This window comes from Cupressus sempervirens, chromosome 2, assembly GCF_028749045.1.
Source record: "Cupressus sempervirens isolate cs-2001-9-10 chromosome 2, ASM2874904v1, whole genome shotgun sequence".
NCBI lineage: Eukaryota > Viridiplantae > Streptophyta > Pinopsida > Cupressales > Cupressaceae > Cupressus > Cupressus sempervirens.
The window spans coordinates 525,062,836-525,207,014 of NC_143119.1; the positions used below are offsets into that span (position 1 = coordinate 525,062,836).

The 144,179-nt window shown below is 35.3% G+C and overlaps 1 protein-coding gene across 16 annotated transcripts; it reads left to right on the top strand.

The window, feature by feature from the left end:
• Positions 1-47,009: 47,009 nt before the first annotated feature.
• LOC149573265 (RNA-binding protein 2-like) lies at positions 47,010-92,630 on the top strand. Of its 16 annotated transcripts, none has more exons than XM_089814464.1 (8): positions 47,010-47,079; positions 47,481-47,576; positions 77,073-77,191; positions 77,299-77,626; positions 77,733-77,794; positions 77,904-77,985; positions 78,501-78,666; positions 92,365-92,630. In XM_089814464.1, the coding sequence occupies exons 2-8, from the start codon at positions 47,513-47,515 to the stop codon at positions 92,387-92,389; spliced, it is 846 nt and encodes a 281-aa protein (XP_089670590.1). In that variant the 5' UTR covers positions 47,010-47,079; positions 47,481-47,512; the 3' UTR covers positions 92,390-92,630. The 16 variants fall into 16 exon arrangements, with proteins under 16 accessions (XP_089670590.1, XP_089670591.1, XP_089670592.1 ...); XM_089814465.1 differs by having other exon boundaries at positions 47,486-47,576; XM_089814466.1 differs by lacking the exon at positions 92,365-92,630 and adding an exon at positions 90,476-90,764.
• The last annotated feature ends 51,549 nt before the right edge of the window (positions 92,631-144,179 follow it).

Consider the following 144,179-nt stretch of genomic DNA (forward strand, 5'->3'; position numbering starts at 1 on the left):
TAAACATGATATCAAAGCATTCCAATGAAAGCATAAATCATAAGAAAGCATACTTTGAAACCTAAAGTATCAAGGGAAAAAATCCAGTAACGGTCGCACTAGAACAATGGACCATCTCTGTACACTGGTCCCCAGCAGTGGTATAGGTAGTTATGCCTTCCAACCACATGAAACCCATAGGTTCACTCCCATCATGTTGATGGAGATAATGATCCAACCACAAACACACATAAAGAAAACATCCATGGCTAACACTCACATGACATAGTAGAGAGGACTACAACCAAGATCATGAGACAATGCAAGTGGATCAGGTCCTAGTCGGACACTCTATGGGTCACTATATAGGGACTCACCTAGAGGGTAAATAACTTGGCATCAATAGCCCAAGCTAGTGGTGGCGGCATCAACATCCCAATGGAAGGCATACAATCCTGGCAACATCAACTTCCTAACGAAAGGTGCACAATCATGTGTCCTCTAACTTAATTGGGTGCTCACATATCGAGTGTCTTTAAACTGAATCAAGTGGTCACTTAAATTTTATTATCTTTCATTTATTACCCAGTTAATTATTAGTTATTACTTAATTACAACTTCTTTATGTCAACCCTATAGGAATAGTCACAAGGTTGCGAGAGAAGCCCCTCCATGCTACCCTACATACCCATGCTCATCACAATGATGAGTGACTTTAGGAATGCATATCCCCGACCCAAAACCAATGAACATAACTCAACCAAAATAAAAATGGGATATTGGGCCCCATAGGTCACCTAAAAAATGTATGTGCACGTGCTCGTGTGTGGCACACCACCATCACGAAGATCATAACACAAGGGTTGGATGTGAATACAAGCAAAATATCACTCAACTAAACACAAGCTCAAGAGGACAGATTCTACACGAAACCATACATCATACATCATGAAACCAATAAACAATGAAACCATACATCATAAACTCACTCAACCAGCCTCAATCTGGGAGTATAGATTCTACACAAATCCTAGTGTCCACGAAAATAATAACAAGAGTCTAAAAAAACAATAACTCTAGGTATAAAATCACTCAACTAAACACAACATCAAGAGTACGAATGTGGCACACATCCCAATACAAACATAAAAGAGCAACAATGATCTAACTAGAATTCCAATGGATGATCCAAGTCCACAACCAACATCATGCCAAGAAAACCTTAAAAAACAAGGTAGCACACAACTTAAGGTAAAACCCCTAAAACTCAAAAACTTCAAAAATAAAACCTATTTGGTCTTAGGGCATAAAAGACATGAAAATCTAATAAAAATTGGGTTTAGAGTCCGTATGCAAAAAATAGCTAGCATAATGGTGCAAAACCCCAACCCTCATCCCAGAAAATAGGGAAATGCTCATACCCACCCAACTGGGTAGAGCTAGCATACTGAAATAGAGGGGAACACTAGTTCTCAACCTCCTCACAAATGGCTACCAAAAATAGAAGTAGAAACAGAGCTAAAACATTAAAACAGGAGAGTCCTACCTCATAGCCAAAAGGGTAAAACAAAAATTTGAACCATAAAATAAAAATCTTGCAGAAGTAGTGGAATATCTTGACAATCTGAGGTCTCTTAGAGTTATATCCAATGAGATTGATCTCACGATGATCCCATGACTGTAGCTCCCACAATGAATAGGAAAGTAATTTCTCATGAAAAGGATTTTGGGTTTTATTCTCAAACTTTCTAATTCAAAAGTAAGAAGTGAGGAATTAAATTCCTCTTTGGATACTTATTCACTTTTTGAGTGAATAATTGATTAGGGTAAATAACCAGCCAACCTAATCAAACCTTGAATCAACCCAAACAAAAGTATGTTATTCCAAGTATTTATAATTCATCTATGGCAAAGCTACCAGAAATTAAAATTAATTAAAATAAAGTCTGAAAACTCAAAAACCAAAATCATAAAATCCTTAACAATTTTGCGACAATGCGAACCTCTAAATGCACAAACATGTTCATAGGTCTAATCACATAATGCAAATAATTTTAGATTTTATTAAATCACCAGAAGGCTTAATTAAAATATTTAAATAAGATACATTGACCATATAGGGATGACATTGGTAAATATGAATAGCTGAATCACTAACTCCATATACCACTGCCAGGGATATAAATCATGCACACTAAAACACATAATCAAGTGAAATTTCATATAATAACATAGTCGAAGCAATAAATGCATTGATTACCTAATTTAACCATTTATTCAAATTCACATAAATCATTTACATCACTCACATTCACATAAAGCATATCAAAGCAAGAATCAAGTAAATCACCATAGCATTAAATCTAGATCTAACCAAATCAAAGATATGTCCAAATATTGGATACCCATATATCATCATAAAATGTATTGTCGTCTCAAAATGGCATCATCATGCAAATATGATCAGCTGAATAACATAGTAATCTAACATTTATATACTATAAATCAAAGTATAACATCCAACCCTCAAGTCATCTCAACATGTAATAATAACATGAGCAATAAGTATCTCTCAGATCAAAATATAACAAGACAAATGTCTGTAGCACATAACCAAAGAATCCAACATGGACAATTCATTTCTAATTATTTAAGCATTTAATAATGGTTGTTTAAACAACATGAAAGGGAACTTAAAATACATAAGAGAACACAATCATATACATAACTAACCACTGCTACAGGAACCTAGTCTAGTGTAGTAGGTAATAGTACATAGTGCAATCTCTACACACATATTAGGGTAATTACAGAACACCATCATGATACCACATCGATCCTGAAAACCTTTGGCACAAACCTCAATGAAACCATCTAGCACATTATAATCTCATAAATCAGCCATAATCATAATCCAAGCAACTAATATAGTAACATAAATCCAATCACCTCAAGTGTATAGACCACTCATGGTCGCAAACATGATCACTTCACACAAAAATATCAACAAAGTTGCATCCATCAGGATGACTTACATATATCAAATGGGAGAGGCACTACAAGTATATTTTCTCCCAGGTTCCTCAAATGCATAAGGAGTAAATTCCTATAAATTAAGGGATCCTTATAAATTTTGTAGGGATGCAATTGTGCCAAACATAAATGAATTTTTTTTTTTTTTTTTGGTTTTTCTATAGTAATAGGATAAAGGACCCTCTTGCATCAAACCCATGGAATAGAAATCTAAGTAAGCTAGTTGTGCCAGAGGTGTTTGCGGATGTTGATTTGGTTAAAAGCTTTGATTAAAGCTTACAATTCTACCCGTCATTCATTTCATAAGAAGGATAGGAGTGTGTTATGCATGTTAGATAGAGAAACATTCATTGAAGCTTTTGATTTAGGTGAACCCATGGGTGTTGAAATCAAATTGGAAAAGTTTGAAAATATATTCTAGACACATAAGAGTTTGTTTACTGGAAGGGTCATGAGGAAGCATATTCCTCTTGCAAAGAGGCAACAGGGAGAAATCCCAAAGGTGGGAAAATATATGCCACTTGAATTCTTCAGGAGGTATTTTCATAATATAATTTTTGCCCTAAACAAGGTGTTAGGGATTGACGGGACTTTGAATGTCTCAAGTGATTTGTATGTGATGGCCATTAACATCCAAGACCAATTCACTAATGTAGGATATGACTATGTTACACACATAGTCAATGATATACATAATGAGATTGTAGCTATACAACGAGGAGAATTGGAGAATTTCAAGTTCCACTAATATTCTCTGCTAATGCACTTGATACTGTACAAGAATGTTAGCTATGTTCATCCCTGTTTCATTGAACAAACTAAGGAGATGGGAAAAAAATTGCCTATGCAACTTTGGACAAGGGTATGGAATAGATACTACCCTTATGCAAATTCTCTTTCATTCTACAATGGTTTTGTGTCTCCCATATTAAATTTGGTAGGTGTGAATCTAGAAAGAGTTCCAAGAAATGTTAGAAAATTACTTAAACCCACCAAATTCTGTAATGAGGATTGTAAGCTAGAGCATGATTGGGGAAATATTTTTCTTTTCAAAAATTGCATTGTTATGAGAGTTTATGCATGCCCTCAGCCACCCCATCTATTGCCTAGGTTTGTTCCAAAAAGGCTATGTATAATGGAATTCTTTTGGCAACTAATTTTAATGGATAAAGAGTAACTAGGGTCTGCAATGGATAAAGAGTACCTAGGGTTTGCAAGGAAAAAAGGAACATTTCTCTATAGAAATTTTAAAATTGGAGATTTCAGCATAGGCAAAAATGCAATAGATGAAATTGACACATTCTTTAGGTACTATAAGTTACCAATTGCACCTGGTAGAACATATGATCTAGATGGTGTTGTTAGAAATGTACTAAAGTAGATGAGGGGTTACAACTTGCCAAGTAGCAAACCCTTATGGGAAGATGACATAATTCAAGACTGTTTGGATGAAAATGAATGTAGAGATAGAACTTTGAAATGGAGGGATATTATGAGAATTGAAGAGGAAATGAAGAGAATAGATCCTTCATTTGAAAGTTTTTACTATGAGGAAAGATATTTGGATAGGTTTACTAAATGCATAAAAAATTATCAAGAAATAATGTCCCAAATGCCTACAGAATTGAGAGGCAAAGAGGAGAATAGGGTAAACTTTGATTCCCCTAAAAGTGATATTGTACTAGAAGTGGATGAAGAAGAAGATGTTAGTTTGTGGTGACTGATCATGGAAGTATTGTACGTACTTCATTATTTGGGCCCTATTTTATCAGGATTTTGGGTCGACATGTAATAATTAATTATAACACTAAAGTGGCAAAAATACTTGTATAAAAGAGCTTAGGGTTAGGGATTTTCATAAGGTGTGATGCAAAAATTGCTTCTTGTGACAATATTGAGCTGTAAGGGATTCCAAATTGTAATCAGGTTGTAATCACTAGATCATAATAATATTGGACTTGTTATTTGGTGGATGTAACCTCGAGTTTGGGTGAACCACGTTAAATCTTGGTGTCTTGTGTACTCTTCTATGTGATTTATTATTTCCTGATATTGTTTATATTTGCATGTAATTTTTTTTTTTGTCTATGTTTAAACCTAACAGAAGAACAACCTGAAACATCAGCTTGGGCACAAGGAGGAAGAAAGAAGAAAAAGTTGATTAAAATTTTGAAGAAGGCTAGTGGAAAGGCTTTACAAATCATGCCTAAGAGAAGTAAGTATTTTGCTGACACGAGGCAAAAGTTTTTAATGAATCAAGCCACTAAGAATGAATAGGCCTTGCAGCCATGATGTTCGATGATAGGATCTTCCAAGCTCAAGAATTTCTACAAGATGATGATTTTGTCAAATATGAAGGATTCAAAAAAAATTTGTTTAAATTGAAACAAAATCATTTGCCTTTGACATTATAGTCTATATATTCAAATGAAAAGGTTGCTCAACTTGTTGAAAATTATAAGCTTATTATCCTGAGAGTGAACTTCTCACTGTAGAGGAAGCTAGAGACCTAGTGAAAAGAAGTGGAATGTTGTTGCTTCCCAGTTGGGACTTGAGTTCCTCATTTATGCTAGATCAGAATAGGAGGCAGGATAAATCAATTGCTTTTGAAACTTTTAGTTAAGATGGTTCACAAAGGGGATAGGGGTATAATGTGGATGCACAAACCATGGTTGTGTGGGGCATTGCTTTGGAATCTAATGAGCCAAAGCTAATGGAGGTGAGGGACACACCTCAAGGAAGTGTGATTTTTTGGAATATACACTAGGTTTATGGTTTATTAAGTGCATTTTCAGCTATGAGTGCACATAAAATGAATTTAATGATGATGAAAAATTGCACCAGGCCTATAGAAATTACATAATTGTTAGAAAGCGGTATGAGGAGGAAATGAAAATACTTATTTTATGGAACAAAAGGTCACAAAACTTGAAACATAAATAAGAACATTGAAGAGTGCTACCATACCTATAATAGAGCTTAGTGATAAAGAAACCCAAACAGATCAACCTTCAAGCATGGACGTTGATGAAAAGGACATTGAGAGGGAGATAGAGAAAAGGAAAATGAAGGGCATTTTTTCCATAGGATTATGTTTTGAAGAAAATACCACAGAATGTTCGTACTATTTATATTTCATTGCAAGGTGTAGAACATCAATATGTTGAAACAGGCAAGAGCCTATAATGCATCGGCAAATTATGAGCATCTCATTGGGGAGGTCTTAGGTTTGAATCTACTTGCTATTGACACATAATAATAATAATTAATCTTAACAATAATAATACATGAATGAAAAATAATCAAGGCTTTGACTGATTACCTATAAAAAAAAGCATCAATGTGTTGAAGCATTGTCATTATTAATTTCCTCTGTTCAAAAAGTGGGGTCCGTATAGCCAGTTCTTTGATAAATTGGTTCCAATTCTGACATGAAAGAAAGAATTGCCAAAGGAAATTATTATTCCCACTAAGAAAATCGTTGACAAGGTTAAAGAGTTGGATGGTTTCTTTTCTAGAAGGATGCAGATGATACAAAATAAGATGAAAATCATTGCAGATGGCACACACGGTCTTATTCCCCAAATTGTTAATAATGATGGAGATTTAAAAGAATGGGAAGAGTGGTCCATGTCTTTTGAAAATATATTGAATCATGAAAAAATTGTGGCTTATTGTAATGATGAAGCCAATGTGTCAAGTGTATGTGAAATGGTTGATGTTTTGTACAAAATCAAGATGGATGTGAATAAAGTAGTTGTAGATGTGAAGGCTATAATCGATGCAAGGTGGAACAAGTGTCTAAGTGAATTGAATCATATTATATATGCCACTTGGCTAGATGTTGACACTAATATTACCATTTGGGAGGTTACAACAGATATTAAGGCACTACCAAACGGAGGTAGTGATTGAACAAAGTTGGAGAAGTTATGAAAACAAATAGAGGGAGGACAACCATTAGAATGAGATACCTTACTTTTGTGGTTCACCCACTATGCTTATCCTCACATTGTAAATAGAGAATTGATCATGAACATCTGTGATGCCATAGAATTAATCATGAACATCTGTGATTCCACTTGTTCAATTTTGAAGTATCTCTGATGCTTTCATATTGTTATTTTGTCTTTTGTGAAACAAGATTAATTGTCAAATGAAAATGTGACACGTATTTATTCCTTTCAGCCTGAAGCTTGTTGCAATCTTTGTTCTATAAAAGGATTTCCAAGGCTTGGAAGAAGGGCCTAAAAAATGTTTCTGCCAAGTACAAATTTGTAGTCAGTCCAATTGTATTATAGTTAAATTTTGGGTGCTCAAAACTATAGAATATCTGAAATTACAAAAGTTCTGAGTCTATTAGGGGTTGTTTGAGTAACTTTCTGATACTTTTCATGTATTGTTACAAGGAAATTAATACAAAAATGAAAGTACTGGAAGTTATACTATCTTGTCTCGTTTGTTTTAGCCTCTAATTTTCTGTAATTCTCTTTTGTTTTAGCCTCTAATTCTCTGCAATTCAATAATAAAGTAAATTGAATTTTAGTTGTAATTCTCTTTGAATTATATTTTATTTTATGTTTTGTTGGTAATCTAATCGATTGCATAAAGACTTAACATAATTTGGGAAAGTCATTGGACATAAAAAAAAGAATGTGATAAGCATAGGATTTGGATGTATGTTGATCTTATTACAAAGTAAATAAGTAGATCATAGAGTTTTGATGTCAGATTTATGAGGAAAATTCCCCAATCGATAAAGAATTGATCATATTACCATTTGAGTAGGTTTAAAGCTTGCATAGAAATTAGTATTAAAATCAATACCAATTTTATTATGTTTTGTTTATAGATTGAGAAAAGTTAGCTTGTGCTTGATTTAGAGGTGTTTAGGGTATGGAAAGTTAGTTGGTTTACATCCCTACTCCAATCTCTAAATTAGAAGAATTTTATGCAAATATCTTCTTAGTGTGGAATTTACAATAATCATTGTTGTCAAGAAAAGATATAATAAATTATAGGTTATACCCACTTGAATTTTGTAGAATTCAAAGGGGAGAAGACTATCAAGTCTTGTTAGTTGGTCCTTTTGACTTGTGTGGGAATATTTGCATGGTTTTTAGCTAATTCCTAGGTGTTCTCCACCATCTCAAAAGGTGATTAAAATCCTATCAAATTAAGATCCAACACAATACATTATAAAGACAATAGAAATTTTGATATTGATTTAGAGATACTTTTCCCTTAAAGCAAATACAAATCATCGATGAATATCCTTTGGGCATCAATATTGTTGGGAAATGCATAAGGCACCTTCATCAACATGGAATGATACCTTGAGATAAACTCAATTATCTTCTTGTTGAATTTTTTCTTACAATGTATAAGGTCAATAATGGTAACCCTACTTCCAATATTAGCTTAGAACCATGTGAGTAAGGTATCCATCGAGTGATCAAAAGCTCCAATAGAATAATAAGGAAGGGAACTATGCCATTCCATTGAAGTTCCCTTAAGAGATCAAGAAAATATCTTGAAAAATACATAATCCAAAGTGTGATAGTCACTACATAGAGTTAGAAAGAAGTTATTATCAATCTACTTGTCTCCATCAGTTGTGTACCTTTCAAAAATTAGGGATTTAACTCCTCATGGTAGTGGTATTCAATACTTGCATAGTTTAAGAAAAATGATGATAATATGATGTTCAAGTACTTTGATTGGTTGTATTTGATGAATTAGTTAACTCTTGTTGCATTTGACTCATATTATGTAATACATTGTTCTAGAACAAGATTGTTAGGTGAATGACAAGGAGGCAGATTACTTTTGTCCTTAAGTGGAACATGTGATTTACTATTGGCACCCCTTCCACCACCACTCCTAGAGTTTGCACTAGTATTCTATAAATTGAACTAAAAGGCATTTCTATTTATTATGATAAAGGATATAATGATACCAAGAGTTGTAGGCTAGAAAAAATGTAAATATATCATCTAGGATAAACTAACATAGAATCTTAGAGATGGAGGAGATGCTTTATTTTGGCATGATTCTCGGGGGGGTGGGGGGTTATAAATCCTTAGACCAATTCCCTTCCCTATCCCACTCTATGGACTATTTAGAATCCAAATTAGTCTCCAAGGTTAGGAACTATGTGGAATTTGAAGAGGATGGGTTTATGTGGCACTGGAAAAACTTTGATAAGGAGGATATTACCTCTAGGGAGAAAGATCTCTTGAAGATAATTTTTCAATCTAGAAAATTTCTTTAAGGGGTAGAAAGGATGCTCTTGTCTGAGACAACTGCAAAAGTGGAGAGTACAGCTCCAAGATGGGGTATAAAGTATTAGAATCTTCTCTAGGTTACTTTAAGAACCTTACACCATTAAAATCATGCTAGTATAAGCTCTACCTTCCCAAAGATGAGATGTTTATTTGGATAGTCCTTCACAAGAGGGTTGTTACAATAGAAAGACTATGGAAGATGGAGGTTAAACAACTCATCAACAACAACAACAAATCAATTATTGAACTAACTAATAATAGGTTGTTAAAATCTAATCTCAAATCAACAGATATGACTCATTGGGATGAGAAGATGTGTGGTCGATAGATAGTTTGAAAAATTCCTCCTTTTCTCCATAAGGGGGGAACCCAAGGAATTAACAATAGGAAAGAATGTATATGGAAGGTGCCAAAGAAGGGTTGGTTTAAGCTCAATTTCGATGGAGCTTTGAGGGGAAATCTAGGTAAGGAAGGTATTGGATGTAGTATACATAATGATAAAGGGGAGGAGGTGGGAAAAATAGAAAATACATAGGTGAGGCTACTAATAATTGGGCAAAAGTTTTGGCCTTGGTAGAAGGAATCTGTTTATGAAAAGAGTTGGGGCTTAATAAGCTAGAAATAGAAGAAGATTCAAACATTATTATAAATCCTCTAAAGAAATGCTTCCTCGCTAACTAGAGGTTAGACACAAAGCTCTTAAAGGATTTGGAGGTTTTTAATATTTGAATAAATTATTATTTAACCACATATATCGAGAAGGTAATAGGAGGGTGAATGAGCTTGCAAATTTGGGGATTGATAACTAATCCCTTCTGACTCATTAAGTCCTTTCGTAAGGAATTGGTGTAGTATGCAATAGTGCTTATTATAAATTTTCATTATACAGTTGAGTAGAGATTAAGTGGATCTTGCCCAACCTTATATATCTAAGACATGATTGTTATATCCTCTTTTATTCTATGAAAAATCACATTTTGCACAATTTTAGTCCCTCCCTTGATGGAAGTGAATTGTCCATAAGATGATAACTAATCTCATTAATTTTGAGCATACAGATGAGTCATACTTTTTCATTATTTTCCTTGGATGATGATCATTGATTATACCTAACACGTGCCAACTTTCACCTTGTAATCATAACAAAGTTAACTCTTCCATCACTTATAGGAGATACCACACCAATCCTTTAAATTATCTTGGAATTTGAATATGGATACAATCTTGCATTTGAGGGGTGAGAAAAGGTAGACTGAGGTCAAGGAATTTGTAACCAGGGAGAGGCTAAGAGGTATTTTATGCTTTCCTTATTCCTTGGTGTTGGATGTTGTTATGAAGATACTTGGTGGGGGGGGCGGGGCGGGGTTGGGGATGCGTATTTGGAAAATATAAATAGAACTAGGGTTGATTTAGACATTGCATTAATGTTCCTGGCTTTGATGATGTCTTTGAATGGGATAAGGAAATCATGAAGAATTTGTTTTGTAATGTGTTCCTGAATAAATATTTGGTTAATATGGATGTGGTTCTGCACAACATAGATTTTAACCTTATAATTCTGAGAGCCAAGAATTATAACAAAGTGGAAGTAGATGGTAAGTTTGTCCCTAAGTTCTCCATTTTCTGTATCAATGACTGGGACTCCTTTAGGGATAAGGTTGATGAGAAAATGTGAAGTTTGAATTTCTTGATGGGCTTATTTCATGTAAACCATCCTAATGAACCCAATTGGTTTGCAAAATATTTGAAAGAGGAAGGTGTGGCAGGTTTTGAAGAAGTCCCAGATTATGCTAATGTCACGTGTATGGACTTTGAGGATGAAGTAGATGATTAGAAGAAGATGTGATCCTCAGCAAGTTGGAGGTCAAAGAATGGAAGGTAGATGGAGTCATTGGTACGAGTTCAAGGAAGATGGATCCAAAGGGTAAGGGTCCAATTGCAACTTGAACATAGGGAGAAAAAATCTATTTTTTGATCATATATTACTAAATTATCTAGGGCTTATTTACAAATTAAGAGGGGAGAGCACTATTCTGTTAGCTCTATAGATATATGGTGCAAGTAAAAATAATATTCTCCTAATAATGGTGGATAATTTAGAAAACAACCATTAAGTTGTTAAGGTGAGCAGTGTTTTGTTAAAATTTAGGATCAAGAGTAGTATGGATCTTATCTTGGTCCTTAATATGTATTTCCATAAACATATTACATAAATATAATCTACATCACCTTAAGGATTTTGGGTTTCTTTGCATCTCCTTTTGCAAATGACATTTAGGATTAGTAATTATCAAAGTATGCAATAACATGTTTAACTTAAGATGCTTCTTCATTGTGTTTATGGTTTTGCATGGTTATAATATCCTTGTGTGTTTCAAGAGTAAGAACAATAGTAGTTTGATGTTATGCCTTTTGCGTTCACTTCTCTAGTTTTTAATTCAATGTTGAATATGAAGTGTTTTTTGATTAAAATTTCAAGAATGTAGTGGTCAAGCATTTAGGAAACTAAGAGACTCTTAATATTTGAATCATTTGATGAAGGGGTAAATGAAAAGTCTTTCACGAGGCCTTATATAGAAGTTTTGTCATAGGGCCTATATGACTTTCAGGATCAATACCATGGCCTTCCTTCTCAAATTGCTTTCGACGAGCCCATGACTGGTATGCATCTTGGGGAAGTCTTCATTAATACCCATTTTTTAGTGATTTGATAATTTTTGAGGATTCTAGGTAAATAATTTACTACAAACATGGATTGGTATAGGGTTCATAGTGATATCCCCTCAATGTTCTTGGCAATGACCTATTTGATAGACATTGATGAAGGCAACATCAATATGCTTTGCAGGTGCCTATTTAAGCCAGAATATTTAGGGAACTTTAAGAAAGTCTTGGTTAATATCATAGACAACCTATTGATTTGTAGACCCAAACACTATAATATTCCTCAGCATGAGAGGCAACGAGTTCCTTTATATCTTATTTGAGCTCTTCTTTTGATCCAACTAGAGTTATAGAATGGCTACCTATTATTCACAGAAATGTATAATTTCTTATCTATTTCATACATGTTCAAAGAACCTGAGTTAGGGACTATTTAGAGAGATACATGGTAGGAAAAAGGATTGGAGCTTGAGAAAACAAAACTAAGGTTAGCCTAGAGTGTCTAGAATTATTAGTTCAAGAGGAAGAAGGTTTTTCAGAAGAGGAGGATATGTCATCCTTGTCCCTATGCTTGAAGATTAATTCCTCCTCTAGTCTCCTCCTTATAAAAAGGATTGAATGGAATATATATATATATATATATATATATATATATTTATTTATTTATTTATTTATTTATTTATTTATATTTATATATTTATATTTATATTTATATATTGAATTCAAACTAATGGTTTTGTAACTATGATCCAACTCTTCATTATTCTTTTAACATTAAGGTTATAATTTTTAATTTCATTTCTTCTAATTTGGCTTCTCATGTGCTTTTCCATTTTCTTATTTTTTAATAACCTCCTAATAACCAAAATAGAGTATTTTTGGTGGTTATGGCTATGATATTTCAAGGTAGACTAGAAAAAAGATGAATCAAAGAAAATAAGATCATTGGAGAATAGGCATCCATGTTTTCTATTTCCTAAGAAAATCTATAGCAGAACCTTTGAAAGGTTGAATTGTACTTAATATGGCAAGACTAAACAACTTTTTACCCAACTTTGTCCTCTCAATGCCCTACAAGTTGGGTCTGTGTTTATGTTCCAATTTAATTAATGGCTTGGGCCTCTTGCTTATAAAAAAAGGAGACAATGGTACCACTTATAGGACTAATTCTCATAGTAATCTCTACCTTGTACACATATTCTCTAGGTATCTTAAGGTCTATCTATTATCTAGTAAGAGAGAATTGAGTCCTTTGGCAATTAGGATGAGGAAAAGTTATGTTGTTTGCCTCTATTCTTCTTATTTTTAGGGTTACCTTGAGGAATTTTTTATTTGAAATCAATGAATCCCTTAAGTTTTAGATGACCTCTCTAGGCTTAGGAAAAACATCCCTTAGTTTAAGGATTCCCTAAAAAATATTTAGATTCTTCTTTAGGGATTATATCTTATCAAACTCAATCGTAAGATCCAAATTGTGATCTATCATGGAGGGAATTAAGGTGGAGAGATATTGGGAATAAAATATCAATACCTAACCTTTAGAGAGGTGTCAAGTCCCAAGATCAAACTTGTAAATAAATTTGATCCACTCATATCATTTAGATCCAAATTTATAGCAAGCAAATTTCCTGCCTTGATAGGACTATACTAGTTAGAAGTGATGTTATTCCTTTTAGATCTTCACATAATGCTTCATGAAGTGGTCAAGATCATGTAACTCATAGGGGCTCACAATCTCTAATGATCTAAGGAGCTTAACAAATTATATGTTCATGCTAGATTCACCAAAATATGGATAAGGAAAAAGTGCACTAACCTAGAGAACGATTAAAATATCAAGGGACAAACCCTTCTATTGTACCACCTCACTTAAACTAGAGCAAAGAGAAAGGGATATCATATATGATTATTGTAGGAAGTTTTCTTATATGTTCTTGAGGGTCTAAATATGAGTTTTGGGTAAAGATTAATTAACAAATGCAAATAAATGACTATTATTAAAGTAGAAAGAGATAATTGATATATAAGAAAGGACTCACTAAAGTGAATTGAAAAGACTTTCCTCAACAAGGTAGGATTCCAAATGAGATTGAAAGAGCCAATGTGTGATCTTGAGAGCTTAAAAAATGGCATGAGCTTGAAAACCTACAAGTAGAGTGCATGTAGATTGTAATAGCCTTCCTTTTCTATCATTGCATACTTAGTTGATAAAGTTCTATATGACTCTCCTATAGATGTGTTGGCCCTTATTTAATATTTGAAATGCAATGCTTTTATATGTTGAGTAATTGATTATGCTAGGTTGCAATGATTTCCTACTTGCAGTGATAATGCTTTAATTGCTCTTAGTTAGTTAATGAAATTACTTTTATGATGATACCATATGGTGTGCCTTAGAAATATGGTTATCATGTCCTCACGATGATGAGATATTCATGTTAGAATATTGTGGTATTTATATTTAAGATTAACTATTATAGTTACCCCATTCTTGCATGTGTATGGTGTGTCTATCTATTTTATATTTATGACTGATGTGCTTGATATTGTTGAGGGAGGGAGTCGTAGTCACCTACTAGTCAAGATCTACACGATGTACCACTCCCCACCATTGTGTGTTTAGGTTAGATATATATGCACATGTACATGCTCATCTTTTATACAGATTTATAGGTATTGAGTATCGACTTCCCTGAATCGCCAGGATGAGTGTGCCCTATTACAATAACTCAATGGTAAGAATGAGGAGATAATGTTCAAGTCCAATCCTAGCCATAGCCTGATTACTTGTCTTGAGAAGGAGGACATGTATCTGACTTTTTACCCTTTTTAAACTAGAAACCCTAGGTAGAGTTAAACTCTTTATTAAGAGATTTGAACTCATTTCTACACACAAGTTTTTAGGAGCAAAATTTAGAATTGAAGCAAAATAATTGTTAAAACTTTCAGAGGGTTTAGATTTGCATGCATTCACAGACTCTCTCAGATTTTAGCTATTGTTTGAGTAGGGTTTGAAAACCCGTTGTAGAATTTTATTGAAAGATTTGTCTACTTTGTGTCTTCCTAGGTGCTTGCATAATGCTTATTAATTAATTGTATTGATTTTTAGATAAGAATTGTGTTGTAGATTTTGAAAAAGAAATTTTATTGATAAAAAAAACTTGACTGAGGAAAATTTGTAAAAAAATCTTTTAAAATATTTTATAAAAATATATACTTTTAAAATCCTTTCGAATATAAGGATAATCCAATTATAGAAAATTGGAAGAAAACAACAAATTGAACAGTTAGTGTTTCAGCTTTAAATTTGTCATTCGAACCATATGATTATCATGAATTTTTTAAATAAAGATAAATACTCTTCTTGTATCTAAAATAATTTATTTGTAAAATTTATTGGAAAAGAAAAAGATTAATTGAGAGGAAAGCATGTTATAACTAAACTTATACATGCATGTGAAAACAAATATACTAAAGATAGAAAACCAAGTAAATTATGAGTGCATGATTTGAGAGATCAAAGATATATGAAAATACTAATTACATGTTTATTTTTATTTTATAAAAATATAGTTTTATTTTTAGATATAGTAATTTAATTTTTGTGATTAATTATTAAACAAAAAATTATTTTAAAAAATAAATGTAAAAAAAAATATTATTTATTTATTTTAAAATTAAATAAATAAATACTATTTGTTTTCTTATAAATGAGTTTTTAATATCAATTGCTTTTAAAACTCTTAGTGGGATATAACTTATTATATATTCATTAATGCAAGTGGAGTTACAAATTAATAAATATATAATTGTGATTTAGTTATAAATTAATAAATATATAATTGTAGATAACTTAATTAAAATTAAAATTTCAAATTTGAGTTATCTCTAGTTGCATTATGAATTAAAGGAAAAGTAAATATTAATATTGGACTTAAATAGAAGTCAAATTAATATTTTAGAAATGAGATTGATATTAATATTTAATCTAATAATATATATTTATGTTATTAATTAAATCATTTATAATTTAAGGTTATTTAAATTTATAACATGATCATAGTACATTATATTTTATTTGTACAAAGAGATTTGACATTTAAATACTTAGTGATTTAAATAAGTATATTAGCATAATAATTTATATTAACATGTATATTCTTACTTTATTTATAAATACCTCCTCATGATCGAAACTAATCAAGAGAAATTGATGGAATTAAATGATATGATTGAAAACTATGTATTTTCTTATATTCTATTTATAGTTTTGTGATGTTTATTTTCATGATGGTTTTTTTTTGTGGGTTGTTTAGTTGGCGTTAGAATGTGCACTAGAGATGTTTTTGAGATTTCTTTAATAATTATTTGACTAGATGTCATAATGTTTTTTTAATTCAAATTGAGATTTATTTTATGAGATATCTTTTGATGAGTATTCATGAGAACTTGAGTCTGAGAATCAATGTTATTTTTGAGTTGCCTATTAAGGAACCAAATTTGATCAATATTATTTTTGTGGTATGAGATACAATGGTGGTTTGTGAGTTTTGGGAAGGTAGTCTAGGTGCATGTCTATGAGAGTGACTTGCAATGGGGTTGGGGCTCGAAGAGGCTACTAGGGTAACTCATTGTAAGTTGTGTAACAAGTGATAAAATAACAATTTAAAATATTTAGACACACATTAAAAAGATAAGTTAAAGATATTGCCTCACCCATGCCTTGAGAACTTGTATAGGCCAAGAATGGAAATGAGATGATACCTAGTGAGAGGTATCACTAGTTTTCCTCGTCTTCATGAGAGGGTATTCTATTTTATCATGTGCCACTTTGGGGGTTCGGGGTCTAGAGTATCTAGTCTAGGATAACTCAACGCTTGAAGGTCTAAGGTCTAGTGAGAAACCAATCCAGGGTAACTCAAGTAGTTTGACAATGTGATGGCACTTCCTAGTATGTAGCTTGAGTCTCCTTCGTGTTTTCTTTATATTTTTCTTTGGAAGTGTACTTATTGGATGTTTTATTGTGGGTTATTACATATTGGTTGGATATCTTATATTGTTGATTGTTGAATTTTATTGATGAGTTTCAGTTATTTATTGGTGGTCTACTTGTTGGATGTTATTTTGATGATTTATTTATTGTGAATTTTTCATATCATTGGAGTTATTATTGGTGATTTACTCTCAATTATGACAATTTTTTATCTGTTGATTATTGTACTTTTATCATTTGGCATTGATTCTGAAGTTAGTATTCATTCAGTGATTGTATATCTTTGGTTGATATTGTCATGCCCATAGTTGTACAAGGCAAAAAAACACACAACTAATTTTTTTTTTTTAAAGGGTACAACAAGGGACAATTACACATGTACCTATATGCAGTAGATAACCTCTATCGATTGGAATAGAGGTGGAGACCTACAATTTCATGGTTTTGAAGTACACTAGGGTATCACAATGCAATCATGTGCCGGAGGCAAAGCCTAACGACTCCTACATATGTTGATACTTCAACATAGGTCTTCAAGTAACAAAGTTCACTATCATCATGCTCATCATCTTGTTAGTGATTCCATTACGATACATTCATAAATTCATCCTCAGAGGTCATAATGGGTCATAATTGTTTTACACTCTTCATATTATAGTTTTGTGTATGGAGTCTTGATATAATGTCAATTATTTCCTAGGGCACTTATCTCCAGAATACTGGTTGTACATATCCCTTTATTTATTTAATTTTAAATTTATTTATTTATTATTGTTATTTGATTATAATTTAAGGTTATTTATTTATTTACTTGTCTAATTTTAGGTTTCAAATTAGGTATTGAAAATTACATTCTTTATTCATTTATTTAATTAAATTCCTTATTCATTTGTTTATCCCTCAATAGTGTCAACCCCCAAATACAAGGGTGAACCAATACATTAGATTTATTCAAAATTAAAAAAGATACTTCACAAAAGATAATAATGATTAAGGGCTAACACTACTAATAATGTTTTTATTTGTTTATTTAATTTAAGGAAAAAAAATAGTAACTTCCACTAATATAATGTATTCCTAAACATCAATTAAACAACACATTTTAAATATTTAAACTACCTTAAAGGCACTTGTCCCTAATGTCCATAATGTCATATATCCAAATTTTATTCTACCCAACTATAGCTCAATACAAAAAAAAACAAAATTAAAAGAAGACATACTAAAAATTTAAAAAAAACAATTTTCATTAATTTCCTATTTATTTATGCCCACCCATTTAACTTAAAACTAAATTAATATATAAATTTTCTATTTTCAAACTTGCCCCCCAAATCGAACTCTAAGAATTCTAGGGTCACGTGCCCATAAAACATACTCCACTAAACTTGACATGGGTCTAATTCCATTTAAAGCACTTAGACAAGATGGGGAGGGTTCTGACACAGATTTCATTGGAAGGGAATTGACATGGCGCATTTCCCAATGTCTCCCTTTTTCCCAACTCCCAAGCACATGATACAAGCTAGGCGAATTAAGCATTAAGGGGGGTGTTAAATATTGTTGGCAAGGTCTTTTATCATCCTTTTTAATGGGTCCCTCCCACTTGATGCCTAGGGAGTAGTTGAGATATGGTATGTGGGTTACTGTAACTCCAAGGCAACATGCATTAAATGAGCTTAAGCTTCAACATGTATTTGCTTGGACATTTTCCAAGGCTCCATTTGCTCCTAGGTGTGGTGGGAGAGAGTTTAGTTTTACTTTTTATTAATTATTTTTACCCCTCCCAAGACTAGGTGCCTAGGGAGAGTATTTGTCTCTTGTCTAACATAGGATTTCTTAATTTTTAATGCTCCACCAAGTCAACCACTTACCTGGCCACCTAGAACATCCCATCATCATTTAGTCATTTACTTATTTTAGCTTGAGTTGCTTTTTAGATGGTATGGAATGTGGTACGCTTAGGTAAGGGGAATGGGCTTGGTCATAAAATATATATTACCTTATTTATTATGTTAGGTCAGTTTAGGATTATAAAAGATTTACTTTCTTTTCTTACTTTTTTTTTGTATGCATCCTTTTGTATAGGGTCATATCATGAAACGAGGACTAAGTCTGACATTAATTTAATAGGGAAGATTTTGGAATTGATTTATTTCTACTTAGCAATTCAAGATATTATTATTTTATCCAAGGTCTATTATTTTATTTGACTATAATAGCAAGGGTTTTATTGGATTTACCCATGCATTTTCCAGAAAAAATATGCATCTACAGGTCTTTTTTTGAGCTTAACTTATTTGTCTAGTTCTTTTCATGTATTCTCTATGACTGTTTAGATTTGAGATGATGATATTTTATCATTACATCATGCATTATAATTTCATTTCTAATAAGCAAATCTAATGTAAAACAACTATCAAATTACCAACAAAATCTACTTGTAAGATACATTAACATGGAACTTAAATGAAATCCATTGATTATAATTTCACGAACATCATTTATTCAATATACATTATTGACATCCAATTTTATAATTAAACTATCCACAAATCCATTAGCTATCAATTGCATATTCTACAACTAATTCAAAATCAACACTGAACACCAATGCAACTGAATTATTCTTATGAAATTTGAGGAGATAAGAATAAGAAAATGATAATATTCTATTCATACTTCCAATGTATATCATAATACAATTTTCTTTTCTTCAATTCATCCTAATTTTAAGTAATTGTTAGAATTCTTTAGAATAACTGAGAGGGGGGGGTGAATCAGTTATTCAAGGTCCAAATGCCCTATTAATATATTTTTAATACTTTTAATGATTCCATATCATTTTCATATGTTCAAACTTAAATCAGTCATATAAGCAAATTACTGTAAATCAACATGCAAAGATAAAACATTCAAGATCAACACTTGACACAATGATTTACGTGGAAACCCAATTTGGGAAAAACCACCAGTAACATGCTACTTGATTCTCACTCTTCTGAAGTGATGCCTTGTTAAAAGCCTGCCCTGTTAAAGGCTTACAACACACAATTAAATGTGACCTTGTTAGAGGATTTCACCAAACTGTTAGGAATGGGCCTGGTTAAAGGTCTTTAGAACATTCACTTAGAATGTCACCCTGTTAAAGGATTTATCTAATGGTTGTTAAACCAACCTAAGTCCATAGGATTTATCTTACTGTTACAATTGCTAGAAAGTAACAATAATAGTCTTTTGATCTAATATAACTTACAACATACTTTGCAGATTTCATATCACTCTTTCAGTTCAATCCTTATGCCTGGCTTCAATCACTTCAGCTCTGACTGCTTGTCTCCCTCTCAAGCTTCGTCTCCTTGAGTCTTATTAATCATTTTTCCAATGCAATCATTCTTGTGGTCGACTATTTAAACAAAGTTCCTATGCTTTCTTCTCCTTAGCACATTCTACAACACTTCATGCTTTTATGCTTGACCACGGCTCTCTCTCTCACTATCCCCTCTTTTCACACACACACACTTTTTCTTCATTATCTTATGTCTTCTTATATAGAAGTCTAATTTTCTTTTTGTCGCTCAATTCTCCTTTTCCAATCTTAGGGTTTCAAAATGGATTAGGTAGGATACAATGTATCTACCCCATATCTTGTTCTCTTCTAAAAACTTCGCCAGTTGTATCTTAAAAACGTTCTACATGGTGTTCTATGCCACCAACTCATCATTCTTATCTTCCTTTTAATTCACAGATTTCTAGATAACAACTTTGTCGGCTTAGATCTGACGAATCTTCGATTTCCAAAATAATGTAGCAACTTGGCATTATTGAGTTACTGGTGCTCGGCACCTCTGTGTTACTCAGCACCTATACTTGCTTGGCACTTGGTTCTGCTCAGCACTTGATTCTGCTCAGCACTTGATTCTGCTCGGCACTTGATTCTGCTCGGCACTTGGTTTTGCTCGGCACTTGGTTTTTCTTGGCACTTGGTTCTGCTCGGCATCTAAACTTGCTCGGCACTTTAACTAGGAATTTGCTCGGCTCTTACTAGCTTGCTCGACTCCTTTTCTCTAATGAACTTAGTTTGAGCTTTACAAAAGACTTAGCTAAAACCTTAGATCTTTGATATGTTTCAGTGTGCTCATTCTTAGTATCTTTTAGTATGTCATCCAATACACTGTTTCATCAATGACTTAATTGATCCATGTACTTCATTACAACATCATAACTTCAACCTTTCTCTAGGTGTTCTAGTTACATCTTATTGATTGCCTCCACCTTGACAATCAACTAATTGATAGTATTTGGATCACTAAAGCAATTGTCATCCCTGCAAGTAGCAAGTTTGACATCAATGACAAAACAATGATAGAGGACATTCTTTACCAGTTCCATATATTATTCCAACAACTTTTCTTATGATCATTTCAATCATTTCCAATAGTAATGATAAGGCAACATCAAAACAATGAGATTTTTTCTTCATGTTCCTCTCAAGATTTCATTCAACACAATATCAAGCAAGAAATGGGGTGGTGGAACCATCATATCAAGATACACAATGGAAGGACCTCATAAGCAAGATGTTTCACAATCTCTCTCTATTTGGCATATGCATGAGATCAATAAAAAAAATCCTACAATACAATGAATTCACATAATAAGATGGAGTTGTTGTCCATTTCAATACAAAAACAATAGTATTATCTTCTTCTATGCAGAGGTAAGACTTCACAATCTCCAAATGTCCAAGGCTTCAAGCAAAAACCTGCAAATAAGAGACAAATGTAGAACCATGGAGACTCACCTCCCAACCTAGGCCTTAAGGAGGCCACCCACTGAGCTTGGGGAAACAAGGCACAAATGGTTGCACACTACACAACCACATATCATGCATGATCACAACAATATAACAAAACTCTACACAATACATTACAAGACAACCTAACCCAAGGCTTGCACAAGGATTCAATAATTGAATCAAGTCATGGGGTGAATGTGGGCTCCCTCCATGAGGAGGATTTCCAAACAATGATTCACAAATATGCACATATTATCATTATCAACATGCCCTTTTGAGGCTTACAATCACTTCCCTCTTTACACACCTCCTTATACCTCCCAAAATGCAAGTAAACAAGAAGTCCATATTCCATTGAACACATAAAATTCATCTCCACAAATGGGAGAGTTCCTCAACTCCATGAGTGAGCCCAACTAACCCCTTCACCCAAGCATCTCTTCTCTCCCAAAGGTGAGTGATGTTTCACACCCATTACACAAACACACAACATGTAAATAAACAAGATTCAAGGAAGAAATCACATAAACTTCTCTCATGCAACACTCAAACAAAGGATATTTTTCCATAAGCCACATCTACAATACACCAAATTTATCATGCAAATGAAGAACATCATGGATCATGGATACCAATCTCACTCCAAGCAATGAAAAATGAAAGTTGTAGTATAGCTCCTTATCCTCTTCCTCCAAACCCTAGTTGTATCTAAAGATAGAGAGTGGCCAAGTGAGTTTCTAATTTGACCATGCCTCTATATATCACTCTCATTTTCGGATTCAATATGAAATGCATTCTTTTTGGGGTCTCCTAGGTCTTCTAGGCACCCTAGTGGTCATTATTAACCCCCTAACTTAAAGTATTAACATGGGTAGGGTTTATTTTTATCACAAAATATACTTAGAGCTACTTTATGGCCCTCACAATGCTAGGTAAGTTCAAGTTTCAATTTTTTTATGGTGGTAACCTTGTTCTCTTTACTAATTTAAGATAGTAAGTCAAATTTCTCAATTGAGGTATTTAACTCGAGGCAAGGTGGCCACATGATCCATCATCAAAGAACATGTCATCTTCACATAACAAGTACAAGTGTCAAGTGACACACACAAAATTCACTATACATTACACACGACACGTTCAAAATATACACATGAAATACATACTACACACATACATCTCATGTTTACAAAATAAACACATCACAATGAAGTTTACGAATCTTATAAAGATTCACCTTGGCAAAGTCATTTTTACACGTGTTTATACCTTGTTTCTCCATTATGTTTCCATGGTTCCTTTCCTACATGTTGAACTCGAGCATCAGTAGTCCAATGAAAAGCCACATATAAAATATGTATAAAAGTAAAAGTACATGATAACTTAGTTATTCTACAATTCGCACATAACACATTTCATAATCAACTCTCTATTTTCTATCATTTACATATAATTATTTAATCATTAGCCTTCATGAACTATACTTTACTAACTTAACAAGATCACATTAAGCATTAGAATCACATTAAAACTCATTTTAACATAATAATGAAGTACTAAATAAATATCCATTAATTCATCCACTATGCCAATTATGTACTAATACATATCATAATGGAAAACTACAAGGTAAATATCATTGGTTAAGTAGCAAAATTCACTGTCCATCAAGTATGAAAATATATGTCGAGATATCTAGTGGCTCCTCGCTGACTGCCTACTGTGGGACCTTAAGGACACTCTCTCGCAATATGACCCATACCACCATAAGCATAACATGGCATGCAGGTCTGAATCTACACTCCCTGGGGTTTGGAGTGCTATTGACCCCTGATCTTGCTAGATTCACTAAAGTCTCCCCTAAAGGACTGTTGAGTCCTGGCTGGCTATGTATACGGGTTCTGTGGCCTTTGATCAAGCCTAAGGCCCTATGACTACCACTATTTGGGTGTAGAGCCCTGATAACCCTAAGAAGACCTCTACCTAGTGTCATGTTGGCCTCTTTGCTATGTTTGTGGGGCCTTTGAGGACCCCACTAAATGAATCTAATTACCCTTCCAAGAGGGTTTCTACTATGTTGGCTATTGGGATGGGTTCTGGTTATGGGACCTATCTCGAGATTCCTGTCTAGTACGAATGTCTTCGGTAACCAATGTCATGTCAACTGCCTCTTTGAAAGTGGTATGAAATGTCAGTCGTACTAATCCCTAGAGAGATAAGTTAAGGCCCTTAATGAACTGATGGATGCATAGCTTCTCATCTCTCATGTACTCCACATAATGAAGTAGCTCCAAGAACCTGCTCTCATACTGGGCCACCGTGAGACCCCTATACTGAAGATCATGGAACTCGTCTACCTGCCTCTGTCTAAAGTGCTCCGATAAATATCAATTTCTGAAACGGTCCATAAAGGACTCCCGTGTGATTGTCTCTATGTCTACTCTCCTTATAGTCTCCTCCTGCTGCCACCAAGTGGAGGCATCCTCTCGTAATAGGTGTATGGCCAGTTGTGCCTTCAGATTACTCCCGTGGGCATGTAATCCAAAGTACTTCTGTAAACTTTGTAGCCATGCCTTCGCACGTGTGCCATCTATGGTATTAGTGAATATGGGTGGCTTGAGTCGTAGTAGGTCACTAATCTCATCCCCAATATCTCGGGGTGCTCTCATTGGTGCTCGCTCTAGTGTAGGGGATGGCTCGACCTAGTGGACTGATACTTCCTCCTGATCCTCTACAAGTCTAGGTGAGGAACTTCTACTCCTTTCCCTAGTATTGGTCCCATGCCCTTCTACATCTTGCTGTCCTTGCTGTGGAATGACAAGCAGTAACCTCTGTTGTACTACCCCAATCAAATTATTAATAGCATTCAAAACCTGATCAATATTTGGAGGTTGCTGCAATGGGGGTCCTCCCACATCCTGTCTTGCCCCCTCTTGGCCTACTAGGTTTGCTCTAGGACATCTGCCCCTCCGACGACCGTTGCGGGTGCTTGCAGGCATCCTACACAAAGTTACAGTTCATAGGTTAGACATAATGGGTTAGGCTCCTAGTGTTGTAACCCAAAGCTCTAATACCAGAATGTCATGCCCATAATTGTACAAGGCAAAAAAAATCACAACTAATTTTTTTTGTAAAAGGGTACAACAAGGGACAATTACACGTATACCTATATGCAATAGATAACCTCTGTCAATTGGAATAGAGGTGGAGACCTACAATTTCATAGTTTTGAAGTACACTAGGGTATCACAATGCAATCATGTGCTGAATTCAAAGCTTAACGACTCCTAGGTGCGTTGATACTTCAACATAGGTCTTCAGGTAACAAAGTTCACTATCATCATGCTTATCATCTTGTTAGTGATTCCATTACGATACATTCATAAATTTATCCTTAGAGGTCATAATGGGTCATAATTGTTTTACACTCTTCATATTATAGTTTTGTGTATGGAATCTTGATATAATGTCGATTATTTCCTAGGGCACTTATCTCCAGAATACTGGTTGTACATATTCCTTTATTTATTTAATTTTAAATTTATTTATTTATTTATTTATTATTGTTATTTGATTATAATTTAAGGTTACTTATTTATTTATTTACTTGTCTAATTTTAGGTTTCAAATTAGGTATTGAAAATTATATTCTTTATTCATTTATTTAATTAAATTCCTTATTTATTTGTTTATCCCTCAATAGTGTTGACACCCCAAATACAAGGGTAAAACAATACATTAGATTTATTCGAAATAAAAAAAGACACTTCATAAAAGATAATAATGATTAAGGGCTAACATTACTAATAATGTTTTTATTTGTTTATTTAATTTAAGGAAAAAAATTAGTAACTTCCACTAATATAATGTATTCCTAAACATCGATTAAGCAACACATTTAATAATTTAAACAACCTTAATGGCACTTGTCCCTAATCTCCATAATGTCATATATCCAAATTTTATTCTTTCCAACTATAACTCAATACAAAAAAAACAACATTAAAAGAAGACATACTAAAATTTAAAAAAAACAATTTTCATTAATTTCCTATACATCTATGGCCACCTATTTAACTTAAAATGAAATTAATATATAAATTTTCTTTTTCAACCTTTCCCCCCCAAATCGAACTCTAAGAATTCTAAGGTCACGTGCCCATAAAACATACTCCACTAAACTTGACATGTGTATAATTCCATTTAATGCACTTAGACAAGATGGGGAAGGTTCTGACACATATATTTCATTGGAAGGGAACTGACATGGAGCATTTCCCAATGTCTCCCTTTTTCCCAACTCCCAAGCACATGATACAAGCTAGGTGAATTAAGCATTAAGGGGGGTGTTAAATATTGTTGGCAAGGTCTTTTATCATCCTTTTTAATGGGTCCCTCCCACTTGGCACCTAGGGAGTAGTTGAGATATGGTACGTGGGTTGTTGCAACTCCAAGGCAACATGCATTAAATGAGCTTAAGCTTCAACATGAGTTTTCTTGGACATTTTCCAAGGCTCCATTTGTTCCTAGGCGTGGTGGGAGAGAATTTAGTTTTGCTTTTTATTAATTGTTTTCACCCCTCCCAAGACTAGGCGCCTAGGGAGAGTATTTGTCTCTTGTCTGACATATGATTTCTTGATTTTTAATGCTCCACCAAGTCAACCACTTACCTGACCACCTAGAACATCCCATCATCATTTAGTCATTTACTTATTTTAGCTTGAGTTGCTTTTTAGATGGTATGGAATGTGGTACGCTTAGGTAAGGGGAATGGGTTTGGTCATAAGATATATATTGACTTATTTATTATGTTAGGTCAATTTAGGATTATAAAAGATTTACTTTCTTTTCTTTTTCTTTTTTTTGTATACATCCTTTTGTATAGGGTCATATCATTAAACAAGGACTAAGTCTGACATTAATTTGATAGGGAAGATTTTGGAATTGATTTATTTCTACTTACCAATTCAAGATATTATTAATTTATTCAAGGTCTATTATTTTATTTGATTATAATAGCAAGGGTCTTATTAGATTTACCCATGCATTTTCTAGAAAGAATATGCATCTATAGGTCTTTTTTTTAGCTTAACTTATTTGTCTAGTTCTTTTCATGTATTCTCTAAGATTGTTTAGACTTGAGATGATGATATTTTATCATTGCATTATGCATTATAATTTCTTTCTAATAAGCAAATCTAATGTAAAACAACTATCAAATTACCAACAAAATCTACTTGCAAGATACATTAACATGGAACTTAAATGAAATCCATTGATTATAATTTCATGAACATCATTTATTCAATATACATTATTGACATCCAATTTTATAATTAAACTATCCACAAATCCATTAGCTATCAATTGCATATTCTACAACTAATTCGACATCAACACTGAACACCAATGCAATTGAATTATTCTTATGAAATTTGAGGACATAAGAATAAAAAAATGATAATATTCTATTGATACTTCCAATTTATATCATAATACAATTTTATTTTCTTCAATTCATCCTAATTTTAAGTAATGATAAGGCAACATCAAAACAATGAGATTTTTTCTTCATGTTCCTCTCAAGATTGCATTCAACACAATATCAAGCAAGAAATGGGGTGATGGAACCATCATATCAAGATACACAATGGAAGGACCTCACAAGCAAGATGTTTCACAATCTCTCTCTATTTGGCATATGCATGAGATCAATAACAACACTCCTACAATACAATGAATTCACATAATAAGATGGAGTTGTCCTCCATTTCAATACAAATATAATAGTATTATCTCCTTCTATGCAAAGGTAAGACTTCACAATCTTCAAATGTCCAAGGCCTCAAGCAAAAACCTGCAAATAAGAGACAAATGTAGAACCATGGAGGCTCACCTCCCAATGTAGGCCTCAAGGAGGTCACCCATCGAGCTTGTGGAAACAAGGCACAAACGGTAGCATACTACATAGTCACATATCATGCATGATCACAACAATATAACAAAACTCTACACAATACATTACAAGACAACCCAACCCAAGGCTTGTACAAAGATTCAACAATTGAATCAAGTCATGGGGTGAAGGCGGGCTCTCTCCATGAGGAGGATTTCCAAACAATGATTCACAAATATGCACGTATTCTCATTATCAACATGCCCTTTTGAGGCTTACAATGACTCCCCTCTTTACTCACCTCCTTATGCCTCCCAAAATGCAAGTAAACAAGAAGTCCATATTCCATTGAACACATAAAATTCATCTACACACATGGGAGAGTTCCTTAGTTCCATGAGTGAGCCCAACTAACCCCTTCACCCAAGCATCTCTTCCCTCCCACGGGTGAGTGATGCTTCACAACCACTACACAAACACACAACATGTAAATAAACAAGATTCAAGGAAGAAATCACATAAACTTCTCTCATGCAACACTCAAACAAAGGATCTTTTTCCACAAACCACATCTACAATACACCAAATTTATCATGCAAATGAAGAACATCATGGATCATGGATACCAACCTCACTGCAAGCAATGGCAAATGAAAGTTGTAGTAGAGCTCCTTATCCTCTTACTCCAAACCCTAGTTGTATCTAAAGATAGAGAGTGGCCAAGTGAGTTTCTAATTTGACCATGCCTCTATATATCACTCTCATTTTTGGAATTCGGTATGAAATGCATTCTTTTTGGGGTCTCCTAAGTCTTCTAGGCACCCGAGTGGTCATTATTAGCCCCCTAACTTAAAGTATTGACACTTCGAACTGGAGTTCTCTGATTTTGCATCAAAATCAGTCCCGCATTTAGAGCCCCTGTTAGTACCCAATACGGTCACAATTTCAAAGCTTCAAGTTTAGAGTTGTTGAACCACTTCGAACTGAAGTTCAAAGCAGTTCAAAGCGGTTCAAAATAGTTCACTGTGTTGATGCAGGTTCGATGATCTATTCTAAGAGGTTCACATGTATGATTTAGTGGCTTGGTTCAGAAGTTCAAAGTGGTCCAAAGTGATTCAAAGAGAAGGTTCAAATGTTGAGTTCAAATGGTTCAAACAGGTTCAATGGGTTCGATTATTCTGGCAGTTTTATATACCTCCACTTAGTCTTCAATAACTTTTGACTCGGATATAATTTTCTCGATCGCTCTAATGAAGTTGTGTGGAATTAGGATCTCTCCAATATATCCAAAATTAAGCAAGATCCAACGGTGGGATAATTATTTATGCCTCCTGTACCGAGACCCATTTTTGCTGACAGAGTTATTTTGAATCCGACAAGCATCAAGAATATTTTTATATTGGGATAATGTAATCATGTGTCACTTGTCTAAGTCTCATTTAATATGTCAAATTATCCTTATAAGACTTTTTCATCAATGTTTTATAAGGTTATTAAAATATCAATGAGAGAACATAAGAAGAGGAAGATGGATAGTCAAATTCCAAGAATCAGTTATGCAAACTGAAAATACACATCAACCAGCTATTTATGAAAGTATTTTCAAACCACAAAGGGTTCTACTTTCTGCTGGGTTTGTAGACTTTGGGCTGCAGAATAGAGGAGTTGGATTGAAAGTTTCATTTGCTAGGAGAGAAAGAGCAGAGTTTTGTCTAATTTTCCAGACTGTGAGCTGGAAACAAGGGATATTTTGATTTTGAATGTATGCAAGGAGAGGGAATTCAGGTTTCCTTTTTAGTTAGTGATTTAGATGTATGATGTAATGAGAACTTTGTTGTTTTAGCATTTTTAGAGGAGGGAGACTCAGAAGATAATTGCATACCAGAACTTTGAGTCTGGTCAATTTTTCTTTCCACTGAGTGTTATCTTTGTATGACTTTCAGTTTTCTCTAAATGCATTTATGTCATGAATTCCTGAATATAATTGATTTCAAAGTGTTCTAAAAGCTCTATCTCTTTACTTTCTCAGATTTCATCCTATTTGTAACACTGCATGCAAATGAACTTTGTGTCATTTGTTAATACTTTCTTGCTGTAGTTTAGATTTCTACATCTACATTGTATTTACAAGTAGATGTTTGATATCCTTTTATGCTTTCTTGTAAAAGCATTCACATTTGATTCATTAAACATTTCATACGGGGATCTGTACCCAATAAAATTCAGAGGAAGGTTATTAATCTAATAATAACCTATCCAACTGTTAGTGTTGATTAGTCTTCTCATTTGGGCATTCAGGGTTATATTTGTATATATTTTCTTGGAGGACAATCTGTTCACTAACAGATTTTTGGCGACTCCGCTGGGGAAAGAATCGTAGTTTCAGTGTTTTCTTTTCTCAAAAATTTGAAGGTACCTCCCCGAGGATGGAGGTTGGCAGCTCTATTGAGGAAGAATGTCGGAAAGTCTTCCTTGCAAATCAAGAAATCCTGAAGGAATGGGTTCCAGCAAAAGAAGAAGATACATCAAATATATTTATCTTCATCCCACCATTCCAAAACAATCCTATCAAAGAGGTTACCGAAGAACTTGCAAAACAAGTAAGCTGGCTGAAATCTTTTTATGGTGCTATCCTCATCAAGAAAAGACCCAAGATGCAATATTTAGAAGAAGAAATCCAGCCAGAATTACTCTAGCATCATGTTGATCCAATTTTACAAGAAGAGAATACTTGCAACAACACCAGAGTAAAGGTAAGCCATAATGATGAAATCTTTTCTCGAGATCTTTCCTCATCTCATGTAAAAATTGGTACATTAGAAAGTCATGGTGATTGTTCTTTTCCTAAAGATTCTATTGAGATACTTTCTTCAGGTGCCTTGTCTGAAAATAAATCTTTAAATACCACAAAAGATTGTGAGGTTATTAATCCTTTGAAGGAGAATGTAGAGAAAGAGTCTTTACTTGAATATGTTGCAACAGCGAACCTTGTAAATGATGTTGCTTTTAATGGAGAGATTCAGGATAGTATGCAGCCTGAGACTGAACTTCTTATTTCTATGAAGAAAGAAGATGATTCCTTATGCTTGCAAGCTAGTAATCAGCACGTGCAAAGATTGTTTGAATTTGATGATGAAATTTGCAACTATGACAAGGTGAAAGTGCATGAAGAAGAGTTTCTTTTTCATTCTAAAAATGCTGAAATCAACACTCAGCCTGTAAACTGTCCAGCTGAAGCATGGAAAGAAATATCATTTGATCAACAAGAAAGGGTCGTTGCTGAATTTTTGCTATGTCTTCAGCCTGAAGATGTCTCTCAAACCAATCCTCTTGATGGTGATCCAATTCTTCATGAAGATGAGACAAAGATGTCTCTAAAAAAAGATGCCCCTACTGAATTTCTTGTTGAGAAAGAAGAATATGAAGCTGGCCTTCAATCTAGTGGTGGTTCAGCCAATGTGTTGGAGAATGCGATTCTTAATGGAGAAGAAGGAATCATAGGTACATTTTTTTCATCACTCAAGCTGGATCATTTCTTGGATGAGGCCTCAGGTACTTTTTCAAATCAATTTCAGAATGAAGTATTTATTGGCAATTTTCCTTTTCATCCATCTATGCATGATGTTGCTGATTTGGGTAATGCTGAAAAGTGTGATGACATTCTGAGAAGAGAAGGGGATGGAATTTATGATATATTTGATCACAGCTGGTTCCTTGAAAGGAATGAAGAAGATATATATCCAAGGTCTGATCGTATGCTGAAAGAAGCATCATTATGGCTGCAAGTTGATCATAACCATGTGCAAGAATTAGATCTTCATGATAGCATTTCGAAACATTGTACGCCATCTTTTGGCGAGGCATTTTTACTTCATATTTTTCAGTTTGAAGTGGAGTCTAATCCTGATAGTGTGAAGAATCAATTCTTAAGTGGAGATGAATACTATGATGAGTTATAGCTCTTTGGAAAAGAGAGTTGGATTAGCATGTGCATGCACACTATTAGTTTGAAGTGGGGTATTAAAAGAGTTGTCATCGGGCAATGGTTTGGAGCTGGTCCATTGAGGTACACTTTGCTGATTCAGAAAAGCTCCTATTTCTCTCAACCGGTAAATGGATTCACTTAACTTCTTCTTTCTTCCGATCTCTTGGTAGGTTCTTTACCTACCTTTTTAAATATTGTAAATAAGTTTTTGTTGTGCGTAGTGTAGTTGGGATAATGTGCAATCCTCGTGCTTGCTGGTAGTTTAGGTGTTGGTTGTTGGTTTTGTTTGCTGATTTTGCCTTGCTCCCCTCCACCCTCTCTGCAAGCAGCTCCCGATCTTCTTCTTGACTCTATTTGCCCAATGGTCAAGGCACTGTTCTTTTCCCAGAGATTACTGGAGTTCTCTAATTTTGCATCAAAATCAGTCCCACAGTTAGAGCCCTTGTTAGTACCCAATATGGTCACAATTTCAAAGCTTCAAGTTTAGATTTGTTGAACCACTTCGAATTGAAGTTCAAAGCAGTTCAAAGCGGTTCAAAACAATTCACTATGCTCATGCAGGTTCGACGATCTATTCTGAGAGGTTCACATGTATGATTCAGTGGCTTGGTTTAGAAGTTCAAAGTGGTCCAAAGTAATTCAAAGATAAGGTTCAAATGTTGAGTTCGAATGGTTCAAACAGGTTCAACGGGTTCGATTATTCTGGCAGTTTTATATACCTTCACTCAGTCTTCAATAACTTTTGACTCGAATATAATTTTCTTGATTGCTTTGGTCAAGTTGTGCGGAATTAGGATCTCTCCAACATATCCAAAATTCAATAAGATCCAACGATGGGACAATTATTTATGCCTCCCGTACCGAGACCCATTTTTGCTGACAAAATTATTTTGAATCCGACCAGCATCAAGAATATTTTTATATTGGGATAATGTAATCATGTGCCACTTGTCTAAGTCTCATTTAATATGTCAAATTATCCTTATAAGACTTTTTCATTAATGTTTTATAAGGTTATTAAAATATCAATGAGAAAACATAAGAAGAGGAAGATGGATAGTCAAATTCCAAGAATCAGTTATGCAAACTGAAAATACACATCAACTAGCTATTTATGAAGGTATTTTCAAACCACAAAGGGTTCCACTTTCTGCTGGGTTTGTAGACTTTGGGCTACAAAACGAAGGAGTTGGATTGAAAGTTTCATTTGTTGGGAGAGAAAGAGCATAGTTTTGTCTAATTTTCCAAACTATGAGCTGGAAACAGGGGATATTTTGATTTTGAATGTATGCAGGGAGAGGGAATTCAAGTTTCCTTTTCAGTTAGTGATTTAGATGTATGATGTAATGAGAACTTTGTTGTTTCAGCATTTTTAGAGGAGGGAGACTCAGAAGATAATTGCATACCAGAACTTTGAGTCCAGGCAATTTTTCTTTCCACTAAGTGTTATCTTTGTATGACTTTCAGTTTTCTCTAAATGCATTTATGTCATGAATTCCTGAATATACTTGATTTCAAAGTGTTCTAAAAGCTCTATCTCTTTACTTTCTCATATTTCATCCTATTTGTAATGCTGCATGCAAATGAACTTTGTGTCATTTGTTAATGCTTTCTTGTTGTAGTTTAGATTTCCGCACCTACGCTGTATTTACAAGTAGATGTTTGATATCCTTTTATGCTTTCTGGTAAAAGCATTCACATTTGATTCATTGAACATTTCATACGGGGAGTTGTACCTGATAAAATTTAGAGGAAGGTTATTAATCTAATAATAACCTATCCAACTGTTAGTGCTGATTAGTCTTCTCATTTGGGCATTCAGGGTTATATTTGTATATATTTTCTTGGAGGACAATTCGTTCACTAACACTAATTTAAGGTAGTAAGTCAAATTTCTCAATTAAGGTATTCAACTTAGGGTAAGGTGGCCACATGATCCATCATCAAAGAACATGTCATCTTCACATAATGAGTACAAGTGTCAAGTGACACACACAAAATTCACTATACATTACACATGACACGTTCAAAATCTACACACGAAACACATACTACACACATACATCTCACATTTACAAAATAAACAAATCACAACGAGGTTTATGAATCTTATAAGGATTCACCTTGGCAAAGTCATATTTACATGTGTTTATACCTTGTTTCCCCATTATGTTTGCATGGTTCCTTTCGTACATACTAAACTCTAGCATCAATAGTCCAATGAAAAGCCACACATAAAATACATATGAAAATAAAAGTACATGATAACTTTGTTATTCTACAATTCGCACATAACACATTTCATAATCAACTCTCTATTTTCTATCATTTACATATAATCAGTTAATCATTAGCCTTCATGAATTGTACTTTACTAACTTCCTTAACAAGATCACATCAAGCATTAGAATCACATTAAAACTCATTTCTAACATAATAATGAAGTATTTAATAAATATCCATTAATTCATCCACTATGCCAATTATGTCCTAATACATATCATAATGGAAAACCACAACGTAAATATCATTGATTAAGTAGCAAAATTGACTATCTGTCAAGTATCAAAATATATGTCAAAATATCTAGTTTAGGTAACAAAATGGAAATGCAATGTCTATGCTATGATGGGTCGAGGTGAGGCCTCATAGATACTTTATTGTATTTGATATATGAATGTTGACTTGGTATGTGATGTTGGTTTTGAATGAGTGTCTTTTGATTTTAATTATCTTTTCTCAAGGAGTTTGTGTTACCCTTGAAGTAGTTTTGACTATTAGGATTCCTTTCCTAGGAATGTTTTATGATTGATTAGCCATTTGTGGATTGTTCATTGTCTTCCTTGTATGGTGAAAGTGAGAGCCTAATTAGGTGACCACACTGTCGGGAGGTAGCGACTTCTTACCATCTGGGTCCCCCTCAAATTTGTGAATGTTGGATGCTCGTTGGTCCAGTTGTACCTTTTACCATTCTTATTCATATCTAGAAGATTTCTATTCAATTGATGTATATATATGTTAACATGTACCTTGTATTTGGATGTACTTGTATCTATTCTTGCATACCATGTGACATGTGTGGTGGATGTTATTCATTGGATGTATTTTCATTGTATTAGTTGTACTTATGCATTTTCTTATAAGATAATGATCGGTTATTTCTCTATGATCATGAGACATTGTACTTGAGACTTAAACTAATTAATATAAACTTCTTAACACGACTCAACATGAAGGATCCCTTGAGGAATGGAAATTGTATTTGTAGTTGCTTATGTGTACTTGATGTGTATTTGTTTTTTTTTAAATCAATAAATGACCAAAGCCTTGTATTATATTGGTAAAAAAAGTTTACATAGTTCTCTGTTCAAACAAGCACTGGTAGGAAAGAATGAAGTAAGAAAACCTCCAGTCTATCCTGGGATTGAAGTCCAAAATTATACAAATTTAAAAGGGGCATACCCTAGTGAAAATATAAGTTTTTCTTACAAAAAGTTACAAATATGATGAAAAGGGAATAATGTGCCCAAGGAGAGACAAACGAGTCAAAAATCTAGACAAAAGGTTGAGATCTATCCTCCATATGCAAGACAACACATGACAATCTTCTAGAAGTGGGTTAGTAGCTAGAGTTAAGGAACAAAAAAACCAAGGGAGACAAATACGAAACTAATCAACACATAAGGAAAGCTTTGCAACACAGACCCCTTTAAACATGTTTCCCTTTCCTTCCTTTATTGTTTATGCCATATTTCCAAACTCCACATTAATAGTAAGTGCAAAGTATAATTATTAGTTAATTACATAAATTCCAACTATCCAAAAATAAGGTATAAGCAACAATTAATAAGCTTGCTCTATTGTGATGAAAAGTGTTAAATATGACTATCATTATGTTAATAAATGAATCCTTGTCTAGATTCAGCTATATATTCCTCTTAACATTCTAGTCTCTTGTTGATTTATGAGGCTAATTTGATTAGATTATTGAATTAACTTTTAGTGGTGCTTATTTTTCTTTGGTTGCTACTCTATTATTGATATCCCTTAAGATCCTTTGTGATCCCATGCTTAGTTAAAGGTTAAGATTATAGATTATAGAATAAGTTCGAAAGAAAACCCTTATCATGTAGCCAATTAATTAAGGTTTAGGCTAAACCATCTCCGAATAAGTTTAACAACTATATCAAAATTTCTATTTCCTTATATTGTTATTCAAGAGACCTAGTTATAAAAGCTTGTTGAGCCTATGCCAACCTCATAATCATGAAACGATAAGCTTCTGAACCAACCATAATGAAAGACACATTGAGTCATCTACATATGAAAAGAAATGATCTCAGAAAAGAGCAAGAGCTAATATCCATAAATGAAGCAAAGGAAAAGACCACCAAGTGGGGCCAAGCCCAAGAACACCGATGAATCATAGAAAGCAACAATAGGGCAGAGTAAATATATGTAATATATTCATAATATGTTTTATATTCAACAGAAATATATTCAATAACCCATCAAGCACAAAAGGTACCCATAGCAAAGAAGCAATCGATGAACAACCCAAGACAGAATGCTAGAAAGCCTAAATACATAAAATATACTGAGACAAGGCTCCACAGTCCAAACAAAAAGCCCTAGCAAAATATAACCTGAGAAGCATACAGAGAAAAACCACCCAAAAACCCCACCAAAGAGAGGGAGATAGTGTTAGAAATAGGGAATACTAAGGTGGTGGGTGGGGCGGGGGGGTGGTGAAATTCTACAAATTTTTGTCACCAACTAGATATTATTTATTACTTTGAACCATGCATAAGAAAGTAAACAAGTAATGTTGAATAGTAAAAGTAACCACGCATAAAGAGAACTCATAGCACCATATTTTGTTAACTTAGGAAACCCTGGCCAAGGGAAAACCCTGGTGGAGATGATACCCATAAGATGATGTACTAATATAAATGTTTCTTGTTAAAGGATGGGCCTTGTTAGGAGTCTATAAACTCGTTAAGTACATATGAGTCCCTATTAGGATACTTTGAATCCCTTTTAGGAGTTGTGGTAAAATGTGTATAAGAAGAGCTCGCCGCCCAAACGTGCACTTTCAATTACAAGAAGAGCTCCCTGCCCAAACAAGTAATTAAAGTTCCTTGAATATAGAAGTATGGATACTATACCTTATTTCAACTAAACTCTGACCTCGTCTTGATCTCAGATCATAAAATTAGGTTATCAAAATTTGCTTCCACATATGATACAAAACTTCAAAATTCGCTTCTGCATATGATACAAAACTTTGCATTCACAACTTTCACATGCTACTTCACATAATCTCCCAAGATGTCTTTGCATAAATACCATGCCTTTTCAAAAATTGTTTCTAGCTCAGCTAAGACCATAATATACTTTTCTAACTTAAAGTAAACATCTAGGATGTCAACCCTAATTGGTCAAGTAATTATTTTGTAAACAAAATAATTCCTTTACTTTTCATTCCATTGCTTTGTAAATCTTACATAACCCTTTTTCGTACTGTCTGTACTGATGTCCAAGGTTATACACATCATCATCAACATGTATATTATCCCCATATATCTTCTCTCTCAAGAATAACATCATATAAACAAGTCATACATAAAACAATACATTGTTGTAAACCATTTCCATACTTAAACAATTTTATGAGTACCAAAAAGCTAAGTATCTTTATTTTTGAGATTTTCTACAACAAGTACATCATGTGTTTCCATTAATGACAACAATTACATCACTGCATATAGCCAATTGTTAACAATCTCCCCCTTTGGCATTGATGGCAATAAAGTAACGAAAATTGGCTAAGTAAAAAAACCTTATCAAAACTTACAATATTTATCTTCTATTACATATACTTCATATTACAAGTTCTACCCTTTTTGATATGATTACTACATACATAACTTACTACAATTTTCTTCTACAACTTCTCCCCCTTTGATGTTAATGACAAAAGTTAAAATGTCAAAAATTGTTATCTGTTTGTTGTCAAAAAAAACTTTCAAAAATTGCCAAAATTTCTGTCTTGTTGCCTCAAGCTACTATTATCTTCATACAATCATTAGATTTTGCCTTTAGACTATTCATACCTTTCTCCCATGAGTCCTTTGTTGCTTCGACAGTAGTGAGCATTGTACATAAGTCATATGATGCAATCTCAACTGCATTAAGGCCAGAGTAGGTGAAATTGGAATAAGTGTCCTTTGCTTTGACACATTCCTCCAACTATCTCTCAATGACTGATATCTTCAGAGCAATAGACTCTTTGAATTCTGATAGTCTTCTTAGAACTTGCTCCTTTTCAAGTCATTTTTTCCAGATGTCTGTGTAAACACCGACAACTTTTCCTTCAAACTCATCAACTCTGCAAGAGGGTTGCTATATCTGACTAGTTAGAGCTCCCAACTCACTTAGCTTCCCTTGAATCTTGCAATCCAAATATTTGATCAATCTTTATGAGATAAAGTACATTTGATGTATAGTACCTTGCCAACTTGTTGACATCTTTGGATTTCCTTAATACAAGTATCAAGACTCAACAAATCATTCTGAATGTTCTGACAAATAGTGCTAAAAAGATTAGCATCATGTGAAATTTGAGCCTTAGACTCAGCAACATTCAACAAATTTGTAAACTCATCATCAAATGATTTTACAACTACTTGAGCTCTTTGTTCGGGGTCTACTTCTATATGTTTGGTTGTGAGGGTGTTTTGCAATATGTTAGTCACCTCCATTAATGCTTTTTGTAGACTCTTGACTATTCTGTTCTTCTTAATTAACTTATTCAAAGATGAGATCACGGTAGATTGACTATCATCATCACCTGTAAGGTTAACAAGAGATATAGGAGTGGATGAGCTAGATGCTTTCACCTCATCTTCCTCTTGTTTCTTATGTGTTGCCTTCTTTGATTTTATCTCTTCTTCCTCCTTCTCCTCTCTTTCTTTTATTTCTTTTCTTCTTCCAATTTATTTTATTTTTCTTCTTTTCTCCTCTTTTCTTCTTCTTTTTGCTTCTTCTCCTCTTCAAGGAATTTCAGCTCAGTTTCTTCAATCTTCTTGTTTTCTTCTTCTAACTGTCTTTTCTCTTCTTCAATGAGTCTCAATTGATCTTGACTACCTTTGGAATGGGGCTTAGGTTGATTAAAGCTTTCAAAAGGATTCTCATCAATGTTAACAGTAACATTAGTTTGATTCAATCTGCATGGTGTCACGACTTACTAACACTTCTGAAGTTTTCTTTGTATTGGTAGGAGCTGTCTCTACCTCAATCATCATTTTATTGATAGTTGCAACAATTTCACTTCTAATTGTATTCTTGTCCCACCCATAAATAGAATTGGCCTCATTTTGTTCCATAGATAGGGTGCTAGTTTACCCATCAGTTTCTTTATTTCTTCTTCATCTTTAGTCTTGCACATAGTTCTTATCATCAATTTTCAAAGTTCCATATCTTCTTCCCGAACTAGTGCCTTCTTTGCTATAAGTTTGTCATATACTTTCTGATTGACAAGACCTTTACTGTCTTTGAATTTCAAATTGTTTCTTATCATATATCTCATAGTATAGATATCAATCTGTTCCTTCTCAATATCATTGTAAAAATCATAAAACTTATTCATTTGCACAAAATTCCCTTCATAAACAATAGTCATGTTAATCTTTTCAATCTTAGGCTTCCAAGGTTGCCTTGTTTTACCCACTGATTGCTTAGAAACAATGAACTTTTCTAGCTTTTTAACTTCTTGTTCCTCATCATCTTCCTCATCGGAGTCTTCAATTTTCAACAATGTTTGCTTCCTTTTCTCAAGTCCAATAGCTAGTTGCTTAACTCTCTTTAATTTATGACTCTCAACTTGTACTAACCTTTCAGACTTCCTTTTAGGTTCACTAGGTTGCTCAGCTAATACAATGGCATCTGGAATACTTTGCTCTGTAGGAGCTTCTACAATGGATATAGTGGATGCTTGGCCAACTAATAGAGGTGTTACATACATCACACCTTGTTCACTAGTTTGTTTCAGTTTGAAGATTTTTTTGTCTAACTCCCTGTGATTCTTCTTCTGACATACTGGCCTCAAATAGTGCTTTTTTCATTATAGTTGCAACCTTCTTATGAGATGCTTTCTCTAGTGATGCTTGGTAAGCTGACTGAGTTATCTCCTCATACGTTCCAAATCAGTTTAATGCTTGATCTATTTTGGATTTCAACATTAAATCAATGTAACCAATAGCTACATCATCACTTATGAAGAAATGTATCCTTGGTTCTATTGCTTCAATATAAGTTAGGTCTATATCCGCCATAAAACATATATCATTCTTAAATTTGTCAACAATTGTTGGTACAATTCTAAATCTTTGTTTCATATCATTACAAAATGTTCTTATGATTAAGTTACCACTATCCAAGATTTTCTTTGCATGATACCTTTTGCATACATCTATTATCTTATCCATAGTGCATCTTTCACTACTCATAATATTTGTTACTGATAAAAATAGAAATCTCTTAAGTACATGAAATAAAATATGATTAACTAGAGACTGAAATATGAATACACCATTCTCAGTTCTCTTAATCTTCTCCAACTTCTCAAGGAGTTGTACTCTCAAAATCTCACTCAAATTCACTTGTTCTTTCTCAACACAAATCTTGTAGGCTACATAGATAAAGCTTGCTAACAACTCATCGCTCTTAGAACTTGCATAAATAGAATATGCAATGATTCTGCTCAAGAATCTCACATCATTTTGTCTGATGGTGTTGATCACCATTGCCTTACCATTATAAACTACCTTAGTATAAATTTCAACCTTTTTCTTAACTAATTTCTCACCAATAGGTACAATGCCTTGTTTGCTAAGACCAATAACCTCATGAATAAGGTCTACTGAAATGTCAACAACATTGTCACCCGTACAAAACTTCCCATTATGAATTCTGCTTAATATGATTAGAGTCCACTCTTCAGTATCAAGTTCATAGCAAAAGTAAAATCTAACTAAGTCTAAATTCTTTAGATGCTCATATCCAAACTTTATAGTCATATCATGATTGAAAACAATTTCCATATCTTTTTTCATGAATTATCCTCCAATATTTTCAAATTTACTAGACAAATAACTTCCTACATCTTCCAAATATACTATGTTGTTCAAAGTAATAGATAAAGCTGAATTAGGGTTTCCCTCAAAGAGTTTCATAAGAACAACCTTCAATTTGGGTCTCTCAATGTTCTCAACATTCTGAACTACTGACATGTCCATGATTACACCAAATAGAATTTTATTGAAGATTTTTTGTGTAAAAATGATAAAATACCTTTTTTTGAAGTAGGTTTTTGCTTGAAATCACTTTTGAGTACTCTAAGCTTCTGAGATAATCACAATGTGGAAATAATCAAGTTCGTACTCTCTTTGTTCAGCTAGAACTTGCATTAATTATGTACTTGGCCAAATCGAAAAAAATGATTTGTTTTGCTTAGAAATCAAATATCTGCTCAAGATCATATGTTCGATCTTTAGATTCTATCTGAGGTTAATCATAGCTTCCTTTCATCATGACAATGCTCCATAAGACTTCGCTCCATGATTATTGCCATGAAAACATACATTTCATCTTCTGTCATAGAATAAACTTTCTCTACTATAATAGTAACTCTTATTTCCTTCGTAACTTGTTTCGATAAGCTCCAAATTGCAAGCAAGCTTAGCTAAAATCTCAACTATTCTAGATACATCTTTTCTCAACCTCCCTACTCATAGCTTGATCTCTAAGTAAAGTTTCAAATTCTAGTGTTGTGAACAGGCTTAATTCAACTTGGTTGAATCAAACTCAATTCCTGACTTCAATCACTGTCTCTGTATCATCTAATTTTTCCTCAAAAATATTTAATCCCTTTGTAAATGCCTCATCAAGTTCTTCTCGAAGTTCACTAACTACATTTGTTTGATCTTCACTATCTTTCTTAGTTTTGGAGTTACTTTCATGATTTCTTTTTATCATTTTCGAAGTTTCTTCCATTATTGCTTTTGTTCCCAAAGTTTCTTTCATGATTCCTTCTGTCATTTCCAAAGTTTCTTCCATTGTTGCTTCTATCCATCCTGTAGTACTTTGATGTATGTCCAAAGTTGTTGCATAACTGACATATTGGGGTTCTGCTTCTGGGATTATGTTTATTAATAGGTTCTTGACAATTTTGGGCTATGTGTCCAAAGTTGTTACACTTATAACACATGATCTGCTTTCTTTCATTAAAAGGTCTTCTTTCTCTTGATGTCCTCTCATTAGATCTTCTTCTATTTGCCAGGTTAGTGTTTCTAGACATTCTGCTATTTCTTTTATCATTATCATATTTAGGCTTCTTATAATCAATTGCTTTATGACCCATACCATGACAATTATGACAATAAAAATTTGTAACATGGTTAAATGACTTATTTTTACAATTTCTTTTCATATGACCTATCTCATTACATGAAAAACACTTACCTCTAAATTCATACCTGGTTTCCTTAAGAGATTCCACTAGCTTAGGTTCATCCAATTTCTCAATTTCCTTCTTTGGTCCAACTTTAGATTTATCAGAAGATTGACTAGATTCAACCTTATCATCAGATTTATCTTTTTCTTTTAGATATAATCCACTTTCATGTTTCTTTGCAGACATATTAAATAGGTAACCGAGACTAGTCTTATCATAGGTAGGTCTTTGTATTGACATATATTCATCAAGCTTTTCTCTGCTAGAATAAAGCTTTTCAAGTTGTGTCTTGCACTGAGTTAGTTCGCCTTTCACAATAGTGTTGTACTTATGAAGTTCTTCACGATCTTCTTTTAATGTTTCAAATTTAGATGTCCTCTTTGCTAGATTTGCTCTAAGATCTGAATTTTTAGTCTTCAAATCAGATTCAACTTTGCTAGGATCATTCCTCAAACTCAACTTTAGATTGGTAATCTTCAATTCATGCTTCGAGATCTTGTATTCTATCTTCAATTTTGAATAATCATCATCACTAGCTTCAAATTTGGTAGATTCAGGCTTTGATTTGAGATGTTCAATCTTGTCCTTTTGTTGTCCAATGTATACTTCGAAGTCTTCATATCTATCTTTCAGCTTATCTCTTTCTTTAGTAAGGAGATTAGTTTGTTCAAGTGCCTCTTCAAGGTTCTTCATCAACTATTCCATATCCATAGGGATCTTACTCAAGCTGTTAAGCTTCTTCTGATTAATTGTGCTTGATACCAATTGTTAGAAATAGGGAATACTAAGAGGGGGTGAATTAGTATTCTACAAACTTTTCTCGCCAATTGGATATTATTTATTACTTTGAACCATTCATAAGAAATTAAACGAGTAATGTTGAACAGTAAAAGTAACCATGCATAGAGAGAACTCATAACACCATATTTTGTTAACTAGGGAAACTTTGGCCAAAAAACCCCGATGGGATGATACCCACAAGATGATGTACTAATATAAATGTTCCTTGTTAGAGGATGGACCCTGTTAGAAGTTTATAAACTCTTTTAGTACATACAAGTCCTTGTTAGGAGACTTTGAATCCCTGTTAGGAGATTCCAACCCTGGTAGGAGTTGTGGTACAATGTGTACAAGAAGAGCTCACTGCCCAAACATGTACTTTCAATTACAAGAAGAGCTCATTGCCCAAACAAGTAATTAAAGTTCCTTTAATACAAAAGTATGGATGTTGTACTTTCTTCAGCTAAACTTTGACCTCACCTCAATCTCAGATTACAAAATTAGGTTATCAAAATTTGTTGCTGCATATGATACAAAGCTTCACATTCACAACTTTCGCAGATTACTTCACATAATCTCGCAAGATATATTTTGCACAAATACCATGCCTTTTTACAAATTGCTGCTAGGTTGGCTAAGATCACAATATACTTTTCCAGTATAGAGTAAACATCTAGGATGTCAGTCCTAATTGGTCAAGTAATTATTTTGTAAACAAAATAATTCCTTTACCTTTCATTCCATTATTATGTAAATCTTACATAACTCTTTTCTGTACTATTCGTACTGATGTCCGAGGTTATACACATCATCATCAACATGTATACTATCCCCATATATCTTCTCTCTCAAGAATAACATCATATAAACAAGTTATACATAAAACAATACACTGTTGTAAACCATTTCCATACTTAGACAATTTTCTGAGTACCAAAAAGCTAAGTATTTTATTTTTGAGGTTTTCTACAACAAGTACATAATGTGTTGCTATTAACGACAACAATTACATCACTATATATAGCCAATTGTCAACAGATAGAACCACCACAGTCGCAAGGGCAACACATGTGTATGTGTATATTGCTTCCACATTACAATTTGATATTGTTTAAACTTAAAAAAGAAAGTTTAGTAAACATTGAATCATGTTAGGTTATTTATCTTGGGTTCTCAAGCGGGGCGTTACAAGTCCAAGGTGGACAAAGATTGGTTTAAGAAACTATTATATAACCTTTAAGAGCCCTAAATGATATCCAAGTAAGGGATTATAATGCATGCGAGCTAAATCTTACGTAGGTGAGCTCATCATTTCCACATACACAAATACAAGTCGATAGTTTGTAATGCTCCACATTGACCTACACATTTGCATATTCATGGATGAAATGCACCACATAGATGTCTCAGTAGTATACACATGTCTTAAGCCATCTAAGCCATGGAGATAGGATTGTAACATAGTAGGTGATTAGTTGGATAGTGCAATGAATGACAAGGATAATGTGGAATTTGAATCTTGGTCTAAGACAAGTGTAATACAAGATGGTTATTTACACAAAGGTGTAAATTTTAAGCCAATACAAGCAGGGGACGAGCAAGTTTGATATTTGAACTCTACTGGCTTCAAAAAATCTTGCTATAAATATGATACTTTCTTCCCCTCCCTATTCACTTTTGGAATCATCTAACCGTAGATATAGAATTTTAAAAAGCTTAAATTATTTAGGTGGGATTTATGTTCATATTAATATCATAGGTTCATATTACTATCCATTTTATTTTATGTAATTGTAGCTTTGTTTGACTAGTATTAAAACCTTAATCTTTCAAATATAAGACATTCAAAGGCTTCCTATAATATTATCTCATTGCATTCACCCAAACCTAAGAACATGACCAACAACATGGAATAAATAGTTTTAGATTTTATTATCCATGTCAAATTACATAACGATACATTAGTGTAATAATGTGATTTTGCTAAACTTTTAGTTGAATTGATTAAAATGACAATAGTACATTGTATGATAGATGTTGCAACTTTTTATTATAAATAATGTACATATGAGTTTTTTTTTTGGATCGATAAGAGGCCGAAGTTCACGTACCGGGATATTAATGTTGAAATGTTTTTTTATTAATTATAAATATATATCCTTACACGTGCCATTAATTTACACAAATTAATCTAATTTATAGACTAATTATCACTTTGTCATATATAAGTTTATTTACATCTTCCTTACGTTGACCTATCAACTTTTTCTTGCATCCACAGCAAGTGCTAGTATATATGCTTAGTTGATAGATGTAAGAATATGAACCAACATTGTGCCCTTTTACATTTAACATGCTAACACATCATATAATAGAGGGAAACAACTAGACTAGATAAAGCTACTCACCCGAATCCATAGCAATATCACAAACTTGACTTATTTCAAAAACTATTGTCTACTTATTACCTATACTTAATTCAAATTATGAACTATAAAATTAGTTTAAAGATGCATCAAAATGAATCAAGGTTATGTCCTTTTACATTTCAAAGTTTGACGCATTATAAAATAGAGGGAAACAACATAGACTTGATAAAACTACTCACTCAAATCCATAACAACATCACAATTTAATTTACTCCATAAACTATCTCCTACTAATAACATAATTTAGAATTATCAATAATATAAATGATAAAAGTCAAGATTAACTAGGCATCTAGACTTAATTAGTCGATAGGCTTTTTTGTCGGGGGCACAACACACCTTGTCTCATGTAATTGACAATTGGTTTTCAAAATTGGTTACTCATTATTTCTGATCCATTGGCAATTGAAAATGGATGAGGCAATGAGGTAGCATAAACAATTCACAACAAAAACAAAGCATGACAAGGATTATGAATGGTATCTTTGACCCTTCTAATCATGACATTAATGAGGCAAAATAGAGAAAACAAATATTAAAAAGATTAAAAATCTAAGAAAGAAAGAAATTAGTGTTATAAACATGGGCACAAATCCATTTGAACACCAAAATTAACAACTAATGATTGAATTAGATCAAAGACACTTAATAGTAAGAATAAAACTAGTGAAAATTATTAGTGGCAAAAAGTTAATTAACAACATTAATATCAAGCCGTAGAATTTTTTTAAGAACAAATTACTCTTGAAAGTTCCAAGAGACATGCATCATAAATCCATGGTGTTGTGTGAGAATGCGTTTATCAATAATAAAAATACAACTATAAATCCATTTGAACACTATAATTAATGATTCTACTTGAACTAGACACACTTAACAATTAGAATAAAGCAAATGTAAGATTATTAATTACAACTTTAACTCTTATAATCATGACATTAATAACAAGGTAGAGAATACAAATACTAGAACAAAATACTTAGAAAGTTCCACAAGATGTGCACTATAAGTGCAATTCTAAAATTGCCATCCAACACAAAGTTTTGGGTAATGTTGCCATATTGGAGAGTACAAAATTTTGAGGCTATCTGAATTTGCATGGAAAAGTATTCAGTCCAAATTTAAAAACTATCTAATATTTTTATATGTTATAACTAACATTCATTTTAAAGAAGCCAATATTGCTGTCAAGAGTACTATGAAGACTTGAGAACAAGTACTTACTAAATAAAAAATAAGTATTTGAAACTTTCGAAGATAAATCTTATTTTATGTTAAAAATCTTAAGTTAAAGAAAATAATATCAATCAAGAAAAGTTATAAACATGTTGAAATTGTTTTGTTATTTAGATTAACATCTATTTCTTATAGATTGGATACATTAAATAGTTTACCAAAAAATATTTGCATATATCACTAAGTCGTCCACATTGCACCTCGTCTTCTACAAGCACTAGTTGGACACCAAAAGTGAAACGCAAATAAAAGAAAGAATAAGAATAGAAACTATGGCCGGGGCAGCTAGAGTCGTTAGGTTAAAATCACGAAATTAAATAGAACATGAGAAAGCTATAGAAAGGCATCTCGGGGGCTAGGGTTTTTAAATCGTTTGCGAAGCTTATATATTCTAGCCAAAACCGACTGTTCTTCCCCTCTTAAGTCATATTATTAACACAATTTGGTTGCCCTACGGATGTTCTAAGGGTTTCGGCGTAGTTTCAGGTAAGAAAATTTTGATATATTTTTTTCCGAGAAGACGCAGGTCTAAGGTCAAAGGCTTAGCATTTCGTGATTTAATTTGCCTTAATGTACACATATCTTAAGTTTCTGCAATCTGTAAGATTATTAGCTTAAACATCATTTTATCAAGGGTTTTGGAGTTCGTGGCTCCTAGATAGGTTTTGCGACCACGCACTGCTCTTTCCTTGTATTCAAGCGTTTACAGCATGATTTGTTTTTCCTTCTTAAGACCAGGGGGATTTTTTAGGAGGGTTTGGTCGTATATTAATGTTTTTGTCGCATCATTCTATTTATTGCTTTTTGTATTCGACTTCGTTGTACGGCAAAACTTACAGGTTTTATGTTGGCCTGTTCTTTAAAACCCGTTTTATATTTTGTGGCAGAGTAGGATTGGAATATAATTCAAGCAAGAACAATGGGGGACTATTGGAGAGATGCTCGGCCGTTAGGGGCACCCGCCTCTGCCAAGCGTGCTCGTGGTAAGTTAATTTAGATCTATTATGTTAGTTTTGGATTTGTACTTGTGAAATTTATGTTGTGCTGGGTTCATCTTTGTTTTTTAAAATAGTTCAGTGCAACTTATCAAATGAAAGTCAATATTTACTGTTTCCATGGAATGGTTTCGAGTTCGAGTCCGAGTTCGACGACTATGAAATTCGGATGAAGTTCGACAAGTCAAAAAAATCCAAAAAAATTCGAAATTAAATTTGCCTAATGTAATCTAAAAGAAAATATAAATATATGCTTTTATTATTAAATATTTTAATAATTGACAAAATAATATAAAAAATATAAGTATAGACATGTTTAGTTATAAATATATGATATTTATGATTATATAATATAGAAAATATTAACATGTTTTAATATTTAATAAATAATATAAAATTACTAACAATAATATCTTAATAAGATTAAAAAAAATTCAATAATAAAAAATTATAACTATTAACTAAATTCAAAGTTAAATAATCTCCAAACATTAAACATACTATAGTAAAAATTTAAAACTATTACCCCAAACCTATAATTAAATAATCTCCTAACGTTAAAAAATAATATTCATGCCCAAACTGCGAATGAAGAGGAATGGATGCGAATGCGAATGCGCAGGTCCGCCATTGTCGATGGAGGAACGAAATAAGACAAGTTTCATAAAGGAACGATTTTTCAGGGCGTTGAAAAGCCTTGATTCTCCATCTTGTTCGTTGTAGGGCAGACAAAAAGCTGAGGTTTGTATCCCACGACCTGCACAAACGATTTGTATCCTACGACTTGCGACCTGCACAAACGATTTCTATCCCATGACCTGTGATCTACAATAGAAACGATGACCTGCAAGCTACCGTAGAAATAATGACCTGCAACCAAAACGAATTTGAGCTGAATTTATACGAATTTTTAATTTATTTTTTAGGTTCGCCAAATTTCGAACTTGGAGCCAAAAATTTGGCGAACCTTGTGACATAGGTTTATGTATTACCTTTGCTTTTATGTAGTTTGTACTGCAGCCTTGAATAACTAATACTATTTTTTTGGAAATGACATATTTTCTGAATGCGGTATTTCATGTTTCTATGCAATAAGCAATATGTTATTTATTTTGATTGTATGTTTTTGGACTGTGGTTTACCTTTCCATATGAGGAGTGAGACTGAGTCCTTCAAGTCATGCTACTCACTAGGATTTTACCTTGGATCCCCTAATTGGGGATTGCATGTTGTCTATGGTGGGTCATGGTCTTTGGCATTGCAAATTGCTTATTGTGCATCACAAAGATCAAGGTGAGTTTCTTGTTGTACACCACAGAACCTAGTGTGGCACATTGCAGCATAGTGGTCAAAGACATGAAGGTTTTGCACTTATTGATGATTCATTGTAGTTTGTCTAACTTGCATTTTATGTTTTGTAGCACAGAGCAATGGCTAGAATCAATTAATATGGATGATGGTTTACTCTTAAGGGTTTTTGTTGGTCTATGATCTTTCGATTGTATTGTTAGACATGCCATCTTTTTTTTCCCATACTTCTTAGTTGTAAAGAGGTTTTATGCTGTGTTCCTTATATCTTTTTGTAGTTACAAAAGTGTTAATTGTATCGCTGATGTAAGGGCTGAGATCTACTAGGTCCTAAAACCTATTCTCCACAATCTTTGGGGATGTCATCAAGAAGGTATAATACATTACAAGACGTAAGTGATAAGATGGTTGATTATTAACAAAAGATGAGTTTTTCTTATAGAGATAACAATTGAGATGTTTCTAAACGGGAAATTACAAATAATAGAAAGAAATTATTATACAAGATATTTACAATTTCTAGAAGTAACCATTAAATTAGAATAAATTAGTAGATATATCAAGTTGTCCACTAGTTGTATGAATGTGGATTCATTCTCAACAAGAGAATCAAATTTGGTTGAAAATCTTGCATTGTGAATTTGTTTAGCATAGCTTGACCAAAGACTAATAGAGATTTTGGTTTGATTTCTTGAATCAATATTTTGAAACTCATTGTGATAATCAAATCATAAATTTAAATGAATAGAATGATGACATCGCTGCTAGTAGTCTTGATATACACATTTGAGTTAGAACTCTAGAAACCTTGATCTAGGCGATGCTTATCAATTTTCATGTGCCATGCTTGAGGAGTTTGTTTGAGAACATAGAGTGCTTTCACTAGTTTCACTACTTGGTGTTCATTATTGACAACCTCTTATGTACACTAGGGGGCTATGCCATGTACACTTCTTGTGATTCACCATTTAGGAATGCACTCTTGACGCCCATTTGTTTGACCTCTCAATCCCACCGAGCTTTCATGACAAGGACTAACCTTATGGTGCTCATCTTTGCATTGGGAGCAAAGGTCTCGTCATATTCCATACATTCATATTAAGAAGCCAAGTCTGAATTTGTAAGAACACATTTAGATTTGACTTGATCATTGGAAGTGAGGAATATAACGGAAAGGTGTGATATTACATAACGTCTTACTTGGCCTAACAACAAACTAAATCATAATAATCATAGATGATAACACATCTCATACAATAAGGATACAATTGTATTTTGTTAATGAAAAGATGCGATAAGCTTGTAAGAGATGTCTCTCTTACCAAAGGACAGCTCTTTGAAATTAAAAGATATAAATTGATGGGTCTTTGTTTAAGGAAAGAGGAGCAAGCAATGAGATATATAAAAAGAGAAATAAGGAGGAATAGAATGTTTTTTGTAGTTTTGATAGGCTGAATATTGTAAATGAAGCATAGACTATTTGTACTCATTTTAAAAATTTAATGCAAGAGCCCTAGTTTATTTATTCATCTTGAAAATTGAAGTTCAAATATTTTGTTTAGATTTGTCCCCAATGATTATTGAATTTAAAATCAATTGCTACTAATGATGAAGAAATTGATTCGAGTGCAAGTCTTTAATCATCAAAATTTGCATATGAAATATTGTTTGTGAATTTTGTCTAATTGGTTTCCCAAAGAAATTTAATTCAATTAAGACTAGGGTTTGTTTTGCCAATTGAAGCTTCAGTCTATAAAGTAGTGGATGGTATAGCACCATCCCTTAGGGTTGTATATAAGGATCTAGAGGAAGTTTGACTCTGTTTACCCAAGGTTGGATAAGGTACTAGTCTTCAGTTTATTTTTTGAAAGTGGGTTGATGTCCGAGGTCTTGAAGTTCAATATTTTGCCTTATCCATAACTCATAAGCACTATTGCCTTCAATCAAACATATTCATTTCACAATTAAATATCCCAAAATATTCATATAACTTTTATTTTGATCAAGTTTAAGGATTTTGCTAATTTAAGAACTCAATGTTTAAATTCGCTATAAAAAAGCTTCAAACCAAGTTATATCAGGGTTTAAGGTGACGGTGTACCCGCTTAGGTTTAACAAAGGTTAAAGTGCAAGGGAATTGAATTAGGAGGTTATTCTTGTTCAATGGTTAGAACTGATTGAGTAATCCTATGAGAGAATTGGAAAAGCTCTTGGATTTCCAATCTATGGTTTTGGGAACCAACATATTGGCTACTCTATTGGAGAGAGTTGATCACAATATATTTTGTGAAGTTACCCAAAATTTCAAATTTTGTAGATCACAATTAGAAAGCAATTGTATCAATTTGTTTATAAATGTACTCAGTTGGAAGCAGGTGCCTAGAAGATCAACACAATCACTATATTCCTTGAGAAGTGTATCTGATTTATGAAAAAAGGGACATTTTTATTGCAAAATGTTCCTACCAAGGAAAATAAGACAATGTGTTCCGAGTGAAATTAGATCGATAGATTGGTAAGTAGGAGATAATTTCCACAACAATTCAAATTGTGATATTGCTATTAGGATTTAATTATGTGATTTTGAGTCAAACTCATTGACCCATGTTTCATGAGTAGTGATTCAACATGAATCCATCTCTCATGAGAAGAAATGGAACACTTAGCACTCATTGAATCTAGGTGATGCTCACAGGGGTGAAACACTAGGACTTCTTGGGAGGTCACCCATCCTAGTACTACTCTAGTTTGAGCGCACTTAACTACGGAGTTTCCTCCATTGTTAAACCCAAAGCTTGCAACCCCATTTGTGAAACCTTCACCAAGTGTTGTGCCTTATGAACTATTCATTAGAAAACCCCTTAAGCTCATCGATTGATAAGTAGGAGATAATTTCCACGACAAGTCAAATTGTGATATTGCTATTAGGTGTAACTGTGTGATTTTGATTCAAACTCAATGACCCATGTTTAATGAGTAGTAATTCAACATGAATCCATCTCTCATGAGAAGAAATGGAACAATTAGCACCCATTGGATCTAGGTGATGCTCATAGGGGTGAAGCACTGGGACTTCCCGGGAGGTCACACATTCCAGTACTACTCCAGCTTGAGTGCGCTTATCTATGGAGTTTCCTCCATTGTTAAACCCAAAGCTTGCAACCCCATATGCAAAACCTTCACCAATTGTTGTGCCTTATGAACCATTCATTAGAAAGCAACGTAAGCTCATCAATTGATAAGTAGGAGATAATTTCCACAGCAAGTCAAATTGTGATATTGCTATCAGGATTTAGAATTTCCACAGCAAGTCAAATTGTGATATTGCTATCAGGATTTAACTGTATGATTTATCAGGATTTAACTGTTAAATCCTGATAGTAATTTCACAATAGATCATTAGATGTTAGAGGGTTTCAATGTAGCCCTAGTTGTTATAATTGAGACTCGCATATTGCCCCCAAATTCTATGGAGAAGGTGGTGAATCTGCTCTCAACCATTTGGATGCCTTCTATAGGTTCATACATGTATACAAGGTAGATTTGTAAAGTCATGCAATTCTTTGTTAGAACCTTGAAGGATTTTTGCGGGGGAGGCATATGACTTATTGCACACAAAGTATTTCATCATGGGGGAATTTGGAGCAGTGGTTCCTTGCTACATTTCATGATGCAAATCAAGAAGTAGAGGACATGTATGAAGACCAGAACAACATGATGGAAGACCCTAACATGTCTTTATTTGATGCCCTTTTCAGTTTGGAGAGATTTAAAGAGGAGACTTCTATACAATATTCACGAGGAAATATGTATTAGAGGATACCTCCAGACGATATGCTTTTACTAAAAGAATTCATAAGAAATGTCAATGAATTGAGGATCTTAGATGAGCTTAGCTTGGATATGTTGCTCAAGATTATGAAGTAGAATATAAATCTAACAGTCTTTATGCAAAAGATAGTGAATGCAATATTGAAGATGTATATGAGTTAAGTGATGTTTTAGATGTAGGAGAAGTTCTAGATTAGATGGAGAAAGAGCCTATTAATGGTGAAATTTGCATGACAACAACAGACACCAATGATTAGGGGGAAGATGAACTTCTTAGTGTATAAGAAATCTCTTAGTTATTGGAGATTGAATATCAAAAGTGCATTGGAAAACATGGTCAACACTTTATCTTGTCTTGAAGGCATTAAACACATTAATTATTCAATGCATGTTCAATGAAGTTTTGATGAAGTCTTAGATCAATGCCAGACATGTTCAATGAAGTTTTGATGAAGTCTTAGATCAATGCCAGAAAGATGAAACATTTGAAGAGGATTATCTATTTAAACAAGTCCAACAACATGAAAATAGCTTCTCGGAATGTGAGCCATGTCTTATAGATAAAACATGGATGTACACAATGATAGAAATATTAGGCCCTATGAGAGATGACCATATACATCATGATGAACACAATAAAGAGATGAAACATGAGGATACTTTGGAAAATAATAAAACTCACAACATGTGTGGAGGAAATTTTTTTAGAAGAGCTATCTTTCAATCCATGCTATGATCATGAATTACATTTAAAGTATGAAGATAAGAATAAATTAGACATGCACAATTAGGAAAACAAGGAAGAAAATATTCTTTAGTAGTGAAGTGATATGTAACAAGTCCTTAAGCAAAGATGATAAACTAAATTGAATATCAAGGTTGCATGGGTGCGTGGGAACGAGAACGGGTATGGGTACGGGTACGGGTACAGGTACATGTATTTTTCAAAACAGGGGATGGGGTTACGTTTGTATGTCTAATTTTTTATATATATAATTAATTATCTTATAGAAAATTTGAAAATCAAAATATTAGTCATGAGTCATGACATTGAGCATCCAAAACAAGAAATCCAAAAATGTTTAAACTTTTAAATTTATAATATATACTACTGATGAATGTTTAAACTTTAGAGTTTAGATACTTAACAGAGAAGACAAACTTTAAATATGAACAATAACTTCATAAATCATATAGATAGGACATATTGATATTAGAAATGATAAACTTCTAGTTTAAACTTAAAAGTTTAAACAGTGAAAATCCGAAAAACTTTATAGATTATAATCTACTGTTAATCAATATTGTACCAAAGTTTCAAACTGATTACATATCGAAATAAGCTTGATAAATAGCAAGCTGATATGCAAACAAAAAACTAAAACAAAAATCAGACATCTTAATCTATTTTCTAGTCTTCTATGCCTTCATCATCCATATCAAGGTCCTCAGTTTTGATGCTGTCCAAATAGTCATCACTCTCGAGTTCAGGTTCCTCTGTTGGTAGAGTAACAATAGGCAAGTCAATAAGGCCATCTACTTCAACCTCTCCATCCACAAGGGCAACAAGTTCTCCATTAGGTGGGATTTGATCCCATTTTGATGAAGGATCGTCATTGTATCCTGGATCTAGACGAGAGAGGAGACGAAGTGAGTTGTGAATGTACACCAATTTCTCTGCTTTCTTTGATCCCAAACGGTTTCTCAATAGTGAATGAATGAACCCATAAGTACTCCAATTTCTCTCACAAGATGAAGAGCTAGTTACTTGTGAGAGCAATCTTATTGCAAATGACTGCAATTCAGGAGCTCCACCTCTATGGTTCCACCACCACTCTATAGGGTCTATCTTTAATTTCATATCATATAAAGCTTCCACAGAACCAAACTTACCTTGCCCACATGAAAACTTATTCCATTGACTCCTTACAACTGCAACATCCTCACCTCAGCCATAAATCTTTTTTATTGCAACCCAAAATCCTTTCATTACCTCTCTATCCTGATGTACACCAATTTCTCTGCTTTCTTTGATCCCAAACGGTTTCTCAATAGTGAATGAATGAACCCATAAGTACTCCAATTTCTCTCACAAGATGAAGAGCTAGTTACTTGTGAGAGCAATCTTATTGCAAATGATTGCAATTCAGGAGCTCCACCTCTATGGTTCCACCACCACTCTATAGGGTCTATCTTTAATTTCATATCATATAAAGCTTCCACAGAACCAAACTTACCTTGCCCACATGAAAACTTATTCCATTGACTCCTTACAACTGCAACATCCTCACCTCAGCCATAGATCTTTTTTATTGCAACCCAAAATCCTTTCATTACCTCTCTGTCCTGATGTGGAGCCCTCTTCCCAATCACTTGTATATCATGCCATTTAGGATTAAGAGCATATGCAGCACAATGAAGAGGTGTGTTAAGCTTATTCCATCTTCCATGTAACGTCTCCTCTATCAAAGGATATAGAGAAGGTTCTTTTATATCAGTTATTGTCTTGACTTTTTCACACATGGAATCTATTGCTTCATAAATTTCTCTCAAACATGCCTTATTTGAATCTCTATATCTGATCAGCTCACATATGGGCTTAATAAACTCCATAACAAATTTCACATCAGCCCAAAAATGCTCATCAAGAATCATACCTTGCACCTCAACAACAGTATCTGAAGTGGATTGTCTCCAACTTGTGCATGCTTCACTAACAACTGTGGAACACAAAACTCCCTTGACTTCACAAAGGCGGTCAAGAAGAATGAAGTAAGAAGCAAAACGTGTATCAGCAGGTTTGAGTAGCTCCACCTTGGCAAATTTACGATAGATGGCTTGTGTGTGGTGGTGATTGCATATAAAGATTTGTATTTTTCTCCCCTTCTCTATGAGATCTGTAATGCATTGAAACTTGCCAATGTCTTTTGAGTGCATTATTCAACGAATGCACACAACAGGGTGTCCAAAATATATGCTTGTACTTTTTTTGCACCAGCATACTTGCTGCTTTACAAACAGGGGCAGCATCAGTAACAACTTGGACCACATGTGTAGCCCCCACATGTGTAGCCCCCTCAATGCCCTCACATAGCTGGGTGTGTAGAAATTTGCATTTTTTTCTTGCCCTGAATAGTCTATTGCCTTCAAAAAATAAGGCCTTTTGCTGCATGTTACCATGATATTAAGTAATGGACAATTTCTAGCATCTGTCCACCCATCCATCACAATATTGCATCCCTCTCTAGCCCACACTCTTTTCATTGGTGTAGTTTGGTCATCGAATCGACTTTCTCTTTATCAAGTAAAGTAGTGCGAAGCTTTTCATATCCAGGTGGTTTATACCCTGTTGGTGCATGAAGGATAGTTTGGACCATCTCAATGTAGAAAGGGGAGCGAGAAACATTAAATGCTATTCCATTTGCATAAAAGAATTGTGCGATTGTTGCATCAACAGCATCTTGACCATGCACATCAAACAATTCTCCAATGGGGTTTGAGCTGCCAATGTGTTGTCTCTTGCGGGCATGTTTTGCTGCTACATCTGTAGTTGAGACATCTACTTCTGAATCTCCATGTTGACTCCGTACAGGCCCTGTTGTTGAAGCATGAGAGCTCTTCTTAGTAACTTTCCCTTCAGCCCTTTCTTGCTCCCGTATAAGATCATATCGTTCCACCTCATTTGTACAAAGATCAACACCTACCCCAGATATGTGAAGGAAGTGAGCCTTCACTCTTGTGTAAGAACCTTTCCATTTCAAAGGGCAAAGCTTGCATGTGACCTCAGCTGATCCACTTGAACCCTTTGGCCTTCGAACACGATCAACATACTTCCACAAAGGGTACGACCCTTGCTTTCCTCCACCTGACATTCTACCTGGAAAAATAAAAAAAATATTCGATAATTAGTGTCAAACTGTAAACTCAATCGAGAAGATATTGTATAGCAAATAAAAAAGAATTAAAGTTGCTTTATATTGCTTTATATTTTAAATTTAATATCTAAAATAAATTTCAATTTAAAATTTGAATGATTATTTAAATTGCAAACATCTATTTAAAATTTTAAAAATCTATATTTATATTATAATTTAAAATTTTAAAAATTTAATATGACTGTGTATTGTGACAAGTCAAAAGAGTAAACTACTAAATTGTAAATTAAATCAATAAAATAATATTTTTACTAAATTTTATCAATTTTAAATTATATAAATGTTAAAGACTAAAGTTAAAAGATAACATTTAATTTCAATAAAGTTGATAAACTGTATAAATATTGAAATTTAAAAATATTTATTAATTTATTTGGTTTAAGTTTACTGTTTAACCTTAAAGTTTAAACTTATTATTTTAAATTTATAATATATCCTAAATATAATATGTCAATCATATATAAAATTATAAATATTAAAAAGTTAAAAGTTAAAACTCAAAATTTTAAAAAGTTAAAAAAAAATGAAAACGAGAGCTAATTTCTAAACTATAATTTTGAAATAATTTCTAAACTCAGAGTGCAAAAATAAAAATATGAAGTTGTAACTTTAAAAAGTTAAACAAATACCTTTGTGCGCGAGTTTGTGGATTGTGAAATTAGAAAAATTGATAGAATAGTCTCTGCATGGATGAAAACCCGACGTCTGAACTTTGCCCTGCGTTTTAACTTTGCCTTGCGTTTTAACTTTGCTCTTTCCTTCCGTTTTCCAGCCCGCGTTTTTCAAATGTATGCCTGCGTTTAACCTCATGTTTAACTTGTTGTGTTTAAACTTTACCCTGTTGTGACAAAGTCGTGTTTAATGTCGTGTTTTATTCAATATAATGCCGTGTTTTAGGTTTTCTTTCCAACACAACAAATTGTGCCGCCTCTACTTTTTAAAAGCTGATGTGGCATTTTGAAAAATTAGAAACATGCTCCTAGTCCGTACCTAGTACAGGATACGCGTCCCAGTACCTAGTACGTGTACCAAGGGTCTGGGTACGCGTACCTGTGCAACCTTGTTGAATATGTAATGGTGAATAAATACAAAAGGATGTCACATAAAATACTTTTGCAATTTATTCAAACCCTCTTTTTGATGAATTACCAAGTGAACACGAAAGTAAAATGGACGATGAGGATTCCTTTATAGTTTTCACACTTGAGTGAGGAATATGATGCACATATGAGGGGAATTCAATAAGCATTCCCTTTGGCCTCATCTCGGATCACTGGTGCAACCAAAAAATTCAATGTATCTTTTGTGGATATTATTGTATATGCACTTCTACTTTTTCAAATCTTATATATGAGAAGGGGTATTTTCAAAAGTCGAGGATACAAATATATAAGATAAGTGGCAAAGTAAGAGACAACTCACATACAATAGTGGTGCTAGTCATACAAGACAACCAAAACAATATCTCGAGTACGGAGAAATTGTGTACAAGAAGACATCCAAGTAGAGAAAATTGATTTAGATGTTGGCATGACTGATCAAATGCATATGGATCCTCCATTCAAGAAAGACCATAGTGCACCCGAGGACCTCTCAAAGGCAAAACATAAGTTGGATATCAAAGACTGTATTGATGAAGTAGAACTAATAAGTATTGTTCGTAAAGATGATGCATCATATACAACAAGGGATTTAGATGTTGGGGCTAATTGATTATGAATTTTTTATTTTTCAAATACTCTTGTTAATAAGGTAAGGGCAAATTTTGAATCTAAGCAAGTGATGAAGGGAAAGCATACCAAATACTCTTGTTAATAAGGTAAGGGCAAATTTTGAATCTAAGCAAGTGATGAAGGGAAAGCATACCATGATCGAAAGGAAGGAGTTATTGCTCAATCAAAATCAAGTGCACGATAGAGGAAAGTATTAAGGTTCACTTTTGGGGGCTTGGGGCCACCCAATTTTACTTTGCAACAGGTAAAATGTGGCTCGCTTCTCTAGAGAAAGTTGGGGTGCTCATTATGCCCACTAGGGGCATATGTCCCCAACAAGAGCCACCGATGGAGCCTTAATGTTTGCAAGGGCCTCCATTTGATCAACCTCTCTCAGCTATTTTATTAATATTATTTTTAATGATTTAGGTAATTGGCATATTTGTATTGGGATCCTTGCATATGGCATATATCTTATCCATAAGCAATTAAGCTAGAAGTCAATGTCATCTTAGATTTGTTTTCTCAGCATGACATGATGTATGAGGCAATAGCGTTATATTCAATGTTTTGAAGATTATTGTGCCACAACATGCATACCTTGAAACCAAGAAGGATATGATTTTGGAATGAAACACCCTTGTTATGGAACTTGTCATTGATATCAAAAGGGAATGTGCAAATAATACTATAAACAAATTTGTGCCACCAAAACTTTTTTCACAAATTTGAGATGTTAGGATTAACCTCAGACAGAAATAACAGTTACATGCAAATATAACCAATATCAGAAAATAATAGTTCACACATAAGATAACACAAGACACCAAGATTCAATGTGGTTAACCCAATTCATGGGCTACGTTCACCAACAACAAGTCCAATGTTATTATTATTATCCAGCGATTACAATCCACAATCATTATAGCTCAATACCGTTGCAAGAAGTTGCAATATCACCATTACATTATGAAATCCCTAACCCTAAGCCTTTTTATACAAGCTTTTGCCGCTTACAATATTAGGGCTAGAATAAGTTGTCCAATAGGAAAAATAGTGGCATACGCCTTTACAATATAAGGTCATTTTTGGCTTTGAGGGCAATGCCCTTGAAAACCCTCGTGAGGGCGTTGCTCGTCGACCCCAACCTATACTGCGACAGGGAGCACACCTAGGGTGCTGCCCCTTGACCATGTCTTGGGAACCCTCGTAGAAATAATATGGGGAGAAAATCGTGCTGAATAAACCTTTGAGTCTGATTAGGCTCCACATCTCAACAATCTCCCACTTGGAGACTGATAAGATTCCACAACAATAACCTCCCACTTGGAGATTGATCGTAGCATTGCTAAACCTGTAGCTCCTATTAGAATATCAAACCACCTTGGATTCTGCTATTTTTTTATTTTGTTTAGTCTAGAAGATCAACCGAAGCTAAAAAGGAGTTCAACTTCTCCCTTGTTACTACCTTGGTAAACATATTTGCTAAACTATCATCTGTATGTATCTTCTCTAGCTTTAATTGTCCATCATCCAAAATTGATTGAATGAAACGGTACTGCAACTGTATGTGCGTACTCTTTGAATGCAAAGTTGAATTCTTTGCAAGATGAATGTTACTTTGGCTATCTGTGAACAAATAGTTATCCCTCTGTGGATGTCCCAACTCTTCCATGAAGAATTGAAGCCATATCATCTCCTTGGCTGCCTCTATAGCTGCAACATACTTTGTTTCTATAGTGGTTAAAGCATTAACCTTCTGTAATCTAGAAACCCAGCTCATTGCTGCCCCACCAATAGTAAATACATAACCTGTAGTACTCCGCTTGGTATCAATATTCTCTACCAAATCTGAGTCAACATATTCTTGTAAATCAATAGTAGAACCCCCAAAATGTAGACACTTATCGGATGTTCCTCTCAGATATCTGAGAATCCATTTTACTACATTCCAATGCTCATCCTGGATGACTCATATACCTACTAACGACTCCCACTGCATGTGCAATATCATGCCTTGTACATGCCATAGCATACATCAGGCTTCCTACACCTGAAACATAAGGTAACTTAGACATCTTATCCTCCTCTTCTTGTGTCTTGGAACACATCTCCTTAGTCAACTTCAAATGACCATGTAAAGGTGTGCTGACAGCTTTAGCATTCTCCATAGAGAAACGTTGCAACGCCTTTGTAATATAATCAGCTTGAGATAATGTCGATTTCCTGTGCTTCCTATCTTTGCAAATCTTCATACCAATGATTTGTTTTGCTAGCAAATGAATGTGCTACTTTTCCTTTAATCCCTTAATGTGATCCATGTTAGACCCAACTACAAGCATATTATTAACATATAAGCATAAATTAATGTAGTTGTCGTCATCCAACCTCTTAAAATAAACACAATGATCTGAATGACACCTACTATATCCATGCTCATGCAAAAGCCTGACAAATTTCAGATACCATTGTTGAGGTGCTTGCTTCAAGCCATATCAACTTTTCTTCGATCGGTACGCTAAATTCTCCTTACCTTTGACCTCAAATCCCTGTGACTGCACCATATATATCTCTTCATCAAAATCACCATGAAGGAAGGTTGTTTTAACATAAAGTTGCTCTAAATGCAAAGCTTTAGTAGCCACAATATTTAAAACAGTGCAAGTAGAAGTCATTTTAACAATAGGAGAGAATATCTCATCAAAATCAATGCTTTTTTCTAAGCAAATCCTTTTACAACTAACTTGGCTTTAAATCTTTTCTTACCTCCATCTTCTTCTTTTAACCTGTAAACCCATTTATACTATAAAGCCTTTTTAGCTGCAAGCAACTTTCATAAATCCCATGTCTTATTTTTCAGTAAGGAGTCCATTTCTTCTTTCATTGTAGACTCCCATTGAATCTTTGTATCCATCTGCATAACTTCATAATAACATTTAGGTTCACCAGCATCAGTAAGTAAAATAGAATATAAGGAAGGAGAAAATTTTTCTGGAGGTCTACTTAGCCATGTTGACCGTCTAATATTCATTGGGGTGTGTGGTATTTGTTGTTTCGGTTGTTGCAGATCATGAGAAATTGCTGGAACATCAGTTTTTGGTGTATCATCCAACGCTACATAATCATCTTCTTTCTTCTCATGTTGCTGCAACAGATCTTTGTACAACACTTTCTTATTGAATATGACATCCCTGTTTACAATTTTACGATTTTCTAAATTCCAAAGCCTATAACCAAATTCATTGATGCCATCTCCAACAAGTACACATTTCCTTGACTTAGCTTCCAACTTGCTTCTATTTTTAGAATCTGTATGAGCAAATGCTTCACAACTGAAGGTTTTGAGAAAAGAATAATTCACGTTCTTACCAGTCCATGCTTTCTCTGGAATACCACAACCCGAAGGAGTAGAGGGACCTCTATTAATCAAATATGCCACAATATTAATACCCTTCGCCGACATGTTTAAGGGCAACCCTGCATGCAACCTCATGCTTCTTGCATGCTCCATTATAGTCCTATTCATGCGTTCAACCACTCCATTTTCTTGTGGAGTCCTTGGAAGAATTTTGTATCTATGAATACCATTAGGGGAGCAATAATCTTCAAATTCATGACTACAATACTCACCACCATTATCAGAATTGAAATATTTTAATTTCTTTTCAGTCTCATTTTTAACTAAGTATTTCGATTTTTCAAAAGTTTGAAATACATTAGATTTCTGTCTAAGGAAATAAACTTATACTTTTCTAGTTGCATCATCAATAAATGTAACATAATAATGAGAGCCACCAAGGAAGATACTTGAGTTGGTCCCCATAATCGGTATGCACAAGCTCTAATTTCTCACTTTTATTTTCCTTCCCAATTTTCACAAAACTCACTCTCTTTTGGTTTCCATACACAATTTTCACAGAAATCCATATTAACACATTTCAAACCTAGTAAAACTTTCTTTGAATGAAGTACTTTCATACCTTTCTCACTCATGTGCCTAAGTCTGTGGTGCCATAACATTGTATCATAATCTACAACAATAGTTTTTTCTACTTGCTCAACTGAAGCAGTTGTTCTTGAACATTCATTTTTCTCTGAAACAATCAAAGTAGATGGAACACTATGACTTGTACAAAGATATAAGGTGTCTACTTTCACACCTTTTGTTACTACAAAGGAACTTTTTGAAACCTTTCAATTTTTATCATTAAAAGTAACTACACAGCCCTCATCACCAAGTCGCCCTGCTGGAATTAAATTTCTACTCAGCCTTGGAACACGTCTTATCTTGTGTAGTAGCCAATGATTTCCATTATGCAACTTAATCTTAACTTTTCCCTTTCCAACAATCTGATAGGGTTCTTTATCCCCCAAATAAACAAGCTCAAAATCCCTTTGGACATAATCAATAAAATAACCTCTGAGGTATAGCATCAAATGAAGCACCAGAATCTAAAATTGATGAATCATCAACACTTTCTAAAGATAGAAGGAAAGCATCCTTTTTGGATTTCTTACTTACCACATTTGTCTCCTTGTTCCTGTTTGGTTTATCTCCTTTATTGTTCTTTCGAGTCCAACAATCTTTCTTCTTGTGCCCTGGTTTACCATAGTACCGACAATCTCGTGGTCCTCTGAACTGAGGCCTCCTCCCCTTTGACTTTTCTCTTGATTTCCCACGATTTTTTGAATTATTTCCTCAGTTAGTTGTTTTGCCTTTGCCTTGTGCTTTGAAAGCACTTCCTGACGTAGATCCATCTGAGGTTTTCCTATGAGTTTCCTCACTCAAATAAAAACAATCACATCATCAAATTTTAAGATATTAGGTTGAGAACAGAATTACTCACAACCATTACCAAGCCATTCTAACTTTAAGGCAAAGAACACAAAATTAAGAGAGCCCTAAATTCTTCATCAAAATTAATACCCACATAAGATAATTGACTAGTAATAGTGTTAAAGTCATTTAAATGATCTGCAACAGATCCACCTTCAGTCATCTTCATATTTAATAAGCGCTTCATGAGAAATACCTTGTTTGAATCGAAGGGCTTTTTATAGTGTCACTAGGGTTTGCATATAGTTGATGTAGTTAAGCAGGGACAACAAATAGCTAATGTAGATTCTGATATAGAGTTGTAGCACAATAGACTTGGGCATGAGTGAGAAAGGTATGAAAGTACTTCATTCAAAGCAAGTTTTACCAGGTTTGAAATGTGTTAATATTGATTTCTATGAAAGTTGTGTATGGTAAACAAAAGAGAGTATTAAAGTCATTTAAATGATCTGCAACAGATCCACCTTCTGTCATCTTCATATTAAATAAACGCTTCATGAGAAATACCTTGTTTGAATCAGAGGGCTTTTTGTACAATTTCGCTAGGGTTTGCATACAGTTGCCGCAGTTTAGTAGGGACAACAAATAGCTATTGTAGCAATAGACTTGGGCACGAGTGAGAAGGTATGAAAGTACTTCATTCAAAGCATGTGTTAATATGGATTTTTGTTTAAGTTGTGTGTATGGTAAACAAAAGAAAGTGAGTTTTGTGAAGATTGGGAAGGAAAAGAAAAGTGAGATTAGAGCTTGTGCATATCGATGTATGGGGACCAACTTAGGTATCTTCCCTTAGTGGCTTTCATCATTATGTTACATTTATTGATGGTGCAATTCAAAAAGTATGGGTTTATTTTCTCAGATAGAAATCTGACGTATTTCAAACTTTTAAGAAATGGAAATGCTTGGTTGAAAATGAGATTGGAAAGAAATTTAAATGTCTCAGATCTAATAATGGTGGTGAGTATTGCAGTCATGATTTTGAAGATTATTGTTCTGTTAATGGTATTCGTAAACAGAAAGTTGTTTCAAGGACTAAAGTTTATTTTCTCAGATAGAAATCTGACGTATTTCAAACTTTTAAGAAATGGAAATGCTTGGTTGAAAATGAGATTGGAAAGAAATTTAAATGTCTCAGATCTAATAATGGTGGTGAGTATTGCAGTCATGATTTTGAAGATTATTGTTCTGTTAATGGTATTCGTAAACAGAAAGTTGTTTCAAGGACTCAATAGGAAAACAAGGTGGATGAATAGGACTATAATGGAGTGTGCAAGAAGCATGAGGTTGCATGTAGGGTTGCCCTCAAACATGTGGGCGGGGGCTATCGATATTGTTGTAGATTTGATTAATAGAGGTCCCTCTACTTCTTTGGGCTGTGGTATTCCAAAAGAAGCATGGATTGATAAGAAGGTGAGTTATTCTTTTCTCAAAACCTTCGGTTGTGAAGCATTTGCTCATATAGATTCTGAAAATAGAATCAAGCTAGAAGCTAAGTCAAAGAAATGTGTATTCGTTGGATATGATATTGATGAATTTAGTTATAGGCTTTGGGATTTTGAAAATTGTAAAATTGTAAGAAGTATGGATGTCATATTCGATGAGAAAGTGTTGTACAAAGATTTGTTGCAGCAACATGAGATTATGTAGTGCTAGATGATATTTCAAAAGTTGATGTTCCGACAATTCCTCATGATGTGCAACAACCGCAATAACAAATATCACACACCTTAGTGAATGTTAGACGGTCAACAAGGCTAAGTAGACCTTTAGAAGGATTTTCTCCTTCATTGTATTCTATTTTACTTACTGATGTTGGTGAACCTGAATGTTATGATGAAGTTTTGCAAGTGGATACAAAGATTCAATGGGAGTCTGCAATGAAAGAAGAAATGGACTCTTTGCTGAAAAAAGACATGGGATTTATGCAAGTTGCCTGCAGGTAAAAGGGCTTTACAAAATAAATGGGTTTACAGGTTAAAAGAAGTGGATGGAGGTAAGCAAAGATTTAAAGCCAGGTTAGTTGTCAAAGGATTTGTACAGAAAAACGCATTGATTTTGATGAGATATTCTCTCCTGTTGTTAAAATGACTTCTGTTCACATTGAAAAGATATTGTGGCTATTGAAGATCTGCATTTAGAGCAACTTGATGTTAAAACAACCTTCCTTAATGGTGATTTGGATGAAGAGATACATATGGCACAACCATAGGGAATTGAGGTCAAAGGTAAGGAGAACTTAATGTGCTTATATGGGTTGAAGCAAGCACCTTTGCAATGGTATTTGAAATTTGTAGATTTATGCATGGGCATGGATACAATAGGTGTCATTCAAATCATTGTGTTTATTTTAAGAGGTTAAATGATGACAACTACATTATTTTATGTTTATATGTTGATGATATGCTTGTAGCTGGGTCTAACATGGATCACATTAAGGGGTTAAATGAACAATTAACACATTCATTTGCTATGAAGGATTTGGGGGCAACAAAACAAATCCTTGGTATGAAGATTTGCAAGGATAAGAAGAACAGGAAATCAACATTATCTTAGGCTAATTATATTGCGAAGGTGTTGCAACGTTTCTCTATGGACAATGCTGAAGCTGTCAGCACACTTTTACCTGGTCATTTGAAGTTGACTGAGGAGATGTGTTCCAAGACACAAGAAGTGGAGGATAAGATGTCCAAGGTACCTTATGCTTCAGTTGCAGGAAGCTTGATGTATGCTATGGTATGTATTAGGCTAGATATTGCACATGCAGTGGGAGTTTTAGTAGGTATACGAGTCATCCAAGAATTGGGCATTGGAATGTAGATAAATGGATTCTTAGATATTTGAGAGGAACATTTAGTAAGTGTTACATTTTGGGGGCTCTACTACTGATTTACAAGGATGTGTTGACTTAGATTTGGCAGGGGATATTGATTCCAAGCGGAGTACTACAGGTTATGTATTTACTGTTGGTGGAGCAACAACGAGGTAGGTTCTAGGTTGTAGAAGGTTAATGCTTTATCCACTACAGAGGTAGAGTATGTTGTTGCTAAAGAGGCAGCCAAAGAGATGATATGGCTTCAGTTCTTCATAGAAGAGTTTGGACATCCATAGAGGGATAATTATTTGCTCACAAATAGTTAGTGTCATTCATCATGCAAATAATTTAGCTCTGCGTTCAAAGACAAATCATATATAGTTGTGGTACGATTTCATTCGGTCAGTTTTGGATGGTGGACAATTAAAGCTGGAGAAGATACACATAGATGATAATCTAGCAGATATGTTTACCAAGGTAGTAACAAGGAAGAAGTTGAACTCTTCGGTTTCGATTGGTCTTCTAGACTGAATAGAATAAAAGAACAACAGAGTTCAAGGTGGTTTGATATTCTAGTGGGAGCTACATGTTTAGCAGTGCTATAATCAGTCTCCAAGTGGGAGGTTATTGTTGTGGAGCCTGATGAGTCTCCAAGTGGGAGATTGTTGTGATGTGGAGCTTAATTAGACTCAGAGGTTTATTCGGCGTGGTTTTCTCCCCATATTATTTCTACGGGGGTTTGGGGGCAACACCCGAGGTGCGCTCCTTGTCGCAGTATAGGGTGGGGTCAAGGGGCAATGCCCATGCGGGGGTTTTAGAGGGCTGATTCCCCGAAACCAAAAATGACCTTATATTGTTAAAGGTGTTGGCTGCTATTTTTCGTATTGGACGACTTATTCTAGCCCTAAGTTTGTAAGTGACAAAAACTTGTTTAAAAGGCTTTGGGTTAGGGATTTTATAATGTAATGGTGATACTGTAGCTTCTTGCGACAGTATTGAGTTGTAAGGGATTGCGGATTGCAATCACTGGATAATAATAATATTGGACTTGATGTTGGTGGATGTAGCCCAGGGATTGGGTGAACCATGTTAAATCTTCGTGTCTTGTGTTCTCTTATGTGTGATTTATTATTTTCTGATATTGGTTATATTTGCATGTATTTGTTATTTCTAAGGTTAATTCTAACATAATGTAGGAGACCTGATAAAATGAATAAAGGAATAAGAAATTAAAGAAATCGATAATATGAGTCGGAATATATATATATATATATATATATATATATATATATATATATGTCAACCCGTTTGTGAGAAGTGCAACTTAGTTATCACTGGCAACTTATATTCAAAAGTCTTTGACAACGATCAATATAAGCAATGTATAATACATAATGTCAAACTTTCTAAAGCAGCAATAAGAAATTGAGGAAGAGGTAGAAACTTACAAACTAGATTGAGTCATGTGTACATGCAAACAATGAAAGCCATGTTCATTATTTGTAGCAATACTTAGTCTTTATAAGTTCTAGGGCAATTTGAATACAATGGGAAACAACAAACAATGATCACAAAGCTCTTCAAAACAATGATACAAATAAAGCAATTAAGTGCACACAACATCAACAATATAAATATATGAAAAAACTTTGAAAAAAATCAATGATATTAAGAAGTCAAGATTGAATTTGGAAGGAGTTACTTTGATTTGACTTGACCAATGGAAATGAGGAATATAACGGAAAGGCATGATCACTCTAAAGCACTGTGTATTACATAACGTCTTACTTGGCACAACAAAAACTAAATCATAATAATCATTGATGATTACATAACTCATGTAATAAGGTTACAATTATTTTTTGTCAATGAAAGATGCCATAAGATTATAAGAGATGTCTCTCTTACCAAAAGACAACTCTTTGAAATTAGAAGATATATAAAGACAAGTCTTTGTTTGAGGAAAGAGGAGCAAGCAATGAGATATATAAAAAAAAAGAGGAATAGAATGTATTTTGTTTTGCCAATTGAAGCTTTAGTGTATAAAGTAGTGGATGGTGTAGTACTGTCTCTTAGGGTTGTATGTAAGGATCTGGTGGAAGTTTCACTATGTTACCCAAGGCTGGATAAGGGTTTGGTTTGTAGTTTATTTTGTGAAAGTGGGTTGATGTCCGAGGTCTTGAAGTTTGATATTTTGCCATGTCCATAACTCATAAGGACTATTGCCTTCATTCAGATATGTTCATTTCACAATTAAGTATCCCAAAACATTCATATATAACTTTATTTTGATGGAGTTCAAGGATTTTACCAATTCAAGAAATCACAAAGTTTACAATTGCTATAGAAAACTTTGAACCAAGTTATTAAGGTTTAAGATGAAGGTTTACCTGCCTAAGTTTAGCGAAGCCTAAAGTGCAGGGGAATCAAATAAAGGGGTTATTTCTGTTTGGTGGCCAAATTTGATTGAGAACCTATTAGACAATTGACAAAGCTCTTAGAGTCCCAATTTGTGGTTTTGGGAACCAACACAACCCTTGCTTATATCTAAAGTACAACCAACTTTGTATTTGATTTTGTAGACCCATTTGTATCTCAACTCAAGACTTCCAACTGCACAAACTCAAATACAAAAGCATGCAAGAAAGCCCAAAATTGATATTCATGATAATAAACTTCAGATCTAGCTTTTAGGCAACTTTGATTTTGTTTGGGTTTTGCCTAGGTCCCTTTGTGGCGGAACTCGAGGATTCAAACTATAATGTAAACCAAAATCAGATTTGGCCTAAATATAAAGTACCCTATATCTTAGACTAGATGTATGAAACCTAGTCTGCTCTCATAACCAACAAGGATGTGTGTTGTTTACATGTTTTAATTGTTTAAATGTGAAATGAACTGATACTAACAAGAGTTGCCTGGTCGTGAGAAATTTGTGTTGTCACTTGCATAAATTGGCTTCAGATTTCCTCTTTCAAAAATATAGATTGTGTTGAAAGATGCACACCTTAGAAAACATAATTTGTTGAAAAGAGCAAATTGAAATGCTTGTGAAATTGAATTGTATTTTGGTGCAGTACAATAACTTTGGAACATTCTTGAGACCCAATTTAGGGCCTTAATGGCAATTTTTAAGTTGTTTAAGGTGGTGGATGCATAAGCAATGCAAAATTTAGAATGTGTTGGAGTTTTGGGGGTTGGGGGCTTGACATATAACATTATAGGTGTCAAGTAGGAGCATGTCTGAACACAATCTTGAAGGCATATCACATTGAAAAGGTGTTGGTCCACATGTTGTGAATCCATCACGACAGTTACAAATGTCGACAAGGATAAGAGAAAGAGCAAGGCATTGGGTAGGAAAGGAGTTGGAGATCAAGGGCAAGGCATATTGGGGTTCTTGTAAGGGTAAGCTTGAAATTTGATGTTGAAGGTCAAGTGGAAGGGGCTGGGGTGTCAAAGACCAGGGAAATTAAGGAATCAACACTTAACAAAGGTAAACTTTGAATCTTTGGTGGAAGGAAGGAGTCAAGGCAAGAGGCTGGGTTTCTGAGGCAAGGTTTAAATAGGAAAGTGACACACGGGCAACTGTGATGTCCCCAGAGTGGGCCCCTAACGGAAGGTGACGTAGGTCTGTCCGTGCGGTTTGTCGCTACCATGTGTCCGGGGTCCTCGCTAGCGTGGCTATCCTGGGGTTGCCCCCTTAACGCGGGGAGGTGCCGTTTACTAACAGTCCGGGCTTTTGGTGCAACGGTTACTAACTTGGTATCAGAGCCTGTTTGCCAACTATTTGACGAATTGCCACAGTACATGGTAGGGATTTAGTGACCTTTATAGCTAGGGTCTTTTCAGTGGTATCAGAGCGGTTTTCTTGCCATCCTGTGGGGTGAGAACCGACTTACATGAGTGATCAGCACTCTACTTCAACCAAGATGGACAGGTACAACACAAAGTCTCCGAGGACACAATCTCGGACAAGTAATAGACGCAGTATTCAGAGTCGGAATTGTGGAAAGGATGACTATTCAAGCATTCAGGATGAGCTCAAAAAAATCAAACATAACATGTCTGAACTGTTGGTTAAACACCACCGTATGCTTGACAGGCTGTCCGTCCCAGCTAAGGTGAATAAATCAACTGGATTTCGTTTTGACAAATCTTCTCACAAAGCGTTGACTGATACAATGAGAGATGCTACTAGGAACCTTGATGAGGAGTTCGAGAAACAAGTGTACAACCAGTCAGAGGCTTCAGTTCGGTCACAGGAAGAAGCGGTGAAGGACATTACGCTGATGGATAGTAACTGTCAACTTGACACTCAAGTTGAGACAGTTGAATACAAGTTTCCCGAAGGTGATGTCTCAGGTACTCAAGGTAGTTTGGTTCTGACAAGCAATGATTACAGTGAAGTGAGTTCAGATGATGATGAAGATGTCATTGTGCATGATGATGAGATACCTAGTGAAAATGAGCAGACATCGAGCATTTATGATTTTGCTGACAGAGAGTACCAGGCTCAGTTAGATGCTTCATCACATGAGGATGAGAATGGCAGTACTTCACATGATTTGTCCAGCCAGCTGAAGGTAAGTAAAGATAGTATTGTGGCTTCTTTATCTCATCATGACAGGATGCGGGAGATGTTAGAAGCGCACATCCAGATGATTCAGTTACGAGGAAGACATAAGGGAGTTCAGGCGAATTCTTCTTGTTGTGACTTACATGCAATTGGTGAAGGAATGGGAACGACGAAGTTGAGCTATTTGCATCTTCTATCAGATCGTGACTATCTTCTAAGCCTTGCCAAAGACTATTCAGATGCCTTGAGGAGGAAGGAGGAGGAAGTTGTCAAGCTTTCTTGCGAGCTTGAGGACACTCGAGCAACTTTGGCATTACAGGACTGGGAGAGACATGAGAATGAGCATGGCATGGAGCTAAGTTTAATTTCATCTGGTACGTCTAACACTCAGCTCTCTACATTTGACGGATCATATATGGTAGCTGATAATGCTACGAGTTCATCTTGCATTCACATCCAGGATACAAGGACAATGGCAGACAGGTATGTGAAGTTAATTGGTATTGGTCACATTACTCAGGTAAGGAGTTTGCTTGAGTTACCAGCTGTTCCTTGTTTACGAATATGGACTCAAGAATGTTTCAGCAACATTTGGGATTTAGTTGACTGGAAAGCACTTTATGGTAGCCGTGATTATTTGGATGCTATCATGGATTTGATCAGCAGAGTATACGGTGTTGTCTTTCCTTGTGCTAGCAGAACATCCGATGTTGGTATTAGTTTTTATACACCAGTATTGGGTCTGGTTTATATATGTAGACGACCATTCTTGCTGAAGGGTGTTGAAGATTTTTCATATTTGGAAGCATGTACAGATGAGTCCCAGGATCGTTTTGACCTTGATGACATCCGGGAGAATGAAGTGAACAGTTTTGAAGATTCAGCTTCCTTGACAGTTTCTTTAGGTACAGAAGAGCTTGACAGCAGGACTACAGATTTTGACACTTTGGATGTTGATATGAGTTTTGAAGTTGATTCGAAAAATATGGATGATAATAATCCAGAGACCAGTATCTTTGAAGATACTCCTTTAGGCAATGTGTCGGAGGGAATTTATAGGAGACAGTTCAGCCAGAGCCATCATGTGACTAGCCAGTTAAAAGTTAGTGAGCAAGACATTGTTATCGCTTGTGAGCATTTTGATACTGCTCGTCAGTTGTTGGCTATTACTGGTTGGGGTTCTTCTATGACAGATGAGTCCAGCGGTGGTTACTTTTCTTTGGCAGAGATTCATGCCTTGCATGAAGCTGTTCGGATTTTGAAGCAGGATTATTTACGATTGGTAGCCGACCGTGATCACTTGGTTGAGTGGGGGAGTACAGCATATGAGGCACTCTTGGATCGTGAAGAGGAGGTGAGTGAGCTTTCCCAAGAGCTCATAGCGACTACTGAAGCATTAGAGGACACACAGCGAGATCTACAGAAGTCGCAGTTTCAGTTGAAGGAGGTGACTGTGGAGTTGGAGCATTTGCGGTCAAAACCAGCCCCAGACCCAGTTCATTTGATTACTGAGGTGGATGATGGTAAGTACACTTCCGCAGTTACTACTAAGGAGCATATTGTTGAGGCTGACACACATATTCAGGATTTGGTAGTAGCTGGTCTTAATGAGTTCGGGATACCGGTAGAGTCAAGTTTCCAGATTGATTCTTCTCAGTTAGTTGATAGTGTGGTACAGTGGGGTATGCCACCTTCACAGGAGGATCAGTTGTGGTGTGCAGGGAAGTATATTGATGCTTCCTCGTATAATTTTTACTGCACTGAATCGTTTATGGAGTATTTGCTGGATAGTGCACGTGTTCATTTGGACTCGCATGAAGTGACAGAAGGTGTTCTCATCCATGATACTAGTGTTATTTGCAGATTGGTTGAGAAGATTATAGGGGTCTTTTCTACTATGCTACCTCACAGGGATCTCGAGAAGGGGTTTGTTGAGCAGAGTGCACAAGGACCTATCCGACCTACAGTCACTCGGAGTCAGAAAATGGAGCCATATGTTGATTACCAGTTCAGTGATGACGAGCTAGCAGCAGAATTTGGAGGTTCTTACCGGCATTATACGGTAGGGTACGCTCATAATTTCTCTTTTGACACAGAGATAGAAGATTTTATTTCACGCAGATGTAGATTGGCTCCAGTTTCTTACCATCCATTAGGGGATAGATTGGCACCTTCTTTCGAAAAAAGAAGTGGTAGTAGCAAGTTATTCAGCCTGCAGCATCGACACACTCGGAGCAGTTTTTCAGAGATTGGAGTTGATGGCAATGATTCAGGTACCTATGGCTATTGTCATATCTACAATGCAGTTGGGTGCGGGTGTCTTTTTGACAGGGGCTTGAGTTTTGATAGAGTTGATGTTTCAGTTGGCTTGAGTTCCACAAAATGGGTTCTTCTACTGACATCTACAGTTGGTTTTCAGATGATCTCATTAGAAGTGTCAGTTGTTTGGATATTGAGTACAGTTTCTCAGTTACTGGTATTGATGATTTCTCCACGGGAGTATGATGAGGATTGGGATGACATACAGATTTACATTTGGGACCCAGGCATACTGATTGGTTCATGGTTCAGCCATTGCTTGGGGACAAGCAATTTCAGGAAGGGCGGACTGTCATGTCCCCAATTTTTGGTGACAGTTCGATTTAATTAATTTAATTAATGGTTGTCCAAGGACGACTAATTAGTTATTTTAATTAAATAAATAAATATTAAAAGATGACCTTGTATTTAATAAAGTGACTTGGAAAATATTTAATAAAGTCACTTGAGGGATAAGATCAAAAAGGTTCTAGAATTCTCTGGAGAGGATGAAGGGAAAAGAATAAATAGGCACCCCGGGGCTCCATTCGAAAAAAGCAGTTGTGTTATCTCTCTTGTTTACAGATTGTGATTCAATCACAGGTGCATTGTGGAACCTAGGGTTTCTACAATTGTCTCAGTTGGCCATTGAGAACGAAAACTCTCAATAGGTACGCAATTTTGAGGGTGTGAAATATCATCTGAATTATTGCAGATTGGAGGTGACATTCAGTCATTTCATCGGAGCGATCATTTGTGGCTTAAGGCCAACTTTAGGGTTTATGCATCACTGTTTATTGTTTGGATCAGTAAGAGTGGAAAAAATCAACATCCTCACAAATTATTGCAAGATATTGGTTGACATCGGATTCGAGGATTCAATAGAGATTGATAGCAAGGTTTGAAATTTATTATAATTTCAAGTGGCAAGAGGAGTAAGGCGATATCTTCAGCCTTCTATAGAGGAAGACGCGGTATGAGCAGATTGGAGGCATGAACGAGTTTCCAAGTTTTCCCTTCCAGCTAGCATTTCCGTATATGGAGCTGTTTGTATAGAAGACATTCGGAATTATTTGCACAAAGTCTAGCGGAATTTTGGAAGACCAGATTAATGGCATTTGGCCGAGCCATGAAAGAATCGGGCTGCTCATATTGTTGATACTCACCTTCAATATCCGGAGCTGAGTCATATTTGATTGCCACTTAGACCGAGGTTGCAGTCGGGCGAGATGGCCGAGCTGTTTAGGTATGAATCTGTGAATTAAGAGACAAATCTAGAGATACCAAATTGGAACAGTTAGATAGGGAATCGAGTATTCGGCCAGTGAAATTGTTATCATTGAAGATGAGCTACTGTAACTCGGATAGCTTAGAAAGGGAATAAGCACACATTGGAGGATTAGCAGGTCGTGTTGCTTGAACAGAGCCGAACTGATTGGGAATCAGCTAGTCCGGCATCCACATTGGAGAAAAGGCGCACTATATCGGGTAGTCATAGTGCATTACATTGTCCGCAGCGCTCTCCTAATCTTCCAGATTTTATCAGCTCTAGGGCCGGTCTGAGGAATACCAGCCGGAGTACTTCGGAGATGCGATTATAGTGAACGGCAAGGCTTGGCCATTCTTGAGGGTTAAGAGACGGAAATACCGCTTCAGAATCATCAATGCAAATCCGTGTTTGTGGAATCTCTGCTGCTTGCTCCCTCAGAAATTGCAGACGTCCTCATCGATTTCAGCAATTCAACCACAAACGAAGTAACTCTGACAAACAACTCTCTGATCTGTCAACCGTTGTCAAAGGGACCACATCCTGTCCATTGGGTGATGACTCTGAATCAAATCCTGTTATCCGATTACCAGGTTCTTCATTGCTCAGTTGTAATTCTTTTAGACTTTGTTATTCTTCAATTTGATTGTTAAAGAATACAAGGGTGCTATATCTCTTGCAAATTCGTCATTCATAAGGGTTAGCCTTGTCTCATGAGTAACTACTCTCTAGTATTGTTACTTTAGTGTCTTATTAGTAAGGTTCACTCAATGGTATCTAAGTTTGACTGCAAACTGCTTGACAAAATGTCGGAATCCAGAGTGGGCCCCTAACGGAAGGTGACGTAGGTCTGTCCGTGCGGTTTGTCGCTACCACGTGTCCGGGGTCCTCGCTAGCGAGGCTATCCTGGGGTTGCCCCCTTAACGCGGGGAGGTGCCGTTTACTAACAGTCCGGGCTTTTGGTGCAACGGTTACTAACTAGGGAAACTTTGACACACTGAAATACAGAGAAATTGAACACTTAACTCTCAACGGTTGAATTTTTAAATCTTCCAATACAAGATGGAAACCACTTGGAATTTCTTAGAATGCTAATTAGCAGTTGGTATGTCATGCCCCTGCCAATCCACATGCAAACCAAACAGATCACAAAGGAAACAAATCCTTTACAACAATTAGCATTTAGGTTGGTGGCATTGTTAAAGGACACAATTCATAAACAACCATTATTTGCTACAGGTTGGCAGCATTGCAAAGAACAACAAGTCATTAGGAAAGGGTGTGGTTTTTTGTGGAAGAGTACATTGCATCCCTTAAAAACAAAGGGATATGATCCACCATTGATGAAAGTATATAGAAGTGGGATTTATTTGTGAAGAAAGTCATCCAAGGAGAACAGAAGAAGTATTTGTGAAATCAGAACAGAATTAAAAGCAGAAATAAATATTAATATTAGCTGCAATCAAATTGAAAGCCAAATCGACAAATGAAGTAAAATTATTGGCATGTATGTGTCAATGGAATAGTGGTATTTGCAGAATTGTTGATCATTGTGAGTAATCTAAATGCTTCTCTGTCATAAATATGTAATAGTTGATCAGTATAATAATCTAATTTTGAATTTAGGAGAAATGGATAGCAAATAGGAATGACAGCCAGCATTTTGTGTTCATGATAGATGAAAGATGACCAACACTTGTGCTTTGTATCAAGTACTCCATCTAGAGATGGAATGGAGGGACCACTCTTCCATACTCAAGGGTTGGGGGTGGAATGGGCCAAAAATGCTTCTGTCCTTCACAGCTTGATTGAGGATGACAACCAGTTATCAAGTTAGCAAAGGATGGAAGGGCGATCCACTTTCTGTGCATTCACATGACTAAGTCAACTAACCTTGAGATTGTGGTTGGTAAATGTTTCAAATGAAATATATACATTGGAATGACTATTACCTTAATTGGATATAAATATGAATGATGTTTATGTAATATCATGATGCCAATGCTTAGTAAAATAGATGATTATCAAGGTTTATGTTTTAATGCCAATTTGCAGTGACTAATATTTTATGCAGGATCTAGATCAGGTTCATTTTATAAAGGGCATTTCGAGTGGTAATTTTATTCTCTAAAATGTATAACATTTATTATTATTAATTGGAATTCTGAATTCATAATAGGAGACATGACAGGGTCAAATGAGGCAAGAGCAATGAAGGGGAAGGGACCTGAATCAAAATTTTATACTATGGGATTGAATTTTAACACAATCTTACAATGGACACTCCATAAACATTTGTGAAGTCTGGGTTTTGTCTGTAATTTATTGATAGCAATTGCATGTATATTTATTAACATAAACAACTGCTTAGTAGTTGTTATTTGACACATATATGTTGGGCCAATTTTTGTTTTAGTTGGCCTTTTCATAGTTTCTTTTTGTATATGTTGGTTAGGAGCCTCACAGGTATTTGTTGACTTTTTTTCTTGAGCTGTTTTTGTAAACTTTATAAAATCTAAATCTAATTTAGCAGATTGGCTTAAATTTTGAATGAGTTGAATTTATATTAATGGTGCTGTTATGCATTTTGATTGTTTTCTGTTTTATAAGTAGTTTTTAGGAAACTCATATTTATTGGGGATCTTTCATGGGGAAATGAATTGATATCTGCTTATGACAGTCACCCATGACTTATTTGTTATTGTGGATGCTTATTGTAATTGACTTAAATTTTGAATAAATTGAATTTATGTTAATTTTCTGTTGTGCATTTTGATTGTTTGTTTCTTTTTCTGTGAGAGGTTGTTAGGCAAAGCATTTTTGTTAGGGGCCTTTTATGGGAAAATGAATTGATGTCTGCTTACAATGGTCATCCGTGTCTTATTTGTTATTGTGGATGTTGCAGATGATCTTGGAATTGGTGGTGGGCGTGAAATGTCTGGTTATCTACCAGAAATGGCTGGGCGTTCTTATCTGCACGAATCAAACCAACCTGGAGCTCTGGATTCTCATGCCCGGAATGGGGTACCTGGATGAACATCCCATGTCTTATGTCTATAAATCTTTGACATTCTTTTCTTGTGTTCTGGTCAACTGTGTTGACATATTCTCTTTTATACATTGTTTTGTAGCTCTCACTATACTCCTCTGGTGGTTTGACTTCAAGTGAATTAAACAGCCTGGGAGGTTCTTTTGCATCAAGGTTGGGTAGCAATGGAGGTTATATGTCTGGATCTCCCATTCTGGATTCAGCATTGATGAATCAAAGACAGGGATTTGCAAGTATGGATCCTGGCTTTGGGGGAAAGATGGGCGGTATGGGTCTTAACTATCAAAGGCCAGACACTCAGGTCCTGAGGGAGCCTCCAAGAAGGCTGGATGACCAACTTCCACCTGACGCATCCAACACCCTATTTGTTGAGGGTCTTCCTACTGATTGCACTCGCAGGGAAGCAGCTCGTATCCTTATATGGTGTTTCATTGTTAGATTTTGTGTGCTATAATTATAGTTATCTTTCAACATTTATTTTCATATTATGGCGGTTATTTTTCTTAATTTACGTAGATGTGTTTCGCCCATTCATTGGTTTCAAGGAAGTCAGACTGGTGCAGAAGGAATCTAAACGCGTAAGTGTTCATTGGGAGATGAATTTTCTGAGAACAAAAGTTGCTTCTGTTAGGCATTTTGTAATTTCTGGTTTTGTATTTTTAATTTGCTCTTTGTGGTTTTGCACAGCCTGGTGGAGATCCTACTGTTCTATGTTTTGTTGATTTTGCTGATGCAAGGTGTGCGGCAACTGCATTAGAAGCTTTACAAGGTATGCATATTTATTTTAGTCAGTGTTTAGTTGTTTTCTATTATGTTAAGCTTGTTCTATATTTTCTGTTCTGTTTGTAGTTTTTGGCAATGGGGTTCTTATGAATGGCATCATTTTTTTGGGGAAAACCACTTGTGGTAATATAGGATAAAGATACCTATAGAATATAACATATTGAAACTGGGCCATGAGTGATTGTTGCATTTGTTTTTCACTTTTTAAAAATATTATAATGTGTTTGTGAGAGTGGATGGTGTATTGGACAAGATAAATGTATTCTTTCTCCACATATTTGCTATGCTTTCATTGCTCAAATGTAGTTTGTCTAACAAATTTTTAGCTAGTTGACAATCACACATGTTTTGGGTTATTGGGCACATTTTTTGTTTCAATATGGTTTACTTATAAATTTGTTGTACTGTAATTATGCTCTTAATATATTATACAGCTCCTACCTTTATCTTTTGTCTGGAGGACAAGGATTGGCGTACTAATTGCCAATTGGTTTATGTAAGTTGAATGCACTGCAACTGGGGGATGTGTCTCCACCTTATTGGGATGCATCTTGGAGACTTTGTGCGTACCCAGAGATCTAAAAGATGAGCGTAGACTTAATCATCTCAACATCTCCTGCTGTGCCTGTCTCCCGCCAAGATTTTGGTGTCTCCTACACATCTCCAGGTGAAAAGGCATGTTAAAAACAAAAAAAAAGCTATCATCATGTTTTGCCTCTGGAATTCAAATCTCTACTTGACTGGTTCAAATGTTCAAACTTAAATCTTTCCATTGTTCTTGTTTTCAAAACTCAATGCTATGATATTTCATGGAAATTATTAAATAATGAAGTAAATTGGTGTCCAACTACCCCACCTCCTATGTACCAGTACCAGTCTACAAGTCTCCTCATCTCTAGGCGATGACCTGGTTGAATGTTTTAATTTTCTTTTTGTGTAGTTTGATAATTTTGTACCTCAGCTTGTAATACACAGCTTTAACGTTCTTGTACACCTCAACCCATTTGGAGTTTATATTGTCTCCGGTGGCTGTAAACTATCCTTGCTTGCTGCCAGTTAATATATTAGTGATATTTGTAAAATATCAAACTTGAATTTCTTTTTTGTTTAAGGGGTTATAGCTAAACGTGCATTAGGTATGACATATATGGTCAGTTGAAACATATATGGTGTGTCTATTAGTGAAATAAACTATATTATAGTCTGAGTTTTCTAATTCATCCCAGAACTGTCCCACAATTTCTTATTATATCTATTATATTCATAAACAGCTATGAAAATATTTAGATATCTCTATTACCAGCCTATAAGAAAATTATAAAAATCTTATTTGTTAGATTCATTTAGTAGGAAAGGTCCTATTGAAAAAACTCTTTTGGTGCATGCATATTATTTTTGACTAGTTTTGGTGCTGTCTTATATGACAGTCATATGTTTAGGTGGGTTTAGTGGCTGGTATTGAAGTGCACCCTCATAAACATGTCATAAACATGCTATGCAAGAACGTTTCTTTTCCACAGAATTTTAACATAACCCTTTGGGTGGTCATAAGTCTCTTTTCAGGTAGCCTAACTTTATTCAAAGAATATATAGTACAACCTATTATTCCTTTGGTGTATATAAAATTGTCTTCTGCTCTCTTTATGTCAAATGCCATTTGCCACGAGGGCTCTAAGTCATCATAAATGCAATGTGAGTTGCATTCTACATTTTTTCACGGAGTTGTTGAATTGATTATTTTCAAGTGTTCTTCTCAGCATTCTTTCACATGACACTGATCTCTTTAGGTGTGAGCTCTTTGCATGGTTTTCAGAAGAAAGTGCTATATATATATATTGAAGCATTAGTAGGTGCAATCATATATTGTTCGGAATGCATTTTTTGGCTCAATAACCCCTTACGTCTAGGAACCAATTCTAAGGGAAGTAAACGTGCAACTATGCACTGTGCTGATTTTCATTTTATTATTTCCATCTTCAATTGGGATCTTTTGCATTGTTTGGAACCAATGCAAATCAATGTGCATTCTTAAAACATTATTTTCAAATGCTGTTTTTAATATTGAAAATAGTGCATCGAAACATAAGTACAGTACAAAGACCAGCAGCTCCAGCTCCAAACGGGTATAAGAAGGGATTACTAAAAACCCATCAAATCAAGATAACAAGAGTTTACTTTGTAGATGTGTTGTTATGCCATAATAGGAGTGTATGGAAATTGTTAAAAACAAACAAACTAGAGAGCTATCGCCACTGGCCTATACCATTCTGCATGATCATGGTCAAATGTTCCAAGTGGAGGAGGGACAATAGTGTCTGCTGGAACTGTCACTTCCCATGAGTTCTACTTCCTCTAATTTGGTAATATTAACATTCTTTTACATGGCATTGATCTCTTTGTGTGAATTCTTTGCAAGGTTGTTAGCATGAAGTGCTTCATATATATATTTTGAAGCAATTAAAAGTTCAATTGTGTATTGTTGGGGATGTTTTTTTGGTTCAATCAGTCATTTGTCTATGAACTAACTGTAAGGGATTACCAAAAACCAGAGTTACCAGAATCTCCTATGTCCTTCCTTGGGTGCGTGCATCCCTGTATCCATTTTGGAAATGTATCCGATACTGCCCGGATATTGTACCCATGTTTGCCTAAAAAAAGGTTGATTTTCCAAGTATGTCAAATACTATGTAATTTGATATTTTAAAGATGTGGCATAAATCTTCCCAAATTTAATTTTCAAAATTTTATTAATACAATTGTTATAAAAAAATGGTATAAACAAAACCAGCACCAAATGAGAAAGACAAATAAAATGTATTTCTATTCAGCAACCCATTTTGTTGGGTTATCTTCTAATGCAACTCTACAAGTTTTGCATATCGTGAAGTGTTAAATTAAGTTATAAAATATTTATGTAGCATTTATGTGTCAATATTGTTTTTGAAGTATTGAAAAATTCCTCTAATAACTTAGAAAATTGTATATGTTTATATGATATTTATTAATGTCGTATCCAGCCATATCCATATTGGAGATCTTACAAAAGGTCGTATCTGTACCCAATACCGTATCTGTATTTCTATCCGTATCTGTATCCATTCAACTTTGCCAAAAACCCATCAAAACAAGATTACAGGAGTTTACAATGTAGAAGTATTATTATTACATGATAGGAGTGTATGGAAACCGCTAAAAACAAACAAACTATAGAGAGCTATTGCCACTGGCCAATAGCATTCTGCGTGATCATGTTAAAATGTTCCGAGTGGGGTGACAATAATATTCTGTGTGATCATGTTCAAATGTTCCAAGTGGAGGGACAATAGTGTCTGCTGGAACTTTCACTTCCCATGAGTTCTACTTCTTCGTAGTCTGTTTCTCTAATTTGGTAATATTCATAACATTCTTTAACATGGCATTGATCTCTTTAGGTGTGAATTCTTTGCAGGGTTGTTAGCATGAAGTGCTTCATATATATTTTTTGAAGCAATGAAAAGTTCAATTGTGTATTGTTGGGAATGTTTCTTTGGTTCAATCAGTTGTTTGTCTTGAAATAACTGTAAGGGAAGTAAACCTGCAGAAATTTGCATTGTGTTAACTTTTGTTATATTGATCTTCAATAGGGACATTTTGCATTGTTTGGAAGCAATGCAAATTAAAATAATTGATGAACAAGGATAAAGATAAAGCATCTTATGATAAAGTTTTCAAGGTATATTTTAAAGAGGATTTTAATTGCTCTTAAATTTGGAATTCAACTTTTAACAGGGTATAAATTTGATGAAACTGAGCGTGACTCGTCCGGTTTGAAATTGCAATTTGCTCGTTTTCCTGGTCCGCGTGGCCCCTCTGGTTCTGCACGTGATGAGTATCGTGGAAATCGTGATCGTGATGATGCTCGTACTCGCTTTCGTCGTTGATTTCTGGATTTCCAAAACAGGTGAGAATTGTTAACAGTGATGTAAGGGCGCATCTAGTTGTGTATTATTTGGAATTGAGGCAAAGATCATAGCAGTGGCTCCCTTAGTACTCTGGGTGACGAGACTCTGTAAGTAGGATTACAGAATCCCTGTCTCAAATCATGGTGGTGCGTCTCGTTTTGTATCCATTTCCTATTTACCCTAGATTCTGTAAGTAGGATTACAGAATCCCTGTCCTGAATCATGGTAGTGCTTCTCTTTTTGTATCCATTTCCTATTTACCCCTCGTTTCAATTATATCAGGGAAATGGAGTTCTAGTGAAACAGAAATGTTTGGCTGATGGAGTCTTGTTGCTCTGGGGTTATCATTGGGTAAACTAGTTCATCTTTATAATGATAAAATCACAACTGTGGTTAGTGATGTAACCACAGTGTTGTTAAAGCAGAGCTAGTATACCTTGTATTTCTTTTTATCTCAACATCTGATTTGTAGTGCGAGTTGTGTTTGGATAAGGGGAGTGTCCTGTTGTACACCTGAGTTGGCATGATGGTGGAGAACTAGTACTTGTGAAATGGTCACAAGTTCAACTCCTGCATGGGGGTAGGATATGTACACCTTGTATTTGAAGCATAGTTAAGTACCTCCTGCATTCTGAGCGTACAGGGATTCAAATATATTGTAATCCATTTGTAGACCCATAGATCCAAAAACATTGCCTGATATAGTGGACCATAAAAGTTTTTAAGTCTTACAATAGGTGTCTTAGTCCTAGATGGGATTAAATTTCGATAGAATTCAAGGATTTTATTTCTGCTAGGTTTCGAGGTTTTCATTTTGCTGTGAAAATATTTTGCATTTCTTATCGATCATAGAGAGTACATAATGTTTCAATAACGATTCACTTATAAAGAATTGTCACACCACCATTTACCAGGCTGATGCGATTGTGCAGAATAATATGCTGGCTGATTGAGCGATTTTTGGAGTGATGGCAGAAATGAAGTTGCAACATTACGTTTTTGCAGCTATGTCACCTAGATGCAGAATGTATTTGGTCTAAATACAGGTTTTTTTGTTCAGTGGACATAGTTTTTCTCGGTTTGGATGTATGCAGTGTAGTTCAACGAGCTAAGTACTAGGGAATATACTATAGTTCTATGTTATTGTGACATCTCTTGCTTCTTGTGGAGTGATTCTTTAGGTTTTGGGTTATGTTCGGATATCTTTAAAATTTCTTATCAATCCCTTTATTAAATGATTTTGGAAATATCCCAGTCACTTTATTCTAGTCTTGCATAATAATTTCAATACATGCATTGGTTCTTTTCCATCCAGTTTACTCTCTCAGGTCTTAATTCTCTGAATATACTAAGGCCATGAGGTCTGGTTTCTATATCACAGAAGTCTAACAAAGAGTTCTATGTTGCATGTTATTTGGTTAGTAAATATTTTGTAAGAGGCACATTCGCTGTTCTAGGTCCTTTTGTCCATTAATGAGCTAATTTATCTGTTGTTGGTCCTTTACCAAGCTAGATTAATTTACAGTCTACGTTGCGGTTTTGATAGTGAGCTAAATGTAAATTGTGCAAGTAATTTCGTAATAAACTTCGAGTAGGACATTGGAATACAGGTGGCTTGAAAGTTGGAATTTAGTTAGAGGCTTTATATTGTACAGCCTCCAAAAACTTGTTGAAGTGTTGTATTCCATTTTGTGAGAGAAAAATTCTCCCAACATGATTTTATTTTATGAAGGGTGGAGAATTGAAGGGGGAGTGGCTAGTGTTTTTTGTATCTGACATCTTCATTTGATTTATATTTAGTTTCTTGCCGGGTTATGATATGCATTGCCCTCTGCTACATTTTTGTCTGAGAATTTGTATAAGCTTGCAATCTTTCATTATGCAAATTTAGCCATATTACTCCCATTCTTAAAAGAGGAGAATCAAAGGGGAGTGGTTAGTGTTTAGTTGCATCTTTGGCATACTTACATTTGATTCATTTGTAGTTTCCGTGCCAGGTTACGATATGCATACATAATGGTCCCTACACCTTCACGTGAGAATTTGTGAAAAGCTTGTAAACTTATATTATCCAAATTTAGTCTGAAGAGATTCTATTGGATATGCTTGCATTCTGTGAGAATCGCAGAAGAGATTCCCATTTAATAATATGCATGCATTTTTTGAGAATATGTGGTAGGCAGTAGCATACGAAACTTGGGACAGTTTGTTTCTTGTGCTTAAACCATGACGTTTTTGTGGTCATTACAGTAAGCTGTATAGGGATGTGCTAGATGGTAATGTACAATTGGTATTCTCAAGCTGTAGTGTTCTTGTAAATACAAGAGTAATTATTGTATGTATTCTGTGAAGTTGGGCAGGAATCTTCAAGCTGCCATCCTCTCTATTAGTGATCTGTTGCTGATGATGTTAAAATTACCTTTCAAGTTCACCTTCTCTAATAAAAGGTGTTCATTTTGAAGGTGTAAAGCTGCTAGTACGGTTTAGTAGCACCCTTTAATATAATTTCCTTAGCTACGATAGTCAAAAACCCTGGCAAGCTTGAAATTGTTGCTGTGGATTATGCATTCATTTTGTGAGAACTACCAGTTTTGAAAAATGTGGAAGAACCATGTAGTATGCGAGTTGGCTGAATGGCAGATTGGACTGTTCACCTGTTCTGCAAAAATGTTGGGTTAGTTGCCATATAATCAATGTATGGAGATATTTATGCTGCTCGTATATACAGGTGTTAATTTTTTTTTTTCCTGAAGTCACTGGCCTCTTTCTGAGAAATATATTAGTAATAAGCTCAAAGTTGGTGCCACAAATATCAAATAGGGGTTTAGTATACAGGTTGCAAATGTGAATCAAGAAAACAGGAATTAAGTTGTAATAGCACAAGATTTAGATGGAATACAAACCACCAAGTAAATTTGTCACTTCAATGTCGATATTTTGAACTTAAGGTTGCACCAGAAAATTATTGTCCAATAGTGAAATACTACAATTGTTGATCCTTTGCTTCCAAACAGTGATTACATTATCCATGATAATAAATTTTTCTTTTTTAAAATGAGAGTTCGTTTAAACCTAATAAAGACCGAGTAATTCCTTTGATTGTACTACTAGTTTTTTTTTTCAACGGAAAATTGAGTACTGGTTTGAATGATGTGCATATGGTATGCATAATGGGGTCCCACTTCCATTCTGAACTAGAAAGAAAACAAAAATCATGCATTTTGTGATGTCTCCAAAAGAAAAGATTTCTTGTAGTGTGTTGGTCAAGAAGCTTTCCCAAGCTGTAACTTGTAGGTTGTAGGTATGTAATTTGGGTTATTTTGTTGCAAATTCCTAGTTTGAGTTATTTATTGTTTCCCCATTTCGAAAGGGGAAGATTTTCCCTACGTCGGTGAGATTCAACCCTCACCCTCTTCCATTTTGTATTACTTTGCTTGGATCTCAAAAAACTAAGTGCCATCTTTGTGTGTCAATATAATTCTCTTTGGAAATACTTGTTTGTGTTTCGAATATAAATCTCTTTGGAAATACTTGTTTGTGTTTTGCGTACATATAATGTGTTGAACACTTATGTTGTTTATAATGGGGGTCTTGCATTGGTTGGATTCCTACACCCCTAGCATTGTACTACATTCTTCCCTCCTTTGCTCGGCTCCTATGAGTTTCACCACATATCCTCTACCCAATATGCAACCACACAATGCCCATCATCATCCTTGAAGAAGAAGCAATCTAGTTGGCATCACTTCACCTTGAAGGAATTGCTCATGGATGGTGGCACATGAGATGGTTACCTTGGGTCATGATTGAGTCACTTCATATGCTGACTTCACAAAGAGACTTATAGACTGCTTTGATAGATAAGTTCTAGAGGGAGTTGGCATAGGTTCTAGAGGGAGTTGGCACAACTAAAGCAAATTGGATTAGTGGACAATTACATCATAAAATTTCTAAGGCTATCAATATTAGTGAAACATTTTAGAGAGAAGACTAATTATGATGTTTATGGATGGATTAGTCGAGCCCTTAATAGGTTGGATCAGGGTTTTAACCCCAACACAAATGAAGCTACTAAACAATAACTCAGGAGGAGGCTCTATTAAGGAATCATTAAAATCAGGGCACTGATGCTTAAGTGAGGGAGAAATCCATTACATTGATGTGGTGTTTGACAATGAAGAGGAGCAAGAGGAACTAGAACCTAAACAGAATGATCAACTAGCTTCCAAGGAGGTTAATGTAAATATTGTGAAACGGTTGCGTTGGTACGAGGAGGATGTATCATTGTTCTTGCTGACACTCTAAGGTGTAGGATTTTTTTTGGGTATGAGGTACACTCTAGGGACAATGGGTCATAGTCGTGCTTGACAATGGGGCTACCCTTAATTTCATTAAGTCATCACTCTTGAAAAGGAGAAGTTTGGCTACAAAGGTACATGTAGGATTCCCAATCAATATAGCATGAGGAAACCTCTTATTGTGTACCCATTTGGTATCACAACTAAGCATTACCATGAGGAACCATACAATGATAAACATCTTCTTTGTAGTAGCTCTAGATAACATGGAATAAATACTAGGCATCCATTGGATGTAAACTCTAGATGAGTACATGCAAGCTTTAAATAGATGGAGATTTCCTTTGAAATGGATGGAATGAAGGTGGTTTGGAGGGGAATGTCAAATGGAGGGTTGAAGGAAATTTTGACAAAGTGGGTGGAAGCTATTTCTCGACATGATATTGTTTAGGCAATACATTGGTTTATCTCAACAAAATCGACAAAGGGGCGACAATCTTGCTACTAGGATAATGAGCTTTAGGCATAAGCATGGTTTGGGCTTTGCCAACATCCCACTTGGCATACCCTCCTTGTAGGGGTTTTGAGCAAACTATCGAATTGGAGGAAGGAGCCAAGTCTATGATCACCACACCCTATCACCATCCTAAAAGGTTTACACATGAGATAGAAAAGACGATCTAGAAACTCTTAGAGAAAGGATGGATTAGGCTAAATGCATGAATCATTGCATCATCAATAGTGTTGGTTAAGAAGACGAATGGAACCTTGTGAATTTGTGTGGATTACCGTGCATTGATTAAGAAAACCATAAAAAATAGGCATCACATCCCTAGGATTGATGAATTGTTGGATGAGTTACATTGTGCAATCTACTTTTTTCAAAATTGATTTTCTTTTTTGGCTACTATTAGATTCACATGAGGGATAAAGATGTGGAGAAGATTGCCATCTGTTGTCATTATGACTTCTTGGTCATGCCATTTGGGTTGACCAATGCCCTAACCACTTTTGAGTCATGCACAAACATTTTCAGCAATTAGCTACGTAAGTTCCTATTGGTGTTTTTGATGACATACTTATTTACAATAGGACATGGTATATTCATGTAAGTCATTTGGATGAAGTGCTTGGAATCATGGAGTCACAATCATTGTTTGCTAAAAGATCCAAATGTGAATTTGGAATGCCTGAAGGTAATATATCTAGGACACATCATTAGTGCACAAGGGGTCCAAGTCCATTAGGAAAAGTTTTAGGTTATCTTGGATTGGCCACCTCCCAAGGCTCTCTCGATTTTGTGTGTGTTCTTTGGATTGTGCATTTATTATAGAAGATTTGTGAAGGGATTTTCACAGAGGAGTTTACTGTTGACAAAGCTAACAAAAAAGGGATCTTATTGGGGCATAATGCATCTCCAACAAATTGAAAGAAGTCACGAGTTCATGTCTAGGTTTGGATCTACTCGACTTCTTCAACCTTTCATCTTCGAGTGTGATGCTTAAGGGGAAGACATTGGAGCATAGTTGACGTTGGATCATCACCCCATTGCGTTTGAGAGTCGGAAGCTCTCCGGAGTAGAGTGACTTTACTTCATACACATCAAAGAAAATGCTTGCCATCATGCTTGCACTTGCAAAGTTTCAAGAGTATCTTGTTAACCAATTTTTTTTTGTACAAATATATCACAACACGAGATATTTCTCGAAGTAGAGATATTTGAATGAATGACAACAAAAGTGGGTGAGCAAAATCTAAGCATTTGACTTTGACATTGAGTATGTTAAGGGAAATAATAATGTGGTGGCTAATGCTTTGGCAAGAAGACCTACAATATGTTCTCTGTCTCTGATTTCAACAGATTAGAAGGAACACCTATTGGTTGAATAGTCCAAGAACACATTTGCATGTCAATTGATGGATGGTCAAGTGCAAGACAAAATATAAGTTCGTAGACAACATCATCTAGTACAAGGGAAAGATCTATTTGGTTCCCCAATCCAAAATGAAGGAGATAATTTGAGATGTATGATTCATCTTTGGCAAGACAACCAAGATACCTAAAGACCTACAGGTAGATTCGAGAACGCATTACGTGGAAGGGCCTCAAGAATGATATCTTGTAGTATGTATGAGAATGTTCTAATTGCCAACAAAATAAATTTGAACACACCCTACTAGTAAGTCTTCTTCAACCATTACCAATCCCTTACCAGAAGTGGGTAAGCATCTTGATGGATTTCAGCATTGGGCTATTGAAAGTGCTAGGCAAGGATTGCATTTTTCTAGCAGTTGACCTTTTGAACAAGAATGCCCATTTCTTTGCTATCTCCATCAGATGCCAAATATCTTAAGTTCTTGAGTTATTCTATGGTGAGGTTTTATGCTTACATGGTATTCCAAGGAATTTAGTAAGTGATAGAGATAGCTATTTTTTAGTACTTTTTGGATAGAATTATTTGTGGTTGGTAGGGATAGAGTTGTCACCAGGCACAAGCTACCATACACAAATTAATGAATAAATGGATATTGTAAACAAATGGTTGGAGGCTATTTGAGGAATCGTGTTTCAACACAACATAGAATATGGGTTCATTGGCTACGTTTGGGTGAGCTCTGTTACAACACTATCATATGTTGATAGGTATGACACCCTTCAAAGTATTGTATGGTTATGAACCTTCATCGTTCATGGATTTGGCATTGGGTGACAGTTGCACACCGTGGGCTAAAGATTGGCTATAGGATAGTTTGAATATCTTAAAACATCTCAAGGATAACTTACAAGGTGGCTCAAAACCAATAGAAGATGTAGGTTGACCGACACTAGGTTGAGAAGTTTTGAGGTTGGTGCTTTGGTATACCTTTGACATCAATTGTACAGGCAATCCTCCTTAAAGGCATCTAGTAAGGAGAAGTTAAAACCACACTTCTATAGATCGTACAAAGTAGTTTAGAGGGCAAGCAAAGTAGCCTACAAATTGGAGCTTTTTGAAGGGAGTCAAATTCACAATTTTTTCATGTGTCATGTTTGCAAAAAAATAGTTGAACAACACGTCATAGTGTCAAAGGAATTGCCTCCCTTTGATGAAGAGGGGAAATAAATTCTTGAGCCAACCAAGATAATAGATGTTTGAGAAAAGAGGCTCAGGTCCATCATTAAGGAGTTTCTAGTATGATGGAAGGATCTTTCGCTTGAGGATGCCACTTGGGAAAGTGAGTAGATGTTGGAGCATCCAAGTTTGCGATTGCTTGAGAGTAGGTAATTTTCAAGCCAGAGGACTGTGATGTCCCCAATATTATTAAATGAATTAGTACAATAATCTATTTTATGTTGCTAGTAGTTGATTTATTTATTCCTTGGGCCCACATTATTTTATTTCTTGTAGAGTGTCGGCTTGTCGATGTTTTTCTGTAATACTCTTAGAACCTTCCTTGAAGCCCTTTATAAGGACAACTTGTAGGTTGTTGTAGGCATGCAATTTGGAATACTTTATTGCAAATTCTTGTTGGAGTTCTCTATTGTTCTCTATTTTAGAAGTTGAAAACGTTATTTACTTGGTTATTTTGGTTTCGATGGGATTCATTCCTCACCCTTTTCTATTTTGTATTACTTTGTTTGAATCTAGCAATTTTGCACATCATTGTTGTCTGTGAATACAATTATCTCTTTAGAAATACAACTTGTTTGCATTTTTCCATCATTTCATATGTGGACATTTATGTCGTTTATGAAGGGTTTCTCACATTGGCCGAATTGCTACACCCCCAACTACCAACCATATTACACTTTCCCCTCCTTTGTTCGACTCCACCCAGTACACAACCACACAATACCCATCATCCATCCTACTGTTGACTCTCCACACCCCTCCCACCTTACGCTCAAAGCATCATCGTTTGATTGGCATCATTCTTTGTCCAAATGCCTTGGCATATAGTACATCACCATTGAATCTTGGACCATACAACTAACCAACTCCATTGTTGATATCTCAACCTACCCACTCATAATACTATCAATAATTTCCCACCTTATGAGTCCTTTCGTATATGGTCTCATTGATAGCCTCATTGTAAGACCTCCCCACTCTTAAACAAATTGAAATTAATCCACTTGAGCACATACTGTATGCACAATTGAATTTTCTCTCTCTAGGTAAAATTGAAACATTACTATTTCATATTAGTTGCAACCTTTTAACTTTGTAGAACTAATTTGATTTTTGTGGGGCAGTTAGATTGATGCGAGTGGGCTCTTGGATTCGTTTGTAGCCCTCTTTAAGAAATTTTAAGGACCAATGCTTTTTTTCCCATTAGTGCAAAGTATCTCAATTGATGCTTGAGATGCACGTGGATGGATGACGCTACCATTTGAGTATAAAGTGGACAACTCGTTTTCTAAACTTATGAAATTCTTAGGAAGTACGACGATATATAATTTTGTATAGCATTTCAAAATATAAAATGTAAATTAATTTTCTAATTATGAAATAAGTTTAGAGTAGATTTAATTATTATTATAAGATTTCTAAGATTAAATGAGAATTGATAAAATTCTAGGTTCAAAATATGTTATAGAATTCATTAACTCTTGTATTAAACAAAAAGAACATTGTGATATTTAGGAGTATAATTTAAGTTTGGTTTAAGTAAATCGTACATCTTAGAATAATTCAAGTTTGATTCAACTTTAATTTTGTTACTACAACCAAACAAGAAATTGTGTTGTTGTGGCATTTGAACATAATAAAATGCTCTAATGGAAATAGTACAGTCTTTTGGATTGTCACTTTTCATTTGAGATTAACCCTTGTTCACTTGCTCCTCTTGTTCTTCACTTGTCACTTAAGGTTATCCGCATAGAAACGTTGGAATCCTTGTAAAGACATACATTTTATTTGCATTTGTATACATTTAAATATTGTTGTCATCAATTATTTAAATGATTGTTAATCACATCTTTTGATTTCATCACATCACACTTGTTGGTTTTTAAAATTTTAAATTTAACCCTATTCATTGCTTGGAAGTCTATAAAATGGGCTTTTGCCCTATTTAAAAAAAATCATCATATTTTGGTATTGTTGCTTATGTCTGATGAATTATGTTTTCTTTTTGCTATATTTATGCACTTTGCTAATAGAAAAATCAATGTTTGATTAGTGTAGAAGGAAAAACAATGGAGTGGATGGGGTTTGCAAAAGGTTTATTTATGTTTTACGTTAATTTATGCAATTTGATTTTCTAGCTTCACTGAGAGATTAGGATTTTGATTTAACATAATTGCATAGCTTTTTATGGTTGACTAATTGACTAATCATGTTCTTATCAACCATTGATTTTGATCCACATTTGGTGAACCTAATATGAACAAGGCCTAAAATATGATAATTTTTGAGTTTTCTAGGTTAAGGTTTGAGTGTGTATTGACATGACTTGCTTTGATTTGTAGTTGGAAAATTGTAGCCGAAAGTAGTTGTAGACTTGCTTAGCTGCATAGTTGTGTACCTTGACTTGGTTTTGGTTTACATGCGAAGATTGAATTGCCAAATGTCGCAGATTTTAGGATTTTGATGTATGTTCTCCATTTCTATTTCTATTTGGATCACATATAGACTAATAAGGGTTTGAAACAACTTTTACCCTAGTGGTTGAGGGATTAATCAACAAGTAATATTTTATAGTTAAAGTAGAGGGTTAACAAACAACAAACATCGTTTAACAAATATTGGTGATTGAATGAACAAATTTATGTATAACATAACTAGTAGTTGAATGAACAAGGTGGTGTACATGTGAGCATTGTGATTGTCATTTGATGATTCATAAACAATAATTACTTGATTTGAGCTAATTTCAATGATCGAGATAAGAGGTCATGTTTTTCCATTCAAATATGTTTTTGTATGCTTTCTTTACTTCTTTTTCACTAATGATTGTGCATTTGCTTTATAGTTTTTTTGCCTATTTGTTTAGGTTGCATTTGGTATGGATTGTTGTGTGATTCGCCTAGTAAAATTTGGTTTTTGATTTTGATTTTGTCCTTACTATTTCTTGAATTATGTTAGGATAGTTGATTTTGTGTTACTAATTAACATTTATTTATCCCCTTGTTGATTGCAGCGTGAAGAGTATTCACAACTACTAATGAGTTGATGTAGGATGAAGATGTGATTTGGAGCTTCGTTTGCTTGATTTTCTAGTGTGGATCACACCTCATTTCTAATTGGTAAAGGAAATGTGTTCATCTCATTTGCAAAGCCAACCCACATTTAACCAAATCTTGAGTCAATCTTTGTTTGACAAAGTCTCAAATTAAACCCAATTCAATCAAATTGTAGAACAAACTCTATTTAATCAAACCTTGAATTAGAACTTGTTCCAACCAACTCAACACTAGTTCAAATCAATAGAACCAGGGGGTAATATTGTGCAACTAGAGTTTGGTATAATTTGACTAGGAATACAACCAAATCTTGAAAAAGTGTTCTTTAAGTAAACATAGGACCCTTGGTACCACATGAGATTGCACAACATTACAAAGGGCACATAATTATCTAAATAATTTTGCCTTTGATGAAATCTCATACTAATGAGCCTCATCTTCTATCCTTAATTGGATGGGAATCATAAGTGTATTTGCAAACGTTACATACTTTCAAGATGGAGATCGATGTTACCCTTTTGAGTCAAGATCAAATCACCTTTTCATCTTCATATCCTCCACAAGATCCTATCTTCCTAATGAACCTATCATTCCTCCTATTCACCTAAAGATCCTTTTATTCCTCTTTATTTATGCCAATCATGTCCTTCCTCTTGCTATACCTCAAGATCCCATTTCTTCTTCTATTCCATTGAAGATCCCATTATTCCTCTTTATTAACCGCTTACATATCAATGAATTCCTACACTTACATATGGTCGGGTTTACTTCACTATCCTATCTTTTTTTTTTAAACATCCTATCCATCTCAAAATTGACTGGCCTCTTCTTTTCAAAATATAATTTATCCCATTTGTAAAAATAATTTCTAAAGCATGGCCTCTATCAACAAGGCATATTAGAATCCATACATATCAAGGGAAAAATTGGTGCTTATGACCTTTTGTTACATATTTGTTTTTTCAATATGTTGGTAACTCTACCAAGTATAACTCCAAATATACACCTTCCCTTCAACACATCCGTTTTAGGTCCAAATGTCCCTTTGTCGACAACCCACAATCACTTATCCTTTTATAAATTGAGATCAACAAACATATACATCTTTTTAGAACCTTTCATCCTTTCAAAAGGTCTCCATATCATTCTAATCTATCTATGAATCCCATTCCCTTTCCAAAAAAATTGGATATGAAGTGTAAAACCCTTAAGTGAAGCAGTCGACATGGAGTCAACGATCAACATGCCCTATTGATTGCCAAGTGTAAAATCCTTAAGAAGTTGACATGCAATCAAAGATCAACATGTCCTATCTAACCAACATGGAAAATAAAAGCAAAATATGGTCCAAAAAGATAGAAATATCTAAAAGGTGAGAAAGGCCTACCATGCAAAAAGAAAAGTCAAAAGCTAAATGGATTCCTAAGTCTTTTGTAAAAGAAACACATCCAATGAACCATAAAATAAAGAACAATCAATCCTATGGATACTTAGAGACTCCTTAAGCACAACTTCCAAAAGGAAATCAAATATGACATATGGAATTGTCATCTTTTCATCCAAACATGTCACCCTCAAAATCTATTTTGGGTACATATGTCCCAAAATCCACAATTATTCGTCCATTAAAATTTTACTTGTGCTTCATCACATAAAAATAAATCTCTCTAAGCTACATCCATTATGCACCACTTATTTTCTAGCCTTTCGTGCACCCCATCCAATTCATTGCATTTGATCATCTATTTCATCTCCCTTGTTACAAACGTCTTTGAGCATTTGTTCATATTGAGGGTTCATTATTTTCCTATCCTTCACAAGTGTCATCTAATGATCAAGACACTAGAGTCCTTGTCCTATAAGACATCCCGACTAGTGAAAATATGACAAATAGATGATTGGGGCAAGTACTATGATGAAAATTAGGAAACAAAAGTCATGTGTAAACTATAAACTTTTTCATTCCCACAGGGGCATATTTTATTTAGGTTATCCTATTGCATCCTAGCTATCGCATATTTCATTTTTTTTATCCCTTGAGCTCACAATCTTGGTGTAACATTCACAATCTTTCTTTGCATCCATATTACCATATCCTTCTTTGATCTTAAGAAGGCTAAGGATCTTCATAAGTATAGCGTGTCCTATTTCTCACAATGTCCACATCCCTTTAATCTACATCACTTGCCTTATCATACTTTTTACTCTGCATTGTTTGCTTTATTACACCCTTTAGTCTATATCAGCAATCCATGTCCCTTATCCATTTTTGATCTTGCCAATTCCTTAGTATCTTATTCTTATCCTATTCTCATCCTTTTTAACTCTTTAACCCTTGATCTTGGTATAAGATAAGGATGTAAAATCCAAAACATATTTTCAAAAATATTTCTAGATATCTCTTATTTGTACATCACATGCCATTTTAGTGCACTGTGCAATTATTTTATCTTGTTATTTTGAATTCCTTAACTCAACAAAAACATGTTTTCCCATCACCCAGATAGTCCTTGGAAATCAAAGCAACAATGATGTTTGAAGAATCCTCTTGTCCGTCATTCTTTCATTTCCAAACCAATCATCCATTCATAATATCTAAACTTCGCTATACATTTGGAGTGAATAAAAAAATACTTGTAAGCAAATTTAAAATTCAAATAAATTCCCAAAAAGATCTTAAAGATCAATGTAAGTATTATTTTTTTTTTCAAAAATATAATAATTTAAAAAACCATATACATAAAAAAAACTAAAGCAGTAAATGTCACTTTTCAACGAACATTTCAACTTCATCAATAAATTGTCCCTACTGGAAAGACACACATGGGAATATTGAATTCAAAGATGTCAAACCACTAAACTTAAGAAATCACACATCAATCGATGCACTATTATTGACCATGCCAACAATTAGATCGATTATACTTGTTACATCAATCAATCATTGTTCCACAGTCCTTCATCAAACTATTATGTCATATACATGGTTGAGTATACTTGAAACTAGATGGTATCTATCTTAGATAGGGTACTTAAATGGAGGATAATAGAAACTAGATTGTACTTGTCCTAGATAGGGTACTTATTTAATTTTTGATAGTGGACATTATGATCATTTGATTAGACACAAACTATCAAACTTGACAATAAGATCAAATAGTTGTTGACAAGTGATTAAGAGTGGTGAAGATGGCTCATAATCTTTTATTTTTGTTTGTCTTCTGTTTGTGAGATGAATTTTAGGCCAGATATATCTTGGGTATTTAGGTTGGTACCTTCACTAGTGCCTATCACACATCCCTTGACTTTTAGCATGCATTTACTAGTTGAGTGACATATCTATTGACTTTTAGCATTCATATAAATGGATTACATTATAGGTTTGGTTTAATATGTCATGACATGATTCATCCACTTTGTTATAGAAATAAAGCTTATCAAGACAAAAGTGCATTCATAAAAAGCAAGGTTTTTCCAATATAAATTATTTTTTGTCTCATTTTATCTTTCATTTGACTTCTCTTTCCTTAGAGTTTGCAACCATTCTAAAAAAAATCCTCATTGTTGGAATATCTAGGACAAGTGTGATGTTGATAGGGGGAGGTGAATTAGTACACCTATAACTATTATCCACATTATGATAACATTTAATAAATCTAGGATCTATAATAATAAACACATTTCATGCATTCATCAACACATTTGACACAAATATTTGGTCAAGTAGAAACTCTTGGTTAAACAGAAAATTGTAATGAGAATGACACCCACAAATCCTTCAGTACTATAGTAATAAGGCTATCTGTTAGGGCATACACAAGTTGTCATTTTTGGTGATTTACTTTGTTAATATTAATAGTTTAGGATCTGTTAAAATCCACTTTGTTAAATGATTTAGCAACACTCTTCAAGTGTGCACTCGATTAGGTGATTTTTTACATAAGGATTGTTAGATCCACTTTGTTAAGAGATTTTCTGCTACTATGGTAAGAAAGTAAAATGAACGATTTGACAATGTGCAACCTAGTTTTCTTGATTCAAATTTGGTTTGTTATGTATTGCTATCACCTTCTTGTGACTTATATTGACTAATTCACCCTTAGTCACTGCTTGGCAGCATTGTTCTATTGCAATATAATCAAGTTGTCATTCTCTCATGTAAGAATTTGCCTTAGGGCAAAATTCCTCTAGGAACTAAGAACTCAAACACAAGCACAACTATAGTCTAGAGGGAGAGAGAGAGAGTATGATTAGAATGATGATATATTCATTCAGTATGCCTTGTGAGAGTACGCTAGGAGTGCCTGTATATAAAGGCCTCTAAGATGCGTTTAGAATGCTTGAAAATCATCTACAGATAAGTCATACAACCAGACACATGTCCACCAAATATGGGTTATGCTCCATTAAGCACAGAAGTAAGTGCGATGATGAGAGGATAAGCCTACAAGGGTGTAACACACAAATCAATGTTGTAGACAACATGTGCTAAAAAGGGAGTGCGAATAACTGTGTTGTCTACATGACAACTCAGTGAATGAGGCAAACTCTAGTGTTGTAGACACCACGTGTTGAAATAGAGTTGTGTACTTCTATGTTGTCAATGTGACAACTAAAAAATGTGCGCAAACTCCTAAGTGTCTCACAAAATAAAATAATAAAATAATGTATTAACCTAAGTAAACTTAAGTAAGTTTAAATAGTGAATACGTGTTTACACCAACACCCCCCTTAAGTGCAACTTAGGGGAATGCCCTTAAGTTTACGAAAACTATGATGATATGCAAGATGGGTCTCAGCTACTAGGGCTATGTTAGGTACCCATGTACATAATGAAATGCAATCTCTCATAAAGCGGAGAAAGAGGGAAAAATTCATGGAAAAAACCTTCCCCCAAAAAGAGAGATGAAAGGGGATGCATGGATGGATGGAGTAATCAAGACCTCCCCATTATGACATATATCTAGTATATACAACAGTGAAGAATTATAAGAACTAAACTTCATAAGAGGGAAAAAGTCCCCCCATAAGAAAGAAGAGGAAGAGAGACAAGGTAGTCCCCACCCCCAAATGAAGAATCCCTATCAGTGAAAGCCGCTCCAAGGAAGAAGCTGGTCCAAGAGTGCAGAATAATGTTCCTCGTCTTTGGAAGAAACAAAGGCAAAGGTACAATCTCGAAGATGTATGGTGGCCTTGAAACCTGCTCAAGTATCCTTGTGCTGATGTTGATGGTCGCCCCTTCCAACTTTGCTGAAAAGAGCGAATGCAGATTTGGCAAGGATGTCTGTTGAACTTGTTCCAATGAACCAACTGTCTCCTCAATTGACAAAGAGACCTTCGACAACTGCTGTACACAATGATCCACAATCACACCAACTTGTAAAGATTGATCATGTAGAGAATGGACATGAGGGTTAGAGTGAGCCCTCGCAACAAATGTAGAATGATCACCTTCATCAATGAGAAGATGTAAATCATCAAGGCTGTCTCGCAAGTATGTGGTGTGTGACTCCATGAACAAACCTCCAATGTCTGCCATGTAGTCATCAATTGAAGCTGGAGCTGGAAGACGAGATGTACCCCGCTTTGCCGGACTTTTCACTGTGGCAATGTAAGCATGTGGACTATACTGATGATGTGACATCTCACTGCAATTGTCGATAAAACCCCACGTGTTTGAATATGTTGAAGCACTATAGCTGGTGTCACTATCAGTTTTCACAATGTATGATGTGCGAAGAGGATTAGAGGATAAGCTGGGTGAACTTTCTTCAAAGTGAACATCCTTCTCCACAAAAATCTTATGTGTCTTCAGATCCATAAGTCTATGTGCCTTTGCATTATCTTCATATCCTATGAAAGTACAAGGCCTTGGTATCGGTGCCTTGCAACCCCTGGAAGATAGGTTAGCCCATGTTGGACAATTGAAGACTTTAAAGTGACTCACAACTGGTTTTCTGCCGCACCATGCCTGAAAAGGAGTCTTCTCGTCTTAGGCATTATGAGGAGACCTGTTAAGTATGTGAGTAGCACTGCTAATGACTTCAACTTCAAATGTAGGATCAAGAGACTTGGCTTTTAGCATGCAACTTGCCATGGTCTTGAGAGTTCTAATCCTCATAGCTGCAACATTTGTGTTATGCGGATTGAATGCTGGTGGATTCTGAAGATCAATCCCCTCAAGTTTGCAAAAGTCCCTAAGTCTTCTATCCACATATCTGTTCTCATTGTCCACTCATAGAACCTTGATGGCTTTCTTGGATTTGTGTTCAACATGAGTCTTGAATGCTTGAAGCTTATGAACCACTTCATTCTTGTGATGAAGGAAGTAGACCCAAGTGAATCGTGAAAAGTCATCAACAAAAGTATGGATGTAGTGGCCTTGGTTGACTGAAGTCACCGTGAAGCTATGTTACCCCAAGTTTTCGGGACGTGGGGACATGGGGATGGGGAAATGGGTTTCTGGGATGATTTTTTTTTTTTTCGGAGCAGGGGATGGTAGGGGACGGTAGTGGGAACAACTATATAAAAAGTAGGGAAATTTTAAAATACACAGGGAAATTTTAAATATTCATATAAAAACATGGATAACGCATGCTTATATAAATTATAGAACCTTAACATATAATGTTTGTGTTAAATAATTTAACTTTATAGTTCACATGAGAGTGGAAATCAAGCAAATTATCAAAATTGAAACATTAATTTTATGGGACAACCAAGGGAAAGGTTTTTGGAAGTTTTCAAGTTTTTGGGATGGGGGGAGGTGAGGACGGGGTCAATTTTTGCCAGAAATGCGTCCCCGGGTAACATAGCTACAAAGGGTCCTGCTAAAACCATGTGCACTAACTGGAGAACAACTAGTGCTCGAGAAGACTTCCCTTTATCATACTTCTCCTTGAGATGCATATCCACTGAACATGATGAACACTTACCCTTAGAAAAGTTGATGTTAGGTAGACCTTTGACCCTGCGTTTTGAGCAAAGTTGTTGAAGATAGCGGAAGGCAAGATCACCAAACTGCTAATGCCATAAGTTTGTTTGAATTAGAGTGAGTCAAAAAGGCTTGAGAAGGAGACTTAGGCACAAAGTGGGAGAAGGAATAAAGCCTCTTGTCATCATTGACTTTCCTCATTGTAACCAATGAATGATCTTTATGACCATCTCCAGGGTGAGTGATTTGGTAAACTGAGAGGAGATTGGAGCTAAGGTTTGGAGCATAGAGAACATCTTTGAATTTCCCATTTTCTATTTCCACATGTCCTTTCCCTTCAACTTCCATTTTACTATCATCTCCCACGAATATGTGTGGTAGCTTTGACTGCTTCAATCAAGAAAAGTCTCCTTTGAAGAACCCATATGGTGGGAGGCACCTAAGTCAAGTATCCATTCTGAAGAAGAACTTGACTTTGCCATAAGTGCTTGCCCTTTACCCTTTGATGAGGTTGGAGTTGAATCCTTGGAAGTACCTGGCACTTGAATCTTGTTCTTCTTGAGTAGGTTTTCCAACTCATCGATTCTTTTAGTCTTGCAATGATGCTTGTCATGATTTGGCTTTTTGCAGTATGCACAAAAAAGTTTGTCGTTCTTTTCATTACTTCCCTTCTTGTTGGAAGAAGAATTGCTTTGTTGTGAGGAGGATTGTTGTGTCTTAGATTGTGATTTCTGCTTCCACTGCTTCTTCTTATTGTTGCTTTTCCCTTCTTGACTTGATTGGTAGTCATCACTAGCCACCAAGGCTTTGGTCTTTGATGACTTGAGAAGTCCTAAATCCATCAAGTGAGATTGTTCAACAATCAACATCTCTGCAAATGCATCAAATGAAGCCTTCTGGTAAGCAGTTCCCATGGTCAACCTGTGAGTATTAAAACTCGAAACAAAGGAAGCATACTATTAAGGTAGCCTCTTCAGGTTGTGATGAATCAATTTTTCATCCTTAATGGGATTTCCACAATCTTTAAGAAGTGCCCTATACTCATTGGCTTTGTTGATGTAATCTTGAATTGTGTCCAAGTTCTTTGGATCCAAGAGAAGTAGATCATCCTTAATTTGAAATCCCTTTTCTTCATCCACCTTACTATACAATGATTCAAGTTTATCCCAAGCTGGTTTGGATTTTGCAAAGCTAACAATGTGAAAGAAGAGATCTCTATGAACACAACTCCTGATAATTCCTAAAGCCTGTTAGTCTTGTTTTTTCCATTCAATGAGTTCTTTAGCATCAGTAGGTTTGGTAATTGTACCATCAACATAAAGACTATATCCTTTTTTCATTAATCTACTCCATGCAATATCTTTCCATGTAGAATAATTGTGTGAAGTTAGAGTGGACATTTAAATAAACCCATGATGCAGAAAATGAAAATAGCACAAATGAGAGACACAAAACACAGTACACACCCCCTATTTTCACTCAATCAAAAAACCCCCCCAAAAAAGATTCTTTTGACACTTTATAAGTAGTGCGTGTACAATGGGCCACTTGTGAAAATGAACAAAGGGGACTTTCTAATTTCGCTTTTACAACTGCCTTTTGAGGCCTAAATTTGTCACTAAGCACTGTAGCTTAGATGTATAACAATTCTGAAAAGTAATCAAAGTAGTACAATGCAAAAAAAGCCCTAGTTCTGAAAGTGAGAATTTTGTCCACACAACCCTAGAATCTGATTGCAGATTTGGAAAGTAGATGAAAAATAATGCACTTTAAAAAAAAAACAGAACCTGAAAAATTGACCAGATGTGCCCATACGGAGTGTTTGAAGTTGCAAAATGTAGGATTAAGCAAGTATAGTTTCCAAAAAATGCAATTTTTGAAAAATCCTTGCACTAAAACTGAAAAGGAACACCACCAGTAGAGAGTTCAAGAAATTATACCGAATTTCAAAAAAAAATCGCACTTGAATTGGAGTCCGGATGACCAAGTTATGGGCTCACAAAGTCAGGTTGCCAAAGCAAAAAGCAATTTCGAGAGGGGTTTGGAAGGAAATTTGTGAGCTTAAATTTGACGGTCAAATGACCGTCACAATAGTTCTAAAAGACATGGTTTTGATGGTTAGATGACTGCCAATTTTAACCTTGTACTTTGCTGACGTTAGTGAAGAAATAGTGTTTGGATTGACGTGGCAAGGTGATTGTGCTATTCGTACGATATGGACTGTACGGAAAAATGTTGATGTGTCCTTGCTGATTTGTCACCGCGTAAGCGCTGATGTGTCTGTCTGTCAAGGGGACACGTGGTAGGCAGGAATTAGGTTTGTTAAATCCGCTTGCTGACTGTGTGGATTTGCGTTGCTGATGGATTTGCAAGATGGGCTCCACACAGTGCTGCAGAACGTGGCAGTGTGGCAGGTGGAGGCAAATCCACATATTCGGCAAGGTTTTCTGTCGCTGCGTCTGTGTGGATGTTGCAGAAGGTGCCACAGGTGCCGTAAAGAGTTCGTGGCCGGAGATACCACATATGCCAAAATATGTTGCAAATGGCATCAAAATTTAAACTGCATGCTGAGAAGTTTAAAACCCATCGAAGAACTTCGCAGTGTCGGGAACTGCAGGGTTGCCAGATTTACAAATGCCAATTGTTGAATAACTGTGAATTTGGGCGCTGCTTTGTGGTACGACCTTCCAAATAAATATTGTCCGTTGAATAAAATCAAATATTCCTTGCGAATAAAATATACTCTGCGAACAAACAACCTCCAAATTGCAGAGCTGGGGTGTCACTGGTCGACTCTGCTAAAAATTTTCTCTGTTGGTTGCTCGAAGGGAATTTGTTTTTTCAAAATACCCAAATTGAAAAAATAATGTAGAGATTTAAATAAATACCAAATCTGAATTAAAAAAATTGCAAATCTAAAGATCATACTCAAACTGCAAATCGGGGCCTCCGGGTGCCGATTTGTAATTTTTTTAAAACCTTATGGTCGACTTTGGCCTAGGGTAGCCAAGTTTATAATCAATCTTCACCGAATCAGTGTTTTGGACGCAATGACGAGGTCAGATCAGTACTTCAGATTCAGGTTGAGGTGCTGAAGCAATAATGGTCTCGAATGACAATGTGATGAGAAAATCTCCAAGCTCTGATGTCATGTAAGAATTTTCCTTACGGAAAAATTCATCCAGGAACTAAGAACTCAAACACACGCACAACTGTAGATTAGAAAGAGGGAGTATGATCATAATGATGATATATTCATTCAATATGCCTTGTCAGAGTACACTAGGAATGCTTGTATATCAAGGCCTCTGAGATGCATCTAGAATGCCTCAGAATAAGCTACATGATTAAGTCATACAACCAGGCACATGTCCACCAGATATGGGTTATCCTCTATTAAGCACGAAAGTAAGTGCGATAATGAGAGGATAGGCCTACAAGTGTGTAATATGAAAATCAGTGTTATAGACAAGTGCTAAAAAGGGAGTGTGAATAACTGTGTTGTCTACATGACAACTCAGTGAATGATGCAAACTCCAGTGTTGTAGACACCATGTGCTGAAATAGAGTTGCGTACTTCTGTGTTGTCAACATGAGAACTCAAAAAAGTGCGCAAACTTCTAATTATCTCACAAAATAAAATAATAAAATAATGCAAAATAATAAAATAATGTATTAACCTAAGTAAATTTAAGTAAGTGTAAATAGTGAATATGTATTTACACCAACATCTTAGCATAACTCCATCTCTCATGAATCATTAATCTATTCCCGATCCCTCTTTTTTATAGAAAACCTTTGTGTTCCACCATACATGACCTAATTAGAGTTTAGAAACTTCTAGAATGCAGTTCAAACAAATCAATGATCTACATTCATCCTTATCATCAATAACATTGTCTCTTTATTTCATTAGTCAATACTTGTGTCTAGGGATCCATAAAGTCATCTTTCATTTTCAAGAAATCTTACCTAGTCTTTTCTTTGATCCATGTAAACCATTTCCTAGCTTGATAAGAACCAACACCATGAGATTCTCTGCATTTGCAAACATTCATATGTCACTTGGTATATATTTGACTATTCTGCTTGGTAAAGTTGCCGTTCTTTGGTAGTATATCCATGCTCGATCATAATTGTACTTAGTTACTACACTGCTCTGTTATACTGTGCTCGATACTCATCTACTTGTTGAATTTTAACTTATTTTAGTGTCCATAATTGTTTGGTAACATTGTAATGTTTGGTGTTAGTTTACTGACCTCTATGTATTTTATTAATTGATCTTCCTCTCCATTGTAATTTTCACTAATGAAAACATTGAAATGCAAATAGGAGTAACATTCCCCCCCTTTGGCATTAGTGGCAAAAATTCATTTATGCGTTCAAAATTGTATTTAGTGAAAATTTGAGTGCTCCCCCTAAACTTATGCTTTTCAGTAACTTGAGTTTTCAATTCTTTTTTTCAAAATTTTTATCAACCTAATATCTCATTTCCCTTATATCTCCCTATTAAAAGTATTCACATGAATCATACTATACCATCCTCCTTATATCTCCTATACTAATCACCCTTTTTTGACAATAATGCGAAAAAGGCATAATAAAAATGATATGAGATACACTTACAACTTATCAAACAAATGTTTATGTGTATCCTTGGCATTGTCCATGGTGGAGTTCCATAATTGATTGATAGCTTTCAATGCAAGATGTTGGGTGTGTAATTGAGACGAGAGCTTTGATAGGTGATATTTCACTAACTCTTCTTGTGTTACCAACTCTCTTTCCTTCGTCACATTTTTTTGCATAACTTCCAACAATGGTATGAGGAGTACCTCTAGCTCTAAGATTTCAATTATGAGCTTGTCCTTCTTGACCCTTAACAATGATTTAAGATATAAAGTGTTTAACCTTTTGGTAATGAACTTGGTATGACCAAGGTTATGAGCTTAGCTTGTCAACACTTGCTTTCAACTCTTGCTCTAGTTTCCCTAGCTTCTCTATAATCTTTTGTGTGAAGTGAGGTACATCAAACATCTTCTAAAATAGATGGAAAAGAGTTTTCAATGTATTCTCCAACTCCAATGTTATGGTGTCAAGTTCATCTCGTTGAACTGCAATAAAATCACCAATCTCCCATGATCTTATGTTCTAGCTTCTTCTCAACTCTTTCTATTAGCTTCTCTTGATCATCTACATCAAGTGTATTAACTTGCTCAAACAATGGTGCAACTTGATCAATAATTTATACCTTCTCATTTAATGGATTGTCTAGAACAATTTGCAAGAGTATCTCCTTGACATCTCTCAAGACTTGTTTATTTTTGAGTTCTGGCCTCAACTTGTCTTAGACAGCTTTCCTTTGACATTATTCTCCATATTTTTTCAGTTCATTAGGGGGTAGTTTAGTACGGTCACATTGTGGTATCACAGTGACTTCATTAACTGTGATAAGATTACTCTTAGTCTTCTTTTTCTTATCTTTCTCTTGTGAGGTGATTGAGCTAGTGCTCGTGATGTAATCTTGGTGGCACTGGAGCCTGTTGCTCCTTGTTTTTCTTTGTTTTCTCAGTGTTAGAAGGTGTACCTTCTTTCTCCTCCTCCTTTTCTTGTATAGGGACCTTGCTGCCAGCGATAGGTGGATTTGATGGTGCAATGCTAGTGTTGTGCTATGGAGGCTGTACCTCGATAGATGCCACAATGGTATCCTCCTTTTCTTTTTCATTAAATTTCACATTCCCTTCTCCTTTTATTTTCTTTTGCAGTTGATTGTTGTGCACCCTGATATGTGCCTCTAGTAGATGTATCTGCTATGTTTTCTATGCTAGCATCCTTGCTTGGCTCGGTTACAACCTCACCTCCATCTTTTAGCTCAGTGTGTTAGGTGCTTCACCCTTATTAGTGTTCCTAAATTGCTTGGACTTATTATTTTTTGGGGGCTCAATGGTAGGTACATAAGCTTGATCTTTATTAGGTTCAAAGATTACTCTCCATAATTTTAAATTCTCTTCTTCCACTTCTTGAGCCCTTTGTATCATTACCTTTAATACACTATTCTTTACTTTGAATTGCTTGCTATGCAATTTGACTGCTCATCTATTTCTTCCACAGTAATACTTGGTAGTGTAGCCACATGAGTTCTTTCTATTATTTGTTTCTTGATTCTAGTGCATATTTCCATTTTGTAGAAATTTTATTTTACACATCATTTGGAACATAACTAGCAATCTTAATGGGAACAAATTTTCTAGTATACATAAAGTAAACAATTGGCTCTTTAATTTTCAACTTATCATCATCATTCAATGTATGATAATTAAGGTGTATATTAGCTAACTACTGGTTTTTCTTATTGCCTTGACATGCTCATCTATAGTTTTAGGAATAAAATTACTCACCACTTTGAATTGGCTGATGTCATCTGATTCTCTTTGCTGTTTTGTTTTCCTCTATTTCCTTAGTGGCCTTGTCATTGATTGCTGAGTGGTCTTGCTCTTCTCATATATCTTTGTTTGTGTTTTCTCAATTTGGACTTCCATTTAATCTTCTTTCCTTTTGTTTCTTTTGAGCGTCCTTCTTGGTATACTCTTCATCGACTTCTTCCTCTTGACCCTCAATTATCATTTCAACTGGCTTTTCTCTTTCTTCAATCTCATCGAACTTCCTTTCCAGGATTTCAATCATCTTCTTTGACTTCTTCTCAATCTTGGGAAATAAGATATCCATCTTTATTCTTTTCATGGTTTATTCATATGTTTCATAGGGTTTAGCCAATCTATCATTTGGTTCTATCTGTACAACTTCAATTGCTTGTGTGGCTCAGTCAATGTTGAACTCGTGCTCCATAGGCTCTAGCCATGCTATTCTTGGATCAACAACCTTTATTAAACAAGTGTTTATATCTACAAGGAAGAAAATAGTGTCTTTGTACTTTTCAACTAACTAGGGTGGAATCCTAGATATCTTATGCATTGTTTCCTTGAATTAAGGAAAGTATTCATCCACTACTTTTTTCAAAGTTGGCATTGAGACTCTTCATATAATCATTAATTTGGTAGGCAACTCGCATATTAACATCCCAATTCACATTCCCAATAGTAGGAACATAATTATGCAAGTAGAAAAACACATATACCAATAGTGAGCCGTATTTACTTGTATTGGTCTTTGCAACCTGAATTGTCTTCATATTCTCCTCAAATTGCTTAAGTAGGAGGTTAAATAGGTCAAGCTTAATACCTTTATTTACAATGTTGTATGCTAAGTCCACTTCTCTATAGTGCACACTATTCGGTCTACTAGACCAATAAATCTTATAAGCTACAACATAGGTGCAAACCTAGTTTCAAGATAAAAAATGATTGGAACTTTGAAGCCTACAATCCTTCATGATATTGTTGAAAACAAGACAGTGATGGAAACTAATAATATTGAATATTACCAACATTGTCGATAGGACCATGAATTATGACTCATGACAGTGGGGAAGACCTTTATTCTTTAAAGGAACCCATTTGTCAAGATGCCACTAGTAGGAAAGAGTAGAAATTTACTCAAGATAAGGCTAGGAGAGACAAAGGGAACTATGACATCAATCCCATCAGGAACAATAAAGAGATAAGTAGGAGATAATTTCCACAGCAAGTCAAATTGTTGTATTGCTATCAGGATTTAACTGTGTGATTTTTGAGTCAAACTAATTGACCCATGTTTCATGAGTAGTGATTCAACATGAATCCATCTCTCATGAGAATAAATGGAACACTTAGCACTCATTGGATCTAGGTGATGCTCACAGGGGTGAAGCAATATCACAACAATAAAGAGATCAGTGTCAATTCGGAGGGCCCAATAAATATCCTTCAAATTGTAAAGGTCAAATATAATTACTCTTTTAAATTTGAGAAATGAATGGTCGAGGAAATTAAGAAACTTAGTGAGGGTATACAAGATTTGCACAAGAAATTTGAAGAAATGTAGAAGGGCAATAACAACAAGGCTCCTACCAACAGTTTGGGTAATGCTATTTTGGAAGTTTGTACGCATCATATGCATGAAATAATGGAAAATAATGAAGCACTTCTTAGAAACAACTTTCTTCAAAACCATGAAAGTCTGAAAGCTTCAAGATCAAACATCAAAAGTTTGCATGGAGTTCTTGATAACTACAAGGCTAGGGAGGTCATCAATATGGATAAGGATGCTGGTACTTCAAGTGTTGTGAATATTGGTCTTGGTAACAAAAATCATTCTAAAAAGAAGATGAAGTTGAACCTGAAAATAAAGATAAGACCAAGGTGAAATTTAAAGTCCTGTGCTGCTAGTCTTTTTTTGGTTTTCAGTCTGCTGTGTCTTTGTGTTTGTGTTGTGCTTAGTGGTTTTGTTGGTTTATAATGTGTCTTGTTTAGTGTTTACCTACTTTGGTGGTAACTCTTGTATCTATTGATTATGTTGAAAATGTATTTGCTTTTATATTGGAAGGATTTTAGGTCACTTCAAAACTTATTTTTATCATCAATTGAAAACTTTCAAGCCTTTGCTATCCCCATAGTGCTTTGGCTTTCTCCTTAATTTCCTTCCTCAGTGTGTTGCTTATAGGCTTGGCCTTTGGTATCCAATGACCGTGTGAATTACGTCTTTGGTTATCTTCACCAATTCATCTGACCATAGTTGTTATTCCTTGCACTTGGTTCAACACAACCCAAGGGGGTATCAACGATAATGCTCCAACTTCCATGATTTGTGCAAAAACCTCTAGATGTAGCTTATGGTAAGGTTCCTCACAATCCTCATTCCTTATTAGTTTTATCTTGCCAACCTTTGATGTCTTTACAACTGCAGAGATGGATGTCATTGTTGTACTTTGTAACGCTAGGGTTTTGATAGATGTGAGTAAATAACTCAGTTTTGCATAAATCTTCCACCAAATCACTCTAATAGCTCAAATCACTAACAAATTCACTCTTTCAATCTCATAATTCAACAATGCACAGTAATAGCTCAAAATTGCTCAACTTTTCTTTGTAAAACTCGTAAATACTAGGTAAATAATGTGTGAAATGAATGCCCTATTTATAGGTAAAGTGACTTTAGGGTTAGGTAGGGTGTAATGAATGATTTAGTTTCCAACTTGGTAACGTACCGACTTCTATCCTTATCGACAACAAGTCTTGCTCGTTCAGTAATGCAATAACATTGACTATCATTCTAGCTCGATTACTACTTTGCTTGTACCAATTGACATACTCGGTTGAACTCACCGATAAAATTGAATTTGAATTTTACACGAGTTCTCTTTATGCATCTCACATATGCTAGTATGGAATTCATACTATATTTCTCCATTTTGTAATGTTAAACCTAATTCATATATTTTCTGTATATCCTTTAAATGACATTTCTTCCTAATACTTAGATCTAATATCCCATCAGTCACACGAGTCTTCATAATTTAATTGATAATATTGATTTAGTAATTGATTCTATTTAATATATTCATTTATTAATATATTATCTCCATTTTATTGTATTATATCCATGTTTATGAATATTCTATATTTAAGTATATTATTATTATTTTTAACTTTAGTAGGTTTATTATTATTAATTAGATCATAGTAACATAGTGTTACTATATCAATAATATAATATGATATATTCTTTAATTAGTATAATCATATTTATTCATGAAGAAATTATAATGTGACTTATATATAGTCATATACTCCCACAATAATTTGGTACATCTTTATTAAAAAAATTTCAAAATAATTTAGTATATATCCCTTCAAATAATTATTATAACTATTTTATTTCACAACCTATTTATCAACATTATCATAATTAGCGGACATGACAAGTTGACCAATGCATTTGGAGTTCCACTTTCTTCACTATTCCTTCACCATTTTGTGTTTATTTGGTTTATGATTTCATCAATGTGAACCTTTCCTTTCCCTTTGGTGTCTTCTTCATTAGGTGTTGAAGATGTAATGGATGTCGAGCATCAGAGTTTTCAAGTGTCGAGTAAACAATTCTAGGCATAATTGTTTGTAATGGCAGAAACTCCTATGTAATCTATTTTTTGGCTTACTTAAGGATTGTTTTACTATTGTAGAAGATATATATGAAGGTATATTGAGAATCCCTATGCAGTACATGCAACTAATTATATTGAAGGATGTTCTAAGCAACAAAATGGATGAATCACAATCATTGATTCCTACCTAATCCTAGCTCACGTAAGTCTTCTTAAGGTGGGAAAACCCAAAAAAAATTGTGTGTGGGGATGAGAAGAGAAGGGCGAATGCTAAGTGCAGAGAAAACATTTATGGTGGCTATGGAGGTTGTGATCATGCTATAATTATAGAATCAGTTAGAGAGAATAGAACATCGCAATTAAAGGACATAAGAGATACATCTAATTAGGAGGTTCAAGTGCACATCAAGAAAGAAAAGATTTGATATCTGTAATACCCCAAAATTGGCTCATTGACATTATACCAATTCTGGTCTATTCCTGATAATTTCAAAGTCCTATTCTAATAGGCAATTCTCATTCTGCTATTCGCTACTTGACTTAATTGTCAGATGCAAAAAAACCTAAATCTGCATTCATCATGCTTATTATTTAATTCCTATAGTATTTACTCATATTAGTCAGATTAAACATATTGATTAAATATTTAATTTAATTATTAAGTATTTATTCTTTAATTAAATTATAATTATATCCTAAGGCTAATCTACTATGGAATTAAATTTATTTAATTTAATAAATACGCCTATCTTAATTAATTAAATGTAATTATTTAATTAAATGGGAAAGGTATTTCTAATTAATTAAAAGAAATTATTTAATTAAATGGAGTACTTACTTCTAAATAATTAAACAAAGTTATTTAATTAAATGGGAAGACATTCCTAATTAATTAAATGAAGTTATTTAATTAAACAAAAGTGTCTCTAATTAATTAAAGATTATTTAATTAAATAGAAAAAGTAATTATGAGAGCATATTTCATTTTATTAAATTAAATATCTCAACAAAATCTCTCTTCAGTTCAAAAAGGGGAATTTCCAGTTCACTATTGATCAAAAATGAGTTAACACAATTAACTCATTTTTCTACTCAAATTAAAACAGTTAACTCCTTATTTATCTCAAATTAAGTCTGTTAACTCCCTTTAATTTGGGAATCTCCTTTTATGACTGAAACTCATCTTCAATCCTGACCGTTGATCTGAATCGATCTCAACCGTTGATGGATTCCAGGAAACTCTATTTAAGAGACCCTCATCTCTTCATTTGGGGGAGGATGAATTGATTTGCTATCGAATTGCTGTTGAAATTCATGCTCATATTTACTTACATTTCTTGCATACATTCTCATTTTTAGTTTAATCTCATTTTAGTTCAATCATGCATATGCTTAATCTAGTTTGCTTCATTTGTTCTTAGATTACATTGCATCTTTCATTTCTTAGATTAATCTGTATACTCATTCTTAGCTTAATTCCATTGTCAAATCCTTCGTTCTTAGAGGGTCTGGTTACCTACACCTCGATTATGAGGATATTAACAGGCAAAATCCCTTTAGATAGAAGGCAACAGGTCGCTTTGCAGGGCAAATTTTGGATGAACAATTCAATATTCATTTCGCGATGAATCCGCAAATAAGGACCGTGTTGAAGTGTGTGTGTTAGCATAGGGCCCATGAACACTATTCGTGGATCTTGAGGGAGTGGGTTCCTAGTGAAACTCTTCTCTAAGACGGATTCCTTCTGGGTGGGGAGGATACTTTGAGCATCTCGTAGATAGATGAATCCTTGACTTGTTGATTAAGGCATCCCTTCTCTGGAGAGGTTGATAGATCACAGGAAGATGATATCATAGATCTTTAAGGGATAATCTTAGTCTAGCATGTCGGATTAATCTGTTTGCTTTGATTGGGCTAAAGGTGAAAAGGTGTCAGAACCTTGAATCTGGAAGCTAAGTCCCCTCGTGGTATACTATTGTGAGTCGGTCACCTTTAGAGAGGGTTAACTGTAGCAGACAATCCTTCTACAGGGAAAACTGTGATGACGGAACCTCAAGCGGTAATAGCCATTTTTGCCATGGTAGTGACAACCGCTATATAAATGTCCTTGTGGAAGAAATCTCCACGAGTGTGGTTCATTGTGGGTTGTCAGATCTCCTTAGCAGCTCCTGAAGATTAAGTTCTCAGACTGTGTCAAAACCTCGGTGCACCGGGATTGGAGGCCACCCCTGTGAGCCATAAAAGTTGCAAATTCAAACCATTATTAAATACCTTAGAGAAGCCAACTTTTATTTTTTTAAGGAATGTGTGCGATGATTGCAAAACTCTTTGAAAATGTACACAAATAACTCTCTTAGAGATTAAAACAAACTAAATCACTTGATTGTTCATGCGCAAGGTTGCTTTTTCCCTTGCTCATTATTTTCAAACATGCTTGAAATCACTTGCTTGCTGTTCTACGTGTCTGTTTATCTGCCTGGTTATTGGATCGATCAAAATTTTTGTCAAAATTAGTCGCTGTTGTGAAACTGTTCTGTCCCTTCGCGCGAAATCATTTTGGTCTCGCGCAAAATCATTTGGCTCTTGCGCGAAGCCATTTTGTCGTCATGCGAAATTAAAGTTCTATTGTGCATCTTTGCGCGATCTAGAAACATTCTCGCGCGAAATTAAAAATTATTACTGATCTTCGTGCGAGACAGAAACATCTTCGCGCGACCCGTAAAACTTCTTCGCGCGACCCGTAAAGGTTTTTCGCGCAAAATTTTGTATCAACATTTACAATCTGGGTCTGTTTTAGCTATCTGCGGCCTGCACGCTGTCCTTTTTTGCGTCCGTTTATCGCTCTCTGTTTGCAAACAGTCTTGGAACAGAGACACTTTGCTTAATTGAAAACTTGTGTCTTATACCTTGACTAGTCTCTTCTCATACATCCTCGTCTTAATGCTTGCCATACTTTGTGCTGCAGTGGTCATAATCTCTGGCTGTTCTAGCCTTTAAATCAGACCATTTGTGCCTTAGTGAACATCATTCTTGTTACTATCTTGTCCTTTTTAAGACTCAGTCTTAGTATAGTCCTTGTCTAGGTTCTAGCTTCTTGTCCTTGCCTATGACTGTCACAACCAGAAGCGGCAACGTGTTTTATCCTGATAACATTAGACGTGGTCGTGCTAGGGGTCGTAATCCTAGCAGAGGTAGCTTACCTTTCGCTACGCAATCCATATCCAGTTTGGCTAGTGAGGCGTCTTCACGGTCTTCCTCACCTGCAAGGTCATCTCAAGATCAACGAACATTTTCCAATTTGCAACAAATTGGGAATCTTTTTTACCAAAAGGATACTGAGACAGGTAGGAGTCCTACATTCTCAAACACAATGTATGACCCTTTCTCCACAGACCCTTTTCAAACACAACGTACGGAAATTGAACAAGTTCCAATAATGACTAATCGTGAACCTGAATGGGGTAGCCATAGTCGATATCAAGAACAACCTAGGGATGAGAAGGAGAAAGAGAAAGAAAATGAAACTGATGAAGAACAAGAAGAGTTGGAAATCCTTCCTGAACACATAGCAAGATGTCGAAGAGACAAAAAATTTCAAAAGGTCATGGGAATCCTAATCAATGAAGAGAAAGAAAAGTACTTTCTCAAATTCGCCCAAGAGGGAGCTAAACTGCCCACACATTTCGATGTGGAGACCATTATCACACATGAAGAAGAAACTGAGACCACTAAACTCCAAAAACAACTGAAAATTATGCAAGACCAATTGGCTCAGATGATGCATGAGAAAGAGAAACCCAAAAAGACATACACATTGGACGCTCTTTGTTCATTTCCATTTGAAAAAACTATAAACATGCCGCCTTTCCCAAGAGCTGTAGAACTACCCAAATATGACAAGTACTTTGGTACTACTGATCCCCAAGATCACTTGTGGGAATTTGGTGCTTTGTCTATGGAGTTTATACACAATCAAGCGTACCTCATGCATTTATTCCCTAGAAGCCTAGGTGGTCAAGCTTTGGAGTGGTTTTCACATTTACCTCCTGGTATCAAGACGTTTGACGAAATTGCTAATTCATTTGTTCAACAATATTCTCATAACATTCAACATCCTGTAAATATTTGAGATCTATGCAACCTTAAATAGAAGGTTGGTGAGCCTTTTCTCACTCTCCAACGATGGAGACAACTTTATACCAAGTACTCCCGTAAAATCCCAGAAACGGAGAAGCTCGACATTTTCACCGATAACCTCTTACCTGATTTCGGGTATAGAGTCCAACTACAAGGTCCACATACCTTTGAAGACATGATTACATAGGCTATCCGTATCGAAGAATTTATGGTCAAGAAAGGTGAGCTCACTCTTCAGAGAGACTCAAAACAAGGTTCCACTTCCAACAAGGATAAAACCAAACATGTCAACAAGAACCGAGAAATTGTACATGATCGGGTTGTTGATAATGTCACACCAAAACCTGCTAAAGAAGCATTTAATCTCACAGACTGCTTCAAAGCGGCCAAAAGTGCTGAGAAGCCTCCTCCCGACAATAAAATGTCTGGGAATAAATCAAGAAACTCATGGGCAGCACAACCCAAGCGAGAGTATACGCCTTTAGGAGAACCTTTGGATGTGGTTTACAAAACATTGCTACAACACAAGCTTATCTCACCAATGGATAACCCTCGTCCCTATGATCCACAACCACGTCCACCATGGTGGAATGAGACCTCATTTTGTGAGTATCACCAAAAAAAGGGACATAAAACCATCAACTGTATAAACTTACGTCATAAAGTCCAGGACATGATTGATGCTGGTGAACTTGTGGTAGATGGACATAACAAAAACTCGGACCACAAGGCATTCAAAGAGCCTTTCCCACCTTATGAAAAAGGAGAGACTTCGAAACCAGAACCTTACAATAAGGTCAACTATACGTATTCCAATGATGACAATGTCATCCACATGGTTGAACTTGTAGATTTTGAATACTGTGACGTTATTACCATAAAGGGATAGCAAGATAACAATAAACCCAAGACACCATTTGTCTTGAGAGGCCCTACTTCCAATAACATGGATAATACGTCTTTGCAACACTGTGCTAACACTGTTACTTGCTCTCATGTGAAATTGGTGCTCAAAGGCCCTACACCTCCTACTTCAAATCTCGAACAACACAAGGACAAAGCCCTTGGTGGTCCATCCGGTAAAGGTGCAAAACACACGACGAACTTGAATGCAACCAGTTATAGTGTTCTAGATCAATTGAAACGAACCAATGCTCACATTTCTGTATTTGAGCTGCTTAAAATCTCGCCCGCTCATAGGAAAATTCTGGACAAAGCCCTCACTGAGGCAAACGTTCCTCAAGATCTTGATCTTGAACGATTTCAATCCATGGTAGGTCACCTGACCTCACCTCATCTTATGACCTTCTCCGAGGAGGATGACAACTCACTGAATCACCCACATAATCAGCCTCTACACATTGAGATTATGATCCACCAGACACGTGTTCGTCGGGTACTCATTGACAATGGCGCTGGCCTAAATATTGTTTCTGCAGCTCTGCTTAGACAATTGGGTTATTCTGAGGACTCTATTGATCCTCGACGAAAGATCACTATTAAAGCATACGATGAAGTAGAACAAAAGTCACTAGGTCTTGTGACTTTACCAATTCGCATCGGTCCTGTCGAAAGGGATGTCACCTGTTAGGTGCTTGACATTCCCTTAGCCTACAACATTCTGTTAGGATGGCCATGGATACATGAGATGCGCGCTGTGCCATCCACATACCACCAATGCATTAAATTCCCATTTCATGGCTCTGAAGTTACTATTCCTGCAACTACTAGCTACACTTGCAATATGCTCAAAGCTTCTAAATCTTTCGTCTCTGCTAACCGTGAGTCTACTGATTGTCACAACAATAAGCTGAAACAAATTGAGCAGTCATTTAAATTGAAAGAAACTGGTATGGGAGAGTACCATATGGAACCAATGTTATCATTAACATCAATTCCAGAATCCCCTCGACATTTTGGGAGACCCTCACTAGCAAAGAAGCCATTCGTGTTGACACCTCAGACCAAGTTTAAGGGTTCTTTTGTCAAAGCTATAGTTCCCTTAGAAGATGAAAGCGAAAACAGAGCCATTGCTGCATGGCTTTACAAAGAAGAGTCTCCAGTAGACCTAACAGAACAAGTTCGAGAAATCACTCCTAAGAAGTATGGACCTGGTCTTAAGCTTATGAAGCATTTTGGCTACAAGCGAACTGGCCCTATTGGGTGCAATAACAATGGTTTAATAGATCCTGTCAAAGAAACAGCTCGAAGCAACAGTGACACAACTGGCCTAGGGTTCAAGAAGGTCCCTTTCCATTTGGGATCCAATAAATTCATACCCGTACCTGAGAGTTCATGTAAAAATGAGTCACAATCTGAATCAGGTACTCAAAAGGAAGAATCTAATGATGAGGATTCTTACCCTCATCCTATTCCTTATGATCTTGCTAAATTCTTTGCTGAGCCAGATGACTTTTTGCCACGTGTTAGCACTTTGGATGATACTAGTGATTCTTCTGAGGACAATACTGAGCAACTCAAATATCATTCAGAAAAGGGAGAATCTAGTCAGTCATGTCATATTGAGTATTTGTGTAAGACTCCAAAGGTTGAAGGAGAGTATGTCCCTATCACTGTTGGGGAGTTCTATAGTCTCTCACCATGTAGCACCGATTCTCATGAATATGAATTTGACAATCTTTCAGAAGCGACTACTGATAAAGACATTGACCAAGTGCATGTCTATGAAAATCAAATCAAAGTGAGTGAAACGTCTAGGGATAGGTCACAGGGGTTTGATCCAACTAGTGTCTTAGAGTCATCAATTGCTAACGTTCATACTTCGAGACGTTTGAATACACCTATGGGTGAGGTCACCGTAGGTCTCGAATTGCTGGTCCATGCATTTAATAACTATACTATGAACGCAATTGAACCAGCCACTGCTCTCTCACTCGCACATCCCAAGCTTATAGATTGGAACCCCAATGCATCTAACGAAGTCCCCACGTTCTAGAATGACTATACTCTTGCCTGTTACCTAAACACTATCGAACCTGTAACGTCTTCCACCAATGAGTAGAGCATCAACATGACTGAGGCCGACATCAAATATCTCAGTCACATAATTAAAAAGAAAAAATGCAAGAGGTCCGATGGTGAAAACCACATTGTGGCAGTGTCGGATCCAAAAATAGTAAAAACAAAAGACGTATCCAAGGGTGAAAACCTCTCTGAGGCGCCTGCGGATGAGATATTTGATGTCCTTCCCAGTCACTTTCAGGAGAGATCATCAGTGTTAATAGAGCCAACACAGCCGATTAACCTAGGCACAGAAGAACATCCTCATGTGATACATTTGGCTCAGTCATTGTCAACTGAAGAAAAGGAACAATTCATTGCCTTTTTCAAGGGAAAGAAAATAAATTTTGCCTGGACAGATTCTGACATGCCAGGATTGGATCCTGATCTTATTATGCATCACTTGTCCATAACGCCAGGCATAAAACCAGTTAAACAGAAGCTTCGAAAAATGCATCCTCATGTTGCATTGCTAGTCAAAGCTGAATTGGAGAAACTTCTAAAGGCTGACTTCGTTCGTGCAATTGATAATGCTGAATGGATATCCAATATTGTCCCTGTGTCCAAGCATGATAAGTCTATCAGAGTTTGTACAGATTTCCATGATCTTAACTTGGCATGTCCTAAAGACAACTTCCCACTCCCCAATATTGATATGATTGTGGACATGACAGCTGGCGATGAGATGTACTCACTTATGGATGGTTTTTCTGGATACAATCAGATAAAAATTGCACCAGAAGATCAAGAGAAAACAACCTTCACATGTGCATGGGGAACCTTTTGTTGGAATGTGATGCCATTTGGTTTAAAGAATGCTGGAGCTACATATCAACGAGCTGTTACTACAATTTTTCATGACATGATGCATAGAACTATGGAGCACTATGTTGATGATACTTTGGTCAAAAGTGCTAAACGCAATACCCATTTGCACGATTTGGGACCAATCCTAGATCGTATGGAAAAGTTTAGTCTTCGGCTCAATCCTAAGAAGTGTGCATTTGGTGTCACATCAGGAAAACTGTTAGGATATATTGTTTCTGCAAAGGGAAATCAAGTAGATCCAGAAAAACTACAAGCAATAATGGACATGCCACCACCTCGAAACATCAATCAGATGAGAGGACTACAAGGAAGGCTTCAATCTATTCGTAGATTTATTTCACAATTGGCGGATAAATCACAACCCTTCACAAGGACCTTACATAAGGGTGTGAAATTCAATTGGAGCCAGGATTGTGAGCAAAGCTTAACACATGTTAAACAATATCTTGTCAATCCACCAATCCTGATGCCTCCTATGCATGGAAAACCTTTTCTTTTATACATTTCAGCTACTGAAACATCTTTGGGAATCTTGTTGGCTCAAAAAGACAATGATAACAAAGAAAGAGCTATTTATTACTTGAACCGAACATTGGTCTCTTATGAGAAAAACTACAGTATTATTGAGAAAGCTTGCTTGGCAGTTGTCTTGGCTTCCCAAAAGTTGAGACACTACATGCTTGCCCACACTACACGGCTTGTGGCTAAAATAGATCCATTAAAGTATTTGCTCAGTAAGGCAGCTCTCACAGGAAGATTGGCTAAATGGGTCATGATACTAAGTGAGTTTGACATCCAATATGTTGAACGCAAAGCTATAAAGGGAAAGGCAATTGCAGACCAGCTGGCTGAGGCACCCATACAGAGTCTTCTACCAATAAACATTGATTTTCCAGATGAGTCAATTCTAACACTCACTCACCATACATAGGTTATGTTCTTCGATGGATCCTTCACACAACAAGGATCAGGTGCTGGATTACTTTTCATCACACCACATAAATACTCATTGCCCAAAGCATACAAGATTCTGTTTCCTTGTACAAATAACATTGCTGAATATGAAGCTTTGATCAATGGTATGAAAATTGCAGCTGAATGGAGAGTAGATCAATTGGATATCTTCGGTGACTCTCAGCTTGTTATCAACCAAGTAAATGATGTGTATCAAACAAAGGATGAAAAACTAGTTCCTTACAAGCGCATGGTTGATGACTTGACAAAATATTTTGCACACATCACCTTCCAACAAGTTCCACGCGCAGATAATAAAGCGGCTGATGCCATGGCCACTCTGGCCTCCCTTCTACAAATGCCAAAAAATTATCTCTGACACGAGTTCTTGGTGGAAGCGTTACACTACCCAATCTATGACACACCTGATTCCAAGATGATCTGTTCTATTATAGGACAAGAATCATCCCGCTACCATCACATCTATTCCTACCTTCGTAATCAAACCATTCCGGAAGGTCTAACCCAGAATGAGGAACGTTACCTAATCTATAACGCTTCACATTATGTCATTATTGCTGACGATCTATATAGGAGAGGTCTCGACGGAACACTCCTTAGGTGTTTAGGACCTGACGAGTCCAAACGTGCACTAATTGACGTTCACGAAGGCATTTGCGGATCTCATTCAAATGGCCTAACACTAGGTCGTAAACTCCTTCGTGTTGGTTACTACTGGCCTAAAATGGAGCAAGAAGCTATTAAATATGCTAGGTCCTGCAAATAGTGTCAACTACACGAGAATCTCATTCATGCTCTAGCTAGAGAGTTGATTCCCTCTACTTCAACATGGCCATTTCAACAATGGGCCTTTGACTCGTTGGGATAGATTCACCCAACCTCTTCTAATGGACATAAGTTCATTATCACCGCTACAGATTATTTCACGAAATGGGTAGAGGCAGTCCCTCTCATAATTGCTGATGGCAACACTGTATCGCTTTTTATCACAAACTACATCATCTGTAGATATGGTATACCGTTCTCAATCATTACTGATAATGGAGGACAGTTCAAAAATAAAGACCTTAAGGAACTGTGCAAGAAATTCAAAATTACACAACATTGGTCTTCCATTTATTACCCCCAGGGTAATGGCCAAGCTGAGGCATCCAATAAGGCAATCCTCAAAATTCTTCATCGCACAATCAGTAAGTCAAGGCGAGACTGGCATCTCCAGATCAATCCAGCCCTGTGGGCATATAGAACAAGCATTTGAACTCCAACGGCACAACTCCTTTTGCGTTGGTATATGGGGCAGATGCTGTGCTTCCGATAGAGGTCGAGATTCCTACCTTGAGAATCTCTATGAAAGGCCTTATCACAGATGATGACTATAGGATAGCCCAGCTTCAAGAACTTGTGTTGCTGGATGAACGATGAAAAGTGGCCTGTGATCATCTACGAGCATATCAACAAAGAATGACACGAAGCTACAATAGGAGAATTAGGCCACGTGACTTCCAGCTGGGTGATCTCGTCCTAAGAGAGAATCCTAAGAATCAACAACAATGAATGCAAAAGGGAAAGTTTGAACCAAACTGGCTAGGTCCTTACATCATTACTGTAGTATATGGATCTGGCGCCTATCAACTTTCCACAACTGAAGGAGGAGTTCTTAAAGAGCCTATGAACACTCTCCACCTGAAGCGGTTTTACAGTTGATTCAATCTCAGCAAGCTCTCTGTACATATCTAAATGTCCTGAAAAAATCTTAAAAATCAGAAAAAGTCCTGAAAAAGTTGTTACCCTGGTAAAAACCTAGCAATAGGTGCCTTTGTAATACCAAAAAAAAAAAAAAAAAAACCCTGCCAAGAAGGTGAAAACCTGGTAAACAGGCGCCTCTTGTTAGTCACTTTCATGCTTTTGCTTTCCTGCTTTTCCTGCTCATGTATCCATGGATTGAGTCTTGTCATAGGTCGGGGGCATTCCCCTCTAGTGTCACTCTTTTCAAGATTCTCCTCATAGAATCTCTTTTGCGACAGTCACCAGTTGTTTTGACTGCGTCTGCCTACTGTCATAGTGTCACTCTTTTCAAAATTTTCCTCATAGAATCTCCTTCGTGACAGTCACCAGTTGTTTTGACTGCGTCTGCCTACTATCACCAATGTCACTCTTTTCGAGATTTTTCTCATAGAATCTCCTTCGTGACAGTCACCAGTTGTTCTGACTGTGTCTGCCTGCTATCGCTAGTGTCACTCTTTTCGAGATTCTCCTCATAGAATCTCTTTTGCAACGATCACCAGTTGTTACAGCTGTGTCTGCCTACCGTTGCTCGGGTCATGTCTCAAGATTCTTTTTTGGAAGATCTCTTTTGTGTTAGTCACCAGTCGTACTGGCTGTGTTTGGCTACTGTCACTTAGTTCTTCTTAGGTTCTTCATCATGAAGATTCATCTTTGACCTCAGTCACCAGTTGTTCTGACTGCGTCTGCCTATTGTTGTCACCCTACTGAAGAGATTTCTTTCTTACATATTCTGGACATTAACACTTGACATCATCCCGAAAACATTAAACTCAATGATATACTTGTTTGGATATGCTGAGCATTTTCTCTTATTGCTTTGTTTTGCTTTATCATATCTCCTCGAGCAACATCGATGATGTCATCTTCGACTAGAGAAGTAATGACTGGGGGCATGATCTTTTTTTATATGCTTTCTGTTTGCGGTTTAGTTCCAATAAGTTGATCCATTCCTATAAGAGGGGTGTCCACTATAAGAGCCTCCATTTCGTATTGGATGACCGTGTGTACCTCGACTCCTTTTATACAGATATGTCAATGATATTGGTTCTTCTCCTTGTTTGTTGGAGTGAACTCTTCATGCTATAGTACATACTGATACTCGTCCTATTAAGTGAACGTACGGGTCATTGCGAGTATATTTAGCAGACTTCTGTCTCAGGTTACGAACGCAAGGGTCGTTGCGGACAACATGAATATTGAATACTTCGCATAAGAGGAATCTCCCGTGTGTTTGGTGTGCCTGTCATGCAAGCAACATTCAGGTCATCCTAGCATTCATGCTTTGATGCTTATGTTAACTTGTTACATTAAAAGGGACAAATGTTCTGGTCATTCTGGCTTCTTGTGCCTCGAATGCTTACATTTAATCTTGACATTCCAATAACGTATGTTACATTCATATTTTCATGATTGCAATGTCAGTGAAAATTGTATAACATACGAGCTTTATTTTATATCCAATGATGATAAATCATCGAGGCTTGGTAACCAGACCCAGGGCTGCATTTAACATAGTCTTGCATACTTCATTTTCATTTGCACGCGATTCGACGGTAATCCTATTCATACTCCACATGCATCAGATTCCTCCACGGCTGCACAAGCGTTTGGTTCATCGATTCTTGTTCCTCAATGGAATATTTGTGACTGTCAAACAAAAATGCACAACACTATGTCAGATGTCAGTTCATACATATGTGTTCTATCTAAACATACATCTCATGTACATCAGAGCAAAAAAAAAAAGACAATGACATGTACATAGGAATACTCGGCTCAAAATCTCGTATATATATATCAAAGAATGAGTCAGTACAAAAAAAAAAGGGCGCTACTTGAGCGCAATCAATCAAAAATGATACATTTGGTGCTGGCACACCAATCGATACATAGCCAGAGATCAAAATGAAAGTCAGGCACAAAGCGTCTAACTCTGTCCCGAACTCTCGCCTCTAGGAGGAGCAGGAGGAACAGGGGCAGCAGGTGGCGGAGGCGGTGGTGGCATATCCGGCCTGACAGGAGGTCGTGCACCTTTGGACTCTCGTGCGTACTGAGAGAATGGCTGCACCTGCAATGTCTCATCAGGTAGTGCACTAGTGTATGCAGCATAATAATATGCAGCTTGAGCGGATTGGAAGCGGATCTCATCCTGTGCCAGCTCTAGCCTCCGCTCTGCAACCTCCGCTCTCTCTGGCGATCTATGTCTCTCTATCTCTCTACCAGCTGCACATCCCTGACTACCACTGCAATATGCAACTCTCCCAACTGTTGGGAGGCTGCACGAACCCGCTCTCGGTACCGCCATACCGCATCTTGTACCCCACCTACTGGCTGATCCGACATATCCTCATCGACCATCTCTGGTGCATGCTGAGGTGGAGGTGCCTGCTGTGGTAGAGGTGCCTGCTGCTGTGGGACCTCCTGATGAAGGGCCTGCTCCTCTGTCCTCTGCCTCCTCCACCGACTGTGTCTTGCTCCATTGCCCCCAGCACCTGGGTCTGATCCCATCTGCCGTGGGGGAATAGGTATCTGCTGTACCCGGTGCTGGACTTGTGGTGGCACCTGTGGTTGTGCCTGCTGCTGCTGTGATACCTATCCCTGCCCCTGTACCTGCCCTGCCATCCCTAGTGGATCTGTGAAGCATGAGAATGGATGGCTCATCAAAAATGCCTGATATGCAGGCATCATCCCAACATCTACTACCTCTGGCAGGTAGTCGCACTGAACTGCAACAAGGCTGCGAATATCTATCATGGATCATCCTAGATCCATCCATGGAGGCCATCCCCGCTCTATATCCTTTTGCACCCTGGCATAGGCACAATACTCAGCCAAAATGTCCTGTGGTCGACCATATCGCCGCCACACTCGTGAGATGACAAATCTCTTTATGACTGATGTCGTCCTGCCTGCCAGTGGTCGAGAACTAAACATCCAGGGCAGCTCTCTCGCGGCATCATCCCAATCCTGTGTCTCTCTCCAGGGTTGCCATATAACAGACACCAGGTCATCGAGATGTGTCCGCCAATGCTCAGTCTTACCCAGGTGGGCCTGGGTAATATGCCCTCGATATCTGTGGATGTAGGGCTCCATGGGCTCCCGAGAATCCTCAAATATCGGCCTACATATAGGGAGATGCTCCCAAGCCCAGATCTGTAGCACATAAACACCGGCTGCCATGGTCTTCTTCTCGTGGAAGACGACCTCATGCATCTCATGAAAAAGATGGGCCAACATACACTGACCCCACCCAAAGATCTCAGGTGCCTCAACCATCCTACGGAGCATGACACCCCATCCACACTCCAACCCATGCTGTCCCCTGTCAGGACATAGGAAGCAGCTCAATAAAATACCCAACACGGATGCTAACCTGTGTGTAGGTCGATAAGTATGCATCAACTCATCCCAGTTGATGGCCCTGCCTCTCGGTAGCTCTCTCTCAAAAACAATGGATAGTGCCTCTGTCCCTAATCGAGGCACTGTATCATACACAACTTGGGCACCGTGAAAGGGGATCCTCAAGATCCTCCATATGTCCTCTAGTGTGATGGTCATCTCACCCATCGGCAAATGAAATGTGTTCATCTTCGAATGGAAATGCTCTACCAATGCAGTCAGTAAACCGTGATTCACCATCACGGCTGGAATCTGACATAGTGAAGACAAACCTAATCGGGCAATCTGTGCCCGATTTGGGTCATCCAAACTCCGCAATAACTCTCCATAAGGCGGATAATGAGATCTAAATGATATGTCTCCGAATACCTCCTGCACGCACAACAAAAAAAATGACAAACAAACGATCAGTATCAAGTCGAACGAAGCATCAAAACAAAATAAAATGCGATTTCTAAATGCGAAAATCACAAAACTGGCACAGAATTTCATGCAAGATTGGTGAAATCTCGCGCGAAGACATGGTTTCGCGCGAATTAGTTCTCTCTTCGCGTGAAGAATCTTTCCTTCGCGCGAAAATAGATCTCCTCGCGCGAAGATAGATCATCTCGCGTGAGAAAAGAGGTTCTCGCGTGAAACAGGAATTGTCTCGCGTGAAGAAAGAAGATCTTCTCGTGAAGAAAGAAGATCTTCACGTGAGAAGAGATCAGTCTCGCGCGAAGAAAGAAGATCTTCGCATGAGAAGAGATCGGTCTCGCATGAAGAAAGAATTGAACATCCTAAAACATGCTAAAAATGTGCATAAATGAACTCGAAATGCGTGAAAACAAAAGTACAAAGATGGAAGATCGATGACTCACCGGTGGTCCATAGTCTACTAGCCGGCTGTGTCGTCTGGAGCGCTCAAAATGATGATATCTCAAGTTCACTGCCATGTCTATATCAGAGCTCAAAATTACTACAAGACAAAAGCTCAAATGAATTGAATATGACCCTTCGAGCTATTATATAGGTGTTGACCAAATTTTTCAAAGTGCTCGGATTTGCACAAAAATCACACCCCTAGCTAATTGGACCATTCTTAATCTATTTTTGGGATCAAATTCGAAATCTGACACACCTAAGAGCCTTAAAAATGCATTTAAAAATTTTGGGGACCGACGTGATTGAACGCTTGTGCAGCGCAAAATCTTTCTGATACTTTATGATTCTCGGAATCCTTTCAACTTTATATTCTCCATATTTTCAAAACTCATTTTGGAAATAGTCAACTTAAGTCAACTGTGGCTGACTCTGGTCAACTTTTGGTCAAACTTGGTTTTTTGTGACTTCGCAATCATTTCAAATCACCCCAATCTTTAGATTGTTCTGATTCCTTCTAGATTCTGCTGACATGATATACTGCTTCAAATCATATTTCTGGTGTGTCACCTTTCGATTCTTCTCCTAAGGGGGTAGGATGATTACATCATTAAATACTTATTGCTCGGGGCATCTAGTTCCCATCTTATGTCCTAGTCACTTGGGGCATCTCATCACTTGGGGCTTTTTGTTCCCTTCTATCTGACATCTTTGCCATCTATCTTATCTTTTCATCAATTAATCAACCTTATAAAAACTCTTCTCAGAGTTCGATGGATAGGTATTGGGACAGTCTAAACCCCGACTCTTGAGGATTAAACCTCGTTCTGGGGATGATTCTATGACTCATGATGGGACCTTGTTATCTTTTATCAATTTCGGGTATCTAGGTGTTCTATCTGGATCCTTGAAGGTTAAGTTCCGTTCTGGAGGTAATCTTCTAAATGCTTATCAATATTAGGTATCTAGGTGTTCTATCTGGATCCTTGAAGATTAAACTCTATTCTGGAGATAATCTTCTAAATGCTATTATTTTTGGGTATCTAGGTGTTTTATTTGGATCCTTGAAGGTTAAGCTCCGTTCTGGAGGTAATCTTCTAAATGCTTATCAATATTAGGTATCTAGGTGTTCTATCTGGATCCTTGAAGATTAAACTCTGTTCTGGAGATAATCTTCTAAATGCTATTATTTTCGGGTATCTAGGTGTTCTATCTGGATCCTTAAAGGTTAAGCTCCATTCTAGAGGTAATCTTCTAAATGCTTATCAATATTAGGTATCTAGGTGTTCTATCTGGATCCTTGAAGATTAAACTTTGTTCTGGAGATAATCTTCTAAATGCTATTATTCTCAGGTATCTAGGTGTTCTATCTGGATCCTTGAAGGTTAAGCTCTGTTCTGGAGGTAATCTTCTAAATGCTTATCAATATTAGGTATCTAGGTGTTCTATCTGGATCCTTGAAGATTAAACTCTGTTCTGGAGATAATCTTCTAAATGCTATTATTCTCAGGTATCTAGGTGTTCTATCTGAATCCTTGAAGGTTAAGCTCCGTTCTGGGGATAATCTTCTAAATGCTTATCAATATTAGGTATCTAGGTGTTCTATCTGGATCCTTGAAGATTAAACTCTGTTATGGAGATAATCTTCTAAATGCTATTACTCTTAGGTATCTAAGTGTTCTACTTGGATCCCTTAGGATTAAGCTCTTTTCTAGAGATGGTCCTTAAAAACTTATCAATTGGTCTCCATGTCATCAACTTCAGAACCAATCTCATCTTTGCATCATGCTTTCTGATTTTCTTTGAATTAAACGTGCTGCTTGCACATTCATTCAAAGAGGGGCAAAATGTAATACCCCAAAATTGGCTCATTGCCATTATACCAATTCTGGTCTATTCCTGATAATTTCAAAGTCCTAGTCTAATAGGCAATTCTCATTCTGCTATTCGCTACTTGACTTAATTGTCAGATGCAAAAAAACCTAAATCTGCATTCATCATGCTCATTATTTAATTCCTATAGTATTTACTCGTATTAGTCACATTAAACTTATTGATTAAATATTTAATTTTATTATTAAGTATTTATACTTTAATTAAATTATAATTATATCCTAAGGCTAATGTACTATGGAATTAAATTTATTTAATTTAATAAATATGCCTATCTTAATTAATTAAATGTATATATTTAATTAAATGGGAAAGGTATTTCTAATTAATTAAAAGAAATTATTTAATTAAATGGAGTACTTACTTCTAAATAATTAAACAAAGTTATTTAATTAAATGGGAAGACATTCCTAATTAATTAAATGAAGTTATTTAATTAAACAAAAGTGTCTCTAATTAATTAAAGATTATTTAATTAAATAGAAAAAGTAATTATGAGAGCATATTTCATTTTATTAAATTAAATATCTCAACAAAATCTCTTCAGTTCAAAAAGGGGAATTTTCAGTTCACTATTGATAAAAAATGAGTTAACACAATTAACTCTTTTTTCTACTCAAATTAAAACAGTTAACTCCTTATTTATCTCAAATTAAGTCTGTTAACTCCCTTTAATTTGGGAATCTCCCTTTATGACTGAAACTCATCTTCAATCCTGACCGTTGATCTGAATCGATCTCAACCGTTGATGGATTCTAGGAAACTCTATTTAAGAGACCCTCATCTCTTCATTTGGGGGAGGATGAATTGATTTGCTATCGAATTGCTGTTGAAATTCATGCTCATATTTACTTACATTTCTTGCATACATTCTCATTTTTAGTTTAATCTCATTTTAGTTTAATCATGCATATGCTTAATCTAGTTTGCTTCATTTGTTCTTAGATTACATTGCATCTTTCATTTCTTAGATTAATTTGTATACTCATTCTTAGCTTAATTCCATTGTCAAATCCTCCATTCTTAGAGGGTCTAGTTACCTACACCTCGATTCTAAGGATATTAACAGGCAAAATCCCTTTAGATAGAAGGCAACAGGTCACTTTGCAGGGAAAATTTTGGATGAACAATTCAATGTTAAATAAGGACCGTGTTGAAGTGTGTGTGTTAGCATAGGCCGCATTTTCACGCATACAATATCTAGTAGAGAGGTGCTAACCAAAGGATCAATGCTAAAGCATTCTAACAGGTGAATCAATGAAAATCTCTTAACAGAGTAGCCTCGACACATTTCAAGTCCTAATAAACTTTTGTGTAAATCTCTTAATCGAGTGCTTATTTTATTGCAAGTTAAGTCCTCTAACAAGATAGAGTTCTAGCAAGGTATTTAAATCCTTTAACAGGGTGAGACCTAATAGTCTTTATAAGCCTTAAACAGGGAAAAACCTTTAAAAAAGTAGATCATAGTTTATGGTCAAACTTATTGTAACATTCATTGGCTACACTTTACAGTTATAAAAATAAAGATTTGTGGGTGTCATCCCCTCTCTAGTTTTACTTTCTCATTGGAGGGTTTCTAGGTAACAAACTTATTGTGTCACATGATATTTATTTCATGCTATGGATGAACATGTGTAGCTAATTATTTCAATTTACATGCAAATTATGGGATGGATATGTGGTGAATGTTTAATGGTTAAATTTTTGAAGTGCTGATTCACCCCCAATCTCAGAGTTTACTTTCCCTATTTTTAATTCTAACAATTGATATCAAAGCTTTGTTCTCTAGAAAGGAAAGCTTTGCAACTTTGAGGAAAGATCTTGAAGATGTAAGTCTATAAGTTGGGAAAAGTCATTGAGAACCAAAATATTGGAATCTGACTTACTGTACACCAATTCAATGAAGCAAGAGATGAGTTGAAGCACTCATTGAAGAGAAGGAAAGAGATAGCTATTGAAGAAAATTACACACATTACCAAGAGGAAGAAAAAGTCATGTTTGAAGATGACAAAAGGACATTGACTAACAAACTAGAAGAGAAAACATCAGAGCTACAAAGGATTGCTAACATGCAACTGGAAACAGTGAATCAAGTGATGGTTGCCAATCATGAATTGAATGGAAATGACATTGAGATTACAACCTTGAAGTTATAGAATGAAAAATTGAGGAATGAATTAAGAAAAGAAAAGAAAATTGCTAAAGTTTCAACAAACCTAGTGAAGTCATCAAATAATTTGAGAAAATGATGAGATCTCCTAGATCTAACAATGATACTATTGGTTTGGTATACACCAAAACTAAAGAGGGAGAATCATCTATAAGTGGTGAACAAAGAAAAAACAAAGGTAAGAACTATAAACCCACTTTTCATAATTGTGGAAAGTTAGGTCATACAACCAATGTTTGTAGGAGCAACAATGCAAATCAGAGCCCTAAGTAGAAATTCATGGGTTAATGTGACAAGTGCAACAAGCAAGGACATCAAGAAAATGAATGTAGGACGAAGACTTTAAGCACACAAATATTTGAAGGATATTGCCACAACTGTCAAAGTATGGACATAAAGCATATGAATGCAGATCTAATGCCAACTAGACACCAAACAAGCAGACAAAGGTACAACACAAGGGAAATACCTACAATTGGGATTACAATACAAGGTACAATTGTCATTATTGTCTAGAGTATGGACATATTGATGAGAATTGCATTAGAACACATTTCATAAATGACTACAGTAGATTGTTGAGTCAAAATACATGCTTTAGCTATTTGAAGATTGGTCATATCAGTAGAAATTGTCCAATAAGGTCAAAGCATAAGGGCAAAGAGAAGGTTAATGTTGAGAAAGTCAAAGTGCAGATGAACAAAACATGAAAGATGAAGGAAGATCACAACACATCAAGTTTAGATGAGGTGACTTCATCCAATGGATTGGGTGATCACATCTCCCTCAGCTATGCAATCAAATATGAAGGACTGATATCACAATGATATATTTTACATCGGTTCCGAGAATCTAAGTACTGAAAAGATTATATATGCATGAATTAAGATGCAATGAAATAATTAGAACCTGGAAGAAATCTTTAGTTTTGTTAGTTTTCATGTTGTTGATGAACATGAAAGATTTCACAGTTATTGCTGAATGTGAATGGAATTTTAGTTGATGTCAAGCTGTGAAGGTATGATAGTATTGACTGAGCATGCTATGTGAACCAAGTGAAGTGGAAGTCATGTGTAAGCCAAATGAGTTGGAAAATCTATATTGATCGAGCTTACAATTGTGTAAGCATTAAGCATTTATTACAAAATTGTAAGGGTTATATAGTCGTTTCTTGACTCATTTGCATTCGTTCGAGATCAAAGATGGCACAAAGAGCACATAGGTGAATTAAAATAGTAGGTTCTTGCATTTTCAAATTGAATTCAATTGCAATTCGACATATTCATCAGATTGGAAAGGTATTTTACTATTGCTAAGTTTCGTTGTTTGAGTTTTCATGAATCCTAGGTATCAAATATGACAACAAGCTCTTTTGCAAATGTTAGAAAAGAGGGAAAGGAAGTGTTGAATGTGCAACTAATTAGTAATGAGATTAGACAACCACCTTTCTGGCAATACATGAAATTGCATACAAAGGAGACCTCTTTGGTGCGTTATCCATGATACCACCAAAAGTCTTAATGATTCAAGACGTCAGGTGTTTCTACACATGCAAAGTTAGAAGTATAGGTGACATGGAAATAAGGGAATTGTACAATTAGTTATGTAATAATGGAGTTTTAAGGGAAGAGAATAAAATTGTAGAAAGGAAAGGGTTGACTCGTGCCCTAGATTTCCCTAATGTATTCAAGATTGAATGGATCATGATAGTTCTCAGTGGAATACATGAACACTTTATTTGGCTATAAGATGGACCCATTAAGATCACTAAAAGGATTTTTAGTCGAGTGTTAGGGTATCCTACCTTAGATCGACCCAAGAGCATGTGAAGTGATTCAAAAGAGACGATTGAGAAGAACACATGTGCAGTATGGAATAACAGGGGAATGTCTATTGATTCTCTCTCAGACCTCCTATTTTCTTTTATTGTGAGAGTGATAGCTCACAAGTTCTTTCAATCTAGTATATTGAATAGTGTGACCTACATAGCAATATATTTGGGATACAAAATAGTAAAGAGAGACCACACATATTACTTTTCCGAGTTGCAACTTCAACAACTATCTAAAAAATTGCAGGCCATAAAGAAAACCAAGAGTGCATCTTATAGATTTGGCTCTTTAGTAATTTGTATATTATTTTATGTGCAACACACATTTCCTTCATTTGGTAAAGTTTCTTGGAAGACCAAAAGGTCTATTGCGGTTCAAATTGGAGAATTTATAGAGCAACGTGAAGATAAATTTGAGTCAGTGATGATGATTTATTTTGAAAACTTTAAGAAGTCTATGAAGCATAGATTAAGGATTTTAGTGTCACTAGTTGAGAAACATTATGATTATGTTTGCTTTCTAGTTGATGTTGATTATACATATGTGTAGGTAGTCCTACCCAGGGTTAGATGACTTAAGCCCTTACCATATGAGATAAATATTAATGAAACCATCTGCAACTATTACAACTCTACTGGCAGAGGAAATAGATAAAAGTTCCACCTCATTTGGGAATTATGAAGAAGCCAAGTCCAAAATTACAATTGACTTGAAGACAACTTCTGTGGTAAGAAAGAAGAATAAACTTGTGAAGAAGCTAAATGAAATATTTGGTGAAGGGGAAGATGAAGAAGAGGAAGAAAAAGTACAAGCCCCTTTGGAAATTACTCAAGGACAAGTAGAATATGAGGGAGCTCATGAAAAAGGTGCTAAGGGAGAAGAAGCCAAGGAAGCACCCAAGCTTGTTGAAAAGAAAAGAAAGGCTAAGGATTCTATAGTGGAGAAACCCAAGAAGAAGGTTGTGAAACTATCACAAAAGAAGCCAACATCTCCTGTTGCCAGGGCTGGCACAAGGAAAACCACTAAACAAATCAAGGTTCCTGAGAAACCTAAAGGTAAAATGACTATATCTTCAACAGAGCTGAGCCAACCAATGAATAAGACATATAAATGTAGAAAATAAGAAGCTCCAACTGACTTAGATGAGGGGAAGTTAGATTTAGATGACATGAGTCAATTCAAGGTGTAAGCCACAATCCCTCCTTTGATATAGATAATTTGTGTGCCAAAATAAAATCAAATGTAGATTTGTCTAGTTTTGCAAACATAGATTTTGATAAGATAGGTAAAGTTGAACAAACTACTATAGAGGAAGCTATATATGTGATGATGGCTACATTCAAATAAAATCCTATAGAGATTGTGAACTCATTAGCTAAGAGTCTTTATGACCATGTTGAGAAGAAATGACAATACAACTTACAAACTCAAATATAGATTAAGTAAACCACTCTAGCCCAAGTCATGCCTAAATTACAAAAAATAATGATAGATGAGGCTATGGAGTTGTACAAAGTTAAATTTACTCCAAAATATAGAGCATTATATATATTGAAGAAGAATATAGAGGATTTTGTAACTAAGAGTAAAGAAATATGGAGATCTATTTATAAGTTACCCATTCCTGCTATAACAGAGAGAGGTGAGGAAGAAATGCAAAATCGTAAGAAAGTTGAACAATAAGCAGCTAAGACTGTAAAAGATGAGTCAGTCAATGATGGTCATGTGAAAGGCATTGAGGAAACAATAGGAGGAGAGGCCACAATTGAGGAGGAGCAACAAGATTATCAAAGTGTATATTAGGTACAAGTGTCGAGTTCCAGTCCTCCACATGAAGACCAAGTAAGTCATCATGACTTAGTAAAAATCAAGGATGTTCTTGACATTTCTTCTCAGAACAACAATCCTTTGGCTGAGGATGATCTAAAGAAGATATTGAAGATTTCCACCATGGCAGCTAATTTATACACAAATCTTGTATTGGTGAGAAATGATGAAATTGCAAAGGAAAATATGGCAGTGGAAGGGGAGGAGCAAATTGACACATCAAGTGTGTCCCTAGAGATAAAACCTGTAGAAACATAGAGTGCAAGCATTGAACAATAAGATGTTGTTATAATACTAGTTGAATTACCTCTTGTGCCATTAATTTCTCACAAGAAAGCCTTAATAACGGTTGAGGAAGATGGAACAGAAAGCAGATTAGAAGAAAGTCCTACACCTACACCATAGACAAACGGTGAAGAGAAGAAAGAGGATAGATAGATTGCCAATTTTGAAGAATTGAAGATGACTACTGTTGTAGAGAAACAAATTGCTATCTAGACTCTGGTTACCTTACCAATTTTAGTGACTCCTACTAGTAGTCAAGTTCTTCAGAGACCAAGCACTCAAGCCACACCATTGCAAATATCCAGGCCAAGTGCAAAGAAATCAAGCATATCATTTTACATATCTTATGGAGATGTGAGTCTTGTTGAGGTGATTGATGTTGGAAGTATGAATGTTGATGATATTCCTATGGGGGAGTATTGTAGATATGTTACTATGATGATATTTTACATTCATGATTGAGTTTGTCATTGATGTCAACATATCAGTTTTCTGTAGGATCTGATAGAAGAACATCAAGAAGATCAAGTTGGTACAGATGACTAGTTGAATATTCTCACTATCTAAGGTTATGAGAGATAATTTTGAGTATCTAGTATATGCAGTTAACATCTGATGAAGAAATGTTAAGTTTGGAAGAAGTTATGTAAGTTTTGGTGATGTCTATTCTAAGATAGAGTTTACAAAGGCATGTTTTGGTAAACTTGTTATATCTCTTAGTAGAATTGTTATTTTGAGAATTGAGGTTGAGGATGTAAAGAAGACATGTTGGTGATGATGTGGCTAAGTTTGTTCGTCATAATATAATGTGCACAGAAAGACATTCAAGTTGCAACGTGAAAGATTAATGTTATTGCTAAGTGTAACATGTTCTTAATGTAGTCCTATAATAATTAATTGAGAAGGTCTAACAACCAAATCAAGGAATTGTTTTATGGACTTGGTATAAAGGAAGGACATTTTCCTTTACCATGTGGGATGGAATGGAATTGAAGAGAAGTGATTGTAAGCAACAGAAAGAGTGAAATGCGAAGTTGAGTAGAGTAGAGAAAAAATGAAGGAAACTTCATTACCAAGGTTCTATTGTGTGATCTGAGATTTGATGTTTGGATCTGAGGTTCATGACCTAGTCTACAAATTTCGATAGTAATTGGTTTGGTTGAGAGAACATATGAAAGAGGAAATTAATAGTAGATTACTTGTTTGTGTAGTGAGATCTTCTTATAATTGAAATTGCATGTTTGGACAATGGGCTCTTCTTGCATACATTGTAGTACAACTCCTAACAGGGATTCAAAGTCTCCTAACAGGAACTCATATTTACCAAATATTGTAATAGACTCGTAACAGGGTCCATCATTTAAATTTTTTTTTTTTGTTAGTATATCATCTTGTGGGCATCATTCCCATCGTGGTTTTGCCTTTGATCAAGGGTTTCCCTTATTAACATATATGGTGCAATTGTCTATGTGCATCTCATTATGGTTTCTATTTACTTTAGTTGAATGGTTAAGTTTATTTAAAGAAGATAAATGTTTTAATTATTAGATAATTGATTCATCCCCCCTTCTTAGTTATCTTGGTGGACTATTGTTTCTAATAACTGGTATTAGAGCATTAGGTCCTTGAAGATAAAGTTTAAAAACTTTGGGAGATCTATGGCTAGCATGTTTAGGAAAGATTGTTTGAAGTTTGATGGAACAAATTATTACATTTGGAAGGAAAAGATGAAGACAAATCCAAATCCTTTTCATAAAAGACAATCATTGCTGAAAAGGATTTGGAAACTTGTACCGAGAAAGAAAGAGATATTTTTATGTGCAACATGAGAGCTAGAGAAGGACTATTGACTGCACTTCTTGAAATTAAGTACAATCAAGTAAAATCACTTATTACTTCACATTTGATTTGGAAAGCTTTAGAAACTAGTTTTGAGGGTGATGAACATTTTAAGAAGTTGAGGCTATAAAGTTGGATTTGTACATTTCATGATGCCAAAATAATGGAAGATGAATCTATAAGAACATACATAGGTAGGATATCAAAAATTACTGCAAGTATTAGATCTCAAGGAGGAACCAAAGAAGATGATGAAGTTATATGTAAGATATTGTAGAGCTTAACACCACCATTTAAGCTAGCAGTTCAAATGATATAGTTGTTGATATATTGTACCAAAGATTTCACAAAGGAGACATTGCTTGGAAGACTTGAAGCAGTTGAGAATGAGCTTAGACAATTTGGAGAATTGACCAGAACAGAAACAACTTTCAGTGCCTTGAATATTTGACTTATTTTATCAAGGAGCACAAGTTCTAGAGGAGATTTTTCTAGTAGCAACAATCTGATGAGGAGAAAAAGATTGAAGGAGTATCCCTTCTGGCAAGCAGAGAAAAAGATGGTAAAAAAATCTTTAAATATTGAAATTTTAATGAATTTGGTCATTATGCATCTAAGTGTCCTAAAAGAGAAAAAAAGTATAAGGGAAATTAAAAACCTAGAAGAGATAAAGTGTGTTTGTATGAAAATGAAGAAAATGATTCTGATGGACAAGAAGTAAGTGCTAGTGATGATGAAATTGGATTTGTAGGTATTAAAGAAGAAAGTCTAGAGAAAGTACCTTTGGAGTCATAGGTTGAAAAAAATTCTAATTGGATAATTGACAGTGGTTTTTCACATCATATGACCAGTGATATGAACAAGTTTGTTAACTTCAAAAGTTAGGATGTAGGCATTTTCAGAGTTGGAAACAATGCAACATGTCAAGTTAAAGGTATTGGATCTATAACTCTTGATGGTAAATCTAACACCAAATCACAATCTTTTGAGTGTTGGACAACTAGTGGACAAAGGTTATTAGTTGCAATTCACAGAGAAGATATGCATGATCAAAGACAAAGATAGAAAGGTAATTGAAACATGAATTGGATCTAGAGGTAATGTATTTAAGTTGAATCCTACTGAAATGACATGTTTGGTTGCAAAGGTAGATGATGATTATGGCATAAGAGATTTTGTCATATAAAATTTGATAGTATTGTGAAGACCAACAATATGTTTACAGTTAGAGATTTGCCAAAGATTGTAAAACCTACTAACACAATTTGCAAAGTGTGTGTTTTGGCAAAGCATAGCAGAACTTCTTTTCCTAGCAAGAAGTTTACTAATACAACAAAATTGGAGCTTGTACACATAGATCTCAGCAGTCTTGTGAAGACTAAAGGATTCTGTGGTGAAATGTATTTTATGATTGAAGTTGATAACTTTTCTAGAATGATGTGGGTTGCATTTCTTAAAGAAAAATATGAGGCATTTGATAAGTTCAAAATATTCAAGAATAGAGTTGAGAATGAATATGGCATGAAGATTAAATGTTTAAGATCAGATAGAGGAGGAGAATTTACTTCAAATGAGTTTAACATCTTTTGTGAAGAAAATAGAATCAAAAGATAGTTATTAGCTCTTAGAACCCCTGAACAAAATGATATAGCAGAAAGAAGAAATAGGTTAGTTACAAAAGCAACAAGAGATATGTTAGGTATGTATCCAAGATTTTTTGGAGAGAAGCTGTGAATACAATAGTCTACACCATGAAAAAAATGAAATTTAGGAAAGACACAAATACAATCCCTTATGAACTATAGTTTGGTCAATCACCTATAGTTAATTATTTTAGAGTTTTTGGTAGTAAGTGTTATATTAAAAGAGATGATGATATTGGTAAGTTTGATGCTAGAAGTGATAAAGGTATGTTTCTTGGTTATTCATTGAAAAGAAAGACTTATAAATGTTATAATTAGATAACTAAGACTATTATGAAAAGTGCAAATGTGAAAATTGATGAAAAATTCAGGATACAAGAGAGAATGATTGATTACAATTTAGATGATGGTGTTGTTACTAAGCCAAGGAAGGATGAAGTATTCTTTGAGACTAATAATGATTTGCAGAATGAAGGAGAGACAAGGTAGGAACAAAGCTCGAAACCTTTAGTAGAGCTAAGAGTTGAGATAACAACTACTTTGGAAAAGAATATGACAAAGAACCATCCACCTAAGCATATCATTAAAAGTAGAGAGAAGAGAGTGATGACAAGAAGTAGAGTCAATGAAGAACTATGTTTGATATCCCAAGTGAACCTAAAAATGTAGATTAAGCATATAAAGATGATTATTGGAAACAAGCTATGAAAAAATAATTGGATCTAACAGTAAAGAATGAGACATAAAAATTGGTCCCCGAATTGGCAGATAAGAATGTGATAGGAACTAAATTTTTGTATTCAGAAACAAGATGAATAAGCAAGGTGAAGTTTTAAGGAACAAGGAAAGATTGGTATGTAAAGGTTATTTACAACAAGAAAGAATAAACTATGATGCGACCTATGCTCCTGTGGCTAGAATAGAAACAGTAAGGTTATTTTTAGCATATACAACATATAAGAAATTCAAAGTGTATCGGACGGATGTCAAGTCAACATTTCTGAATGGAGAACTTGAAAAAGAACTGTACATAGAGAAACTCGAAGGTTGTCCTTTGACAGATGACAAGGACATAGTATGCAGACTGTAGAAAAGATTGTATAGCTTGAACCAAGCACTCAGAACCTGGTATGGAAGGTTGGAAATTTTTTTGACAAAGCTGGGATATAGAAAAGGTATACTAGATAGTAATATGTATTGGAAAGAAATTGATGATGGATTGAAGATTTTGGTAATATTTGTTGATAATATCATATTTGGAGGAAATAATGATGAAAGTGACAAGTTTGCAGAAGAAATGAAGAAAGAATTTGAAATGAGTATGATAGGAGAAATTAAATATTTTCTAAGATTACAAATTATACAGAATAAATAAGGAATCTTTATTTCTTAGACTATGTATTTGAAGGATTTATTGAATAGGTTTGGTTTGGAAATATGTAACCCTGTTGGAACACCTATGGTAACTGGACACAAGTTATCTACAAATGATGAAATATCTACTATTGAGCAGAAGAAGTATAGATCTATGATCAGAGGTTTTCAATGTGTCACTCACATAAGGTTGGATATAGGAAATGCAGTTGGAATTGTTGCAAGATTCCAAGTTGATCTAAGAGAAGCACATTATGCAGCAATCAAAAGGATATTTAGATACCAGAAAGAAGCACTAGAGTTTGGATTGTGGTATGATAGATCTAATGATTTTACTTTAAGTGCTTATACTGATGCTAATTAGGTAGGCAATATGGATGACAGAAAGAGCACCAATGGTGGAGCCTTTTTTCTTGGAGGAAGATTGGTTTCTTGGCTAAGAAAGAAGTAGATTATAGCTTAAAAGTACAACGAAAGTAGAATATGTTGCAGTAACAAACAATTGCAATCAAGTTGTTTGGATGAAGTAGATGCTGAAAGATATAAGGATAGAAATCAATGAACCTGTTGTCATACATTGTGAAATACAAGCACAATAAATATGTTTAGGAATCCAGTGTTGCATTCAAAGACCAAACATATTTCTATCAAGTATCACATGTTGAGAGAGAAAGTTGTAGAAAAGGAAATTAGATTGGGGTATGTGAGCACTAAAGAGAAGATTGCAGATATATTCACTGAGCCTCTTATTGAAGAGAGTTTTGAGTATTTGCGAGGTATGCTAGGGGTTATGCCCCTTCCTATATCAGAGTAGAAGATGCAAGAGTGCATCAGTCTAGTGTAACAAAGTACTATTTTTTGTCTGTACTAAATGCTGATGCTTCTTGTATGGGGGAGTATTTGTGATAGATAGAGTCATATAGGACTCTTGTTGGATGTTGTTTTGAACAGTGTCTTTGGACACTTGAGATAGTAAGAATTAGTTGTTGTAGATTTTGATGATTGTTGAAACCTTTGACATTGATGTCAATAGGGGAGAAGTAAAACATGAAAAACATAATGAGGGAGAAACAAAAACATTATGAAGAAAAACATCATGTGGAGGAGCAACACAAGAAAGAACAAGTAAAACATGTTTGGGAGAAGTACAACATGGAGAAATAGAAAGCACATTGAGGTATATGAATGGGGGAGAATGATTGATGAAGAGGATTTGAAAAGAAAGATTAACAATCTTTTGTTGGTATTCTTGGAATTAGATGTTTTTCATCTATGTTTCCATCATTACCAAAGGGGTAGAATGTTGTAAGCATGAATTCTAATGATATTCCTATGGGGGAGTATTGTAGATATGTTACTATGATGATATGTTACATTCATGACTGCGTTTGTCATTGATGTCAATATAGAAATTTTTTGTAGTATCTGACAAAAGAACAACAGGAAGATTAAGTTGGTATGGATGACTAATTGAATATTCTCACTATCTAAGGTTATGAGAGATACTTTTGAGTATCTAGTATATGTAGTTAATGTTGGATGTAAAAATGTTAAGTCTAGAAGAAGTTATGTAAGTTTTGGTGATGTCTGTTATGAGATAGAGTTTACAGAGGCATGTTCCAGTAAATTTGTTATATCTCTTAGTAGAATTGTTATTCCGAGAATTGAACTTGAGGATGTGAAGAAGACATGTTGGTGATGATGTGGCTAAGTTTTCTCGTCATAATATTACATTTATGAAAATATATTCAAGTTGCAACACGAAAGATTAATGTTATCACTAAGTGTAACATGTTCTTAATGTTGTACTATAGTAATTGATTGAGAAGGTCTAATGGTCGACTTAGGGAATTTTTTTATGGACTCGGTATAAAGGAAGGAAATTTTCCTTTATGATGTTGGATGGAATGGAATCAAAGAGAAGTGATTGTAAGTAGTAGAAAGAGCAGAATGTGAAGTTGAGCATAGTAGAGAAAAAATGAAGAAAACTTCATTACCGAGGTTCTATTGTGTGATCCGAGGTTTGGTATTTGGATTCAAGGTTCATGACCTAGTATAAAAGGTCTAAAAGTGATTGGTTTGGTTGATAGAATAGAGGAAAGAGAAACTTTATAGTAGATTACTTGTTTGGGCAGTGAGCTATTCTTGTAATTGAAATTGCATTTTTGGGTAGAGGGCTCTTCTTGCATACATTGTACTACAACTCCTAATAGGGTTGAAATCTCCTAATAGTGATTTAAAGTTTCCTAATAGGGACTCATATGTACTAAATGTTGTAATAGACTCTTAACAAGGTACATCTGCTAACAAGAAAAATTAATATTAGTACATCATCTTGTGGGCATCATTCCCATCGAGGTTTTCCCTCTGATCAAGGGTTTCCCTAGTTAACATATCTGTGTAATTGTCTACGTGCATCTCATTATAGTTGATGTTTACTTTGGTTGAATGGTTAAGTTTATTTAAGGAATATAACTGTTTTAATTGTTGGATAATTGATTCACCCCCTCAGTTATCTTAGTGGACTATTTTTTCTAACAATTGAACTACCCAAGTTGTATCTTACAACAATAATTATTGAGCAGATGAGCATTCTGCATGAAGCTCTAGATAGGAAGAAACACCAAGAGTTGCTAAGAAGGGAGCATAAGCAGAAGCTATTAGAGTGGTCAGAAAAGAAGTTTCAAGCAAAAAGTACTTGAACAAATATCTAGTGCTATTGCACTAAGTCAGGTTGAGTTAGCAACCAAGATGGAAGATGTGAAGAAGTTGTTGGAGAATATCATTTCTCAATACACAAAGCTTTGTAATGTGAATTTATTCACACAAGAAGTAGATATGGCTATTGACTGGCTATAGGGAGATCTAAAGACTACAAGTAATATCTTACAACTATCTCCAAGTCAAAGCCAGACTCATTTTTTAGAGATTACTCTCTACTCAAGTTCATCTAGTAGCATTACATGTACAAGATGCTAACATTTGTGCTACCTTGATCAACATCCAATCCATATTGACCCCACATATGGAAGTGTCACACAAGTAACTAGCCTTAGTTGACACATTGATGAAGAAAGATTCTCATCTTTCCACCCATGAAGGCTTAGTTAACCTTGCTGCTAAGCTAAATATCCAGTGTCAATCTCTAGAGGTAGTGTGTTATAATTGGGATGCATCATTGAAAATAAGTATGGATGTCCACAAATCATTTTTGGACAAACACGCTATCAATTTACTACCCAAATGACATAAGTGTCAAAAAAGGTGGAATGAGAAAGTAAAGGAATGTAGATGATAAGGGGAACACATTTTTGATATAGAAACAAGGGACACCATTAGTACAACATATTTACTCAGAAGGAGTTATATAGAAGTCTAATACAACAAGGAACACTCAACTCAGGGGGAGTTATAAAATTTTGAAGAGGTATGACAGTGAAGTCATTAGTTGTGCAAAATTTTGAAATTTTATATGAGATCCAATTTATCCGAGTGATGCAAATAAGTTAGGTTGTATATGCATGAAATTTTTTTTTTGCCACTCATGTCAAAGGAGGATATTTTTAAAAAAAATCTCAGATTGGTTTTGAGAAGGCAGTAAAAAAATGCTTAGGTCATCTACTTAGCATAAAATTGTATGTATCGAGTAAGTAGTTAATGCTGAGCAATATACGTATTAAGTGCCGATCACCAGTATGTGCCAAGATGGTATGTGTGTTGGAAGCATGAATGTTGATGATATTCCTATGGGGGAGTATTGTAGATATGTTACATTCATGATTGAGTTTGTTATTTATGTCAACATAGCAATTTTCTATGGTATCTGATAGAAGAACAACAAAAAGATCAAGTTGGTACAAACAATTATTTGAGTATTCTATCCAAGGTTATGAGAGATACTTCTGAGTATCTAGTATATGTAGTTAATGTTAGATGAAAAAATGATAAGTCTGAAAGAATTTATGTAAGTTTTGATGATGTTCATTCTAAGATAGAGTTTACAGAGGCATGTTCTGGTAAACTTGTTATATCTCTTAGCAGAGTTGTTATTTTAAGAATCAAGATTGAGGATATGAAGAAGACATGTTGGTAATGACATAGCTAAGTTTTCTCATCATAATGACATGTGTATGGAAAGTTTCTTTCACATAATAGAAGTGAAGAAAACTTCATTGCTAGGGTTCTATTGTGTGAGGTTTGATATTTGGATCCAAGGTTTGTCAATTGGTCTACAAGGTCTGACAATGATTGGTTCAATTAATAGAATAGAGGAAAGAGGAATATAACAATAAATTACTTGTTTGGGCAGTGAGCTCTTTTTGTAATTAAAATTGCATGTTTGGGTAGTGGGCTCTTCTTGCATACATTGTACTACAACTTTTAATAGGTTTGACACAACTCCTAACTAGGTTGGAATCCCCTAACAAGGATTCAAAGTATCCTACTAGGGACTCACATGTACTAAATGTGTTAATAGACTCCTAACAGGGTCCATCCTCTAACAAGGAGTATTTATATTAGTACATCATCTTGTGGACATCATTCCCACCAGGGTTTTCGCTCTAATCAAGGGTTCCCTAGTTAACATATCTGGTGTAATTGTCTATATGCATCTTATTAAAGGTTATTGTTTACTTTGGTTGAATGGTTAAGTCTATTTAAGGAAGATAAATGTTTTAATTGTTGGATAAATGATTCACCCCCCCCTCTCAGTTATCTTGGTGTACTATTGTTTCCAACAATGTGCTGAGTCACTCAAGTGCCGAGCAAGACATATATCTCGAGTGATTCATATGTTGAGTAAAATAGTGGATGCCAAGTCATTTAGGAGATGAGTTACATCATTGAAGATGTGATAGATGCCAAGAATTAGAGATTTCAAGTGTTGAGTAACCAGTTTTGGGCATAGTTGTTTGTAATGGCACAAAATCCTATGTAAATCATTTTTGGGCCAACTTAAGGATTTTTTTATAGTTGTAGAAGATATATACAAAGGTATACTAAGAATCCTTATGTAGTACATGCAACCAATCAGATTGGGATGTTCTAAGTGGAAAAATGGATGAATCACAATTGTTGTTTCCTACCTAACCATAGCTCACCTTAGTCTTCTTAAGGAGGAGAAAAATCTAAGTAGTTTGTGCATGCGGATGAGAACAAAACCTCTTAAGAGAGTAGCCTTGATAGGTTTCAAGTCCTAATAGAGTTTTGTGTAAATCTCTTAATCGTGTGCTTGTTTTATTGCAAGTTTAAGTCCTCTAACAAGACACACTTCTAGCAGGGTGTTTAAATCTTTTAACAGGGTGAGACCTAACAATCTTTGTAAGCCTTTGACAGGGAAAACCTTTCAAAGGGTAGATCATAGTTTATGGTTAAACTTATTGCAACTTTCATTGGCTAAACTTTACAGTTGCAATAGCAAAGATTTGTGGGTGTCATCCCCACTCCAGTTTTACCTTCTCATTGGAGTTTTCTAGGTAACAAACTTATTATGTCATGTGTTATTTATTTCATGCTATGGATGAACATGTGTAGCTAGTTATTTCAATTTACATGCAAATCATGAGATGAATACGTGGTGAATGTTTTATGGTTAAAGTTTTGAAGTGCTGGTTCACCCCTCCCGCTTAGAGTTTTCTTTCCTTATTGTTAATTCTAACATTGAGAGCCAAAAACCTTATTCATACCTTCATAATGCCAAAATCTATCAACATCCATTGAAGCTTGAGTAAGAGCTCTAATCCATGATATTTGATAAATCCAAATATCAAGGAGACTCTTTGGGTGTTCATCATTTGGTTTCCACTCTCTTTTAATTGCTTTCTTTTATCTAATCATAGATGTTGTTTTGTGCTTGTGTATTGAATGTTTAACATCTATTTATGTTCTTAACACATTTTTGTTGCTTACATTTTGGAATGCCCTATGGGACCCAATTTTAGAGTTATTCTTCTCATCTTATATTAATTTTATTTTTAGAAATTAACCAAATAACTAAATTTATTTGTTTTTTGAGTGTGTTACAAGACTTTTTTTGGTTATTGCAAGTTTGAAAGGTCAAGTGAAGGTATTTACACCATCATTCTCTTTGTCAAATTTCATTCAATAGTAAAAAACTAGTGTCAATGATATCATTTGGAAAAAAATTGGGATAAAAAAGCTAAATCATGGGAGTGCGAACCCACAAACTTAAACCTTCTCCATCTTTACCTTCCTTTCTATGTTTTCTCCCTTTTTTGATAGTTGACAAGATTGTTTCTTGATCTTGTAGGTGTTAGAATGTTTTGAATAACTAGTAAGGGGGGTGGGGTTGAATCAATTACTCAAGGTCCATAAGTACCATTTGAACAATCAAAACATTAAACATCATATGCTTTGTATCCTATTGTAGATCGGTCTCTACTGTGTACTGATAAATAGAATTACTAGTAGTTCATTGTCCTATTATAATAGACTTTGATGAATGTAAACATGTAAATACAAAACACCATAAACATTCAACATGAGTTTGACACTAGGATTTTACTTGGAAACCCAATTTGGGAAAAACCACTAGCAATATGTCACCACTTTTTCACTCTTTTAAAGTGAGCTCTATTAGGACCCAACCCTATTAAAGGTTACAATACACACTGTTAAATGTGACCTAGTTAGTGGATTTAATCACCCAGTTAGGAGTGGCCTTGTTAAAGGACTTTGATCAGTTCATTTAGAATGTCACCTTGCTAAAGGCTTTACATAGACTATTAAGTCTTTAAAATGACTGTTAAGTCAACCTTTGATTAAAAGGATTTCAATACAGACTATCCAAAATTATTAGAAAGAAAATAGTAGGTTTTGATTTGTATGATAACAAATCTCTTTGTAGTTTCAGTTCATGTGCTCATTCTCTAATAAGTTCCCATGGTTATCTCTGTCCTTAATTC

Bases quoted from the DNA above. Each gene is read 5' to 3' on its own strand.
- LOC149573265 (XM_089814464.1), top strand. From the start codon at position 47,513: ATGGGGGACTATTGGAGAGATGCTCGGCCGTTAGGGGCACCCGCCTCT. The intron at 77,986-78,500 runs GTATGCATATTT...GGTTTATGTAAG, and splicing joins TGCATTAGAAGCTTTACAAG to TTGAATGCACTGCAACTGGG. The intron at 78,667-92,364 runs GTGAAAAGGCAT...TGTTGATTGCAG, and splicing joins TGTCTCCTACACATCTCCAG to CGTGAAGAGTATTCACAACT.